The 144,179-nt window shown below is 42.1% G+C and overlaps 2 protein-coding genes across 2 annotated transcripts; both read left to right on the top strand.

Annotated features, from left to right (window-relative positions):
• The first annotated feature begins 74,077 nt into the window (after positions 1-74,077).
• On the top strand, positions 74,078-143,760 carry Slc1a1 (solute carrier family 1 member 1). The gene is made up of 12 exons (XM_040745906.1): positions 74,078-74,312; positions 109,584-109,724; positions 122,658-122,750; positions 123,482-123,596; positions 125,006-125,048; positions 126,384-126,479; positions 130,612-130,796; positions 131,961-132,068; positions 133,614-133,736; positions 134,300-134,494; positions 139,177-139,311; positions 141,176-143,760. Exons 1-12 carry the CDS (start codon positions 74,222-74,224, stop codon positions 141,420-141,422), a joined length of 1,572 nt encoding a protein of 523 aa, XP_040601840.1. The 5' UTR covers positions 74,078-74,221; the 3' UTR covers positions 141,423-143,760.
• Positions 116,382-117,243, top strand: LOC121140457 (intraflagellar transport protein 20 homolog). Its single transcript, XM_040745940.1, has one exon. The coding sequence runs from the start codon at positions 116,530-116,532 to the stop codon at positions 116,926-116,928; it is 399 nt and encodes a 132-aa protein (XP_040601874.1). The 5' UTR covers positions 116,382-116,529; the 3' UTR covers positions 116,929-117,243.
• Positions 143,761-144,179: the final 419 nt, after the last annotated feature.

The raw sequence follows: 144,179 nt of genomic DNA, 5'->3' as shown, positions 1-144,179 counted from the left end.
AAAAATCAACCACATACTTGGCAACATATCAAACCTCAGCAGCTTCAAAAAATTGGAATAACTCTATGCATCTTATTAGACCACCATGCTTTAAAATTAGGATTCAACAACAACACAAATTGCAGAAAACCTACAAACTCATGGAAATTGAATAATGTACAACTGCACCATTCCTGGGTCAAAGAAGAAATAAAAAAAGAAATTAAGCCAGGCGGTGGTGGCGCACGCCTTTAATCCCAGCACTTGGGAGGCAGAGGCAGGCGGATCTCTGTGAGTTCGAGGCTAGGCTGGACCGACAGCCTCCAAAACAATACAGAGAAACCCTGTCTCGTAAAAAAAAAAAAAAGAAATTAAAGACTTCCTAGAATTCAATGACAATGAAGATACAACATACCCAAACCTATGGGACACTTTGAAAGCAGTGCTACAGGGGAAGTTAATAGCACTAAGTGCCCACATGAAGAAACTGGAGAATAGTTATACTAGAGAATTAACAGCACAGCTGAAAGCTCTAGAACACAAAGAAGCAAACTCCCCCAGGAGGAGTGGATGCCAGAAAATAATCAAATTGAGGGCTGAAATCAATAAAGTAGAAAGTAGGAAAACAATACAAAGAATCAATGCAATGAAGAGTTGGTTCTTTGAGAAAATCAACAAGATAGACAAACCTTTGTCCAAACTTACCAAACAGCAGAGTGTAAACATGCAAATTAACAAAATCAGAAATGAAAACGGGGACATAACAACAGACTCTGGAGAAATTCAGAGAATCATCAGGTCATACTTTGAAAACCTTTACTCCACAAAATTCGAAAATGTAAAGGAAATGGATGACTTCCTGGATAGCTATCACTTGCCAAAATTAAATCAAGAACAGATAAGCAATTTAAATAGACCTATAACCCCTATGGAAATAGAAGCAGTCATCAAAAGTCTCCCGACCAAAAAAAGCCCAGGTCCAGATGGCCTCAGTGCAGAATTCTACCAGAAATTCAAAAAACAGCTTATACTAATTCTTCTCAAAGTACTCCACGCAATAGAAGCAGAAGGGTCTTTGCCAAACTCTTTCTACGAGGCTTCAATAACCTTGATCCCCAAGCCACACAAAGGCACAACTAAGAAAGAGAACTTCAGACCAATATCCCTCATGAACATTGATGCAAAAATACTCAATAAAATACTGGCAAATCGGATCAAAGAACACATCAAACAATCATTCACCACGATCAAGTAGGTTTCATCCCAGGGATGCAGGGATGGTTCAACATACGAAAATCCATCAATGCAATCCACCATATAAACAAGTTGAAAAACAAAAATCACATGATTATCTCACTAGATGCTTAAAAAGTCTTTGACAAAATTCAACACCCCTTCATGATAAAGGTCTTGGAGAGATCTGTGATAACAGGAACATACATAAACATAATAAAAGCTATATACAGCAAACCAACAGCCAACATCAAACTAAATGGACAGAAACTCAACGCAATTCCTCTAAAATCAGGAACAAGACAAGGCTGTCCACTCTCTCCATACCTTTTCAACATTGTACTTGAAGTTCTAGCCATTGCCATCCAACAACAAAAGGGGATCAAGGGGATACAAATTGGGAAGGAAGAGGTCAAACTTTCACTATTTGCAGATGATATGATAGTTTACATAAATGATCCAAAGAACTCTACCAGGGAACTCTTGCAGCTGGTTAACACCTTCAGCAAAGTGGCAGGATACAAGATCAAGAAAATCAGTAGCCCTACTATATACAGATGATAAAAGGACTGAAAGAGAAATCAGAGAAACATCACCCTTTACAATTGCCACAAACAACATAAAATGCCTTGGGAAAACGCTAACCAAACAAGTGAAAGACCTGTATTGCAAGAACTTTGAATCTTTAAAGAAAGAAATTAAAGAATCCCTCAGAAAATGGACAGATCTCCCATGCTCTTGGATAGGTAGGATCAATGTAGTAAAAGTGGCAATCTTGCCAAAAGCAATCTACAGATTCAATGCAATCCCAATTAAAATCCCAGCACAATTCTTCACATACCTTGAAAGAACAATAATCAATTTTGTATGGAAAAACAAAAGACCCAGGATAGCCAAAACAACCCTGTTCAACAAGGTAACGTCCAGAGACATCACCATCCCTGACTTCAAGCTCTATTATAGAGCTATAGTCCTGAAAACAGCTTGGTATTGGCACAAAAATAGACAGGTATACCAATGGAATGGAATCGAAAACCCTGATATCAACCCACACATGTATGAACATCTGATCTTTGACAAAGAAGCTAAAAATATACAATGGAAAAAAGAAAGCATCTTCAACAAATGGTGCTGGCATAACTGGAGGCTGGCATGTAGAAGAATGTGGATTGATCCATGTTTATCACCATGCACAAAACTTAAGTCCAAATGGATCAAAGATCTCAACATAAATCCAGCCACACTGAACTTCTTAGAAGAGAAAGTGGGTGGTACCCTTGAACGAATTGGTACAGGAGACAGCTTCCTGAACATAACACCACTAGCTCAGACAGTGAGATCAACAATTAACAAATGGGACCTCCTGAAACTGAGAAGCTTCTGTGAGGCAAAGGACACAGTCAGCAAGACAAAAAGGCAGCCCACAGAATGGGAAAAATATTCATTAACCCCACATCTGACAGAGGGCTGATCTCCAAAATTTACAAAAAACTCAAGAAGCAAGTCTCCAAAACACCAAAGGATCCAATTAAAAAGTGGGCTGCAGAACTAAATACAGAATTTTCAATAAAGGAGTCTAGAATGGCTGAGAGGCACTTGAGAAAGTGCTCAACATCCTTAGCCATCCGGGAAATGCAAATCAAAAGAACTCTGAGATATCATCTCACTCCTGTCAGAATGGCTAAAATCAAAAACACCAATGACAATTTATGCTGGAGAGGATGTGGTAAAAGGGGAATACTCCTCCATTGCTGGTGGGAGTGCCAACTTGTTCAGCTTTGGAAATCAGTATGGAGATTCCTCAGAAAAATGGGAATAAACCTACCACAAGACCCAGCAACTCCACTCTTAGGCATATATCCAAAAGATGCCCATTCATACAACAAGGATGTCTGTTCCACTATGTTCATAGCAGCATTATTTGTAATAGCCAGAACTTGGAAGCAACCTAGATGCCCCTCAACTGAAGAGTGGATAGAGAAAATGTGGTACATTTATACAATGAAGTACTATTCAGCAGAAAAAAACAATGGAATCCTGAGATTTGCAGGCAAATGGATGGCACTAGAAGAAACCATCCTGAGCGAGGTAACCCAGTCACAAAAAGAGAAACATGGCATGTACTCTCTCATATATGGATTTTAGACATAGATCTGGGGAGTGCCAGCCTACAATCCCATGGCCAGAGAGTCTGGGAAACAGAACCTTCATTCAGTGGCTGATGGAAGAAGAGGCAGACTCCCACGGCTAAGCACTGAGCTGAACTCAAGAAAGCCAGTAACAGAGAGGGAGGACTGATGACCAAAGGGATTAAGACTGGGCTGGTTTAACCCCCAGAAACAGCTGACCTGACAAGGGTTAACTCTTGAATCCCAGACTGATGCCTGGGAATCCAGCATGGGACTGATCAAGACCCCCTGAATGTGGGTGTCAGTGAGGAGGCCTAGGTAATCTATTGAGCCTTGGGCAGTAGATCAGTATTTATCCAGGGTATACAAATGGACTTTGGACTCCCATCCAACAATGTGAGATGCACTCTCACCCTGAACTCTTGGGGGAGGGTCTAGGCCCTGCCCTGGATGAAATGAAAGACTATGGACACCCCCATGGAGGGGAAATGAGGGGATATTGGGAGGGTTGCAGGGAGGGCATGGGAGGAGGGGAGGGAAACAGAGAGGGTCCTGGAACTGACTTGTGAAGCAACCTTGTTTATAATTTAAATTTAAAAATAAATAATAAAAAATTTTAAAAAGAGCCAATACTTGGGTAACATGCACACAGACACTATATCTATGTCTCTGTATATATATATATATACATACCCACTATATTTATATCTGTATCTGTATATATATTTATGGATATATATGGAACATACATATATATGTAACCAAAATTATTTATATCTATATATTATATATATACATATATATGCATGTAGGAGAGATACAGATATAGAAATTACACTTTGACCAATTTTTGGCCAGTTCCTAAAAGAGCATCTCACGTGATCCCACATAGACCCACTTGATGCCCTGAAAACAGTGGCTTCTATCTGTGCAAAGCTCACACGTGGCAGCTGTATCCCTCACGTACCTTCCATGGGACACGTTCCTCCTCACCACTCATCACTCTGAGGAAATTATCAATCAAGCCGTCACTTCTTCCCCCTGTGAGCTGAGGAAGGAGAGCGGAGTTGGCTGCAGAGTCATCTCATCTCATGCACGAAAGATGACATTCCCAAAACAAAGTGCAGATGCCACTCCAAAAATACAAATTAGCCACACTTAGGTGGAGCTGCTGTAACTCACTTATTGTGTGGCCCTCCCATTGACACACATGCATGCAGCTGAATACACTGCTTTGCTATGTTTTTTTTTTCCACTTAACAATATGTCTTGTGCATTGTCCCACTTGACAAAACATTCTTTCCTATTCTGTTAGTTGGAGTCTACAGCAGCATGTCTCTGGCATGGCCGTTTCGCCCTATTCCCTGCATCCACTCTTTCTGCTAGATCTTAAGTCCAAATTCTGTCTTGTGGCATAACATACCGCTCCTAGTCATTCTTCATGTTGCAAACATCACCTTCAGATCCTTTTTGGAGGGCTGATTCCTGCATCTCCTAGTGTCAGCCCCCTTCTGAAAGGGGAGGACTTCTCACAGGGTGAGGGGATTTCAGTCAAGCCTCCCTGACCCCAGCATTCCAGTGACAAGTTTCTCCTTCAGTATAAATGAAGGCGGTTCTAAAATTCCAGGAAGAAAAAAAGAATCCCGATGCTGTGGAGGCGAGAGACACAAAACAGGTCAAGTTGCAAGATGTGTGCATTTCCATTATGCTTTTGGTGGGGAATGAGGGATACCTGTAGATTATAAAGACAAGGCTTCTCTGTGGGATGTTTAACAGGAGATGCGTCCACTAGAGGGTCTCTGCTGACTGATGCTCTCTCTAGGCTGCGCAATGGTACCATCTTGTGGCTGACACAAAAGATAACCAGAGGACATCCAGCTTTCTATCCTGTGAGGCCATGAGAAGTAATCGTATGTCATGCAAGGTCCTCTGAGAGGAGATACTTATTTCAACACTAACACAGTGTCCGTGTGTGGCTTTTTCACCTTTTCAAACTGTGCCCAGCAGGGGGTGAATGCTTTAAGCATTTCCTGTCCTCACCCAGTAACAGACAGGCAGGTGTGAAAAAGTTCCAGAATATTCTAGAACACTAATGTTTGACACTATTGGACACTATTTCATTCACAAGAAATTTTGGAGATGTTGAAAAAACACCATAGGAACTACTTTTTAGAAAAAAAATAGGTGTTTGCTACAGTTTCAGTAACAGTGATATTAGCGTCTTAGTTTGAAGTATGCAGGAGAGAGAGTGTCTGTGCTGTGGGTCAGGGTTGTCTGTGAGAAGCAGGATTAAATTTGCTAAAGCAGGCATCAAACATAAGCCCTTGTTATTGTTGTTCTGAAATTTTGGATTAACAACTGGCTTTCAAAGAAAAGCATTGTGTGAGGCTGGAAAGATGACTCACTGGGAGAGGGCACCTTCTCTGAGTTCCAGAGCCTGAGTTCAAAGCCCTGGAGCCCATAGAATAAGCTGGGTGTGCCTACACATGCACCTGTAACCCTTGCTGTGAGGGACAGTGACCAGAGGGACACTGAGGCTGGCTGGCTGTCAGTCTGCATCCAAGTTCAGTGACAGACTGTCTCAGGAGGAGAGCAGCAAAGCAGGACACTATTATGTTCTCTTTGGTCTTTGTGTGAGCACATGGACACACACACGCATCCCCCTGTATGTGTGCATGCATACAGACACACACACACACACACACACACACACACCGCCCAAGTGTTGTGTGACTTCTTTAGTATTCTCAGATAGTGAAGCTGAGATTGTCCCTGTAGATGAGGTAAAAGGTTCCTCACAAAGGAATGCGTTGATACATTATTTATGATGTATTAAAGTTTTCCTGAGGATTCAGAAAGCAAAACAGTGAGCCACTAGCTTTTAACTCTGCCTGAGACTGAAAGGTGATCCTGGCTCCACCAAACCTCAGACTGCAATCCCCAACAGCCATGATCTCTTCAACATGGCTGGAGATTCCTGAGATTGACTACTGAAGACTCTGCTCCTATATTTTATATCTCTCTGGTGCTGGGATTAAAGGCAAGCGCTCTGTTATTCTTTCAGACTGATTCAATCTCGTGTAGCCCTGGGTGGCCTTGAACTCAGAAAGATTCATCTGCCTTTGTCTCCTGAGTCCTGGGATTAAAGGTGTGTACCACCACTGTCTATAGCTTGAGACTGACTTTTCTTTCTGAATCGTCAGGCGCACTTTAATAAATCATAAAAACACATTACCACAGGGGATTGGTGTTAGGAAGGAAACGGGTTGGGCAGAGCACATAGATCAGAAGTAGAACAGTAATACAATGTGTTCAAGGTCCTGGGTTCCATCCCCAGCACCAGAGACAAACACGGAAGGGTTAGGTTGACAGAGGAAAATGGAATAGCTCAGAAAGAAAAAAAATTCATCTATCTCTTCTGGTGTCAAACATTTCAAGCCTGAAGGAACCAAGGAGAGCCATCCGAAGGCTTCTTCTCGGGGTAGAATCTTTGGAAAGCCACAGCAGACAGTACTGAGTTTAGAACAGGACCTGTGCTTCTTGTTCTAAATATAAGAGGAATGGAGGAAGCCACAGAGGAGCATTCAGACACATTTCTCTGTGTTTGTATCTAAGCAGCATATGCTAGAGCAGTGACCCTCAATCTGTGGGTCACAACCCTGTTGGGGATCAAACTGACCCTTTCACAGGCTGACATATCAGATACCCTGCTAAACAGATATTTACATTGCAGTTCATAACAGTAGCAAAATTACAATTGTTAAGTTAGCAACAAAAATAATTTTATAGCTGGGGGGGTGGTCACCACAGCATGAGGTACTCTATTAAAGGATTGCAGCATTAGGAAGGTTGAGAACCACTGTGCTAGAGATTCAAACACTAATCCAAAGAGCAAGCAGATGACTTTTGAAATCCTTTTTCCACAAATGAAAATAAAAATGTAGTTATTCATATGGCAACAAAACCACATATGTAAATATTCACCATATTAAAGAAGAAATATTATTTTTTAACCATATGAAAAAAAAGCACAAGCCATAATAGGCAAATAAAGGAAACTTTAAAAGAACTATTAGATACTTTTTACTGTCAGTAAGAGGGACAAAAAGTTCCAGTGAGCCTCCCATGCCAAAGTGGCTGCTGGGGTGTTCCTAGTCATACAGGCAGCACACTGGCCATGTGCATCAAGACACTTCTATTGCCCTTGTTCTTAAAGCTGGTGTTTCACTGCTGGTGGCTAAAGAGGACAATAACTAAGAATGAATACTCTGATCCAGGTCCTGGAAATAAGTCTCCCAGCTCACTGCACACTAACCCGATAGTCAGACAGGAAAGTGACTGATCCCCACACATCCCATAGACAACACTACCCATTTAACAAAATAGCATATAGTTGTAAATATGAACCGTCTAGAATAAGCCCAGTTCACCATGATGCTATCAACATTGTTATTACCTTTATTATTCGAAAAATACAGCAATTTCTGAAAGTTTAATTTTCTCATAAAATATCTATTGAGCAGTCCTTTTGGTCAGACAACAGGTAACAGCCAAGGTCTCTGGCGAGAGGGGCTCAAAATGCAATTGTAAAACAAATATGGTCACCAGGTGTTGGTGGTGCACACCTTTAATCCCAGAACTCAGGAAGCAGAGGCAGGTGGATCTCTGTGATTTCGAGACAAGCCTGGTCTACACAGCGAGTTCCAGGACAGTCTCTAAAGCAATACAGAGAAACCCTGTCTTGAAAACAAATCAAAAATATGCTCAGGCAAGCATGTGGTACAAACTTGTAATCCCAGCACATGGAAGGCTGAGGCAGGAGGAATATTGCAAATTACAGATTTATCTGGCCTACATAATGAGTATTAGACCAACCAACCAGGTTCAGTACAGTTATGAATATAAGAAGGCTTTGGAAACAGTCAAATCATACACAAAATATGTTTATTACTATTGTTAGGGTCTATAGGAATGTATTACAAAGATAATTTTAGTGAACATTTACTGCCTTCAGAAACTGTGCATATCTTATTTAATCTTCACTCTGCGGTACCAGGTTTAGAAAATAAAATTACATTTTGTCAGTTAAATTTTATTTCAAATAAAGAATGAATAATTTACCTAGGCAGGATGGTGCACACATTTAATCTCAGCATGCAAGAGGCAGAGGAAGGTGGATCTCTGTGAGTTTGAGCCCAGCCTGGTCTACAAAGCAAGTTCTAGAACAGCTAAGGCTACACAGAGAAACCCTGTCTCAAAAAAAAGCAAACAAATAAAAGAATGAGAAATTTTGATGGGCCTTTAATCCCTGCACTTGGGAGGCAGAGGCAGGCAGATCTCTGTGAGTTCTATGCCAGCTCTGGTCTATAAAGTGAGTTCCAGAATAGGCTCCAAAGCAATATAGATAAATCCTGTCTTGAAAAACCAAAAGAAAAAAAAAGAATGAACAATTTTAATGTGCAATGGTGCAATGATCAGGGTTTATCTGATATGTTTAAGGCTAATTATTTAATGCTAAAGCTAAATGTAGTGTTTATCTAATGTTAAAATTTCCCTGAGTGTTCTGTGTTTAAGTGGCAGTCATATATCAGTACATACCACAACTGTCTCCCAATTTGTAATCAGCAGTGCTGGTGAGTAAGATGTAATCATTCACTGGCAATGCTGAACTACTTCCAAAAAGCTTTTCACTCCTGGATAAAGGATGCCATGTTCCTTCTGCAAACAATGGGTGCCTATATTAAATTATGTCATGTTATAATATATTGCAAAGAGTAGGAACAATGTAACAATGTAGTGTGTGTGTGTGTGTGTATACGTGCATATGTGTGTGATAACAAAAATACAACCTCTTCATTGGAGGTGGAGCCAGTAAAGGGGCCCCAGAAAACCTGGATTCCATTGTCAGTTCCTCAATTAACTCCTGATGTGACATCTCACAAGCACCTCTGTTCTTCCAAAGCCTTATTTTTACCATCTATAAAACATCCATATCTGCTCTACTCCTTGGGCCTATGTGGAGACAGAGCATCAAGTCTGGAAGGTGTTTTGCTATGTGCTACCAGGAGAAGAAAGCTTATACAACTGGTTTATTATTAACCCTCCCTAAGAATTTCTAATGGAATATTTTTTGCCTTCTTTGATACATGCTAATTAGACAATTATTTAGTGCTGTGTCTTTTTAAAATGGCTTTCTACTCTCTATTATATATAATAAAAGCCTCTGTCACATACAAGAAAAAGATAATTGATTCAAAGAAAATGATTTCAGAAACAAGGGGGCAAACTTCACATCATTACTGCCCATCTAAGATGTCTGATGACAAGAGAATCTGCTGTAAAAGATAAAAATATTTTCCAAAGCACCAAAGGAAGAAAGAATAACAGTGTCAGAGCTGAAAACAAAGGCAGTTTTCAGTAGTGTCACATTTTCATACCATCAGAGCCACCTAGTGTGCTTGCTAAACGTGGGATTTTTCTGGGCCCCTTATACAAGAGTCTAAATCAGTAGAATGAATGAAACTGGGAGAAAAAAATCTTCCCACTTAAAAACTGAGATTCAAATGGTCTAATGAAGACACATGGAAGAATATTAGTTATAATCAATCACATATGAGCTTATAGCCAAGTTTTTTTTTGTTTTTTTTTCAAGACAGGGTTTCTCTGTATTGTTTTGGAGGCTGTCCTGGAACTCGCTCGGTAGACCAGGCTGGTCTTGAACTCACAGAGATCCGCCTGCCTCTGCCTCCCGAGTGCTGGGATTAAAGGCGTGCGCCATCACCGCCCAGCTATAGCCAAGTTTTTAAATACATTGTGGTGAAAAGAATATGAACAGGTGGTGGTGGTGCATGTCTTTAATCCTATCTCTAGGGGATGTAGTGACAGGCAGATCTTTGTGAGTTTTGGGCCAGTCTGGTCTACAGTGTGAGACCCAAGACAACCAGGGCTACACAACAGTGAAACCCTTTTGAAGAAAAAGAAGAATTTAATTTACTGTGAGGTTCTGGAAGAAATGGGACCGGACTTTTCCACAGTGAGGTAAATAGAGAAGGGTTTCCCCAGCAATGTCTGCTCTCATGAAATGTCTCTCAGGCTGGATCAGAAGACTGGTAAAGATGATACAGGAAAATAGACAAACCTAAGGGCTGAAAAAATCCCTGGTTACAGCAGAAGGACAGAGAGAAATGGCCACAGGACAATTAATTTCCAGGATGGTGGGATCATGAAGGCCTGAAAAACAGGGAAGAACCAGGAAGTCGTTGATCAAAGGGGGGAAAATCTGTTCACCAAAAAACAATATGAACAAAGCAAAAGAGAAAACAACAAAAGTTTTGTAGAAATTGTATACAATGTCCATGGAAAGTTTGATGACAGGAAAATGAATAAAAGTATGTTCAATGTGAAATTTTTTTATATTCTACAAGGGAGCTCTGGTACATTCCTTGCCTTCTCCTTTGCTTCCCAGCCATGAGTCTTGGAGTCTGGCTCAGTCACCTGTTCCCATGGTCATTTACTGATGGGGATATCCTTCTGTACATATGCTTCTCTTATTAGTTGATGAATAAAACACTGATTGGCCAATAACCAGGTAGGAAGTACAGGCGGGGATACCAGAGGAGGAGAATTCTAGGGAGAGGATACAGAGAGGAACTGAGGAGGAGATGCCATGTAACTTCGGGGAAGATAGAACATACTAGGCATTCTCTGGTAATATAAGGCCATATAGAAATACATAGATTAATAGTTATTGGTTAACAATTAAGAGAGAGCTAGCTAGTAAGAAGCCTGAGTCATCGGCCAAAAGTTTCTAATTAATGTAAGTCTCTGTGTGTTTATTTGGGGCTGAAGGGCAGCATAACCAGGTGCAACAGAAACTTCATCTACATCTACAGCCCCTTCACATCCCTAAAAGCAGCATGGTCACCCAACCATAGGTCAAATCCTCTAAGACTGTGAGACAAAATAAATTTTCTTTTCAGTAGTTGATTGCTTCAGACTTTTGTTATAGTGAAAGCTAATCAACACATCTGATTGTTATTTACAATATTTTCTGTGGCTATAAAGTTATTCAACTCCTCTTGGCTTTAAAATTACTTAAGAAAGACTGGTACTATCTTTGAACCCCCAGAAAATAACACAGTGCTTGGCATATAATAGGTACTGACCAAATGGATAAATGGATGGATAGATTGATGAATGTTGAATTAATGGATGGGACAGATATATGAATGGATTGAATGGATAGAATAGATGGTTGGTTAGATGGCTTATATGTCTGTATGTATATATGGATGCATGAGTCATGAATGGACTAGATTGGAAAGATGAAATAATGTATGAGTGGGGTAATGGGTGCATGCATGCATACTTTGACTATACAAATTGAACTGATGGATTGGACTGAATGAAAATGAATAGATAAATGGGACCGAATGGATGATATTTGGATTGGGCTGGATGTTTGGACGAATTAGATGGGTGGATGGATGGATGGATGGATGGATGGATGGATGGATGGGTGGATGGATGGATGGAGTTAACATAAACAAAGAAACAAGAAGAGTTTTGTAGTCACCTGGTATGCACAAAACTTTATAGCCACCATTCTCTACCCATCATGTCTGAGCTAGTAAGTGGTTGACGTAGGACTAGATAATATTACATGATCCTGGTGATCATGCATAAGCCTCAAATGTGGCATGTTTATTTGCCTTCCAGGAGCTTGGTTTACTTTGCTTGACGAACCAGTTACCTACCTGCTTCCCTCAGTTCCACCTTCTATTTTGTATTCTTGGGGTTGGTCATTCATACCTACATCCCCCAAATGCCTATACTATGTGGCTTTTGGCTAAATGCTAGAAGAAGGAAGAGCTATTGTTTAGTCCTCATACTCTTTTTTGTCTGCTGGTGTTTGTGGAAGCAGGTATTGCCTTTCAGTAATCCAGCCTTCTGCTCTAACTGCTGTTTCTCACTGGTGCCAACACTGGCTGGGGTGACTGTGCTCGGCATTCCTAACATTGGCTGGCCTAGGAACCTAATCCTGTATTTTAATGACAGCTCTTCTTCCCTTTTGTCTCTCAGTCCCCAAGGTTGGCCACTACATCATACAGATACTGACATCTGGGTTTCACATAGTCATTGCCCCCCCACTCCCACTTTACTTATCAAGCCCTCTTGCTTTTACTATTAGGTTTTCCTTCCAGGACTCATAAATCCAAAATCTACAGGTCCACAATTCTGAAGATGGTAGAGTGGTTTCTATTTTTCTGGTAATACCCTAGCTGATAAACTTGGCAAAAGCAAGAGAAATACGATTATAACGAGGTATCAAAAGCACAGGTTTGAGAGGATTTCATTTGTTCTAGAGGTATCTAGAGTAGAACTTAAATAGGATAATTGTATCACTATTACATAAAATATTACTACAGTTTGGATCATAACTGTCCTCCGAAAGCCTATGTGCTCAAACCTCACTTGTCACCCCATGGCACTACTAGGAAGTGGTAGATAGAACCTTTAGTATATGAGGCCCGGTGCAAGGAGGTTAGTTCACTGTGATGCATGCTCTTAAAGTGGATATGGTAAGCTGGGTGTTGATGGCACATGCCTTCAGTCCCAGTACTCAGGAGGCAGAAGCAGGTGGATCTCTGGGAGTTTGAGGCCAGCCTGGTCTACAGCGCCATGACAGGCTCCAAAGCAATACAGAGACATGCTGTCTTGAAAAAACTAAAAACTAAAAAAGGGGATATGGTGATGCTATTTTTCCACTCTGCTTCTTGGACACCATGCGATGAACAAGTCTTTTGCACTGTGTTTCTGCCATGAAATGATGTACTGCCTCCAGCCCAGAGCAACGGGCCTGAGAAAGCATGGACTAAGCCCTCTGAAACTGTAAGTAAAATGTATGCTTTCTTCTTGTAAACTGATTACCTCAGGCATTTCCCCCAGTAGTAGAAAACTGATTGCTGCACACATGCAACCATTAGAAGGTCCTGCACAGGCTGGACTAGCCCCTTTTTTCCATTGTCCTAGTACTGTTTTTCTTTTCTTTTTTCTTCTTAATCTTTTCTCTGTTTCGAGACAGGGTGTTGGGGGTATTTTGATTACACTCTGGCACTCTCAAGACTGGCAATAAAGCTAAGCCTTTCTTCATTGCTTTGTGGATTCATCAGGTTTCTATACCAATATCTGATACCCACGTTTTTGTTGATTAAAGAATAACTTAGATAAATGCTTTAATGGGCTCGTTCTAAGTAGTCAAGACCTGCTCCAAACTCACTATATAGTCAAACTTCCCCTCAAACTTGAAATCCTCCTGCTTCAGCCTCCCGAGTGCTGCTATTACAGGGATGCATGACCACACTCTCTGCCTGGCTTCTTGTTTAGTATTGCGATGAATTAGCCAGAGAGTCTATGGAAGAAAAGGCTTGCCAGAAAAGTGAAATTTTAACCATATCATATTGTTGTCTTTTCCTTTTTTGTTGTTATTCTGCTTTCCCACCAAGACCTACAGGATCTCTTCCTTATAGGAGGTTTTTCTATGAGTTCCAAATGATCTTTGGTTTCCTGGGTTTCTTTTTTTCCCCTCAATATATGTTTTTATTTAAATTAGAAACACGAATGCTTCACATGTTAATCCCAGCTCCCTCTCCCATCCCTCCTCCCTTGTCCCTCCACCAACCCCCCTAACCCCCCACCCAGTCCCCACATCATTCCCCAGGGAGGGTGAGGCCCTCCTTGGGGGGGGATCTCCAGAGTCCGTCATTTCATCAAGGGCAGGACCTAGGCCCTTCCCCATGTGTCCAGGCTGAGAGAGCATCCCTCTATTTGGAATGGACTCCCAAAGATCATTCATACACCATGGTAAATACTGATGTACTACCAAAGGCCCCAGTAATTTCTGTGACCTCCTCACTGGCACTACATTCATGGAGTCTGGATCAGTCCCCTGTTGGCCTCTCAGCCATCAGTCTGGGATTCAAGAACTCCCCCTTATCTGGTCAGCTGTCTTTGTGGGTTTCACCATCATGGTCTTGACCCCTTTGCTCATCACTCTTCCATCTCTGTCACTAGGTTCCAGGAGTTCAGTTCAGTGTTTAGCTGAGGGTATCTGTCCTGGGTTTATGGAGTATTTTATTACGTATACCAAATCTGAGTGTTCATCGGAATTCCCAGAAAAGCCTAGGTATCAGGACCCCACACCCCTAATCTCCAGAATCAAAGTTAGTTGTATTTTTTCTGTTATGTAGAGGAGTGAGCCTGTCAAGGTCAGGGAGGGCCCTTGTATTTCTTACGTAACTTTCATTGCATCTAACATAGCATAAGTAGAAAACAAAAGTCCCTTGGTTTTTCTCAGTGTTCCATGTGAGGGAAGATTCCCAAGACGACCAGGTGGTGTCACTACCACCTAATTAATATTTCCAGCTCCTTAGAAATCATCTCCCACAGCTGACTTGGACCTTCCCTGGACAGTTTCTGTTTGCTTCCCTTTCTCAACTGTACAAACTTTGTGGAGAAAACAGCATCATCTATGCATCTTGGCTTCTCAGAAAGCAAGAATGGCATGAGCTCCGTGACCTCACTGGAGAAGCAAGGACCAGTAGTAGAAAGATGATTGCTACACATGTAGCAATTAGAATGCACCACCCAGGCTGGAATAACCCCTTGTTTTCATCGTCCTTGACGCCCAGAGGAGAATCCACTTAGAGGACATTTGAGAGAAGCTGGATTTTTTTACCATATTGTCTCTTTAACTCTTTACAATCTTGCTCATTTTCAGTAACATTTGAGTTGAAGAAAGCTTAATTGTCTTCTTTATGTCTATCACTGCTATAGCATCCTTGAATAAGCAAACATCTAGGTTTACCACAAAGTGTTAATTTTATTTATCTTAAATTATTTTTCATATATTATTTTTCTGTGGACCTGGCATTTTGAAAACACGATACTTTTTTTTTCTATTATAATGATTCTCCTTGTCGGGGCTAGAGAGATGGCTCATCAGTTAAGGGCACTAGCTGCTTTCCCTGAGGACCCGGGTTCAATTCCCAGCACCCACATGGTAACTCACAAATGTCTGTGACTCCAGTTCCAGGGCTTCTGACACTCTCACACAGACATACATGCAGACAAAACACCAATGAACATAAAATAAAAATAAGTTTTTAAAATTTCCCCTTGTCCTTGAGTGACCTGATGGATCAAGCTTTTGAGACACTCTATAATGACACCCACAGTGACACCCACTGACCACTTTGCCATGCACTTTGTATCTGCACATCCCAGGTAGCGGGTATTGTGGAACACGAAGACACTAAGTGTTGGAAGGTGGCCCGAGTTCTATCAGGAAGAGGGTGAAAACTTAGGGGTTATGGTTCAGATCTAGATCTGTTCCTATCAACACTCCTCTCTCCATACACAGGAAGATTCCTGACTCCTCTATGCTAAATAACCAGTATTTTAGGCCAAATGGACCAAATGACACTGCACTGGGAGAAGCCATCAATATCTGTAAGTAAGCTCAGCATTCATCTGATACTTGGCTTACTCAGTTCCTCCCACAGGACTAGTTAGCCTTTGCTTGGTTGCTGTCACCGACAGCAAACATTTCACCTTTGGATGACTCTGACCGATAGAAAACCCATTTAATGTCTAGCTTAAAAACTACCTCTTCACCGGGCGGTGGTGGCACATGCCTTTAATCCCAGCACTCGGGAGGCAGAGGCAGGCGGATCTCTGTGAGGTCGAGGCCGGGCTGGACCGACAGCCTCCAAAACAATACAGAGAAACCCTGTCTCGTAAAAAACCAAAAACAAAAAAACAAAAAACAACAACAAAAAAACCTACCTCTTCTAATCTTCGATCAGTAAGTAGTCTTATACCAAAAGTCACAAAGACATCTGTGGCGGTATTCTGTTTTGTGAAGATTTGTGGAAGAAAAAGGGTCACTCTAGGATGGATTTAGTCTTAGAAAAAGCAGCAGGGTGATTTAAAAATTGCTGATGAACTGACTGCCCATTGCTTCTCCGAGAAAAGCTTGTTTTGTTTTCGAGGCAGGGTTTCTCTTTAGCTTTGGAGCGAGCCTGTCCTGGAACATGCTCAGTATACCAGGCTGGCCTCAGAAATCACAAAGATCCACCTGTCTCTACCTCACGAGTGCTGGGATTAAAGGCGTGCACCACCACCACCTGGCAACTTTTTTTTATTGCTACACAATTTACGTCTTTAGCAAGCAATTTCCATATATCACAACAAACCTCTTACCTGGAATTGTTTGACAGAACCCTCTGCCTAAGCTATCCTCAGTCATGGGACCTCCTGGTTGCCAAGTCCTCTCACTACAAAGTTTTGCAAAGGCTCTGGAATCCTCCAGGAAGAACTCAGATAATAATCAAACACTTCAAACAAAACTTGAAGCTAGTGCTTCCCTGTATGGGAAGAGACACTGATTGGCAGCCCAGATGGAGGACATAGCCCAGCTGTCAGGAGCCTGGCTTTTGGGAACATTAATGGCATTGAGTTTCAGCTTCATCCCTTACAGATGCTCTGCTTCAGATAAATGACTGAACCTCTTTGAATCTAAGTCACACACACCCACACCCACACCCACACCCACCCACCCACACACACACACAAAACTAAAAGATAAATACAAAATCAATATTAAAAATTAAAGCATTTACAGAAATAACAGCCCCAAGTGTCTCAAATATCAGTAGATAGTTTTTTAATTCTGAGCTGACCCTAAGCTGGAAGAACTTCCACAGACTGTAGAAAAATCTAAGCTCCTGGAGTCCTCTTAAGGAGGTAGGAGTTGGATTAAAGGGGTAAGGTAAGGGAACCATCATTTACACAAGAAAGGAGTTGTGCGTATGAAATTAAAGTAAGAGCTCTTAGGTTGAGTGAGGCGTGCAAGCCTTAGTCAACCTGAACTTTCGCAACTATTGAGTGTCTACTCTGGCAGACTGTTTTATATGCTTTAACTCATCGCATATATATATATATACACACTTATATATATGTTCATATATATGTGGGTTCATGCATATATGGCTTCTCATACACATATGTGTATATATATTTATATATATATATCACAAAAGGTATTCTTTATTATCCTCCATTTCCAAAAAGGTTCAGTCATTTGTCTGAAGCAGAGCATCTGTAAGGGATGAAGCTGAAACCCATGCCATGAGTGTTCCCAAAAGCCAGGCTCCTGACAGCTGGGCTATGTTCTCCATCCGGGCTGCTATTCAGTGTTTCTTCCCATACAGGCAAATACTAGGTTCTAGCTTTCCCTCAAGCAGGGAAGGGTTGGGTGTGAGGAAGGCTTGCGTTACTTTGAGATTGCACAGGGCCAGGAGCCAACTGGGATCTCCAAAGGCTGCTGAAACGTAAAAGCCTTTTGTTGTTGCTGTTAAATACAGTGTGCCAAGAGTTTACATTTCTAAAGGCTCTTTAGAACTTGAAACAAACTAAAACTTTATGGTTCAAGAGAAGGGTATAGACAAAGAATAAAGGCAAGCATCATGGAGTAGGCCTAAAATCCCCAAACTCAGGAAGCAGGAGTGGAAGGATAAGCTGAAAGCCAGCCTGAGTTACAGAATTTCCTGTCTCAAATAAAATAAAATTATAAGGAAATAATAACCAGGGGAACATGCTCTTTCATCCAGCATAGGTAATAATAGTATACAAGATCATCACATCACATAAAACTAGAAAGACATACGGGCCGGATGCCTACAATGGAGCATGAACATCTAAACTGCACAAATGGAGTAGATAATCACATATATCTGAGGGTAGACAATGGCTCACATTGATTCAAGTAGACTTTGTTGAGTGATTACTACATTTCAGATGCTGTGCTTATCCTAGTAGGCAAATCAAGAATCTTTCTGCAGAAGGGAGGCAACCAAAAAGGCAAAACAGGATCGTATACAAGAAATGGTTGACACTTTTAAGCATGATGACCAGTGTTGTCATCTTGACCGAATCTGGAAGGACCTGGGAGATGAGCCGTTCAGCATGCATCTTGGGGATTACCTTGATCATGATACTGGAGTGAGAAGATCCATCCGCTGCGAGTGACTGGGATCCCGACATGTGCACTGGAGCTGAGCAGCCTACATGCATTGTCTTCTTCCTCCTGACTTCAGAGGCATGAGCTGCTGCCTAAAGTACCTCTTGCCTTCTACCAGGACACTGTGCCTCGAAGTGTTGGTCAAAGAAAGGAAACTTTTCTCCTTTAAGTTTATTTTACCATGTATTTATCACAGCAACAAAGAAAGTACATTGGAAGGCTCCAAGATAGACAGAAAGGAGAAACTAACTGGAGGGAGGGATAAAGGGGCCCCTCATTCATTCACAGTCATTCATTCCATTAACACATTCTCAGCAAATACTATATGTTACAGTGGGTCAAAGCATAGACAAATTAAAGTTTTTCATTAGAAAAGAAGAGACATTCTAGGGAGAGAAACAACATGTACACATTGTTGCAGGAATCCTTCTGGAATAACTCTAATACTGAAGTCAGAATAGCTCCCAAAAGGCTTCAATCTGGGTCCATTTGCTTTCTCATTTTAAATGCTCAAACCACAAGGCCGAGCAGACAAACAAGTGATATTTGGGTACTTGGCAGTCAGAAGGTTGTTAAGGGCAATGACCCGTGGTTTCCGCTGTTTGTCCAGGTCATTCTGCTCCAGGTAGCAAATGAAGCCATGTTTGGCAAATAGGCAATCACTAATAAATCAGTAATAAGTGGTTTTTCTGCCTCATTCTATTTCAATATGAAAGATTATGGTGTGTCTAATGAACTCTAAGATATTCTAAATTGTAGAGAATGCCATTTAAAGGAGGAAAAGTAGCAGATATAGCAGTAGCATTCAACAATTTTATGATGCATGGAGCAAAGCAATTCACACTATGTAGGGTCCCATAATTCATCTACCTGCAAGAAACAGCTTAAGTATATTTTTTTAAAGTTCAAACCACAAATTCTGTGTGTATATAATTAGTTCTTCAAAAACAGCCCCAAATGGGCATGTCCAGAACAACACTTACCGCAGAGTCTCGTCTCAGAAAATTGGCATTGTACTCTTAGTAACAAATATTTTAAAAGGGGGTTTGGGGATGGGAGGAATGGAGGGAGATGAAAGCATCACACAACAGTGGCAGAAGGAAGAAGGACACCAGGGAAACCCCTCTCTTCTTGTCACATCACAGTGGCATTTTTGTTGGTATATTTTAATACATACACAGGCTGTATAATGGCCATCTCATTAGCTGCCTCACACACATGTCATTTATTTTATTAAGAACATTCAAGTTCCAGACTGGGGGTGTACTTCAGCTGATACAGTGACTGCCTAATTAATAGGCACAGAACCCTGGGTGTGATCCCTAGTCTAAAAATCCAACATTGGGAAGGAAGAGGTAGGATGATTAGAAGTCTGGTTATCTTCCCATACACCGTGAATGTGAAGCCAACCTGAGATATATGAAAACTTCTAAGAGAAACAGTCTACCTGGAACACTCATATTCCATTAGCTATATTGAAGCATACAATTATGTACTGTCAGCCACAGTTACAGATTCCTGTTTTTAAAAGGTTTCTTCTGGGATGGTGAATCAGCATTACCAGGCCGTCCAGGGACTTCCACTCTCTGGAAATTCAGAGAAAGTGTTATGGGACCTTCCATCAAAACCCAGCCAGTCAAACACTCCTAGATTGTGAGGGAGAAACTGAATCAGAGCTGTCCAATATTTGGCAAGACGGAAGCCTGGTTGGGGTCAGAGTCTGCAGGGCTACATGGACACAGGTCCCAAGAAGCCCTTCCAGAATGAGAGGGAAGACCCAGGCCCAGGTCCAGAATTTGCAGCTGGACTCCTGAAGAACCATTCAAAGGGTTTTGTTGTTGTTTCAAAGCAGGGCTTTTCTGTATGTACCTCTGGGTGTCCTGGAACTCGCTCTGTAGACCAGGCTGGCTTGGAACTCAGAGATCCATCTTGAAGGCATGTGCCACTGTCCCGTGCTACCGTCTCGCCAGCAAGAACACGCGGCACACTTAGGATCCTTCTGCAGAACAGCTTTAATGCGTCCTGAGAGGGAGAGCATAAGCTTACAGAGCGGAGACCCCGGGGAGCGAAAAGCCCAACCCTTATATAGCCCAGCAGTCCCTGCCTCGGACGTGTTGCCTCCTGACTGGCTCCTGGCTCCTGCTCTCAGCCCATATGAGGCCACGGGAGAGGCAGAGAGTAAGGGATGGAAAAGTACCAGGCACATGCGCACTCTACTTGTTTGTAGGGCATAACGGCCGGGTGTCGGCGCCATCTTGTAACGGAGAATGTGGGGGCGGCTCCCCACATGCCACCACTGCCCCATCCCGTTCAAACTTTAATAAGCATTGTGACCTCACAAAGGACCAGCAAGAGATAACGACAGTTTTAAAAATCTGACCCCTGTGGACAACCCGGAGATGTGAAAAGAATTTATGACCCAACCTGTGAAGGGTAGTCCACTGACAGAAGCAGCCTTCATGACTTAGCCTTGCAAAAGGCTTCCAGAGGTGTGGCAGGAATCTAAAAGTCTGGGAAGAACTGGAGATCAGATTCGAGTCAGCAAGCAGCCCAAACTGCATCCATGTTCTCTACCCCCATGCAACTGCTTCCCCTTCATATTTATTCCTCCTTCATTTAAAACACATTGTCAATTTCTCAGGCCAGCTCCCCCCACACCGCTCCTTTTGTCTCTATATAATTTCCATTTTCATTTTCCTTTTGCAAAGCTTTCCCAAAGAATATAGGCTGGCCTAGTTTAGAGGTCTCCATGTCTCATCTCCCTGAGATGTAGGACTGCTTTAGGTTATCTGGTTACATTTCTTTTTTGTTTGTTTGTTTGTTTGTTTGTTTTCGAGACAGGGTTTCTCTGTATTGTTTTGAAGGCTGTCCTGGAACTCGCTCGGTAGACCAGGCTTGGTCTGGAACTCACAGAGATCTGCCTGCCTCTGCCTCCTGAGTGCTGGGATTAAAGGCGTGCGCCACCAACGCCCAGCCTGGTTATATTTCTTTATCTCTTTTCATTCTACATTTAGCAAAACCTGTCTCATCTCTTGCTGCCTCATCCCTACTATTCCTCCCCTCCCTCCTCCTCTGCTTTTCCCTCTATCTATATAAGACTAATCACTAGTCTTGCTGTACTTTTTCCACCAAATTCTGCCTACAGTAATTCATTAATATACATTATTAATATTAGTGTAAATAGTATATCAAGATTCATTTACTTCCTAAAATGATTAGCATTTAGGGGTGATTGTTTTTTATTTGACTGTTACTTTTTTTTTTTTTTTTTTTTTGGTTTTACAAGACAGGGTTTCTCTGTATTGTTTTGGAGGCTGTCGGTCCAGCCTGACCTCGAACTTACAGAGATCCGCCTGCCTCTGTCTCCCGAGTGCTGGGATTAAAGGCGTGAGCCACCACCGCCTGGCTTATTTGACTGTTACGTTTTCTTAACATTGGCCTATCATTTGGTTGTGGAAGGAGCATACCTCAATATAATAAGTAGTTATACATATATATAAATTATATATACATACATAAGGATTGTGTATATGTATGTATATGTACACATATAAGCATTTATAATCGTTTATTAGATTGAGGTATGCTCCTTCTACCCTATAAATATATATATATTTGATATATATGTGCTTATATGTATATCCATATTCATATTCAATAATCCTTTCCTAAATGAAGAAAAACTCAAAGAAATCCTTTTAAAATCAGAATCAAGATAAGGCCGTCTAGCCAGGCGTTGGTGGCACATGCCTTTAATCCCAGCACTTGGGAGGCAAAAAGATATAAGGCCATATATTTTTTCTACTTCAATTCCATATAGTTCTGAAATTCTTAGTTAGAACCACATGACAATAAAACAAAAGGGATACAAGTAGAAAAATAAGGTAAAATATCTTTGTTTTAAGATGATATGCTATACATAAGAGATTCTGAAGATGAAAGTAGAGGTCTGGAGAAACGGATAAGTGGTTAGGAGCACATGTTTCTCTTGCCCAAGATCAGAGTTCAGTTCCTAACACCCATGTCAAGTGGCTCCAACTACCTGCAACTCCAGCTCCACAAGGATCTGATGCTGCTGGCTCCCACAGGCACCTGTACTCACTTGCCTGCATGCACACACACACACACACACACACACACACACACGCACACACACACTTTTAAAGGATAAAGAAATAGTGTAACAATTTCAGCCAGGTGTGGTGGTACATGGCTTTTATCCCAGTACTCAGGAGACATAAAAAGATGAATCCCTGTGAATTCAAAGCCTGACTGGTCTACATTTTGAGTTCTAGGCCAGCCAAGGTCTCCAAAATAAGCAAATAAAACCTAAAAACAAAAAGATAAAATAAAACAAAAATCTCCTAGAGTCAATTGAAATTTTCAGCAAAGTGACGAAATACAAAATTAACACACAAAAATCAGTAGCCATGACAAACACATGGAGAAAGAAATTGGGGAAATAATACCATTCACAATAGCCTCAATAAAATAAAATATCCTAGAATAATCTAACCGAGGTGATAAAAAATTTTAAAGTCTGAAGACATTGAGGAAGACACTAAAAGGTAGAAAGACCTCCCATACTCATGGATTATTAAAATTAATATTGTGAAAATAATCATCCTACCAAAAGTGATTTACAGACTTGGTGCAATCCCAATCAAAATCCCCATGCAAGTTTTCAGAATAGAAAAAATATTCAAATTCATATGGAAATAGAAAAGACCTAGTATAGCCAAGGCAACCCTAAGCATAAAAGAATAATGCTGGGAAGTCTCCAAAACACCAAAGCATCCAATTAAAAAGTGGGGGACTGAACTAAATAGAGAATTCTCAATAGAGGAGTATAAAATGGCTGAGAGACACTTAAGAAAGTGCTCAATATCCCTAGGAATCAGGGAAATACAAATCAAAACAACTCTGAGATATCATCTTACTCCTGTCAGAATGGCTAAAAGCAAAAACACCAATGACAGTTTTTGCTGGAGAGGATGTGGAGAAAGGGGAACACTCCTCCACTGCTGGTGGGAGTGCCAACTAGTACAGCCACTATGGAAATCAGTATGGAGATTCCTCAGGAAAGTGGGAATCAGTCTACCACACGACCCAGCAATTCCTCTCATAGGCATATACCCAAAAGTCACCCATTCACACAACAAGGATGTCTGTTCCACTATGTTCATAGCAGAATTATTTGTAATAGCTAGATCCTGGAAACAACCTAGATGCCCCACAACTGAAGAGTGGACAGAGAAAATGTGGTACATTTACACAATGGAGTACTACTCAGCGGAAAAAAACAATGGAATCTTGAAATTTGCAGGCAAATGGATGGCACTAGAGGAAACCATCCTGAGTGAGGTAACCCAGATACAAAAAGACAAACATGGTATGTATTCACTCATATATGGATTTTAGATATGAATCAGGGGAGTGTCAGCCTACAATCCCAGTGCCAGTGAGTCTGGGAAACAGGGAGGTTCTCAAGAGAGATGTATGATATCCCAGAGAAGTGGAATGAGGCAAGATCTCCTGAGCAGATTGGGAACATCAGGGGAGGGGAAAGGGAGCCAGGAAAAAGAGAGGAGGATAGGAGGAGGGGAGAAGAAGGTATGGGGGAGCAAGAAGGTTGAGTCGAGGTAAGAATAGAGGAGAGCAGGATGACAGATACCATAATAGATTGAGTCATTATAGGCTTGAGGAGAGAGATGACACTAGTGAGATCTCCAGAGATCTACAAGGATAATACCAACTGGCAAACTAAGCAATAATGGAAAGACTACTTTAATAGCCCCTCCTTGATGGTAAGGTTGATGACTACTCTATATGCCATCCTAGAACCTTCATACAGTGACTGATGGAAGCAGAGGCAGATACCCACAGCTAAACACTGAACTGAACTCTTGGAACCTAGTGACAGAGATGGAGGAGTGATGAACAAAGGGGTCAAGACCATGATGGTGAAACCCACAAAGACAGATGACCAGATAAGAGGGAGCTCTTGAATCCCAGACTGATGGCTGAGAGGCCAACAGGGGATCCAGACTCTATGAATGTAGTGCCAGAGAGGAGGCCACAGAAATCACTGGGGCCTTGGGTAGTAGATCAGTGTTTACCATAGTGTATGAATGAGCTTTGGGAGCCCATTCTAAATAGAGGGATGCTCTCTCAGCCTGGACACATGGGGAAGGGCCTAGGTCCTGCCCTGGATGAAATGACAGACTTTGGAGATTCCCCCCAAGGAGGGCCTCACCCTCCCTGGGGAATGATGTGGGGATTGGGTGGGGGGCTGAGAGGCTGGTGGAGGGACAAGGTAGGAGGAGTGGGAGAGGGAGCTGGGACTGACTCCAAATACATCAAAGCCTCAATATAAACCCAAAACTACTAGAAGAACAGTGGGAGATTGCTACAGCATAGACATGGTAAAGACTTACTAAGTAGGATTCTAGTCACCCAGCCCAGTAATTGATAAATGATACCTCATAAAACCAAAAAGCTGCCAGGCATAGTGGCAAACACCTTTAATCCTAGTACTCGGCACTCGGGAGGCAGAGGCAGTGAATCTCTGAGTTTGAGCCCACCTTGGTCTATCAAGTACCTTCCAGGACAGCCAGGGATACACAGAAAAGCCCTATCTTGAAAAGACAAAACAATCAAAACTTTGGTGAAAGTGAAAATGTGGGGAAAGAGGAATCCTTATTCACTGTTGGTGGGAGTGCAAAGTGGCACAGCAACTATGGGAATCAGTGTGGTGGATCCTCAAAAACCTAGAAAAACAACTACCGCACTGTCCGACACTTCTACTCCTGGGAATATACCCAAAGAACTCTCAATCCTACTATAGCAGTGAGTGCTCATCCATGTTCACCACAACTCTATTGACAACAGCTAGGAAGTCTATTAGCTGGTGTGTGAATAACGAGATGCGGTACATGTACACAATGGAATTGTACTCAGCCATAAAGGAATTTTGAAATTTGCAAGTAAATGAATGGGATTGGAAAATATTATATGGAGAAAAGTAAGCCAGGCACAGAAAAACAAATACTCTTGTTCTCCCTCATATGTGGATCCTAGCTTCAAATTTCTAATTTCGTGTATTTAAGAGGCCAGGAATCTAGGAGAGGAATACTTTAGTATTTAGTATTAGTATTTAGGGAAGGTGGAGAATAGAGTATAGGTAATGTAAAAGTACTGTGGGGTAGAAAGGTTTACAAAAGGAGGGAGAGGATGGGGAGACAAGGGTCAGTAGGGATGCTTAACCAAACTAAAGCAGGTATGAAGGTGTCATACAGAAACCTACTATCCTGTAACCATATTTTAAAAATAGAATTTATAAAAAATTGCATCTCATACTATGTCTGGATAATACTTAACTGTATATTTCAATATAGCTAATACAATTTGAATGTTATTAGCTGTTGGTTTTTTTAGAAAAAAATCTCATGTCAAACTCACTATATAACTGAGCATGACCTTGAACTTCTAATCCTCTGCTCCCACCTCACAAGTGTTGGGATTATAGGCATGCTCACCATGCCCATTTTATGGATTACTGGAGACTAAACCTACGTTTTTTGTGCACACTAGACAGGCACTCTACTTGCCCAGTCCAGAATTTGAATGTTCTCAACACACATACACACAAAAAGATGGCTGTTTGAGATAGAAAATTTGCCAGCTAGTCATATGATTACTGCATATAATGGATCAGAATAACAGCTGATTGTTCATTATAAATTCTTAAAGACAAAAGGACTTGGAAAGATGATTGTCAAGTTTTGAAAGACAACTGCTATTCAGACTATTACAACCAGCAAAACTATCTATCATAATTTAAGGAGAAATAAAGTTTCCCATAGTAAAAACAGGATAACAGAATTCATGACTGCAAACTATCTTTAGAGTAGATACTTGCATCCTTTAGATGCAAGAGAAAGACAAACATGTCCACGAGGCTAAGGAAGGAACACACCATGCTAGAACAGCAGTTTAGTAAAAGAGGAACAGAACACCAAACTACAAAATCAACAATGGCAGGAGTTAATATAGAATAATATTGTTCAATAATAACTCATAATTAAATTTAATTCTTAGTTAAAATACACAAATTGACAAATTGTATTAAAAACAGAAGATCCATCTATTTGTTGCCTCCATGAAACATATCTCATCAAAAACAGATACAACAGTGAAAAAATAGAAAAAGTTATTCCACACAGACTAAACTAGAAAACAAGCAGGTGTTGCTATCTTTTATCTCACACAATAGATATTAAATCAAAATTAGAAAGAACTTAAAGAGAGCCAAATATGAGAGGATAAATTTCTCCCAAAGTAGGCTTGTCTCATCTGTGTAAAGGTATATCCCCTGATTAACATGTCTTTGACTCTGTTCCTTTTGAGTTAATAATTCTAGATCTCTAGTCTAACCTTGTTTTTGTTGAATCTTTCCATATTAGCTGAAAAAAGAAACACTTTTCATGGTCGCTTTACAGAATATACAAGCAACTTTCTGATTGCCAGAATTCTCTCAGGGTAAATAGGTATATGCCCATGTACAAGCACTTGAATGCTCACGCTTGCTTGTACATATGCATGTGTGCATGTGTGTGCATGTGTCCTGGGATAGACTGCAATTCAGTTACTCTACCAGATTTGTTTTTATCTAAAATTTGAAAACAACAGAACACAAGTTTCTCCTATGACACAGAAGGTAGGAAATCCTTTTGCCTTTTCAAGGCAGTTTTCATAAAATACATGATTCCATGAAACATACCTCTGGTACTTGGTGGTTATCATCATTCTTACAATGTATACCTTCTGAGGGGGCTTCTGATTCCTGATGTAGGCAGACTATCTCCTTATCTCCTCTTCCTTCATTTTAACATCTTCTATAGCCTCTTATAGGAAAGGAAAACCAAGCTTACATTTACCAGGGAAACAGGAGGTGGAATCCTAAGCATCAACAGCCTGAGACTGCTGTAGTATTTCTGTATTGATGACTCTAGGCTTGCTGGCTAGCCATCTTCTCTGGGTTCTCCAGTCCCCATGATATATATATATATATATATATGTATATATATATGTATATGTATATATATGTGTGTGTAAGTATATACATATATATGTATGTATATGTGTAGTGGAATGTTATTTTAAGATGGGTTACGTTTGTTTATGCTGTAGAACATTTGTTTAATGATGCAAAGATGTGTTGCATTCTTTTACGTTGCATTTGTTTAACTCTGTGAGGCTATGTTGCTTTGCCTATCTAAAACACCTGATTGGTCTAATAAAGAGCTGAATGGCCAATAGGAGAAAAGATAGGTGGGACTAGCAGGCAGAGAGAATAAATAAGAGGAGAGATCTGGGAAGAGAAGATTGATTGGTGAGAGAAGAAGGGGAGGAGGACATCAGGGGCCAGCCCACCAGTCACCCAGCAAGCCATGGAGTAAGAAGGAAAGAAAGGCATATAGACTAGAGAAAGATAAAAGTCCAGAGGCAAAAGATAGAAGGAATAATTTAAGAAAAGCTGGCTAGAAACAAGTCAAGCTAAGATCGGGCATTTATAAAAAAGAATAAGCCTCCATTTGATTGACTTGGGAGCTGTGTTTGCAGGGGTCTCCACCTTCCCACCCCCCCAAAAAAAAAACAAAGAGTAAAGAGCAAAGAGTTTTTAAAAACCCTACAAATAAGGGTTTTGGAAAATTCTGGTCATCAAGCTTGTGTAGCTAGTGTTTTTACTCATTGAGTCATTCCCCTAGCTCAAAATTTATTTTTTAGAAGTCACTTGCAACACTCTAATATGATAATTATTAAGAGAGATAAATGTAATATCTTCTCCATTCTTATAATAAGTGTTACCAGGGATCGGGGTACACCTAAAAGTGCTTATGAGGGAGAGGTCCCAATGACCTTCAAGCCTACTAATTTCTAACTAGCTACCTAGCACTCCTGCTAAAAATTTTTGAGAATTATTTCAGTGATCTCAAATGGACTTATTACCAGGAATTTAAGTGCATCTTGCGTATGTAACAAGCAATATAATGTGTTCTTAAATATATTTTATTCCAAATGATATTTCACTGAGCTCTGATTCTGTTAAAACCCTGACAAAGTTAACAGGGTACATAAAATATTAAATTACTATGTTTTACAGCTAACCCTTTTGCAGATATTATGAAAAGTAGATCACATGTTCTAGGAAAATTTAATATCTTTGACTATAAATTAACAGATAATTATAAAAATATGTTGGCTATAAGCAACATACAAATCTTTTAAGATTTATTTTTATAAACATCTTATAACTGTATATATTTTACATGTTTTAGTATAATCCTCAGATTGCTACAAGATGTTATCCCAGTAATATATATTCTGATATATATATCATGTATATATATATACATATATATATTCCATTAAATCATCTATTTTTTAAATTTGTCTTTGGGATAAGTAAAAGATAAAAATTAGACTGTTTGATTTTAATAATGTATGTGTACATATTCAAGTGTATGGAGAGGTGTGTGTGTGTATGTATGTGTATGTATGTAGGCACATATAAGTTTCTGTATGTGTGTGTGTGGAGGCCAGAGTTTGACATCAGTGATCTTCCTCAACTGCTGTCCACCTTCTGTTTTTAGGACAGGGTCTCTCACTGAGCCTGGAGCCCACTGATTGACTAGCTAGTGAGCCTTAGAGATCCTTCTGTCTCCGCTTCTTCTGTGCTGTGATTACAGATGTATGCCATCACACCCAACTTCTTATATTGTGCTGGGTATATGAGTTTAGGTCTTCCTGCATGTCTGGCAAGCACTTTACAGACTGAGCCATCTTCCTTGCTCCCAGAATTTTAACTATAGCTCAAATATCATTTCATCATGAAATTTCAGAAGCTTTGTTCACCTCTAAATTGAATGTGTAGCCCCATATAGTACTTTAGACAAGATATAGTTGTAGAGATGTATATTTATTAAAAATGTAGTATTTATAGGGTGTGGGAAATCTAAGATTTTTGTCTCTTGGTTTTTTACTCTAATGTCCTTTGACAACATAGATTTAAATGTTTCAATTACATGCATTGGTTTGTGTGTGTGTTGGGGGAGGGTAGTAGTGCATGTACTACAGTGTACATGTAGAGGTCAGAGGACAACTTGAAGGAGTTGTTCTCACCTTCCACCATGTAAGTCCCAGAGGATAAACTCTGGCTATCAGAATGAGCGACCCACTGACCTATCTTCCCAGCACAACATGGATATTTTTGTTGTACAAAGAATTAGGTGTGTTGATAGTCATACAAACACAAGAACCATAAAAAATAAACTTAAAAAATAAAGCCCTGGGGTAGACAACCTTCCTCTGAGTTGTTGTTTGGAGAGGTACCTGAAGCCCCCAAAGCAATGCAGATTAGTTCTACTGCTATTGACTACCCACCAGAACTAGATGGTAAGACCCAATTGCTGTAGACACACACACACACCACTTTAGTTTCAGTACATTGAGAAATCAAGCTGGAACTGGCCTTAAAGGTTTCTTCCTGTCTAGACTCCTTAGTGCCAGAAAGTATTATACAGTGTCCAGAAAACTGTTGTCAACTGTCTTGCTCAGCTGTGACCCTGAATAATATATTTTGGACCTTCCAGACAAGATGTGTCCAATTGTGCAATAATGACAAGTCTGTTAGGGGGTAATCCAAAGCTTTCTTACTGGATCTGGGGCCTGCTCTACAGGAGGGAACTCATGCTTGATACTATAAACTGGTTAAAAGCTCATGGCCCAGGGAGTCATACGCATGAATGTGGAAGCTACTGCTGTTGTTTAGCTAAGTGGATGTGATGTGCCTGTCAAATTGCCTTCTAAACATTCATGTGAATGCCCATAAATTAACCCTGCTGTCTGCTTGGTCATGGAAGCTTCTTTTTAGAGGGGACAGCAGTTACTACAGAGGGAGTCATAATTGGTCAAAGTGCTAAGACTATGTTATTTAGAAGGCTAGGCCCTAGTAGGACAGCAAAATCACCTTCTTCCAAGTAATGTGGAATAGAAAGTGGAAAAAAAAGAACTGGAAGAAGGAAGGGAGCGCTAATGTCTTCCAGACAAGACACGAGATGCTCAATGTATTCTTGAATTCACAGCAACAACAATTATAGGCATAAGACTTGCACAAAATTTGTTGGTCAATATCTCCTCATGGAGAGTGGAGAGAGTCATGAAGTGCCTGTAGGCAGTTAACAGCTGCTGAAAGAGGGGCAGACATTTTCCTCAATGGTGTGGACATCGGTAGGTGCCCTTGTCCTTGCAATGGCCCCTCACTCATTCTTCTGTAGGCAACTGAAATTAAATTTATTGGATAGCAAAACCCAAAGGACATAAAAGTAGACAAGGGAGAAATTGGGAAGAAGGAAATCACCAGGAGTAAGAAGAGGACAAGAAGGAGTAATGGAGAATGAATATGATCCAAATGCATTATATCCAGGCATGAAAATGTTGTGATGAAATCTGTTATAATGTATGCTAATAATGAACTTAAAAATAAAGATAAAATGAACAAAAAATTTTAGTAACTTATGTTTCAATTGCCAAAAGCATATTTAATAGTATTATAGTATATCCATACAAATGAACATGCAGTATGATGTAATGATCCAATGAACATAGAAACTCTAATTGTAACTTTGCCTTTTTGAGAGCAATACTGGTTTGATCTTTAAAATTTTATGATATATATGCATATATATCAAGTTAAATATTAAAATATCTAATATCACAGAATTCTTTATGACAAAATGTATTATCTATCAGCAGTGGATTAATGAAGAAAAGCAATTTTATGGCCCCAATAGCTAATTTAGCCCATTTTAGTATAAATACATTATACACATTATATACATATATAACATACAATAATATATTTTATGCAAATATGTGTTATATATAAATATAATATGCAATGTCATACAAAATACAATATATAATATATAAATGTAATATAAATATATATTTTATATGGAATATATATTATATGGAACAAACCTCAGAGGCCATGCAAAAATTTGCCCACATATAGTACCAGTCTTTTTACTTTTAGTATCTTTTTTTTTTTTTTTTTTTGGTTTTTACGAGACAGGGTTTCTCTGTATTGTTTTGGAGGCTGTCGGTCCAGCCCGGCCTTGAACTCACAGAAATCCGCCTGCCTCTGCTCCTGAGTGCTGGGATTAAAGGCGTGCGCCACCACCACCCAGCTCGTCTTTTTATTTTTAATATCTTAAATTATATTCTATTTTCACACAAAAAATGTAGAAATTTTCTGATCATTTAAACAAAGATATTTTAATAATTTAATCTCCCTTTAAATCTAGGCTATCAGTTTTCCCTCTTGGTGGTAGGGTCTGACAGAATAGTTCCTTTGTGTACTGCATACAGAACAACATAAACATCTCACCTAGATCTGTCAGTTAGTGCTTATAGGAGTTGGTATCTCCTGTAATCCCATCATAAGAAGGAAATTTAACACAAAGCTCTTTGAAAAACATATACACATCCATGAATTTTTGTGTATCAGTCTCCATAAAAATCTCATATAGTATTTCTAGAAAATAAATACGCAGCACTAATCTGAAAACATTTAGAGATATTTTGATTTTTTCTATAATTATATATTATGATAATTATATATATCACAAAACTTATGCTTGATAACCTCCATACATCAGGAAAATCTCCCAAAGCAATCATATTTGAATTTTTATGCATTCATTTTAAAATGCTTTTAAATGTTCCATTTTGATTAACATCAAATGTATCCTCTCATTTTATTATCCTTGACTACTTAGGAAAAATTGAATAAAATTTAATCTATTTCTAGTATCTGCTTTAGAGGAAAATCCTTATTAAAATCTATGTAACAAATACAAAATTGTGTAGCTTAACAAGACTTTCATGCTATGACTCAATACTTTTTATATAAACAAGCAAAAGAACACTTGTGAAGTAGTTAAATGCTTGGTGACCCTTATAACACTTGCTTTAGAAAAACAGGTATTTCTCGATGTTTCCTTTAAAGTATTTTCATGTTTTAGTAAGCATAATAGATGTAAATATTTCATTTTATAGACTTTCAAGAAATTAAGTGCTCTAAGCATATAAGGAAAGTAGGATAGATTTATCAACTCTTTGACCAGATAGTTAAGCTCCGTAAATTCCAAGTATTGATGATAAAGTAAAACAAATTAGCATCTGCAGCGCTCTTTGTTTCTTGACTCTCTGTGTGTTTGTTTTTCTTTTTCTATTTAAACCAGACTCTGGACGAGGCCACCTATCACTGAAACAAAAAAGTCAATCTGGCTGATGCTATGGTAAACTGAAATAGACTCTTTCCACTTCAGTTGCTTTTGGTCTTGGTATTTAATCACAGCAATACAAAATAGAGACAAGACCCTATCTCCAGGACTAAAGGAGCCATTTGTGACTGTTCTCAGTCTTTATCAAGGAAGATGTAGGTTTTGAGGTTTATGCTTTTAAAATAGAAGAATTGTGTATAGTTGTAGTTCTTGAGGAACAAGCAAAGGAAAACTATGTTTCAGGTTTTAATTTGTTGGGTACCAAGGGCCTTTGAGAGGGTGGAGTATGGATTTACCTTTCATTCAGTTGACTGCAGGTGAGAACCAATCCACAGCCTTCCACAGGGCCAGCTTTGTGTCCTACCCTAAAGTTTCTCAGAAAAGTCTGCCCATGCGTTGACTCACTTTTCCTAAGGAAAATCTGATTCATCACAGCTGATACTATGTTCATTTTTTACTGAGCATGGACTTATGCAAGCATGCTTCTCATTCCTCTCAGTGCAAACAAGAATGACTACAACCTCGTTGAGCTGCCCCTGTATCACAGTAATAGCTGCACACTACCAAATATAGCCACCACTAACTATTGTGAGCATCTCCACACTTGGAGACCACAATAGCCAGTGCTATAATTAGCTACTTAATCAGTCTGGCCTGGGAGAGCACTCTAAATATGATTCCTGCATTAAATATCCTGCAGATGACTAATTGCTGATTTTAAAAAATCAGAACTATAGTTCCTGAATGTCTGTAACTGTATACAATACTTCCTAATTGCTCATTAAGAGCAGAGTGGGCAGCTCTTACCTATATGCAAAATGCTAAAGGTTAATGTTGAGGGCTTTATATAGGCCATATTCATGAATTTATAAATTATTCCCATGAAGGTAAATACTTAGTAATTCCATTTTTAAAATCCTAATCACATCCTTTCCTTTGAAAGACACCACTTTGCAATTATAATGTAAATTTGTTAACTTGTCATTATTTATGTAACCCCTAAAACACATGAGCTGCATGCCTAGCCTGATTACTTTGTTGAGACACTGACATGATTTTTTATTTCCCATTATCACTCCCTGCAGGGTTTTGGTGTGGACATGTGAGCCTTCAAGACCTTTCAATGTAGTTAGCTTTCGATATCTCCAACAAGCAGTATGGATATATGGTGGCATCTATCACCCAAGCTCAACCAAAGGAAAGGGTGTTCCAACTACACTAGCACTTGCGTCTTGAAAAGTGACATTTTTCTTTTCAAAAAGTCCTGGACACACTCTAACTGGCTCTGGAAAAGGCCTATATGAAGGGTACATTATGAGAATGGTTGCAGACACTTGACACAACTCTGGCTAAGTGGCAGCCCAGGCTGATGTAGAAGAAACTCAAGGAATAGAATTGATGTTATAAAGTCTACTAATAGTAAATTAGTAGACTTGCTTATAAGAAATTCAATCTTGCAAAGTAGAATTTACCCAAAGAGGTGCTGCCTCCAAACATACCACAAATGTAAGTAGTATGCTACCCAGACCTTTAGAGTTAAGCAGAATCTGTGATGCTAGGACGTATTGACCAGTCATTAGGCCCAGCCCCAAAGAACACACCTTTGGGGTAGGTCAAGGGGATAAGATAATACAGGGCCCCAGTTACCATTAAGTCCTGGTCTGCTACTAAGTCCTCTGTACTCTTACCAGGAATAGCATAATTCTTCCAGGTGGGCAACTACCTGGGTAACAACTACTCAGAAAGAAGACACTGGTGTACTTATGAAATAATTCTGGCAATATCTTTGCTCCACAGACTTGCTTGCAGACTAATGTAATGGAGGCATTTTCTCAGTTGAGGTTCCTTCTTCTCGGATGACTCTACCTTGTTGGCACAAACCTAACCAGGACAGGGAGAAAAGGATTTATTTCACCTTACAACTCCCTGGTAACAGTCCATCATTGAGAGTTCAGATCAGGAACTCATGTGGGATCCTGGAGCTGGGAGCCAAATCGGGAACTAAGGAGGACTGCAGCTTCCTGGATTGCTTTCCACAGCTGGCTGAGCTGCTTTTCTTATCTAGCTGTGGACCACCTGCCCACAGATGGCTGGGCCCTCCTACATCAATTAGCAATCAAAAAATTGCCACATAGACATATCCAGAGGTCAATCTGATGGTGGCAATTCCTGGTTGAGGTTGCCTCTTCCCCACAAACTCTAGTTTGTTCCAAGGTAACAAAAACAAGGCAGTACACTATCTCTTAAAGCCCTTTCATGGATCCCAGGTTAAAACTGTTGCAAAGCTGGTGCTGGTTCCTTGTGCTACAGTTAGGAACCACTGCAAGCCTGGATGTGGCTGATACAGTTTGATCTCCTAACTCCCTTTGTTCTAGGGTGTCTAGGGTGGGTGCTCCATCCACTCGTAACCTTCTCCAAGCATCTTCTTTTCTCATCTCCTTTGACATTGTCTTTCCCTGTGGTATTGCCAACCCATTATTGCTCTTTGCTTTAATTGCTGATTTGGGTAGCAGAAGAGTCCTATTGCTCAACAATAGAAAATGGAGTCCCACCCAGGCCTCCTGCCTACCCACCACTCAGCAGCTGCTGAAGAGAAGCTAGCAGAGGCCTTCAAGGCACTGTGATACTGCTGTGATCACTCTTAGTCTGCCTCTTCAATCCCACACCCCCTGCAGAGAACAAAGAAAGAAATTATATGTACCAAAGCATTGGTGAGCAAGCTCAAGGACTCCTGGGAAGGGATAAAAGGATATTACCAAGCAAGGGACTTTAAATATCACATGACCATTTCTCCAGTATGACTTCTTAGTACCCCTCTCCCCCAGCTCCATTCTCCTATGCAGAGTGTTCTCCTTCTCCTCCTCCTCCTCCCCTCCCTCTTCTTTTACAAACCCTTCTTCATCCTGATAAACATACAAAAAGCCCTGAAGTCAAAGGTTCCCCCACTGGAAAAAGAATTTAAGATCATTTGTCATGATTTCAAGATAAAGGTTCTGGCGTGCTTCAACCCAAACCCAGGTGGTTTATCACAGTGTTTCTTCAATGCACACAATACTGTTAGGAAGCTAACATTTATCAGATCATTAACAGTGAGGGTAAATGGATCTTTTCTACATTTTTGCTATTCAACGTGTGTTACATGGAATATTACCTGGGATCTTGTTGGAAATGCAGCTTGCAAGCAAGCCCTCCCCAGGAATTTGAATCAGGATTGTGTTTCAAACAGTATCCTCAGTTGATTACCTGCTCTTTAAGTGTCCTCTGCCACCACCCCAGAGCCTTTCACACACATCATCCTCGTAGCCTTTCTACCCACCCACAAGTGTCTTGGAGTTCAGGCACTTCAGTGGTTAGCCATGTCCTGGAGAACACACACACAGACCCATGCACTCCAGTCTGCAGGGTGGGTCAATTCTGGGGACTAGGTCCCTCAATTCCTCCTTAGCCAAAAGTGGTTCTTAGCCTCACATCCAGCACCACCCTCTGAGACTTAGTATGACTGTTCAAGTCCTCTCATGCCCACCTTCCATACATCTTTGGTTTTAGAAGGGAAGGGAAACTCCTGGGAGTTGTCTCATGTGTGTGCCGAGCACTGTGCTAAGAGCTTTATTATATTCTGTTTTCCTTCAACCTCATTTAAAATGGTGAAAGTGGCAGTCTTAGGCCCAATTACAGTTGAAAAACAAAACCAGCAACTAAGACCCAAGACTAAATACCTTATATAAGATTGAATGATAGGTCAGAAGGCAGAAGCAAGGCCAAGCCCTCATTGCTGCTCCCCCTGTGCCATGCTACCTTTGTTTCAGAGCTACTGTTGCTGGGTGAGTTTCTGAAACTTGTTGGATGCTCAGGTCAAGGTATTCATCTATATTTTATCCATATCTTTAGAGGCTTTCTTTCACCCAATACGCTGTCCTTTTCACCATGCAGCCCACATCAGAGGTTGGTACTGACAAGTAGATTACAACACAGGGAGATGTGCGTCGGGGCTGCTTTAGCAATGCTGGGAGAAGCATCTACCCCAGCCTGGGGAGTGGGGCTTATTTTAGTTGATCCTATAGCCGAGTTGTGGGGGAAAGGATGAGTAGAAGAAACAGGAGGTGTAAACTTCAGAGGTGAGGAGCCCTGTAACTGGGTCAGGGGATGAAGAGAAAGCCCTGGCAGCAGGAGTAGCATCAGGGATGGACTGTGGGACGTGAGTGTTCAAATTATCAAGAGCTTTAGAAACCACAGAAGCAGTTGCCCTTCACCCTAGAGACAAGGAATGTCATTGAGGCTTTCAGGATAGGAGCCATATGACCACAGTGGGTTTTTTTTGGAAAAAAAAAGACTTTTCTGTGTGATTATGGATTAAAGACAGAGCCTGAAAGAGCTGGAGAGTTAGAGGGCAGGTTAAACAATCTGGATGGGAGATGACAATGACCCAAACTAGAATAGCAGGAAGGTTAGAGAAGACACAGACAGGAAGACCATTTGTGCAGTAAACCTTAACGGACCTCATGGGTGAGATGTGACTCAAGACAGCAAGAGGGCGGTCTCTGACTTGGGGATAGATGTTAGCAGTACACACAGGACTAGAAGAAACCGTCCTACTATTGACTTCCAGGTGAGTTAACAAACTTTTTTTTCTGCTAACAGATACTGCCACCATTGCGTTTATCATGATTACAGCAAGCCTCCTGAGTGGATAACTACCAGGTCAAATGCTCACTGTAACTGCATTGTTGCACGGACACGGTGACAATCACCATCACAGCATGGTATCCTAACAAAAACCATTGAGCAGGAAAAGCATTCATGACTCTAGTAATTCTGACCCAGTCATATTTCTACTTGGGGTTGTTTGATTGGAGAATGACTAGAAGCAGGTTGGAAGCAAGGAACAAATGTTCAGCCACGAACTATCAATGTGATGGGAAGCAAGAAGACATAAAGAAACTCAGTCCCCAGGAAAAACAAACAAGAGCTGTGACCCCTGGGTAGTTCTAGTTGAAGAATTTCCCTGGTCCCTGAATACCTGTGAGTGATTTTTTGATATCTTTTTGAAAATACTTACAAATAGAGGAATGATTTCTCAAATAATGTATGGATGATGAATCTGAGGCTGGAGTTCTGTATCAGGGCTCAATAATTAACAAAAAATTATATGACACAGAGAACTGGCTGCTGACTTTTTTTCCAAAGTGTCCCCCTTGGTATAGAAATATATATATATGGTAAGCTGTGTTTCATACTTCTTTACATGTACTGGTCAAAAAGAAAATAAAATTATGTAAGTTATGTGTTAGGATTTTAAATACATATATTAAAACTATGATTGAAAATAAAATCATAAAGATTTCACACATGCCAGCTATAATTGTATTCTACTTATTAAAAACAGAAAGGTCAAGAGGTTGTAGATTTTCATTTGTCTACCAGCAGGACAAATTGTCCTCTGTCATCACGTACCAAAGATGTTATAGAAGCAGCAAGCTCAGCTCACTGTTTTAGCAACTGTGAGTTGCTGTCAAGGATACTGAAGTTCGAACTCATCAGCAGCATCTCCTTGACAGACATCCACAGAAAGATCTTGGTCCTATTTAACTGCCACCAAGTGTATCAACTTTAATCACTTTGAAAATCAATAAAGTATTAAATGTTTACAGAGAATTAGCATCTGCTGAATATTTAGACATTTGTTTACAGTTTGGGAGCTACTGATTTAGGGGCTAAAGGCAGACAGCTTTCCCTTGGCCTTGTTCTATTTTTATTTTCCACTTGACCTTATTTTTAGAAAATTCATATTTTTGATTTGTGGTATATGCTCTATGGAAAAACTGTCTTCAGCCCTTTTCTGAGGCCCCAAACCACAGAAACTCACAGTTATTGCTCCCAAAAAACTAACCTGTGGGCAGACTTAAATCACCATCCACTGTGGTCTTATAGGATATGCTTACTTTTTTTTTTAATCTGGAACCTCTTCTCTTTAGAGGTTTTTGATGTGTGGTCTCAAAGTTATAGAGAAAATGAAATTATTCTTGAAATGTACTTAGATAAAAAATGTCATTTAAGCTAGACGGTGGTGGTGTACACCTTTAATCGAAGCACATGGGAGGCAGAGGCAGGTGGATCTCTGTGAGTGAGGTCAGCCTGGTCTACAGAGTGAGTTCCAGGGCAGCCAGCCCTACACAGAGAAACCCTGTCTCAAAAAACAAAACAAACAAACAAAAATAAAAATGCCATTTAATATCTTGGCTTATTTATGTTGCTGAGTAGTTTATGTGAAATAAGCTAGCCCAATACCAGATGAGTTGGAAATATTTCTAAGCTGTAATACACAAAAACGCACAGAGTAACCTTGTAAGCCATCTGGGGATGGAAGCGTTTCTGTCGGTTTGGACCTTTGAGTGGCTCTGTGGAGTGTGCCCTCCTTTTCCAGCCCTTCTTATACAGATCAGTATGAGTGAGAAGCCAGCTTGTGGTATGTCGAGCAGCTGAGATCTGCACTAGCACACTAGCTCAGGAGTGGAATCTGTCACATAGGAATTGCTCTGTCAGCAGAATTTCAGGACTGCACCACCAGGCCTGCCTGATAATGGGTTTCTTTAACACAAAATTTTACTGAGGCAAAAGCTACCTTAGACCCTGCCCCTTCCTGAGGACAAGTTTGGTTCTTGGCACCCACATTTGCAGAGCAGGACAGAAATTTTGTGGAGATCAAGGAGAAGGGACATAATTTTCTTCCATTATTGACTCTATATTCTATTACCTTGCCTAACTTAAGAGAAAGTGTCTGCCCACAGAGCTTAAGAGGGACAATTAGAGGGTGATGGCAGAACCAGAAAAGCATCTCTAGACCTTACGCATTACTTACAAGGCATCGGGACCCAGGAAGTATATAATTAGTCATTTTTGGTTTGGCATTAAGAATGACAGTGGGGATTATAGGTAAGGTAGATTGGCCAGAACATGTTGATTATTTGATTGGCATAATGTTGATAGCTTGATTATACCTTACAATCACAGTAAAGCACCTATGTTTCACAGCCCCCTTAAGTTTATATTGTTTTCCTGTGTTATTCACCACTCCCCTAGTAAATTCACCTCTATTGCACTTACAAAAATATCTATTGTTAACCGAAAGTGTCTGCAACCAAAAAAATGCATGTTTCTGCACAGCTAATATACTGGGATTTTTTTCTAAGCACTGAATTGTGAACTCATATCCTTTCACCAGCTGAATTTTCTTTAAAGTCAGTAGTGCTGGCTTGTAAAAAGGCACCATTAGAACAATTTTCCATACAGGGATGACCTCTCAGTTGATTGATTGGTATTCTTGAGAGCCTAGAATAATCTGCTGGGGGTTAGTCGCCACTGCTTCGACCAGCAAGGAAGACACAACTCCAGAACTCTTCTCCAAGAGGTTTATTCAAGAACCTTGAAACAGTCTTCTTCTTCCCGGGGAAAGCCTGCCCACAGCTTATACGGCCTAGGCATAGCCAACCCTACCACGCCACTTGGCAATAGCAGATAGGTCCACGCACAGAAGCAAGCAGTGGACCCGAGCCTTGACCAAATATGGAGTTCTTTCCTCCAAGAGTGCTCACCATCGGAAGGGTGGTAGGCGGAAGCCGGCGCCATCTTTAAGGCGCCGCAAGCTGCAGCTCTCCACAGGTTAGGACCTTATTTGTAGTAAGCCTGCTCACTCACGGAGGCTTCTATTTCCACACAACAGGAGAGAGAAGCAAGGCTGCACAATGACCCTCACTCCCTGGCTTGAGGAAGCATCACATCTCTGCTTCCCCAGACCTGATTAATTAGAGGTGGTGTTTCTGGCTTTCCCAGAAGAGACATTTCATCTCTGAAATAAGTACTCTAGGTTGTTGTGTGTGAGGCACTCCCCGGGTTTCAGTGGAATGCAAAGACCTCACCTGAAATAGCATCTTTATTGGAACTGGCTGGGGAAGGGCGCTCTGCTGGGACTGACTTGCTGGCTGCCTTATCCTCAGCGCTCATTCACTCATTCTATGAGCTTGTGCTGAGAACAAGCAGGAGCATGAGGACAGTCCTTCCTCCAGCAAGTATGCAAGCTTAGGAGTTAATGTTGAGTCAGACCCAAGTGACACATCCTAGTACAGGAATTCTCAACGTTACCCCAGTGGCACCTCTGAAATCTGTGGCCAGGCTTCAGAGAGTCATTAAAAGTGGATGGGAAAAAGTTTTTTTTTCTTTTTTTTTCCCTCCATATTATTTTTAATTAGTGCACCAAGTATTGGATTTTCATAAACCTTCTTCATATGCTCGTAGTTTTGGTTAACCCACTCCCTACCGCCTCTCCCATCAAACCGCTCTCGTCTCCACTTGTACCTTAGCCCCCAGAATTCCCCACCTCTGCCTTTATGTTGCTTGTGTTCTACTAGCTTCTCCTCTCCAAAGGGTTCTCCCCACTCCCACTCCCCTCAAGGGCACTTTCTAGTTTCCTGACCTCTAAAGACACTGTAAATTAAACACACAAATCTAAAAACTCAAAGCTAGGATCCAAATGTTAGTGAGAATGTGGAGCACTTGTTTTTCTGGGCCCAGATGACTTCAGTTACTAGAATATCTTCCAGTCCCATCACTCTCCTATGAGTTTCATAATTTCACTTTTTTTACAGCTGAATAATATTCCCTTGTACAGATGTACCATGTTTTCTATCCATTCATCACTTGATGCATAATTAGGGAGAAACAATTTCCTAGCTATTGTGAATAGAGCATCAATGAACATGGGTGGAAAGTTTAAACAGAGGTACCCTGCCCCAGAAGGCATGGGCTATTGGATGAGAAACTAGATGCCAGATGTAGGAGACCATCCTATGAGTTATTGGTCAGGGAGGCCCCAAAGGCCTCCAAAACAACAGAGGCTATTGCTATCACTATTGCTCTTGATCACCTTCCACAGCTAGATGGTAAGACTGGACGGCTGGACACTTCACTCTTCAGTTGTAGGACACAGAAAAATGACAGTGGAACTCACCTGGATACTGCTCCCCTGATGTCTCGCTTTTTCATAGTACCAGAGAGTGATATGCAGGCTGCTGACTGGAAAGGTCATCAATGACTTTACCCAGGAGTGGACTCTTCGTGCTATATTACCCAGCTGCCATGCAAGATGCTCCCACTGGGGTGATATTGGGATCGCTTTTATGGGGAATCAACCACTTTCTGATTGGATTTGATTCTACACAGGAGGGAATTTATGTCTGATACTGTAAGGTTTGTCAAAAGCCCATGGCTGGGGATGTTATAGGCTAGAGTATGGGTATTGGGGGTGTCTTAGTAGTTCTCATGCCGTGATAAGACTATAACTAAAAGCAACTTGGAGAGGGATGTTTTTACTTGAGCCCATCATGAAGTCTATCATGAAGGGGAGTCCCACCAGAAAGTCAGGATAGAAACCTGCAGGCAGGAACTGAAGGTGAGCAATGCTTCTCATTGTCTTGCTAGACCAAGTTAGGTTGTTTTTCTTTCTTATACATTCGGGGACCACCTGCTCAGGGATGGCACCTCCCACAGTGGGTGGAGCTCCTCCCCATCAATCATCACCCAAAAAAATGCTCCCTAGGTTTTCCCATATGCCAATCTCAGTTGAGGTTCCTTTCTCTCAGATGACTCTAGCTTGTGTGAAGTTGATAAAACACAAGTCCCTTTGCTAACATCACACACACACACACACACACACACACACACTACACTCACACACACACACACACACACACAACTATTAAAGCATGAGTTTTCCCTTTCTTGTTTGCACCCAGAATGTCAAGTTAATATCACAAAATAAAACATAACTTTAAAGGTACCACAGTGTTTAAAACAAATTCACACTTTAAAAGTCGATGTTTTCTTTAAAAGCCCAATGTCTCCTTAAAAGACAGAAGTGTCTCAACAGTGCGCCACAGTAAAATAAAAAAATAAGTTACAAATATTATGACTCAAAGAAAGAAGAACCAAGGCATAGTCATCATCAAATGAACAGAAAACCAGACTTCAACAGTGTAAAACGTTCACTGCTTGACTTCTGAGACCCCATTCGTGGTCCTCAGGGTTCCAGAGCACCTTGGCAGGCCAGCTTCTTCTGTTCTCCCACAATACACATTCCTAGGCTCAGGCTGGCTGCTGCTGTCCTTAGAGGTCAGCTCATGGTCCCAGCATCCAATATACTAGGGTTTCTAGGCTGTGCCTTCATCAATGGCCTCCTGGTCCCTCCCTCACCATGTAAAGCCACAGCCTAATCCATGATCCCTTCAACCCTGTGGTTTCCATGACAACTGAGGCTGCACCATCACCAATGGTCCCTCCAGGTCTCTCACAGTGCCAAGCCTCAGCTGCTCACCATGACCCATTCATGCCTTCAAAACCCAGCACTCCGGGAGGCAGAGGCAGGCGGATCTCTGTGAGTTCAATGCCAGCCTGGTCTACAGAGTGAGTTCCAGGACAGCCTCCCAAACAATACATCGAAACCCTGTCTCAAAAAAACCAAAACAACAACAACAAAAAAACACTACCACATGGGAGACTTACCAGGTTTGACTGCCAGTGTGAGATGCATCTTGACCCCCTCGTCTAAACCACACCTTCTGTGTGCCGACCTTGAGGAAATACTCCTGGAAGATGTCAGAGGCGCTGTTTCCTGTTAATCGCAGCTGATTTCTTGGTCCCAGTTGACCAACATTAACCATCCCAGTGAAGTAAATGTTTCACTTCAAGAGTGCTATCTAGTCTCTTGTTAATCCCAGCTCATTCTTCAGCCCCAGTTGACCAGAACCACAGATGCTTAATATATATCTTATATGTACTATCTATTTATGCATATAAAACCCTTATATATTTATATGTATATAAGACCCTGATAGGGCCTTTAATTTCCTCTGAAACTTCACATACCATGTCTCCATCCTTTATATTGCTCTCAGCAGTCTTGTCTTCCAAGGTCCCTTAAGGGCTTTTCCAGCTCAAAGTTCTGAACTTTTTTCCACAACCTTTCCTTAGACAGCAGCGTGGTCATGTCTGTCACAGCAATTCCCCATGAACAACCAGGGAAGGAGCTGCAGCAGAACTCATAGAGAAGCACTGTTTACTGGCTTGCTCCCCCTGGCCTGCTCAGTTTGCTTTTGTTTTTTTAATACATCTCAGGGCTGCCGCTCCAGAATGACACCGCCCACAGTTGGCTGGGCCCTTTCATACCAATCATCAACTCTAGTTTGAATGTTTTTGTTTGTTTTGAGACAAGGTCTCCCTAGGTAGCCCTGACTTTCCAGAAGGACTCAAACTTACAGAAATTGGCCTGCTTCTGCCTCCCAATACTGGGATTAAAGGCATGCACCACCACACCTGGCATTCACGAGTTTGAATTTTTGCCATACCACTTTAGAATTTTCTATATTGTGAAACATACCAACATATTTAGTATTTTATCTTGTGTTTTAGTTTTATATTCAAATATGAATGGTTTATGCAGTGTTCTTACAAAAGCAGAGTATTTGTTTGTGCAACCCCCCCCCTTACCAGTGAGTATAATACTTTCCCAGGTTTTCTTCTTATTCACTAATATGTCTTTCAGTTTGAAGACCTCCCTTAGCATTTCTTATAGAATGGATCCCATGCAAACATATTCTCTATGCTTTTGTTAGTCTGGGAATTACCATCACCCCTTCATCCCTAGAGGATAGCTTTGCTGGGTATGACGTTCTCATTCAGGCTGCTTGGCTTGTTCCTTCAGTACTTTGGAAATCTTATGCCATTCTCTCCTGGCCTGTGAGGTTGTAGCTGGGAAGTCGAAACAGTTGTAAACTCTCTGAGAGTTCTCCCATACTGGCTATTATTTGGTCATTTTCAGACACCCTTTTAGGGAAGGTCATGGGTCTATGAAAGTTCTTGGTGCTTGTGACTCGTGACATGGCTTGGCTGTTGAGGGATTGGTATTTGTTCTTCTCTTCCTAACCTTTTTTTTTCCTCCTGTCTTTCCAGAAACTCTAAGCAGACTCTTCATTCTCCTTGATCCTATAATCACTTACACTGTCTCAGCATTGGATGGTGCCCAGGTCCACAGTTGCTGGAACCTGCTCCTGACATAGGGTTACTATTTCAATGCTGGAAGAGAAGCCAAGACCAGGCCTTTCCCAAAATGCACTATTCAAGTTTTACCCAAACCAAACAAGAAAGAACATAGAAGCCGTCTAATGCCCAAGGCCTTTCCCTGGGTCCAGGTAGGTCTGTATATTTCTAGCTTCAAACACTAAGGAATTCTGCTCAAGCCTGAGCCAGTCCCAGGCCTGTAAAGTCATACTGGGGGGTCGCTAATGTTACCAAGATATGCCGTACCCTAAGCCAAAAGCCTGCCAAGACCAACAGGTAAAAATGTGGGTCGGTCTTTGCCTGATGCTGAGAAAGATCCGGAACTGTGCCTCTGTAGACTGGGCTAGTGATAGCTGTGCTATTTGAAGTTGGTAGATGGTTGATGAAGGTAGTCTTTACCAAGGCTAAGCTGTATTTGAGTCTCACAGCCACAAAGGCCTACATTGTCTCAAGAGTGAGATGGGTTTGCCTTTGGTCCAATAGAAGCTAGACAGGATTGTTGCAGAATATTTGAATAACCAAAGATGTGTTGCATTTGTTCTTGCTGTATTTGTTAACTATGTAAAGATGTGTTGCATTTGTGCTAATTAAATAGAATTAACCTGGGCTCAGAGAGGTGGGTTAGTAATGGGCTGGCAGGAAGTAGCAGGGAGGAGCTTAGCATGGGATTTTTTTTTATTGTTGTTTTTTTCGAGACAGGGTTTCTCTGTATTGTTTTGGAGGCTGTCGGTCCAGCCTGGCCTCGAACTCACAGAGATCTGCCTGCCTCTGCCTCCCGAGTGCTGGGATTAAATGCGTGCGCCACCACCACCCAGCGTGCATGGGATTTTTTTAGTTGAGGGGTGTGGAAGGGAGTGACTTCCAGGACACTAGCAAAGAGAGGAAGTTAGCCAGTTGCTACTCTAACTCTCTGAGCTTACAGGATTTCACCCTAGCCTTTAAATCTCCAGTTTTATTAGGACAATAGAGATTTAGTTAAAACTACCTTTAGTGGAAGCAACAGAGCCATTCTCTGCAGAAACAGAATTGCCCCCAGGCCATGGTCCTAGCTGTAGGCATCTCCTGGTAGTCTGAAGCACAGCCACTGTAAGGAAAATAAAACAACACAGGATGCAGGCTAAAACTTGGCATTTGTCTTACCAGCACGTAGATCTCTGGATATACCAGGGCTGTCCAAGAGGTTTCATCTGTGGGTTCTGGCACACATACTGAACCACCAGGTTATACTGAGTGATGAGCTTCAAGAATGGTCTGGCACTGGGTTCCAAGACAGAAGCCTATGTTGGTGGATTCCTGAGACCTGCTCTGCTGCCCAGGTTAGGAGAAGCTATCTGCCATCTGGTCTAACACAGCTACAGTTGCTCAGCACAGATGCTGGCCTGGCAGGACGATGGGGCTTTTCTTAGTTAGCAGTGGGTTTCACTGCAGTGCAGCTGGTCCAGCACTTCAAAGTGCTGAACTCAGTTCTCTTCCTCCTCTTTCAAGCAGAACAAAGTGGTGCTACTTGTGGTTGGAGGAGGGTGGAGGCGACTTTGCCTTCTCACACACCCTTTTCCATTTGCTTTACTAAAAGTAGCCTCTGTGACCATTCGCATGGTTTCCTTAGCCCTGTGAAGCCAATTTGCTGGTTTAGCACTTGCATCACTGTCATGTTTGTTTGGATATACCTGTAACAAGGCATGGCTTGGGGGTGGGGGAATCATGGCTGCCATCTTGCTCTATCTTGCTAGATTACAGCTACCACACAGATGACACAACTAAGCACCAGAAAGATTCAGAGATGTGCATACAAGAGGAGCAATTGCTATTACAGAGCTCAAAACACTTATGCTAATTACTTGGCCTCTTATAATTTTTACTTCATAAATTGGCTTACATGAACTATTTCCATTTGACGAAGAGATACAATAATAAGACTAAAATGGAGGCTGTTACCCTTCATGCCATCCCAATAAATCTTTAGACATACAATATTTTGGGGAAAATAGCTATAAGTAACACATTTGCCTGGTAATTTACAGAAAACTAGTTAACGACATGCAGTGGAAGGCCAGGCAGCAAACAGACTGCATTTGTGTGTGTTTCAGAGAAACCTGCCCGTCCTCAGAAGTATTTTCCTAAGGAGGAAAACATGAAGCTGAGGGATGGCGAGATGGTGGCAGAGTGATGTTTTCCACCCCAAGCTCCCTCCATCCTGCTTCTTAAGATCCTGCTTAAGAAGATTTCTTAAATCTGACATTTATTATTCGTTTGCATGTTTTACATAATCCTACTACATATGTAGATTGTCTTTAAATGTAACATAGCTTTTAAGATGGATACATGCTGTTAGAATGTGTCTCAGGCCAGCATGGTCTTCTTCTGTGACTCATGTTCCTCAGGGTGCCTGTGACCATAGCCCTTTGTCACTCGGGGCTATATTCTGAATAAATTTTTCTCTGCTACCTTCCAGTTCACTAATCACTCCTGCAAGGATTAACTTTACTTTTTAAAACTTTTTTCCTGTTTCTAAGCTTTCTTACCCATTCCTTTTCATTTTAGGTTTTGTTATTTTGGCTTTATAGTTCTTTATTTGTGATAAATGTATGCCTTTCTTTTTCTCCTTGAATACCTTAAATAGAAACAGCTTAAAGTTCCTGTTAGACTAAAATATTAATTAAGAACAGGGGTCAAAGCAAATTTTTTTTAGAAATCCCACTGCCATCATCTTACAAGCCCTTTGGCTCATGGAATTCACCTTATTAAAATGATTATGGGGCGGTGATCTAAAAGTAGATCACTTGTTACCTGGTTACTTATTGCTTATAATTAATATCTTTATACTAACGTGTTGTCTGTGTCCTTAAATATTTCATGTCTAAAAAACCCTGAAAAATCTTAAGATTTATAACGGTAATGTGATGGGTATCCTCACATTAACTATAAATTGATCTCATTTCTAATGTATTTACGTCTTTCTTGACATTGGATTTGCTCATGTGTTTGTAGTCCTAACTTGGAGGCTTGTTTATAATTGGATGGATTTCGTTTTAATTTTCTTTGTCTTTTTTTGTGTTCCTTCATTTGGGGAGTTTGGAAGTTGCTTCCATATCTTTTCCTATCCTAGTCCAGAACACAACCCACTGTACTTCAAAAGGACCTAGGGTGGTATTTTAGCACAAAGTTGCATTCCAGTGCCTGGCTTTAGTAAAATTTATATCTAGTCCTTTGATTTCTCTAGAAGATCCCAGAATCCCTGCATTTGGTGTGAGCTACAGCATGCTCTCTGACCTAGAACCACATAGGGCTGTAATTCGAGCTCTCTCATGTCCAAAGATAAATACCTATTTCTTTCAGTTCAGTTGTGTTTTAAGATGAAAGTTACAAAATTACTAAAATGCTACTATTTTAACCTATGAAACTGCAATTGCAAGAGTTTCAAGTTTCTTCTCCATGGTTTATGCCTCGAACTAAATCTTAAAGCAGGAGAAGTGTGTCAAAATATAAAATTGCTTTTTACAATTTGACTACAAGTTGTTTCTCTCTCTTAAAAGAAAATCCATATTCATTATGAGTTGGTAATTAACTCACAGAAAGAAAACAACAAAATCAAAAAGGCTGAGTTTCTAAGACCAAAGGGCAGGATTATGGGGAATAAGTGCCATCCAATTAAGTTGATTAAATAAGGGAGCGATGATAGAGAAGAGAACAACCAGGATTGAAATAGGAACAAGGCAGGATTATGGGAATAAAGACCACACTGTCGGAGAATCGGTGAAGAGTGTCTCCAGCTGGTTCAGAAGGGGTTGCAGGGCCAGAAAAGGAAATAATACGCTTATATGTCAAGTGATTGTTAAGAAAGCTGCTTTGACCTAAACTCGATTCAGAATTTTGAGCAGAGAAAATCCAAGAGAAAAATGTTGAGCTTGCCTCTGATCCAAGAGCTTGCTTAGCTCAGAGAAATTAAAATTGTTACTCTGTTTCCCATTTGCTAAGTTCAGGCTGGGGGGGTCCCTACACTCTGTTGTATTAGAAGTGGTTCTCTCCCCAAGCCTCTCTAAGGTACAGTCAGAGAGATTTGATTTCTGGAGACTGTGGGTATGTAAGTGAGCCACCCCAGGGACCAGTCCTGGAAAAAAGGAAGGAGTGAAGCCAGTCAAGGAAGGAACATGTTTTTATTTATTTATTTTTCATTTTACATACCAACTCCAGTTCCCCCTCCCTCCCTCCTCCTGCCCTCTCCTTCCTTCCCACACCCTCCCCCCATTCACTCCTCAGAGGGGGTAAGACCTTCCTTGGGAAGTCAACAAAGTCTGACATACCAAGTTGAGGCAGGACAAAGCCTATCCCCCTCTATATCAAGCCTGAGTATGATATCCCACCATAGGCAATGGGATCTAAAAAGCCAGTTCATACACCTGGGATAGGTCCTGGTGCCACTGCCAGGGACCCCCCTCAACAGATCAAGCCACATAACTGTCACCCATATTCAGAGGGTGGATTGTGTCCCATGCAAGTTCCCTACCACAAGCATATTTGCTCAACTATGTTCATAGCAGCATTATTTGTAATAGCTAGAACCTGGAAATAACCTAGATGCCCACCAACTAAATAATGAATAAAGAAAATGTGGTACATTTACACAATGGAGTATTACTCAAAGGTTAAAAAACAAAACAAAACAAAATAGCATCTTGAAATTTGCAGGCAGATGGACAGAACTAGAAAAATCCATCCTGAGTGAAGTAACCCCGACCCATATATATACTCACTCATAATTGGATATTAGATGAAAAGCAAAGGATAACCAGACTACAATCCACAATCTCAGAGAAGCTAGGTTAACAAGGAGGACCATAAGAGGGACACACATGGAGGACACCAGGAAGGGAAAATAGTTAAGACTCCTGGGTAAACTGGGAGAGGGGGTAGAAGGGAGGGGATAGGGTGGAAACATGAGGGATCAAGAAAACCAAGTTGGGAGAAGGATGGAGGGGGAGAGCGATGAAAGAGATATCTTGATAGAAGGAGCCATTATGGTGTTAGGGAGAAGCCTTGAGTTAGAGAAATTTTCAGGAATCCATAAAGATGACCCCAGCTAAGACTCCTATCAGTAGTGGAGAGAGTGTCTGAAGGGGCCTTCCCTTTCAAGCAGATTAGTGACTACCCTAACTGTCATCATAGACGGACGCTTCATCCAGTAACTGATGGAAGCAGATGTAGCAACCCACAGCAAGCACTAGACTGAGCTCCTGGAGTCCAGTTGAAGAGAGGGAGGAGGGATCATATGAACTATGAACGGGGGTGGGGTTGCAAAAGCATGATGGTGAAACCACAGTGACAGCTGACTCGAGCTAGTGGGAACTCAAGGGACATGTCGTCTGATGGTCGTCTCTATAGTGATGACAGGAGTGAAGGGATTTAACGTCTGAAATATAATCTCAGATTTTCATTCATATTTCTGATGCCCTTCCACCAACCTGCATCAGGCAAAGGTTCTGCAAAATGGTATGTGCCACTTACTTAGTTCACAAAAACATTGTAATTACTGTGCTTGTCAGATGGAGTAACACAGACACCCAAGTAATACCATGTACTACCGTGGTAGGAGATGTGTAATCACATGCTAGGCTTAGTTTCCCCCTTTCCTTTCCATTTGGATTCCTTAGCATTGTTCTCCCAGTTACAATTCAGTTCATGCTTTCCTTGAACAAACAGGAAAAACAAGCTGTATCCTCTGGCTGCCAGTCTCGAGCAATTGGTTAGCACCAAACTCCTGCATTTCCTGTGTATAACCATTTCTTTTCCCCATTCACTTCAAAGTCGCTGGCCTACAGAGTCAAGCTCTTGGGAAAGTGATAACATCATAAAGACTGTAGAGTATGAAGGAAATTAATATCTTCATAAAAATGGCCAAAGGAACTTCTCTGCCTTTCTTCAACCATGTGAAGACAAAGCAGAGTGCAGACACCAAATCTGCAAGCACAGCTTAGCCCTGGAATTTCTAGCCTCCAGAATGAGGAAATATTAATTTTTGTTGTTTATGAATTACTCTTAAGTTTCTTAGAGAACCCAAATAGACTAAGACAACAAAGGAACATCCAAATTCTGTATTTTGGTGTCAAACATGCTCCATGATTCTGATATGTTTTCCTTCTCAATCACCTCTTAGCTCTTGTGGCCTGTTGCTTAGGGTTCAACTGCGCTGAACAAACAGCCAATGACCCACACATGCTGATTTCACTCTGATACACTTGCTTCTTGTTCACGACGTGCTCTTCACCTGATACAAAGCTCTAAGCTTTAACTTTCATATTTCTTTGTAAAATTGTATTTTTGTATGTGTATAGGAGGCAGGAGGCACACATATGAGCCACAGATGGTGTGTGTTGGTCAGAGGACAGATTTCAGGTAGTGAGTTCTCTCCTTCTACCCTGTGAGTCCCAGGGATCAGCCACAGGTCATCAGGCATGGTAGCAAGTGCCCTTACTCACTGAGCCTGCTTGCCATCCCTTATGTTTCTTTTAAGATGGTTTGGATCTTGTTCCTGCCAGGAAGTAGTCCCTGGCAATCTCTACCACAGCACCACCACCCAGATGTTCCTCCGTTGTATACTCATGCTGTTTTACAAATCCTATTCTGTTTACCTTGTAGGAGGACTGAGAGTCCTTGTGTGATGTCTGTTCCAATGAGAACCTCTGCTTAATGCTCTTCATGATCTTTCTTGGTCAGAATGGATCACCTATCTCCCTTCTTGAACCTCACTCTTACAGATTTGTCTTTGACTCTAAGTATTGCTGATATAGGGAAGAGATGGAGTTTTTTGTGCAACAGATGGCTGGATGGAAGGCACTCCCCTGCAGGAGACCAGAGCTCTTTACATTTTCTATTGAATGGGCATCTTAGAAAGAAGCAACCCTGTTGGAACCCATCCCTCTGTTGAGTGCCAAGCCCAGATTGTTTCATCTGAGGGTTCTTTCCTAGGTCCTTCTTGCATTCTTTTCCACTGTTCATTTCTTCACTGGCTTTCCCTGTCACATACTCCATCTTCAGTTTTAAAATCTTTTTTCTTGATGAGCAAAAGTTCAGACTCAGGAAAGGGTTTACACAAGTCCTTCATAAGGTATGTATTCTGTAGTCATTAGTGCCTGCAAGGCAAAGCAGGGTTGGAAAGCAGTAGAGTTAGAAGCACCCCTGTGCTCAGAATTCACAAGCTAGGCTCAGGACTTTGTGGTCTAAATTCCAAACCCAGGTGATAATCAAGATTTTTGAAAAGTCAAAGTATAAAGAAAAAATAAAGACTTAATATATCAAACATCTAAATAAAAACAGAACTATAATGAATCCTCTGGAAGAAGTAATATCTTCTTAAATTTACTGACCACTAGATTTTTTATTCGATTTTTTGGTTGAATTTAAATTTAGAATTACCAATCTGATGTTAGGAAAAAAATTTTCAAAACTAAACTTATTTCCTCAAATAGGGTACACAATTTAAATGCATACTGTTAATTTTTATTCTAGATTTTCAAATTCTATTAACCTACTTTTCTGCGTATAGTGAACTCTATTGTTGGTGTGGGACTAAACGGGGCTTCCAAAGACCCTCTCCTCAGTTTCTGCACTAGAAACCATGAGGGGGAGTAGCTTGTGGGGGAATCCCCAGAAGCTATGGACCTCTCTTCCTCTCCTATTCCTGCTATGATGAGTAATCCAGGACTTCCTATTCCTTGGGGGCCAAGTGAACCACAAGGCATTGACAACCCAGCATTCAAGGTGGAGGAATGAGAGTCGTTACCATTAAAGTTTCTCAAGACAGACAAGCTGGTGTGGCTGGGGATGTCATTGAGGGGATCCCCCCCAATACCTACTTCATCATCTTCTTGATATCATTGTATTTCTCAGCTTTCTGCCTAAAGCATGTTGGATCCACTACATGTTAGGGGTAGGAACATGAACAATCATGCCAGCAGCTTCCTGTTCAGCTCTGGGAAGGACCAGTGGATTCAGGAATGATGTTCTAGGCAGCCCCATAGCCACTGAACCACAGTTTCCCAGAAGTGTTGAGTATCTGCAGTCTTCTGGATGGTGGTAATGGCAGAGACTATACGCATGAGTCTCCCCATGATGCCAAGGTTGCTATGAATGACCTTGGCTAGGGGCCTAAGCAGTTGGTGGTGCAGGAGGCATTGCTGACACTATTTCATGAGTTGTCACACTTCCCATGCTTCACACCCATTATGAACGTGGAGGCATCAGTAGAAGGAGCAGAGATGCTAATTAAGACACAGTGAACTCCATAACATAATCAGTACTAACCACACACCATTTGATATTGGCGTGATCTCACCCCTGAAAGATGGAGATAGCCTTCCTGTTGATGACAAGTTTCCTGTTCTCAGCCTTGAGTGTATGGTGGAACTTTCTATGAACTGAGTTGCACAAGAACTTGTATCGTGTGTGCTTGATGTCAATGAAGAAATCCTTGATGGAACAGTATCTACTTGGCCTGAGTTGAAGGCATCCCTAGTGACTAAGCACCCAATAGTACCAAATCCATTCACTCCAAACCTCACCTTCATGTCACGAGGATGAGGCCGGCACTGCATGGGAAGATACAACTGTCTCTGAAATGGGGAGAAGCAGACAGTCCACTTCTCATTTCTTATTAGTGTGTGTGGGTGTGTGTGGGGTGTGTGTGTGGGTATGTGTGCGGGCGTCTGTGTGTCTCTGTGTGTATTGTGTGCCCACATACATACAGGCATATTTATGCTGCAGTATGTGTGTGGAAGTCAGGAAACACAGATTTAAGGAGTCAGGTCTTGTCTTCTACCTTGTTTAGGCAAAATCTTTATTTCTGATGTTCCTGATTCTCCAGGCTATCTGCCCTGTGAACTTCCAGACAATACTGTCTCCATTTCCCATCACTCTGAAGGAATGTTGTAATTACAGATGTGTGCCACTGCCTTCAGCTTTTCTATGTGGGTTCCGGTGATTGAATGTAGGTCATCAAGCTGGCACGGCAGGTGCTTCTGAGTCATCTCACCAGTTCTAGAATATTTAAATATTATATCTTGGAGTTCAGAAATCCTGCAAAAATAAAATTCTGATTTTGCCAAGAGGTGACTCTTCAAGTAATTCACTGAAGGGACACTAGCCCACTTGACCACGTGGCTCTGGCATGTATTGCCATTCTCCCCAGTTCCCTTTGCCTTGCTAAAAACCATTCGATTACATTAGATTTTCCTGAGTTCCATTCCTAATTTGAGCACTTCCTCCTCCTGAGGCTGGCTACTAAGGACCAGCTATCAAAGTATTGAAATTCAGTAATCAGCACTCCCCACCCTTTGGCTCACCTAATTATCATGCCCAATTAAAATTAAACACCTCATCCTAACACAGGGTTTCCCATTTTACCTTCATAAACCATCATTTTCCTAAGTGCCACGCATGTCTAGGACAAATATCCCTTTCCCTTCTTCCTGGTCCCGTTCCCTTCTATTTCTCCCTCTATCTTCTGTCCTTGTCCCTTATCCCTGCCCTCTGTCCCTCTGGGGCAAATAAATCTCCTTTGTGCTAGGAACTGGTCCTGAGAACTTGGCCTTGGGGGGTCCTGACTGGATGATTTTCGTTTCACTGACACCGTGTTTAATGTTCCTGATCTCTGAGTTTGTAGGGGAGAGGAATGTGACATTCTTACATCCTATGCCTAATGCTCTGGAACTTAAATATAATTAGCCCTAACCTGTGGAGAAAAATGAGACTCACCATTGTTAAGGAGGAGTACAGGGGAGAACTGGGTGTGAGACATTCTCTCTGTTTTATACCTCACCTGCCTCCATGCACTGGTCAGAACCCATACCGGGTACCAGAAGGAGTTAATGAAGTTTTGTAGCCATAAGATTAGACAGAAGCTACACTCAACAGGAAGGTCTTTAATGCTATTAACTTCAGATAAGGTTCTGGCTGAGGAGTCCAAAGACTAACACAACTTTGTTTTTTTTTTTTTTCTCTCAAGAAGCTTTCACCAAAAGGACAACCAAATAAACAAAGGCTAAAATTAAAAGAAACGCATGCAAACAGGTTTAAAGAGAATTACAGGGCACTTAAAAGGCTACCGAAGAACTCGGCTAGCATTTGAGATGGGTCAGATATTACTGAAATGAGGAAGTAATTCTCCTGATAGACGGAGTAGGATGTAAGATCCTCAGAACACGAAGTATAGACTGTTCTGGACAAATAGAGAACACTGGCTCCTAGAGCAAAGGTGATAAAGCAGATAAAGGCAACAGGATGAGGAAAGACTCAAGCTCGTGTCTGTGAATAATGGAGAAGTAAATGATCCGTTGTGAGTTGGCTGAAGGTTAGGTTGTAGGGGGCAGAGTATACAAATAACAGGGAAGGCAGCTGAAGGACTCTTAGTTTGGTCCCTAAAGTCATTAATATAGCCCCACTCAGCCACAGGATGCTGGGGAGAACCAGGGTACATAGTGCCTTCTAGAGATATAACTGCCTCTTCTGTTGCCAGGGGCCCAAAGGGAGAACTGGACCACCCAGTCACATGCTGTAGTGAGATATAGCAATAAATTGTTCTAAAATACCATAATGTAAAATGTATGCCTTGTGTAAGAATTTATATAAATAGAGGAAGATCATGGGGGCTTACTCATTATAGAAGGCTCAAATACAGGTAGAGCATGACAATAAAAGTAATTACAAATAGGAATATAATCTAGTCTGATTATAGCTCAACTTACATACAATTTTATAAGTTAATTTAAAATATAAATATATCTGAGAAGTGTCAAAGAAAGGAGAGGAGTGGCATATCTGTGCTCTGAGACTCACTCACTAGACATTCTCTTATAGGACCATGAGACAGGGTCTCCAACTCCAGGCATGTGGTCCTACTGGTTCCTAAGTATTCTCAATTCTGTGTAGGTTGGAACAAAATTCCCTCAAGCTTTTCCTCAAATGGGAGTCATTTGCATCAAAGAATTAACAAGCCTCCTTAAGTATGCAACATACAGTCTGTGAATAACTGGACTCGTGAGGCTGTGAATCTTTGCGATCCCTTTTGATTAAAAACACTTTAGATGAAAATGCATTATTAGAATAAGAAAGAGGGAATAAGGACAAATCACCACAACATGGAGGTCTTGGAAGAAGAGAATCATGGGAGGCTTTCATTTTCCTCTTTCCTCTCCCTCATTGGTGATGCTATCTATCTTATTCTGCTGATGAGCCTCATATGGCTCCTGCTTTTTACCTCCCCCTGGGACATAGTTTTCTGCTATGTTTTGAAAGATATTAAGAGCATGTTTTCTATCTCTTCTGAAATATAAACTGGGCGTGGTGTGTGGCAGTGTGGGGCTGTGGAGGTGCGTGGGGGGTCACATCGTTCTTGCACTAGCCATGACGTTCAACTCTGCTTGTTTTCATTCTCATGTCTGCAGCTTCTTCATGGACCATAAGGCACAGGGCACAGAACATGAAGCCTAAGAAGGGCCATGCAGTGTGGACTGCCATCTTGGAAATATGCTAGAAGCCTTGTGCTTTTTGTAGTAACGCATTGCTTTATAGACCACGCTGGCCTCAAACTCACTGAGATTCTCCTGCCTCTGCCTCTCAAGTGCTAGAATTAAAGCCATGCACCACCACTGCCTGACACAAGTTTTAAAACAAACAATGACTGTTTTTAATGGAACTGAGAATTCAGTGGTTCAAGCCTGTCTTGTGTTGTGCCCCATCATTCCACTCACTGGCTTCTGCTGAGGCCATCTGTGGCCTGATGGTCATCCCTAGTGCTAATCTTCAGACTTAATATCTCTATAATGCAGCAGTATTCACAGTGTCTGGCCACTTTCTGTTCTACTTTCTCCCTTCTTGTGGTTCTCTTGCTTACTGGCTATTCCTTCCAGTGCTCATTTGCAGATTTGTTCCCAGATTCCCAGCTTCAGGTGCAGAAAGCTTGAGAGCACAGGCTTCCGACATCTGTGTCCTCAGTCTACCTTGGTTTATCTTTGATTCTTTTTTCCTCTCATACCTCCTTATACAGTGTCTCAGCATTTAATACTGACTGCCTTCCAAATAGGCAATATCTGATCATTTTTCACCAACTTTACGACCTAGTCCAGGCCTCATCGTCTCTTGTGATGCGCATTGAAATAATCCTTCAAGTATTTCCTCCGCCTTTTCTCATTTCCTCTTCGATACTTAATAATGATGGCTGTGCTAGTTTTTTTTTGTCAACTTGACACAAGATGGGGTCATCTGGAAAGACAGAACCTTAGCTGAGAAAATTCCTCCACTAGTCTGGCCTATAGGCAAGTGTGTGGGGGCATTTTCTTGATTAATGATTGATGTGGGATGGCCCAACCAACTTATGGATGGTGCCATCCCTGGACAGGTGATCCTAGGTTTTATGAAAAAGTATCTGAGAAGTCATGGGAAACAAGCCAGTAAGCAATGTTCCCCAATTTATCTGCTTGAGTTCCTGCCTCCTGCCTTGAGTTTCTGTTTTGGCTTCTCTAGATAATGAACTATAACCTGTAAGCCAGATAAACCCTTTCCTTTCCAAGTTGCTTTTTGCAATGCAAGTTTTCTTTTTGTTTGTTTGTTTGATTTTTGGGTTTGTTTGTTTGAGGCTTTTTTTTTTTGGTGGCTAAAGAGACAGCTGAGGGTGCTGGGATGGGGAATGTTCTTCTCTCTATATATATTTGTCTTATTGGTTGATGAATAAAACACTGTTTGGCCAGGCAGGATGATAGGTAGGACTAGGAGACAAGGATGATTCTGGAACATGTAGGCAGAGAGGAGTCATCATGTGATCCCAGGAAGTGATGTAGCTGGGCAGAATCAGAATATAAGCAGGGATAAATAGGAAATCGCTCTCTTCTCTGTGGAGACGCTGAATAGTCAAGATGTAAGATGCCAGAGGATTAAAAGTTTCCTTTCTCCGGTAAGGTAAGACCACATGGAAATACTTAGATTTATAGAAATGGGTTAATAATTAAGATAGAGATAGCCTATAAAAAGCCATAGTCATCTACCAACAGTTTCATAATTAATATAGTGTCTGTGTGCTTCTTTGGTGCAGAGAAGGGCAGCAGGACTTAGCCAGGTCAAGAAAACTCACATTACAGCTTTTGATCATTTTTGTAAATTACAACACTAGAAAGCAAACTAGAAAAATTGCTAAAGAAGTAAGTTCTCTGCTGTATGCATGGGAGCTAGCTCCTCAAACAAGAGACAGAGATGTGTTTGCCACGGTCAGAAGATGCATGAGGTTGAAAGGGAGAATGGCAACATTTCTTCTGTCCCCTGCAATTGTCCCTTTGTCGTCTTTCACATGCCATCCCAATGTGCTAGGACACAGAGAGGGCAAACACACTCGGGCGTGGACTCAGATCTAAACACTTGGGTTTGTGTTTCAGCTCTCCCTAATCTTGGGGAAAATTGCATGTAATCTTTGGGGGAAGATTTGTTTCACTTGTCTATAAAATTAGTATTTTTCACATATTATTGTAAACTTTTCTTCCTGTTTCTCATATGCTAAAAACTCCCACAAACTGGGGTGCTGTCCATGGTTCTTCCAATGACAGTGAAATTCTGATCAGTATACTTCAAAGATGTCACCATCTGCTTTAGTAGGAACAGGGTTGTTACAGCAGAACTCCTTGAACTTCTATTCAGACACCTGGAAACTTCTACAATGAAGTAAGCTGTTCTGCAGCTCCTCATCTCCTTGGGTCAGCACAGATTCCCAAAAACTCTCTTTCAGTGGATGCCAATGTCTTTTTTGTTGGCTGGCCTTCGGAGGGATTCCATTGAAAAGTGAATTTTGGAGGGGTGTGGTTGCATGGTATTAAAGAATATGGTGCCAACTGAGGCAGGATTTGAACACTAGGACGACTCTAGTTTGTCCTAAATGAGGTGAGATTAGGGGTTGTGATTTGTGAGGTGTCTGTAACGCACTGCACTCACTGCCTTGCTCAAGCACTTGATAATTTAGATTAGTATGGATTTGTGTCTGGCCATAATCCTGTGTCTCTTTTGTAGTTCAGCATCTTTACTTTGAGGAAGGGTTTGTTTCCCTGTTTGTACAGTCTTAGAACACTGTTGTATTAGTCGTAGTTCCCTAAAGGAACAGAACTGACAGAAATGTGTGTGTGTGTATACATATATATATATGACTAAGATATACGTACATATTTACATATTTACATATATATGTGTGTGTGTGAATTATGTATGTATTAGATTAGCATGCCAGATAGTCCAACAATGACTGTCTCAAGATGGAAATATTGAGAATCTCGTAATTGTTCACTCCATCATTAAGCTGGATGTCTCTGCAGTCCAGTTTATTAATTGAGTTCTAGAAGATTCCTGAGCAGCTGCTGATCTTCAGTCTAAATTGAAACCCCAGAGGAGTATGTTCTAATATGGAGAACAGATGCCTCGGTAGCAGAATAGATGAACTGCCCAGTGAGAGTAAGGGCAAGCAGGTGAAAAGTAAAGCTTCCTTCTTCCCTCTCCTTTGATCTGAGCTGGTGTCAGAAGGCATGGCCCAGAATTAGGGTGGGTCTTCCTGATTTGAATAATCTGATTATGAAAATTCCTCCTAATGGGAGGGCCCAGAGCTTGGGTTTTTATTGTTTGCTGATATAGTCAGGTTGACAACCAAGATTAGTCATCACAGTTGCCAATCAAGATGATTCACTATTTTAGTCTGAGTTGTATTCCTTTACCATCATCTAGGTGATTTACAAAGAAAACATTATTTCTTACAGTTTTGGAGACAGAGGAGTCTAATATCAAAGTGTCTGGCAAAAGACTCCTTGCTGTGATCATATGGCAGAAAGTGAGACAAGAAGGGAGGAGAGAGCAGGAGTCTTTATTGTAATAGGAACCCACTCCTGAAATACCATGGTAATCCACTCATAGAAGTCGCCTCTTGTAACCTAAACACATTTTAGAGGTTCCCAGCCTTTAATCCCAGAACTCCAGAGGTAGGGGCAGGTGGGTCTCTGTGAGTTAGAGGCTAATCGGTCTACATGGTGAGCTCCAAGGCAGCCAGAGCTACATAGTGAGACCCTGCCTCAAAAAAATCAAGCAAAAGCAACAACAATAACAACAACAAAACAAAGAAAGAAAGAATTAAGTTTCTAACGCATGAACTTCAGGGGACATATTCAAACCATGAAACCCCTCTCTTCCTCTAGCTCTTCCTGGGTCTAGAGTAAATTAAGGCTGCAAAAATGTCATAACAGAGTCCTCTTTATTTATAGTGTAGAGCAGACTTTTAGGTCATGTTATTTATAAAATTGTAAGACTTTCAGAAAAGTGTACGTTTAGAACCAAGCATATTGGCTCATACCTACAAGCTCAGTATGGGTGAGGCTGAGGCAGGATAATCACTGCGTGTTTAAGTCCAGCCTAGGCTACAGTATAAAAGGAGGGAGAGGAGGAGCAAGGGAGGAGAGGGGGAAGGAGAAGAACAGATTTAAGAACTGTACAAAAATCTGCATGTATTCTTCTCCCAAATGGAAATGTGAATTCTTCACAACTTCTCTTTCAATCATTTCTCTATTTGCTTGTCCTGGTCTACCCACCTGTTATTGCTCTCAGCCATTTGGTGGTAAGACACTGACAAAAGACTCCTTTAACTCTAAGTATACTAGCATGTGCTTCCTAAAATCAAGGACATTTTTATGTAATCACAGATAACATAGTCAACACTCCTCCAAATTCCCTTATGTAATCTACAGACCGGATCCACACTGTTTCGGTGGCATCCTTTCACACCTTCCCTGCTCCCTCTGTCTGGTCTTCCTCTCAGTGCTGGCGTGGCCTTGATTTCAGGCATGTTAGGAGAACATGCCTACTTTAACACAAGAAAATTTCACAGGAAAAGTGCCAGAAAGTGAAGAGAGCATGCTTGGAAATGCTGTCATGCAGGAAGACTGCATGTTTCGTCTGAGTCGAGGTTACCAACCACTTCCTGTTTTTCCACTTTCCCTATTACTGTTTCCACATAAAATTCCCAGGTTCTTTTTATTTCTCACAGCGACAGCATTAGAGAGGGGGTGGCCATCAGTAGATAAAGAGGAGTCACTCATAGCTCAAGAACGCTGTGTGAGTGAGAACTGAAGGAGAAGGCATTAACTTTTGGGAGGAGGAAAAATAGAACATTGTAGATGTTGCAAGGTGAAAGAGGCCTGGGACGTGACCCTGGGAGAGGCCCAAGAGATTCCTTTGTGTGATAGGGGACACGAAACAAGGAGGTGAATAGATTGCCCAAGTTTCCATTTCTTTGGGAGTTTTGTTACATTAAGGATAAATCAGCTTGTTTAAGTTTTTAATGAATTTCTAACTACTTTTCATTGCCATAAAGAGCAGACCTCCATTTCCGAATCCTCAGTAGTCTCTGTGTAGCACTTAATAAAGCTGTTACATTATCATTGTTTTTATTTTTATTATGATCTTAAAGAGTGTTGTTGGTTTCTAATTTTTGATGATAACGTTGTTTCTCTTGGGATGCAACCTTTTAAGTAAAAGAAAACTTGTCAAAAGACAATCTTAGGCAAAGCCCATAACTGTAGCACCTAAGTGTGGCAACAACTTAAGAGGGTTCTATGCCAAATATCAAGGTCAGGAAACACTGATGGAATCTGCATGAAGCTCACTCTTGAACTTAAACCAGATGTGGGAGATGGGCATGTGTGGACAAGGGAAGGCCAGTGCGGTTTAAAGATGAGGTCCAGACCTGTCTCCAGTGGACTTAATTCCTCTGAACAGACAGATTTGTATTAGGTCAAAAGGGTGTGGCCACCTGATTAGAGCCTGCAAACGTCACTGACACATCTCTTAGGAAACTGCTTACAGGTTCTGCACACTGCCCATTTGATTGCCAAAGTCTGGGCATTTCCCCCTCAGCTTCCAGGATGAGACAGGACTTGGGAATTCCCCCACCCCTTACAGATTGTTAGATATATTTTTATAGTTATTCAAGAAAAGCTAATCCTGTAAAGATACAAGGAAATTCACATTCAATACTAAGTGCATTTTAGTATAAATAATGGTAATAAAAACAACAATATTATCTTGGTTAATCCGGAGGTCATCAATGAAAGTCAGTGTATGAGAATTGTTTCTGCTGATGTATAAAACTTTGAGTTCAGCAAAATATTTATTAAATCAAAATATGTCCTGGGAACTGTGTTAGCTTTACAGAAATATAGAAAGAGATATTTTCTTCCTGCAAGGCATCCGTAGAACCTAAACATGAACTCTATAAAACTTGTCATAGTTTGTGAAGCAATTCACTTTGAATTCCTTGGTTCCTACTGAAACACTGTGATATAAGATATGGTTTTCCTCACTTTTCAGACAAGGAAACTAACACTTAGTTGAGTTGTAGGTTCTGCCCCAGGTTATAACAGCAGCATTAACACCAGAGAAAAGTGTCAAACTCAGGAATTCCTTAGCATTGGCATCCGAGATGAGCCCTCCTGGACTGCTTCCAGCACTAATGAAATAACACGTAGCAGGGTAGTGTTCCTGCTGCTCTCAAAGCCAGAAAACATGATACCAACATCTACACCACATTGGGAGTGAAAAATAAGACTTCATTGTGGACTTGGAAAACATTAACACATGAAGGTATTTACGAACAACTTTATACCAGCAAGTTTGACAGCTTAGATGAAATGAATAAATCCACTAATATATTGTCTTACCTAGGAATGTTTATTGCTGTGAAGAGACACCATGACCATGGCAACTCTTACAAAGGAAATATTTAATTGAGGTGGTGGCTTAGTTTCAGAGGTTCAGTCTGTCACCATCATGGCAGGGAGCATGGCGTGCAGACAGATGTCGTGCTGGGGCTGAGTGGGCTACATCTTGCAGACAACAGGAAGTCAATTGAGGGAAGTGTGAGCAAAGGAGACCACGAAGCCCACCCCAACAGTGACACACTTTCTTCACCGAGGCCACACCTCCTAATAGTGCCACTCTCTTTGGAGGCCATTTTCTTTCAAACCACCATATATATGAATTACAAAAACTGATTCAAGAAAGCTTGAATGATCAATATCAATTAAAGAAATTAAATCCAATGCCAGGCTTGGTGGTGCATACCTATAATCCCAGTGGTTGGAAGACTGAGGTAGGAGTACTGAGTTTGAGGCAAGTTTGTGCTGTAGAGTAAATTCAAGTTCACCTATGCTACACTGAGCAAGACCTGATATCAAACAAACAAATACATATATGTGTAGAAAACAACCTCCCACAAAGAACCTCCACATCTAGAGGAGACCATAATTTCTTTGATTCTAAAACCAGGCAAGGTCACAATGAAAAATAAAATTATATAACATTATAACATAGATTTAAAAACTTGCAGCATGTCCTAAGTAGGATGTTTCTTTATCTCTATGATAAAACACCATGGCCAAAGCAGCTTGGAGAGGAAAGGGTTTATTTTATCTTACAGTTGGAGCACTAATTGTTCTTGTAGAGTAACTGGGTTCAATTCCTAACACCCATAATTCCATTTCCAGGGTATCCGATGCCCTCTACAGGAACCAAGTGTGTACATAGTTCACATACATACATGTAGGCAAAACGTCCATACACATATAATAAATAAGTCTTAAACATCTAAAAATTATACCATTTGCATTGAAATGCATCCAAGTATCAAGGCACATCCAAGAGAAAAAATCTAGGAAGAGATTCACAAAACTTCTACACAGAAACTACAAAATATTATTTTCACAACTAAGGACAATCTGAATAAAGAAAGATATCAGGATAGTGAATTAGAAAACAAAACCCAGGAGCTGGAATGCTGTAAATGTGTCATCTCCCCCAGATTGAACTACATATCCAAATCATTCTCAAACAAAACCATAGAAAAACTTCCTACGTTCATTTGAAAGTTGTTTGGAGCAAATGTGGGAGTTCAGGGCCTAGTCACTAAGCAGGGCAATTGGGGAAAACAGATTTCTAAGATCAAAGCTCACTAGCTCTAATAACTAACTTATAAAAACAGTTTTGAATAGTAATTGGGAGAGACACAGAAATATATCAATGAAACAAAACCCTGCTCAGGAACAGGCTCCCACACCTAGCTCTGAGAACAATACTAATTTTTCTTTCATAAATTACTGTTAGATTCATTGTATTTTCACACAGAGAAAAAAATGGATTAGATGGATTTTAAACCAAAAATTAGAGAAAGAAAATAAAACTTCTAGAACAAGGCACATAATGTATTCATGTCTTTGTTGTAGACAAGTGTTTCTTAAGCAAAAATCCTTGGTTCTCCAAACTTAAATTGGAAAATATTCACAACTTTTAATTCAGAAAATCATGGAAATCAGAAGAGTAAAAGTCAAGCTAGGGGAAGAAGAGGGATAAATAAAGAACTTGCGTCATAGGAAGAAAAGAATAGGCTTGACTGAAAGAAAGGTGAGGGTATGCTGGGACAGTTAAGGTGTCCAATTGTCCATTCCGTGTGTGGAGCACCTCAGCCTCATGAGTTCTTGGGAAATGGACATTAAAATCACCATGACATACCATCATTTCCCACCACAACGGGCCAGCTATTTTTTTCATACATGTATGCATGGATGAATGTGCATGAGGATGTGTGTGCACATCTGTGTGTCCTCATGTGCACACACATGTGGAGGCCAGAGGACAGCCCCAGGTGTCATTCTCAGGAATATCGTCCACCTCCTTTGAGCTCACCAATTAGACTAGATTGCTGACCAAGAGGTCCCAGAGATTCTTGTGTCTCTGTCTCCCCAGCGTTGGGATTACAGAGCTGACCCTGTCCTTTGTGAACCCCAAGAGAGCCAATCCCTGATCCCTCCCCCCAAGCACAGGAGAATGGGCCCTGCCCCTAATAGGAAGGCTGCTCTCTGATACCCCTAGCCCACCCCCACACTTGGGAAAGCTGCGTGGTCCCAGTGACCCAACTGACCAGCTCAGCTACCACTCAAGCACACATCCAGGGCTTTGGGTTGACACTTCTAACATCTATCCATCTACCCCAACTCATGTTCACCTGCAAAAGGGGACTGGTCCTGCAGAACCAGTGACGGGATCTCCATGACTGGGCAATAGCAGGATATCTGAGATGAGTTTCAGTGAGGATCCAGTATTGTTGGTGTATAGGAAGTCACAGGCCTTGAACCTGGCCAGCAACATATTACACAATCAATATTTGCAAGTAAAGCTGTATGGAAAAAGGATCTACTGCATGATACACGGCAACTCTCAATGCCACTAAGAAGAATGAAGATGGAGAGTAGAGAAAGATGGAGGAGCAAAGTAGTTTTATTACTGTCTGTTTGTTTTTAATTAATATTCTTATTTTTACTTGAGTTTTATCATTCCTTTTTTAGTTTTCCTTTGGGGGCACTACAAGGGTGAAGGGAGGATTCGGAGGGACTGGAAAATGAGTCAGATTGGGGTTCATGATGTGAAATTCCTAAAGAATCAATAAAAAATGATGTTAAAACAACAGCAACACAAAAACAAGCATATGCTACTATGTCTAGTATCTCACATGGTGCTAGGAAGGAACTCTAGCCTCACATGTGTCTTTTGTTGTTGTTTTTTTTTTTTTTGAGACAGGGTTTCTCTGTGTAACTTTGAAGCCTCTCCTGGCACTCACTCTGTAGACCAGGCTGGCCTCTAACTCACAGAGTTCCACATGCCTCTGCCTTCCAAGTGCTTGGATTAAAGGTGTGCACCACCACTGCCCAGCAGCCTCACACAGTTATAAAAGTAGTTTACTGATCCGCCTCCCAACCTCTCAGCCTCCAGTTAATCTTCTAAAATCTGAGAACACAGAACTAGGTCAAGAACTAGAGGGAACAGACTGATGCCTTCAAGTTTGCACTTGGGAACGTTTGTTTGTTTTCCAAAATTCTCTTGAGAAGGCATGTGGAGGTGTGGGGATGTCATGGGGCAAAAGGAATAATTATGCTACCAAAGCCTCAATCTGCCTGCTGAACAGCACTGAAAATGGAGCATCGGACACTGCCATTACCCATCATGATTTCTTACATGTCAGGGCCACCACAGTCAACACCATTCTCCCTGCCACCACAGATGAGTCAGCACAGGGCCTGCCTGAGGCACGTAGGACCATTCTCTCTGTGTGTCACATATCCAAGAAACCATATCCAAGGATAGAAAAAATTAATATATGTTAAAATAAATAGGAAAATGGGAGTTATACCTAAAGGGATATTTGACCATGTACCTAGAACAGGAAGTCCAACCCCCCTCAAGATACTTGTTGGCAACTCCACCGCAGAAGCCATCCAGTAATGTGTAGGTAGCATTGACTGGGCAAAGTGAGAGATTCCCACCCCACCATCCTCAGCCTCCTCTTTACATTTGATTGGAGGAAGGAAAAAAGATAAGAGGAATGGGGGGATAGAAGAGGAGAGAGATGGGGCCATGGAACGCTTCATAGTTCCAGTCCTTCGTGTGCCTTGTTTCTTCTCGTTTCCCAGCAACATTGTGCTGTGTTACTGACCTCTTTGCTTTTTCATAATATTTCACTTTTAAATTATCAGCGAAGCAAGAATGGCGTGTGAAATACAAGTCTTGTGCTCTGTTTCCTAAATGCATATAAATAAAAGAGAATGAGAGTGTGGAAGCCTGGCACATACATGAAATGGCATAAGGAGCTTTTGTGTGATATTGTGTGCAAGACCATCCCCAAAGCATCAATGCTGTGAGAACTGTATGTGACCAGATACGGCTCTTTTTGGGGGAGGGGACTTGAAACATGTAGGCAGAAAGATGCTGTCTACTTGTTTCCCACCTAATGCTTGTTTTCCATGTCTTTAGTAATGGACAGATAAAAGCCCTGATTTTATTTGAGGAGATGTATATAGTTGACTCTATTATCCATTCATATTTACAGCTAAGCCTGACCACATCACTGTGGTGTGTCCAGCCAATATAAGCAGAATGCTGTACGGGATCCCAGGAAATATCTTGAAACATCAAACTTGCCTGGAAATTGTAGCAAGTTCCTACCTCTCCCGTTCCTATTTTCTGGATTATGGACATGACATCTGGTATCCTGCCATCCACTTTCAACCACAAGGCTGCTCGCTTCCATTGTAGAGCAGAAAAAAAGACAGGGATGCTGACAGAAAGCTTCCACAGAGACCCCAGGCTGCCTGCCTTTAGATTTCTTTTCCTCAGAGAAAAACGGAACCTGTGTACTCATGGTTATTCAAATGATGATAGTGCTAGCTAACCTAGGCCAAAAGAAGAACTTCCTGTCCTACTATTAAAACAGGTACAGATAAAACGATATGTTGGCTTAAGCCAAGTCATGGGAGGCAAATAAGCTGGGTATGATGGCACACATTAGTGGGCCCATTACTGAGGAAGGAGAGGCAGGAGAACCTGGGGGGCTTGCTAGTCATCCCACCAAGCCAAATAGGTGAGCTCCAGAGTGTGTGAGAGACCCTGTCTCAAAAACATGAGGATAACTGAGGATGACAGCTGGTACTGACCTCTGACCTCCATGATGTAGACACATATGCATGAGTATACACACACACACACACACACACACACACACACACACACACACACCCCTAAATAAAATAAAACTATAAGCCGGGTGGTGGTAGCCCACACCTTTAATCCCAGTATTTGGGAGACAGAGGTAAGCATATCTCTGCGGTCCAGTTCAAGGTCAGCCTGGTCTACAGAACAAGGTCTAGGACAGCCAGGACTACACACAGAGAAACCCTGTCTCAAAAAAACAAAAACTGAAACTGAAAAATGAACTCACTGGTTGATTGGGGTCTACAGTAGTTACCAGGCAGTGGCAGCCTTAATCACAGAACTTGGGAGGCAAATTCAGGCAGATCTCTGAGTTCCAGGCCAGCCTGGTGTATAAAGCAAGCTCCAGGACAGCCAAGGTTACACAGAGAAACCCTGTCTTGAAAATCCTCTGTGTGTGAATGTGTGTGTGTGTGTGTAAACTAAATAAGTTGCATTTAAACAATATTAATAAAGACGTAAAACTAACTATCACTATTTATCTTGTTAGCTTCTATGGGTTGCATGCTCTTGAGATGATTTCCATCTGCCCTGCCTTCCCAGGAACGGCTAGATAAAAGCCTGAGATTAGGCATCTCTTCCTGATGCCACATTGCTGACTGGAGACCAATGGAGGGAGCAATTAGTGGGCGTATTTACCAGAGGCTAAATATCAGGGCCATTTTTGTTCTACTCTCTGTCTCTGTCTCTGTCTCTCTCTGTCTCTCTGTCTTTGTCTGTCTCTCTGTCTCTCCCTCCCTCCTCCCTCCCCCCTCTCTCTTTTTCTCTCTCCCTCCCCACCCCTCTTTCTCTCCCCAGAGAGTTTGCTGGTAGACGTGTGCACCACAGTAACACCGAGTGAACTGAATGCTACTCATTGTCATAAGCAGGAAATGTTGGAAAGAAGCCAAATGTCCATCATCAGGGAGAGTGCTAAATACCCCTCGAGGACAGCTACACACTGTTGGATTCTGCAAGCACGGGAAGGAATGAGGAAGAGACCTCCAGAACAAGGTCTGCACAGAGCAGGGCTAGGCAGAAAAGGGAATGGGGAAGAAATCTTCTCTGTGAGCGAGCACTAAGCTGTATTGTTCAACAAGAAACACAAGCACAGGGCAGGGCCCATAAAGGGCCACCTGTGTGAGATCAGCAGAGGGTATGAATGGAAGTGTCTGTATTTTCTAAGACAGAGCAACAGGACCAACCAAAGGCTTATACAAACTGAACTAATCGCTGCCTGCCGTGGGGGGAAGGACTCAGAAAAAAGATGAAGGGAGGAGGAAACCCCTGGCTGTGTTCTTCCACGGTTTTGATTAAGCTACATGGAGGGCTTTTGTCACTGCTGTTTTTATTTTTTATTTTTTACATAATATAAAACTTTTTGAGGGCCCACAAGATGGTTTAGCAGCTAAATGCTTAGTCACTAGGCCTGACCACCTGAGCTCAATCCCAGGTCCCACACGGTGGAAGGAGAAGATTCCCACAGACTCTCTGACTCCCACATATACACTGTGGCATGTGCATGTCCCCTAAAATAAGTAGATAAGCAAATAGATGTCCTTTTAACTGTTTACTGAATTTTTTAGAAATGGATTTCTAAAACTTAAAACAAATAGGAAACTATAATCCTAAATGCATATCAAACTGAAGGCATAATTACATTAATAAATTATGAGAAATGGTTCCTAAACACACACTTCAACTCTGCATCCCCTAATGCCCTAGGTCTTGGAATCAGAGGAACCATCAGGAAATCAAGTTTAAGCCAGTGGGCTTGTTACTAGAACTATATGACTTAATAAAACAAAAAACCTTTGGGGACAGGGAGCTGGTTCAGTGGGTAAAGAGCTTATTGCTCAAGCATGAGGACCTGAGTTCAAGTCCCCAAGAGCCACATAAAAAACCCAAGCATATTTGGTTCCAGCACTGGGGATGGAGAGGCAGGAGGCCCCTTTCTCCTGGAAAAAGTCAAGAAACAAGGACAGCATGGTCACAATGAACCCTGTTACCAAGAGTGTAATTATAGGTAAATGCTTATCTACAACTCAGAAAATAAAATGAGAGAGCTCTTATTGGTTAAATATTGGACATTTTGAGCATGTGACTAGAACACATTCACCTACTATAACACAGTGGTACATTTAAAAATCTCCCAGCAGTCCCAATCCAAAGCTGCCAGTGCACCCGTTGGTCACTGAGAAAACCAACCTGTGCCACCATTTCTGTAGGAAATCTACTTCACGTTGACCAAATTGATTCCAGAAAATGTATTCAGAGTGAATCCAAGAATCCAAGTGAGGTAGCACATTACTGTAATTCCAGCATTCACCTGGGAGACTGAAGTTTGGAGATCTTTAACTGGAGCTCAGAGTACCAGTACCAGAAAAAAAAAAGGCACTCCTTGGCACCATGCACAAAGGAGGAATGATAAAATCAGGATGACTGCAATTGAATGGTCTCAATCATTGCCAAAGATGCTGAAACAATGAGAAAAGTCATGGGGAAATGTGTCACAGATGAACCCCTGACAGCAGAGTTTACCTGTTAAACTGCAGATTGCTGAATATCTGAACTCTAACTTAGCCACCTATATAAAACATGGAGGACAGAGAATCAAGTAGGTTGTCACCATGCAGAAGCAATATAGATTTTGGGGAATTGTGTAAACCAGGTAAGCTGATCCCTTAAACAAGTAGATGGGACCAAGATCAGTTGCAGCACCAAAGACACTTTGAAAAATTAACGAGACAGGTGTGGTGGCACACACATGTAATCCCAGCCCTTGGAGGCACAGGCAGAAGAATCAGGAGTTCAAGGTCATCTTTAGTGAGTTTGAGGCCAGTTTATGCTACATAAGTTAAGTAGGCCAAAAAATATTGAATAATGAAAGTAACGTGTTGATTTATCAAGAGTCTGAAACCCACTTGGTCATTCTCTGTGGCTCTGGCAGGCTTGCCCTGTAGTGTGGCTGAAACCTGTGGCTGTGAAGATGTATTTTGTACTGTCTCCTGGTTAGGACCCATGGCCTCACCCCAGCCAGTGCTGGGGACAAAGCTGAAAGTGTCCACATGGAGGCAGTGAACACAGGTTCCCCAGATTCTGAGTCATCTTGTCACCCATGGTGACCCCCAAGCCAGTATACAGGCATCAAGAATAGGATAACTGGGTGTGTTAGTTAGGGTTTCTATTGCTGTGAAGAGACACCATGACTATGGCAACTCTTGTAAAGGAAAATATTTCATTGGGGTGCCTCGCTTACAGTTCAGAGGTTCAGTCCATTACCCTCATGGTAGGACATGACAGGATGGTAGACATGGTGCTGGAGAAGGAGCTGGGAGCTCTACCTCTTGATCCACAGGAAGCAGAAGGAGACTGTGTGTCACATTGGGCATGGCTTGAGCATATGAGACCCCCAAAGCCTGCTTCCACAGTGTCACACTTCTTCCAACAAAGCCACAGCTACTCCAATAAAACCAAACCTCCTAATAGTGCTACTCCCTACAGGCCAAGCATTCAAACATTCGAGTCTAGGGGGGTCATTGATGGGAGATGTCCTGTTGTGTGCTGCGAATATGTGTTTTTCTTATTGGTTGATGAATAAAGCTGTTTCAGCCATGTGGGAAATCCAAACAGGGATAGAAAAAGGTAATAGGAGGATTCAAGAAGACACCGGGAAGCTGCTGAGGAAACAAGAGTTAAGACTGGGCTGGTTTAACCCACAGAAACAGTTGACCTGAACCAGGGGGAGCTCTTGGATCCCAGACTGATGGCTGGGAGGACAGCATGGGACTGACCCAGACCCCCTGAATGTGGGTGTCAGTGAGGAGGCCTAGGTAATCTATGGGGCCTTGGTTAGTATTTATCCCTGGTGTACAAATAGACTTTGAGTGCCCATGCCACAATATGGGAGGCTCTCTCAGCCGGGACTCTTGGGGGGAGGGCCTAGGCCCTGCCCTGGATGAAATGATAGTCACTGGAGATCCACCATGGAGGGCCTCCCCCCTCCCTGGAGATCGGAGTGGAGATTGGGTGGGGGACTGGGGGACCTGGTGGGGTGGGTGGGGGAGGAGGAGTGGGAGAGGGAACTGGGATTGACATGTGAAACAAGATTGACATGTGAAACAGTATTTGCCTTCTGATGATTGGCTTATTTCATTCAGAATGTCCCCGAGGTTCATCCATGTAAATCGGGTCACAGAGCATGTCCTTACAGTTGAATAGTAAATCAGAACAGATAGCATGATAGAGCGACAGATGCCTCTCTATCATTGGCTGACAGATGATAGGTACATGCAAGGATTATAGATAGATGATAGATGAATAGATTGTAAATGCATAGATACATATAGATAGACAAACAGAAAAAAGTTACATAAGATCTGATTATGTATTTTATGCTAAGACTTTTGTCCACTGGGTAAACAAGTAGGTGCTTAAATTTGCATTTCTTAGACTTCTAATAAAATTGAAACTTTTTTGTTTCAGATAGACAGATCAATAGATGATAGATTATGGCAGTTGGAAAGATGAATGAATAATGATGATAATATCTACCTAGCTGGATAGATAATAGTGGATAAATAGATGATAGATAAATATATGTTAGATAGATAGGTAAATAGATGATAAATAGGTAGGTAGATGATAGGTAGATGATTGATTGAAAGATGATAGATTATAAATAGATGATAGATAGATAGATAGATAGATAGATAGATAGATAGATAGTGTCATCATTAGGGTTACCATTGCTGTGAAGAGACAACACTGCTCTGGTTTCAGGGCCAAAGTGCATTTCTTTCTCTGGTCCTTTTTAGCCTTTTGGCTCCAATTTTAGGGCCAGGGTGCATTTCTTTCACTGACTCTGATTCCAGGGACGAAGTGTGTTCATTTGGCACTGGTTTCAGGGTCAGGGTACGTTTCTTTAGTTCTGGCTGCAGGGCCAAAGTGCGTTTCTTTGACTGGTCCCTTTTCCCTACACACAGTTCATAACTCACATGTGCCTAACTCTGCCCACCCACAAGATGGAGGTGAGGCAAACATCCTGCTTGATTCTCACAGCTTCCACAGAACCCCAGGTGTTAAGATCTGAACACCCATGTCACAGATGAAGTGAAATGTCAGCATTAAGCAACAGGTTCAAGGCCACCTCACTAGCAAGCAGTGCAGGAATTGGAAGTTCCTCCTCACAGAATGCAAAGGCTGTGAGGTTGACAAGGTCCATCTCTGTCCCTCCCCTGTTTCCCATCTCCAGGGTGTGTTAGTTTTATAAATGCAGTAGAACACGCTGGAGCACAGCTACGGAAACAGTTCCAACCCACAGGACACTGGAAAGGGGAAACACAAAACTGTTGCACACCACTGCGGAGTCCCAGTATATTTCACTGTGTCATTTTTAAGCCCACAGGTCTGTTTTATAGATATAATTTTACATACATATGATCAAATTACACATACAATTTTTAACTTTTTTCTTGCCCCATGGTACTAAGGGACTCCATTAATTTCCTTTCTGTAGACTGCCTGAAGGTCTATAACATACTTAATCCCACTCCCCTTTTTTCACATTGGGCATTTGAGTTTGTCTTTTATTTATTTAATTTTGTAGAATGATTCTTTTTCTTGATAGTTTGCCTTTTTGGGACATTTTTATTTCCATCTCTAGCCCGGACACCCAATGATCTTGAGTTCCCTCTCTCCTGACTTTTTTGAGAGTTTAACCCCTGGAAAGAAAATGGTCTTTCAAACTGTAATGTACATGATCAATAAAACCTAATCCACTGTATTTTGAAGGTTCTTTTTTAATTAATCGGTTTAAACCAAAGGAATGGGATTCTAATTATGAGGTTCTAGCGATCAATTAATTTGGACAAGGAGATTCCCCTGACACCCAACTACAGAGTAAACTCCATACTGCCAAAAAGGTACAGGGCTCACTTAGTTATGGTGGTGATAATGCTAACGGCAAGTGAAGAGTCTGCTTAAATTAGGGTGAAAACAAAGAGAAATTCAGTTAGTGCAGAGTGTGTGGCCACACTAAGCCAGATTCTCCAACAACATCCTGTAAGGTATTTGGCCTTGGGGATGGTATGGGCCCACCCACCTTTCACACCAGCCAGGCGTGGTTCTCACTCCTAATTATGGAGTAATGGCCACAGAGCAAGTCCTAGGGGTACAATTGTTAAATCGTGCAAGGCACCTAATTGTTAAATTGACCACCGCCTTGAGCAAGCCTGGGTCCTGGCGGATCCTGTCTGAGCTGCGCGTCAGAGAATTAAATAATCCCGCGGGGAATAGCAGAGACCGGTCAATAGCAGAGACCCGGTGGGAAAATTCCCCAAACCAGCTCTAAAGTCACAAGGTGTTCCTTCTTGGCCTGGCGCCCAAAGCAGAAAAGCATCCCCACTTCGAATCCCCTAGCAACCGGTCAGGGCTGTGTGTCCCTAAGGAGGATCTCAGTAGGTCAGAAGCTCCTCCGGTGGGAAGCCTCCACTCGGAACAGAGGGGGACCCGATCGCCCCACGAGCGCCTCCCCACCGGGACGCTCCGCCCTCGGCCTCGCTGGTTGGCTGTGGCGCTGCAGCGAGCGGCGGCAGGAGGAGCCCAGCGCGCCTGCCACGCAAAACCACTGTGCTCAGTCCCCAGCGGCGGTGGCAGCGCTGACAGCAGCCGGTGCGCTGTGTCCCCGCAGCGCCCAGTACCCAGCATCCCGCATCCTGCATCCGCCACGCTCCTCGAGTCCCCAGCTAGCGCCAGTACCCACCATGGGGAAGCCCACGAGCTCTAGATACGACTGGCGCCGCTTCCTGCGGAATAACTGGCTGCTGCTCTCCACGGTGGCCGCCGTGGTGCTAGGTGAGGCGCGCGGGGGGCGAGGCACGCGCCCGGGGACAGGCCGCGTGCGGGGTCGGGTGGGCTCGGTGTGGCTGTCCCTGCTTGCATTCCCCGGGCCTGAGCCCCCGAGCTCGGGGACAACCCGAACGCTTTGCTTTCACGTGGGGGAACAATGCTCATAGGGAACCCCCATTCGGATGCTCCTGGAGCTGCTGTCCTTGCTTTCTCCAAAATGATCAAAGGAGCTTGGAAGGTGGACAGGGGTCATTTGAAAACAAGCAGAGTTTAATTTAATCCTCATCCTTAACTGTTCCCACACACACACACACAGCCACCACCACCACCTTCGTGCCCGAAGAGACTGTATGATCTACAATTCTCTGTGGGATTTGAGGAGACATCTGGGCCTGCAGGATGGTGGAGACCCTGGAGATGTTGGAACCTCTGGCAGGGGGTAGGAGCGCCCTTACAGGATTTCTCCTCCAATCAGATTCAAGCCTGAATTCCCACCTAGCAGTTGTGGCTCAAGGGAGACCACAGGCAACCAGCCTAAAGAGAACCCAGCCCCTTTCCTCCTCCTGGGCTACCTGCTCACCACATATTTCCATTAAAAATAGTATAAGCCGCTTTTATTTGTTTTCACACTCGCATGTATTTAAGTGACCCACGCCTGACATATGGTTGAGCCAGGACTGGGTACATGTCTGAGCCATTTCTCAGAGGTTTGAGTTCCTCGTGTTTAGAATGTCATTTTCTGGCCAGGTTATCTTTCTAACTTGAGCTTGACAATGTACTTTAGGGTGGAAGCCCTGAGGGTCTTTATACCCCAGGCAGGACAGCCCAGCAGGTGATGGCAGGTGCACCTTGAGGGAAAGTGGGTTCCTAGGCAGCCTCCACCCTCTGTCTGGAAATCGAAGTTGCCTCAGCTGGAAAAGGGATGGGGCAGCTGGTTTTTCCTGGGTATTGCACTTTGCTCGAGTCTGGGACTGCTTGGTGCTGCCTGCTCTCCTCCAAGGTCTTCTCCACCAAAAAATAAAATGCCTTAAGACGTTAATGGAATCCTTGGGGTTATATGGGCTCCTCTGGAACCTTATGCAAAGGGAAGCCAGGCTTCTAGTAAATAAATAACATCCTGGAATCGCCTTAACAGAGGACATTTGTGGGAGGAAAGGGGGGAGTAGAGCCGCTAGTGTTCACTTTCCTCAGAGCCAAGTGGTTTGGGGCGTGGGGTGGGGGGCGTTATTTTGCGTCACCACATTAAAATAACAGGCCCTTCCGAGAGAGTGAATGATTTGAAGACATGTTTGTTTTCCCAATGATGAGTACAAAATTTATTTTTAAATCTGTTTTTGAAAACCTTGGAGGTGACTAAAGCTTGTGTCTCCTTCCCAGTTCTGTGTGTGTCTGCAGCCCTGGGCACCCAGAGAGTCTGCTTGGTCACCAAGTGTTTCCAACCCAGCAGCTGGCATGAGCATCGGTGCCCCGCAGCTCACACACCGACTGAGCAGAGGTCATTCTGGGAAGGGAGTTTGGTCTTTACTCACTGGCCTTTGAACCAGTAGCACAGGCAACATGCTCAGGCCGGAAAGGTTTCCCTCCTATTCTCGGGCATGGCCTGTGGTCTCCAGTCCACCCCTTTCCTCAGTTTGAGTGTGGGTGAGCTGCACAGGAACTTGTTCTGGTATTTTCTTTTAGCCACAAGTTTACCATTTAAAACTGCAAGTGCCCAGCAGAGGCCTTAGCAATCACTTGCTCTTTCTGAGACATGTAGGATAGACTTAAGTATGCTACTGTCTCGTCAGGAGAAACCATCAGGGTACCCAAGCAGGCACTTGCTGGAGTCCTCCTCTTTGCCACTCAGAGCCCCTTTGATCTGAGTGAAAACTTGAACTTGGCTTTGTCCAGTCTACACTGTCTTGCCTGTTTAATAAGCAATAAAATCCCAGCCACTTGTCCTGAGTATTTACTAACCCTTTTGAGGCTGTGCTAGTCAAGTTTTTCTACAGCTGCCTGGATTGATTCAACAAAATTACCAGAGCCCTCATGAAGCTTTCTTTAGGGAGTTTTTGGGCATATAGACCTTTAAAAAATAAGGAAAAAATGTTAAATGCTGTTAGTTCTTCTGTGGAACCTTCTGAACACAGCCATTGGAATATTTGGCCCCTGAAATAAGTTGGCAGCTCTGATTATGTAAAATACTTTGGTTAGTGAAACTAAGGGCAAAGTTTTCTTTTTTCCAGGCAAGGTGGCACAAGCCTGTCATCCCAGAATCAGGAGGTAGAAACAGGAAGATCAAGAGTTCAAGGTCAGCCTTGGCTACCTAGTGAGTTTGAGGCCACATTGGGCTACATGAGACTGTTTCAAAAAACTCTGAGTGTGTGTCTGTGTGTGCATGTGCACACGTGTGTGTGTGTATGTGTGTGTGTGTGTGTGCGCACCCGCGCACGCGCTCAAGCTCCTATTTAAAGCCTCTGATTGACTTTCTGAGATATAGCTTGTAAGGAAAAACACAATTAATTAAACATCACTTTCATTTGATGTGTGATGTTAACTTGGTTTTTAATGGCCAAGGAGATTCTGTGAGAAGAATTTGACAAGTCCTTATTTGGTACTAGGTAGGTGACTGTCTTTGACAATTTATGTGAAACCCTACAAGATCCTGAAAGTAATGTTTTTACCTGAGAGGATCATCTTAATTGGGTTCCCATTCCCATAGTACAGTAGAATAAGCATGGTGCCTCCAGTCAAGAACCCTGCACTTGACACCAGAGATGTGCCTGGAGTTGCTGTCTAGATTCATTGCTTATTCTCTGGGTTCCCTCATCTTAAAAAATGAGAACATGTGTGACCAGAGTTGATTAAGATACTGTGGAAATAGCCAGTTTGGGAATGGCACGCAATAGGCATTCAGTAAATACTACATGGAAGAAAATCTGAATTTAAATATGATGAAATTAAGACTTTCTTTTGAAATTGAGTCTCAATTCTGCCTAATGTCCAGTTTATAATTTGAAAACCATAGTAATGGTTTTAATGGCATTTAATGACATGCTCCATTGAAACCAATGCCAATCTCTATAGCATTAGTCGCTTTAAAAAGGGAATAGAAAAAGTTAGTGACTTCGTTTTGTTATCCTATGGATTAATTCTCAACTTGCTCAACAGGCAGGAAGTCAGTGGGAAGAAATTTCACAGTCTTCGTGGGAATTATGTCTAAGCAGAATTCCTGTGTGTGAGAATTCAGCTTGTAGTAGGGCTGCTTGTAGTACTGGGGAGATACTTGTGGACTCCCCATTACACTCACTACGGGCAGTATCATCTCCCCTCCAGGTTTTGCGTGGAGAAATCTGCAATGTCCAGCTTTGGGACTTTCAGAAAAGGCCACAGATACTGCTTGCACTAGGGAGCTGTCAAACCTGTTCACTGTTGAGCCGTTCCTATGAGCTCTAAGGAAGCTATCATCTATATTGTACAGACTCTGAGATAATTACCCCAAGTTCTCAGTAACACACTTATTCAGCCTTGTGTCTTCTGCCCCAGAGTGGCTCTGGGCATGCCTGACAGTGTTCATTTGAACCTAGTCTTTGCTTTCTGCTGTTTCATTTTGGAGCCGGCCATGAATCACATGACTCCAGACTGAGATCTTCATCTCCCTAGCATTGGTACAGCAGGATTTAATAGTGTGCCTGAGCCAGGCGGTGGTGGCGCATGCCTTTAATCCCAGCACTCGGGAGGCAGAGACAGGCGTATCTCTGTGAGTTCGAGGCCGGGCTGGTCCGACAGCCTCCAAAACAATACAGAGAAACCCTGTCTCGTAAAACCAAAAAAGAAAAAAAAGAAAAAGAGTGTGCCTGACTGGTGTGGGGGTGCATGCCTTTAATTCCAGCCCTTGAGGCAGGTAGATCTCTATGAGTTTGAGGCCAGCTAGGGAACAAGTTGCACAGATAATCTGGGACATCCTGACTCCTTGAATACATAGCAGGGAAAGGTTGGGGATGGGGGTGGCTAGAAGGTTGAGAAAGGGACCAAACAACAGGGTGGACCAGGTTCATATCCCAGCAAGGGGAGAAAGGGCATCATCCAGGAGTGGAAGTAGAAGTAAATGAAGGCCATCAAGTTAACTCACTAGGACTTGGTGGAATTTGGTCAGAGTGAGAATGACCGTCTAGCAGGATCAGGAATTCCAGAAAAGGGTTTGGTGTGGACATATTGAGGGGTCTTTGGGTGAGGCAGCAAGCAGAGAGTCTGGAGACAGGCTGCAAGTGGAGTGGAGTGGAGTGGAGGAGTGGAGTGGAGAGTTAGGTAGAACACATCAGGGTTAGGAAGAGGTTAAATCTCTGGGGACAAATGAACTTGCACAGGGAGGTGAATAGACCCAGAGCTGAAGAGTGCAGAGAGGGCTGCTGAGCAGAAACCAGCAGTTAAAACCTGGACATCGCTAGGAGAGGATGCTCACCAGCTGAGCAGGAACCAGCAGTTAAAACCTCAACAGCGCTAAGAGAGGATGCTCACCAGCTGACCAGAAACCAGTAGTTAAAACCTCAACAGCGCTAAGAGAGGATGCTCACCAGCTGAGCAGAAACCAGCAGTTAAAACCTCCACCGTGCTAGGAGAGGATGCTCACCAGCGTGCTGTGAGAGGAGGAGGGCAGATAACCCCATGAGACTTTCTTTGAAGGCACTGGGGCATGGAAGGGTTGGGAGAAATTGGCGATTCAGTGTTACAGGCAGATAACCTTTTCCTGTTTTGTTTTGGGCTTTGAGTCTGCTTTCATTCCAAAGGAAGCCATCTTAAAGGTGGGGATGAGATGGGGAGAGAAGAGGGAGAAAGAGAGAAACAGAGGGTGGGGACAGAGCGTGCATATGAATTATGCGGGGTAGAACAAGGCCCAGAAGAATTGGATGCTTGCCCACAAGGTAGAGGGACCTGGTGAGGGCTTGACCTGAGCAGGGCACAGGTTGTATGTTTGACTTTCTCTGGATCTGCCTTTTCTGGTGGCAGAGCCTGGCTGGCTCCCACTCCGCCCCAGATCCTTAGCTAACTTGCACCACACTGTAGAGGCTGCTGTTCACAGGTTCCAGAGACTAAGACATGGCCAGTCCATTTGGAGGCACCATGGAAGCCTCTGCTATGCTAATAGTTGAGACTGCTGTCCAAGGGACCTTGCGTAGAAGCAGATCAGATGATCTCATTAGGGGGTCTTAAAATAGCCTATGGCTGCTGCTACCCTGGGATGGAGAGGCCATCTCTCTAACATGGCATCCCAAACCTCCCAGTGTCTACTTCTAACCCACAGCCTCATTCTTCAACATACAACTCCGCACACCTTCTTGAGTTTAGGTACCTTCTGAGAGAGTCAAAGCACCCTCCCTTCCTGTTTTGTCTTTGATAAGATCTAGGGTTTGGTGTCACTGTCAGTGGTGTGTGTGTGTGTGTGTTTCAACCTATCTTATCTTTCCAGCAAGCATATTTCCAGGAAACTGAGGCACTGACAGAAACTCTCCCGATGTCACTGATCAGGGGCAGAGCTGTGATTCAAACCCTGGTGGTTTGGCTCCACAGACTCTGCTACTGTCCATTATACTTCCTCTCAATATACAAAGCCCATACCTGCCTGGCCTTTGTTACTCTGCCTTCTGATTTCTCTGCCTCCCCACTAACCGCAGGCCTCTTATGGAGGACTCAGTGCCCACAGAACTGTCTCACTGGTTTATAAGCTCTGTACATTTGTTGAGTTGTTGAGCAATTTATGACGCAGAGTATTGGGACCCACAGACATGGTCCTGGTTTGTTTGCGCCAGGTTCCGTTTCTCCATAAATTCTTTTCAGCTTGCTTCAGTCCCTTCTGATCAACATAAGTAACTTAGTTTAACACTTAATTAGTCTGCATATACATCAGGCATACTCATTTTTCTTTCCTAAAACTAGATTACAGATCCCTTTGGGGTGCTCCCATTGTGGGACCATAAAATAATGCAGCTGACTCTTAAAAGTTCACATGAAGAAAAAGTATATATACTTTGGGGGCCTTTGTTTCATGTCAAAAAGAAAAGAGTTTATATTATCTAAAAGAGCAAAGAAGATTCCACTCACACATTAACTCATTTATAGGTAGTAAATTGTCTTATCTGGTGCAGTGTTTGTTGAGAAAGAATTGGAAGCAAAAATTCTGAAATTGATTGTTGATGTCTCCCAAGGACTCAGAGCTGGACATAGTAGTAGGTGTGCTACATACTTGTTCCTAGTTTAGGAAACCTCTGAGGATCCTTCTAGGTTTAAGAACTTATGGTTCCATTGTCATATAGTTACTCCTTAGCTCACTGCTGGAGCCAGAGGAGCTCCTGTGTAGGGCACTAAGGGAGTACTGAAGAGTATTACATGAAGATGAAATGTCCTTGGTGTACCATCAACTGTTCTGTGACTTAGAGAAAATAAAAGTAGCCAAACGTGAGACTACTGACCAGAATAATGTTCTACGTCAGTGTCAGATGATTCCCAACAGATTTCAGAGGTCTAGTAAACAGATGCATTTGGCCTTGACATATCTCTTAAAGTGTTTCCGAAACACAGAATATTCCAACTTACAAAATAAAAATATTATCTGATCTTTTTTTTTGAAACAAGGTTTTTCTGTGTAGCCTTGTAGACCAGGCTAGCCTTGAACTTACAGAGATCTGTCTGTCTCTGTGTCTGGAATCCTGGGATTAAAGATATGCTCCACCACCACCCAGCTTACCTGATCTTTCTTTAAAGTGATAGAATAGCTTGGTTCTGATCCTCAAATCACTCATTTCTGTGGCATACAATAAATAATTTGATGTAGGGAAAACAAAAGGCACAATTTATCATATTAATAAAGGACTTATACTGTTTTTCCCCCCATTTGAGCTTTGGATGAAAAATAGAACCCCCTCTGTTTATGTATTTTTAGAAACTGGAGAAAACAGAGTTGCTGGTTTAGGAGTACATTTTATTTACAATAGTATATTTAATCCGCATATGATATTAGCAAAATAATGGTGATTACAATGGGTTTTTGTGACATTTTCTGGAAGTTTTGAAGTTAATAGTTTGTTGGTTACATTTGTCTCATTGACTTTATAGATGGCTTCTACATATACACATGCTCTTATGTGTTAATGAGGTACTGCTATGTTGTCCCTTCCTGAGTGCCTGCCTGTCCATCTAGCATCTATCCTCATCTACCCTCAATATCTGCTTAAGCAGTACCCAAGAATCCTGGCCTAAGTTTCACATACTGAAGAGCTGAAGCGAGAAAACTGGACTTTAGGCCGCAAACTGCTGCCAAAAAATAGAAAGGGAAAGTTGCTCTCATACCCTGTCTACTAAGCCAGCTCCCTTATACCACAGAAGAAAACTATAAACCAGTTTCCTTGATAAACATAAATATAAATGGGGGTGGGGTGGGGAGTCTTGGAAACCAAATTCAAAACCATAATAAGATCCTGCACCGTGACCAAGTTGGTTTCATTTCCAGGGATTAGAGGCTGTCTAACATGGACAAAAGAAATGCATGTAATGCAGTGCATAAAGACTTAAGGACAGAAATTACATGATCATTTCAACAGATGCCAGAAAAAGCCTTTGAAAAATACTAGCATCCCTTCATGATAAAAGCCCTGAAAAAACTAAAAGGAACGTCCACCAATATAATAAGGTTAGTACAGCAAACTGGTACTCAACATTCTAGTAAATGAGGGAAAAGTGAGAGCATTTGCTTTAAAATCTGCAATGAGACAAGGATGCCACTCTCTCCACTCATTTGATTTAGCATTCAAAGTCTTATCCAGAGCAATCAGATAAGAAGTAGGAATAAAGGGGTACAAATGGGAAATGAAGTCGTCAAATTGCTGTACCTACAGATGATGAGATCCTACACTTAAAATATCCTAAGGACTTCCAGAAAATTAGAACTAATAAGCACTTTGACCAAAGCACTATGACACAGAATCAATTTAAATGAATAACAACAAAAACTGAGCAGCTTCTCTATACTTCTCTCTTACTTGGGGTTTCTATTGCTGTGGAGAGGCACCGCGACAGCAGCAACTCTTACAAGGGAAAACATTTGACTGAATCTGGCTTACAATTCAGAGGGTTAGTGCATTATCATCACGGCGGGAGGCACGACATGCAGGCTGGCATGGTGCTGGAAAAGGAGCTGAGCTTCTACATCTTGATTCACGAAGGCAGCAGGAAGTAACCTTAACCTCAAAGCTTACTACTTAGTGACACACTTCCTCCAACAGAGGCACACCAACCCCAACAAAACCACACCTCCTAATAGTGTCACTCTTTATGGACTAAGTCTTCAAACACACCAGTCTTTCTTTGCCACCTGCCAGTTCCCAAATAACCGACAGGGAGATTTAATATTCATTATAAATGCTATGCCAATAGCTCAGGCTTGTTACTAACTAGTTCTTACATCTTAAATTAACCCACATTTCTTATCGACCCTCTGACACATGATGGTACCTTCTTTCAGCACGGCATGTGGCATGTTTATCTCCTGCTTCCTCTGCATCTCTCTCGAGACTCCTTTGACTCTGCCATTCTTAAGACTCTTCCCAAAGTTCTTAGTCTGCTTTTCCCACCTAACCTTATCCGGTTCAACTATTGGCCAGTCTGCTTCTTTATTAAACCAACCACATCATATTTTACACAGTGTACAGAAGGATTATTCCTCAGCATGGGGGGGGCATTCCTATTTAAACCTCCATAGAACAAATAGTGAACTTACCAAGAAAGAACTCGTGGAAACCCTGTTCACAACAGCTTTAAAAAAAACCTAGGAATAAACCTAGATCTCTACAGTGAAGATGGGAAAACCTCCCAGGCATGTAAATAGGAATAATTGATATTGTGAAGACGACTATGTTACTAGAATCCCCTCAAAATCCCAGTGTCATTCTTTGTAGAATTAGAATAACAACCATAAAATTCATGTGAAAGTACCAATGTCCCCAGAGAACCAAGGTAATCAACCTTTAACAGAAGGTACAATGGTGGATGTATCACAATATCCTATCTCAAATTACATAACAGAGCCACAATAGTAAAAATGGCATGGTGCTTGTACAAACACAGATACGTAGATAAGCATATATTCTAGAGTACCACAAAACCCACTCAATTACAGCCAACTAGCATTTGACAAAGTTTGTCAAAAACATACATAGGAGAAAAGACAAACACTTTAATAAATGGTACTGAGAAAACTGGATTTCCACGTGTAAAAGAATAAAACTGTCTCTGTACAAAAGTCAATTCAAAGTGAATCAAAGACCTTAGTGCATGATCTGAAACTTGGAACTCCTAGAGTAAAACATACATAGAACACTTCAAGATACAGGCATAAACAAAGACTTTATTCTGATCAGGAATCCATTAGCAAAGGGAGAAAGTCTGAGAATTTAGAAATGGAAACAAAGAAAATGATCATCATCATAAAGAGACAGCCTATAATATCAGGGATATTTTTATCGATATTACATCAAAGAGTAGTTTAGTATTTAGGTCATATAAAAAACTTCAGTGGTCAGAGAGATGTTCCAGTAGGAGTGCTTGCTGCTCTTGCAGAAGGCCCATACTAGTTTCCAGCCCCATGTCAAATAACTCACCATCTTCCGTAACTCCATCTCCAAGGAATCAGATGCCCTCTTCTGGCCCATGTGGGCACCCCTCACATGTGCACACACTCATGCACATACACATAATTAAAAATAAAATATAAATCTTTTTTAAATAACTGCAAAATTTAGACATTAGAGATTGACCAATCATCCAATCAATAAATGGACTAATGGACTGAATGAATAGACAGTTCTAGAGGGAAAGAGTTCAAAAGGTCAATAAACACTGTGAAAGTGTTCAGTATTGTTAGCCATCAGGGAAGTGAAAATGAATGTTTTTAATTCTGTCACCGAGTCAGAATGGCTATAATCAACAAAATGAATGACAACAAATGCAGGCAAGAATGTAGAGAAAGGCACCTTTGTTCACCACTGATGGGAATGTGAACTTATAAGTATGGAGATTCCTCAAAAGGCTAAAAATAGAGCTACCATATGACCCCGATATACAGCTCATATATATGTATGTATATATGTATGTATGTATATACGGCCCATATGTATATGAAGGGCTCTAAGTCAGCATGCTACAGAGATACCTACACACCCATGTTTACTGCTGCACTGCTGACAATACATAAGAAAGAGAATCAGCCTAGGTATTCATTAACAGATGAATGGAGGATAAAGAAAATGTAATACATACATGCAATGGAATTTTATTCAGGCATGAAAAAAATGGAGTTAGGGCGTTTGCAAGTAAATGAATGAAACTAGAAATTTATGTTAAGCAAAATAAGCTGGACTCAGAAAGGCAAACATTTTTTCTCTTGCATGTGGAACCTAGATAAGACTATGTATGTGTATGTGTGTGAAGGCACAAAGCTAGAAGCTAGATCATGAACATGTAATACATCTTCAGAGATGCGGCAATAGAGAGGACAACAGAAGACTTGTGTTAAGAAAGCTGAAAGGATAAATGCTGATCTAGTGCCCGAGGACCCAGAGGATGCTGAGGTCTCCTCACTGATACCCACGTTCAGGTGGTCTGGATCAATCCCATGCTGGCCTCCCAGCCATCAGTCTGGCATCCAAGAGCTCCCCCTTGTTCAGGTCAGCTGTTTCTGTGAGTTTCACCAGCCGTCATGACCCCTTTGCTCATTACTCCTCCATCTCTGCGACTGGGTTCCAGGAGTTCAGTTCAGTGTTTAGCTGTGGGTGTCTGCCTCTGCTTCCATGAGCCACTGGATGAAGGCTCTAGGATGGCATACAAGGTAGCTATCAATCTCATTATTGAGGAAGGGCATTTAAGGTAGCCTCTCCACTATTGCTTAGATTGCCAAGTGGTGTCATCCTTGTAGATCTCTGGAAATATGGCAGAGGGCCTAGGCCCTGCCTCGGATGATATGACAGACTTTGGAGACCCCATGAAGGGCCTCACCCTCCCTGGAGAGTTGAGTGGTGATTGGGTAGGGTTTTGGGGGAGTTGATGGGGGCTGGGGTCAAAGGGGAGAGAGAGGGAGCTGGGATTGACATGTGAAGCAAGCTTGTTTCTAATTTAAATAAATAAAAAAGAGAGCAGAAGGGAACAAACTGTAGCGAACATTTAAGTGGGGGAGAGAGTGGGAGGTGGGGTGGGGTGGGGTTGGGGCAGTGATGAGTGAGAACAAATGATGACATGTACATATAAAGATGCAATAATGAAGCGTGTTGGTTTGCACGATAACTTTAAAAAGAAAGGGAAAAAATGGACTTTGGATGCCTGTGCCTGCTTTCAGTTTGAAATGAAGGCAGGTCATATGAGATTGGAAAAATCTTGGAAAAGATTCTAATTCTAAAATGTTCTTCTTACCTCAAATCTACTAGATCAAACCCCAAAACAAATTAAGCAAAAATTAGAGAATGATTCCTGCAAATGATTTCACATACCAGGTTCTGCACACATATGTATCCTTTTCATCTAAATGGCTGACTTTTAGAATGCTGTGAATGGAAATTGCTAATGGTTGACATATATTAAATATCTTGTTAAATGCTATTTCATCTAAAAGGCAGTGGTTTGTCATTGGTTTGTTTTTTTAACTTAGCAAAACTATAGAATCAAAGTTACTTTTCAAAAATTTGAGCACCTGGCATAATAAATAAAAGATGCTCCAAATGGAGACATGCCTTAAAGAAAATTCTGTGTATTGATTCAGTATGTGCTGGCAGTCAAAGAATATAGCTAAGGGGAGTGAAAATTCTAGTAAGGTATAGGAAGTAGGATTAAGAACCAACTATGAAATAAAAAAAAGAATCACCTATGGAGATCTTTGTGTGTGTGTGTGTGTGTGTGTGTGTGTGTGTGTGTACATGTATGCACATGTACGCACACGCACTCCTGTTCATACAGATAAAGTGTTCCATATTAATTACTTGTGAGAAACTGTGATTACCTTTAACAGAGCTGAGCCTGAAAATAACTGTCCTAGAGAGAGCAGCAACATACTGGCCAGGTGCCAGAGAAGTAGTTCTTGCCTAAGGAGCTGCAAATCTTCCCAGTGTCACTGTAGACCAAAGGCCACTTTGTGGGGACTCAAGCACTTGAAGGACTTATAGACAACATCAAGTAACCATCTCACCCTCTGCAGTGTGGTGTCTGTTAAAGTGGCGAGTGCTTTAAATGCCTTTTGTATTTTGCATGTTGAACGTGCTTCTAATAGAAGACAGCATTGGAGACAGTTACTATGAATTCACAATTTTCCCCAGAGTCCTGAGTTTAGCAAGGTGTGTAACCACAGAAGGAGTCTGTCAACTTGCTGAGTGAACAGCCTTAAGTGCGACAGAGTGCTCTGTTATCACTAGCACACTCAACAGTGACACCTCTGTAGTTAGAAAGGAGGTTTTCTGTGACTCACTCCTTCCCAGAAATGCCTCCCCATTGGTTCAGTTCTTGCTGACTGCCTTTCTGTTACGTCAGGTAGGATCCAGCCTTCCAGCAAACACTCCCACATACTCCAGAAGGAGTGGATCTTTGTCACAGCTTGCAGATGCTTCACACAGCCTGTCCTGAAGTGTTCCTCCCAGTTCCAGTCCCAGCTGTGGGAACTCCAGGGAGCCATTGCCACTCAGCCCAGTTGGAAACAGGGTGCTTAGGTTCACCTGAACCAGCGCTGAGGAGTAAGGCCCGCTAGAAGCACTCTGCTTAGCATGAAGCCATGGCTCCTGGGCCCCTTTTTACACCCACAACCCCCAGGTCTAGAAACATGACAAGGTTCATCACAGAGCTCTATGTGTCAAAGAAGGGTCTGGTACCATCTTGTGATCTTGGCCTCCGTGTTGGGCTAAAATGGTGACTGTGGGGAGTGGAGCTAGAAAACCACACCAGAGATGATCCACGGTATGTTTGTTCTTATAACTGCCGAGAGAGCCATCTGGGTTCAGTGTTTGGCTACTTAAAACTATAGCATGAATTCAGCCAAGGGGAAAATCGTTAGGGGAGAGAGCCTGTGTGAGTCGAATTATTTTTCTACTATGGCGCTACTGCCTGGAAGTTATTTGGTTACTTATAATTCAGCAAAGCTCTAAGCCAAGAATGATGACCAAAGGTACACACCCTCACCAGAAATGCCCAGCTGAAGGAAGCCCAACCTCCTTCCTCTCCACACTCCTAGAAAATGAACCCAGTTTCTAGGCATGTCTCGTGTGATTATGTTCTGAGCCACTTAGGCACCCTGTGGGTTTCATATAGGATTCCTGGGGTTGTGAGGCTTTCAGAGACATCTCCTCTGAGTTTTGTCTGTGACTGAGCAAAGTGATGCTAATATTTACAGGGAAGTTCCTGTGAATTTCATTTGCCACTAGTGTGGTTAGTAAGTTGAGGGAGCATCCTATTTGTGATGAAGAAACAAAAACTTGGGTCTTGGGTCATGGGGATAAGAGCAAAGGTGCAAACCTGATACTGTTTGATTCTAAAGTTTAGCCATTAAGCAAGGTTTCTTCCCTTTGAGGAAACCCTGATGTGCCTAATTAGAAATTAAGGACACTGTAACACACTTCTTTCTTACAAAGGCTCTAAAGGACCTTGAACTTCCTCTTGGCTTCTCCCTGCTCTGTCTCTGGGCTCTTCTTCACCTTATCCTCTAATTTAGAGTATTCCACACTGCTTAGTCCTTTCTCTGTAGATGGATTTTGCTGTTCTACTTGCCAGCTTCCAGATAACCACACAGAGACTTATTAATTATGAACACTCAGTAGCTTAGGCATCTTTCTAACTAGCACTTATAACTTAAATTTCTATTAATTTACTTTCTACCTCGTGGCTTTATTACCATTATTCTATACTGCCCATGCTACTTTCCTGATCATCTTTAGTGTCTACTCCTGACTCCACCATTCTTCTTTCCAGCATTCTCTCTGATGGAAAATCCTGTCTAGCTGTTAGCCACTTAGCTTTTCATTAAACCAATATGAGTGACACTTCTTCACAGTATACAAAAGGATTATTCCACAACATTTCTCCTACATAAACTGTCTACGCTATATCTTAAGTGAACTTAGCTAGTGCTTTCTCAGGGTGGGTTGCACTTTGTGGCATTGATGCTCAGATGTTTCTTCTACCGTTTTCCTGTCTGTTGACAATGGCTCTAATTCCTATTTTTACCATATAGACTCATCTGATTGCTCAGTCAGAGGCCATCTCCCTCTTCATACCCTTACAGCCCCAAATTTATATTCACAAATACTCAGCATTCACACCATCACACCTTAGCCTACCCTGTGGCAGACATCACTAATTGATGACAACCCCTTTTACTTGGGTACTTTAAACTATGTTCCAGGCAGCCACTGTTAATCAAGCAGAATCGGCATATGAGATGAAAAGTGTGGTCTGTGGCAAGCTAGGAAAATCAACTCATTTAACAGCCAGCGAGGAAAGCAATTTAAACTGAGCAAGAATGGACATTACTGGAGACAGACGCAGAGTCAGGTGTCTGTGACAGATTGCCTCGGTCTGTTAGTAGCAATTCGTGTGCGAGCATCACTCCCATGAGCCTCTGTAAGATGGTTGTGGAAGGATGCCCCCACATTCCTTGACTTCAAAGGAGAACTGGAAGTGGGGGAGGGGTTCTTAGCAGAGCCACAGCTGCAGCAGCTGTGAGCAGAGGGGGGCAGGTGTGCTGGAATATTAGCAATAGCAAGGTCAGGTAAAAGTTTCAAGTCCGAGTCAGAGGCCTTTATTTTTCACATCTAATTTTCAAATTGTGTGGAACTACATTTGTTTTACTCTGTTTATGTTGCTGTAAAATTCAAACCTGGGTTTTAAAAGAAAGTTTATTTGAGTGTAAAGCCCTGGAACCTGAGAAGTCCAAGTGCACCGGCCTGTGAGGTGCATGCCAGCTCATGACAGAAAAACAGGACAAACAGGCGTGTCTGGAAGAGATGAAAGAGAGCAGTGGTTCTCAACCTGTGGGTCACTACCCCTTTGGGGTGAAACAGCCCTTTCTTGGGGGTCACCTAAAACCATCCTGCATATCAGATATTTATATTCAGCAGCATTAAGAAGGTCGAGAAACACTGAAATAGAGGAAATCGCCTCAACTCATAATATGCTGCTCCTGCATTAGGCTAAGAGGGTGAGAACCCACACAGGGAGAAAGGGATTAATCTTCTGTTAGTGATGTACTCACTCCTCATAGGCCCCTCCTCCCAACATCGCCACCATAGCAATGAGCTTCAGAGGGGATAGACCGTATCCAGCCCATAGCAGTACAAGCACATTTCTCACCTCCGTCTGCGGAGGGGCTAGGAATGTTGTCATTAATGAGCATGTCATTCAGATGAAGCGTAGCCTTGCGTCTGCTTCTTAAGAGACACACAAAAAATGTTTTTGATGCATTACAAAACCTTTATCAAAGAGTGAAACATGTAAGCCCTTGATGTGTCTTGTCTATCCCATTGGTCCTTTATTACCCACACACTTGAGTGACATTTTGGAGAGTGGTGGGACAGATGCACGCATGCACACATGTACACACACACAGAACTGCTACCAGAGCCCAGCACATGCACGCATGCACACAGGTACACACACACAGAACTGCTACCAGAGCCCAGCAAGGAGAAAATAATATCCATTCTTGGCTCCACCATCAAGATCTACAGCTAGTATTGTTCCTTGACTACATCCAGTCCAAACCAGAGGGCAATGAACTATGGGTTAGTTGACCGACACACAGAGCAGGTCAGGGAGAGGCAGAGAGTGAACCTGCAAGGCAATTGGAGACTAAGCCACACAGAAGCAAGTGGCACCAGGTGCCATACTGAAGCATTTTCAGGATACCATTATTTAAAAGAAATAAGCATTGGAAAGACATGGAAGGTCTATGAGAGGCCAGGAAGTTATTTCCATAATACTGGTGATAATTAGTGGCTGTCCCTAATGGCCACTGTAGGAGGTGAGGTAATAGTGGCTTTTACCATTCTGTAGCTCAATACCAACATGGCCACTTCCATTCTCTTGGCTTGCCCCACAAACTTCTTGGCACCATATCTGGAAGCCCTTGCACACACATCACTAGAAGCTAGGGCATATGTGTTTGGCGGAGGAGTCACCCAGAGAACCATAGACACCTTCTCAACTGCTTCCCACCTGTAATTTAGGAATCTTAATTGGAAGTGTCAGGAAATCCAGTCCAAACAGGTTTAAGTCAGAAAACAAGGAGAGTGTGAGATTTTATGGCTCTCATAACTTTGACAGCCAAAAATATAGCACCTAGCTTCAGGTACAGCCGTATCCTGGGACTGAAACGACATCACCTTAACCCCTCCCTTCCTTGCATGTCACCTGTGCATCTCTGCATCTGTTTTCACTGAGCACAAGACTCCCCTGGTTAGCAAGCTAGCTCCCAATATTCAGTGTTTTCCTTTCCCTGTTCTGCACAAGGGAGAGAGAGGTTCTGATTCCTGTAGGCTCAGACGACACATCCCAGGCCTTCTCAACCCTAATTAGGTCATAGACTCATTCCTCAACTAGATCCTGAGACAAAAAGAATTGGCCAATGGAGTCACTCCTTCATCTTATACTGTTCCCCCAAACTCCTTCAGTAGCTGCGGAACTGGCTGCACCTGGAACTGATTGAGAGTTAGGAGGTGTACCAGATTTTGTTGTTGTTGTTTTACATTTCCTGTTTTGCAACATATATTAATTATATAAGATAATGGATTTCATCTTGACAGTTTAATGCATGCATATAACATGTTTTGACCACTTTCATCCCTATTACCCCCTTACCTCTTCCCTAGACTTCACTTTCACTCACATGTCTTTGGTCTTGGTTTTGGTTTTTTTTTTCTAGTTTCTACATATGAAAAAAAAATATGTGTTTGAGTCTGACTTACTTTGCTTAGCATGATGATCTCCAGTTCTGTTTTCCTGCTAATGGCATAAGCATTCTTCATTATACACTCCACTGAGTGTATATATGCAGCATTGTCCATTCATCCACTGACGGGCACGTAGGTCGATTCCATAATGTGACCATTGGGAATGATATCACGATTAGCAGGGCTGAGTTAAGTTTGACTCCTTCAGGCATATACCAAGAGGTTGTGCGACTGAATCATGAAGTTGCTCTATTTTCAGCTTTTTGAAAGACCTCATACTGGTTTCCAGAGCGACTACACCAATTTACATTCCTACCAACAGTATATGACAGTTTGTTTTCTGTCTTGGGTTTCTTTGTGGCATGTTAATATATAGGTGTCATTATACTTTATGTTTTTCTGTTGACAGCCATTCTGAGTAGGGTAAAATAGACTCTCAATGTAGTTGTGATAGGCATTTTCCCTATAGTTAAAGATTAAGACTTTTTCATATATTTATTATTATTATTACACTATATTTTTCATATATATCTTTTGAGAACTATCTAACCAACTCATTTGCCCATTTATTGATTCTATTGTTAGGATCTTTTGATATCTAATTATTTTGAGTTATAGATATCAATCCCCTGTCAGGTTAAATTTTTCTCCTACTGTTTAATTATTGTTTCTTTTGCTGCACAGAAGCCTTTTAGTTTGATATAATCTGATTGTCAACTCTTGCTATGCTTCCTTTGCTACTAGAGTCCTTTCCAGAAACTCCTTCCATGTACCAAGTCTTCAACAGTTTCACCTATAATTTTCCTCTAGCAATTTTGAAGTTTCAGGTCTTGCATTAAGGTCTTTGATCCATTTTGAATTGATTTTTTCACAGGGTGATAGGTAGGTGTCTAGTTTTAATGGAGCTCCAGGTTCTCCAGCACTAATATCAAAGAAGTTCTCTTTTCTCCAACACGGTTTTGAAACCTTCATCAGGAGCCACACAGCTGTAACAGTGTAGGTTTATTTCTGAGCCCCATTCAGTAATATAGACATTTTTAAAATAGTAAATGTGTCAATTCATAAGCATGGGAGTTCTTTCAATTTTCTAGTGTCTTCGTTGACTTCTTTCTTCAGTGTTTTAGTTTTTACCATAGAGGTCCTTCACCTTCTTGGTTAAGTTTATTTGTAGATTTGTTTGTTTTGAGACAAGGTCTCTCTATGTAGCTTTGTCTGTCCTGGAGCTTACTCTGTAGACTTGGCCTGGAACTCAGAAATCCTCATGCCTCTGCCTCCCTGTGCTAGAATTAAAGGAGTGTGCCACTATGCCTAGATTATTTTTAGTTTTTGAAAATGAATTTTCTTTCTCAATTCATTTTTCAGGCAGTTTGCTATTGGTGCATAAGAGAAGTGGGAGATATAATATTAATAGCCAAAACCATAGATACTGAGTAGTAATGTCCACAAACACATTGACTTTCATCTGCTGTATACCTAGAGTATTTCCTGGTTTGATTAGTAGACACTTGTAAGTTAAATCCTACTGAATTCATAATGTCAGAAAAGTCATTGAAGTTAATGTTTAACCATTTTAACTTATTTTCTCCCAGAGACTAGGTGATTAATAAACAAAGCTTCATTCTGCTTATTGTTCTGAAGGCTGAAAATTCCAAGCTTTAGGAGCTGCCTCTGCAAGATTGTTCTTGTTCGCTGGAAATTTCTACAGAATCCCAAGTTGGCACTGGCATCATATGGCAAGAAAGATGGTCATAAGAGACAGACCCAAACAAGTGTTTTTAATAGGTCCATTTTCACAATAAACCATTGACTTGGTGGTTCCCAACCTGTGGGTCATGACCCCTCCAGTCGTTGAATGACCCTTTCACAGAGCTGGCCAAAAACCACTGAAAAAAATATTTACATTATGATTCATAGCAGTAGCAAATTATAGTTATGAAGTAGCGAAAAAAATAATTTTATGGTTAGAGAGTCAACACAATATGAGGAACTAGCCCTTAATCCATGAATGAATTAGTTCTTGAGGGCTGGGTTCCAATGGCCCAATTGCTTCTTAGGACTTATCTCTTTTGCTCCTCATAATAAGAAGTAATTAAACATGCAAGAGTTTGGCTGGGATTATTGAAGCTATGGTAGCATATAGTTTGAACTTGACTATATTTGGACAGAAACTGCAGTAAGGTATGAGAGAACATGCCTTAAAACATTCAGGCTGCAATAGCAAATATGTTATAATTGAGTAACAAACAAATTTGCCCCTCATAGTTCTAGCAGTAGACTTGGTGTCTGGTGATGGACTCGTTTTCTGGTTCATGGATAGCACCTCCTACTTGCGTTCTTGTATGGTAGAAGGGGAAAGACAGCTCTCCAGGGCCTTCCTCATAAGCACATGAATCCCACTCATGAGTATCTTCTCTAAACCCTGACCACCTTCCAAAGGCCTCACCACCCCCCCATGGACACATTGGTGATTAGCTTTTCAGCACACCAAATTTGCAGGAACATGAACAGTCAGACCATAACAGAGGAGAAGGAAAAGTAAGCAATGACTATAATGGAAGTTTAATGCTAAAAATTCCTCACATTAAAAAAAAATACTATAGCTAAAAATTCCTCACATTAAAAAGTAACTATAACTAAAAAATTCCACACATTAAAAAATGCTCTAGCACTAATATGTCTTTGGGGAAACTCTGAATGTTTTTTCCCTAGAAGTAAGAATAAGATAAAGATGTTCGTTCTTGCATCTACTCAGTTTCTCAGTGGAAGCCTTATACAGTACTGTAGGGCAGGAAAAAGAAAATGCAAGGCAAAGACAGACAAACAGACACAGAGGCAGGCAGGCAGGTAATCCTTAATAACAGATGACACAATTTTCTATGTTAAGAAGTTATGAAATAACCCTTATTAGCAAGTTTGCTGGCTATGAGGCCACCATACCAAAAAATTAATTTGTTATTTCTATATTATAATAATGTACAACTGAAATTGGAAAATTCTAGATATATAGATCAGCTCCCCAAAGCAAAAGACTGACTCTGACTCTAGAAAATCCATGTGCTAAACTACCTGCAGTTAATGTCATATCTTTTGTGGAATCGGGACTATTAGGTTGAACAATAGAACTGTGATGGAAGAAATCAAAATCTGTGGTTAAGCGGAGCGTTGGTGGCACACACCTTTAATCCCAGCACTCGGGAGGCAGAGGCAGTCGGATCTCTGTGAGTTCGAGGCCAGCCTGGTCTACAGAGCGAGTTCCAGGACAGCCTCCAAAACAATACAAGGAAACACTGTCTTGAAAAACCAAAATAATAATAATAAATCTGTGGTTAAAAGAAGACCCACACTCATTCATGGACTGGATGAGTCAAAACAACAGAGGTGGCAGTTCTCCAACTATTTTGATCAAAACATCACCAGGACTTTATTCAGATAGGTCAAATAAACTGGTTCTAAAATGTATGCTTAAAGTCAAAGGAATGAGACCTAAAATAATTTTGGAAAATAAGAATAAAATTGGGGAAGCACACTATTATTCCAACATGGTTATTAGTTGAACCATTATAACAATAATAAAAGGCCAGACACAGATGAGTGAAGCAAAAAAGTGATTCCAGAAATAACTTGTACTACTGTGCCCAGCTGATACTTGACAAAGGCACATTCAAAGGAGAGAGGGCGTTCTTTTCAGTAGGTGATACTGGAATAGCTGGACATTATAGGTCAAAAAATAAAGACCCTCAGTCCAAACATTACATTTTGTAATAATAAAAAACAATAATAGCCCACTAAGTCCAAATGGGTCATAGCCATAAAGGAAAAGAATAAAATATAAAACTTTAAGGAAAAAATGTAGACTACAAATGTATGTCACAGCCTGCAGTTTGGCAAAGAGACTTAAACACCAAAGTACAGTTCTTCAAAGAAAAAAAAATTATGTTCCACTTTATAAAAAAATAAATCTTTATGAAAGACAAAAAGGAATAAATAAGCTGTAGAGTAGGTGGCAATCCTTGCAGGTCACCTCTCCAATACATCTAAGTTATATCGAGAATATATAAAGAACTTTCAGAACTTGATAGAAGGCAGACAAACTACCCAACTTCTAGGTAGACAAATGGTTCACCAGAGACTATGTAACAAAGGAAAATAAAGGCATGAGAGGTTGTTTAGCATCAGATCCACTAGGGAGATGAAAATTGCAATCTTAAGGTCTTGCCAAATGCCTATTAGAATGTCTAAAATAAAACACAAAGCACCCAGTGTTGATGAGGAGGTAGAGCAAGCAGAATTCCTACACATTGCTAGGGCTGCTCCGAATGCACTTCAGTGGGTTTTTATAAACTTAAATATGCCTGCACTGTACCCCAAAATCCCACCCTTAGATACAGACCCTTGAGAAAGAAATATTTATAGTCACATAAAAACTGGTATATAAATATTGACTGGCAGCCCTATTCATAATTACTCAAAATAGAAAGCTTGATGAGTAAATGAATAAGCATATATGATACCATCTATGTGAAATTCTCAAAAATACAAAAGAATCATTGAGGACAACATCCCTGGAGTTCCCTAAGTCACGTACAGGCAGCTACAGTAAAGTCTTCCTTTCCCTAGCAACTGTCTATTGCTTATATAAACTTAGGGAGGAACATTCTGAGCTTTCTGGATCTCCATAAAGTTTGTGGTCTTCCCGGTCATAAATTTCTTTAGCTTCCTGAATTTTTTTCTATTTTTGTTACTTATTTATTTGTTGTTGTTTGAGTCAAGACTTCTCTGTGTAGCCCTGGCTGTCCTGGAACTCTCTTTGTAGACCTGGCTGACTTCAAACTCACAGAGATCTGCCTGCCTCTGCCTCCCAAGTGCTGGGATCAAATGTGTGCACCGCCACTACCTGGCTAGCATCTTGAATTTTATGAACATCCCTCCTCTTTCTATGAGAAAGTGTTTCAGTTGGGAGAGTATGGTTGTCATGGGGATGTTGAGATGGTTTCTCAAACATCCATCTATTGGGTTTTATAGTAGCTGACCTGACAGCCAGGAGAGCAGAAGGAGCAATGAGCAAAGGCCCGATGCCATGGGCAGGACTGAAATGGTGGAGAGTCTGGGGTAAGCAGGAGGTTTGCATCCTCTTCTCTGTTGGGAACTGGCAGGGCTGTGTGTAGAAAAGTGACTCAGCTAACTGTTGGGGTCTAGGACAGAGGACCAAGGGAGTGTGATTTCCTGGAGCAATGGGAGGGTCTGTTGTTGTGCGCTCACCATCTCTGTGGCAGCCATCTGCAGACCTCTTTGCTTAGACTCTGTTGTGGAGGTGACCTCAGCCCTCCCAACTCCAGCCATCTGCCAATGTCCTGTCTGGGGCTTCTTGCAGATAGAGGAGCCATCAGTAGCTGTACAGTAACTCTGCCTCCACGATTACTTCCAGCATGGGCTTCTACTTTCCTTGAAGAGAAGGACAAATGGACAGGGACGACAGAGAAGGGGAGTTCCTGACTTATCTCTTATCAATCTCTAGTACTCAACCTGTCTTGGGATCAGGTGCCCCTCCTTCCTGACCTGTGACATGATAAAGATACAAGGAGGCTGGCATTTACCTTCTCCCTGAAGCTAGGAAACAGGTTTAGTGGAGTTTGGGCCAAACTGTGTGCACTCATACATGTTTGCCTTTATACTTCATCCCATGTTTGCCCTTATACTTTGCCCCATGTTTGTCCGATCTCCTGCCTGCTTTGGGGTCTCGGCATCTCTCTGTTTGGTCCTTGTACATATGTGTGTTAGTCTGCAGAATGTTGTGAGCTGAGCTGAAATAAACAGAAGTTGGGTTTCTTCCTGCTCTCAATGGAAATTTTTGTTCTGCCATCCTAGGAAATGTCTTTAGGCCTCCAATTTTCACACCCAAAATATCTTTATAATTTGAGTGGTTTTCTGGGAAGTAAGAATGACTGTAAAAGATCTGTATGTTCTAAAATATGAAGAGTGGACAATATTGACTTAGAAAGCCAAGTGCTTCTCATGTGCGTTTTCTCCTTCCGTTTTCATCTTTCCTGATAACTTTGTTGTGCTTTTCAGATGAAAGCAACCAAAAGCAAAAAGGATTAATGACAAAGCTTGGTGATAGAAGTGGAATTAAAACCCAGATCCTTAATTCTCTTCCCATCATCTGACTCTGTTTATATTTGTACTGGGGGCAAATTTGGAAACTTGTATTTTGGAAATGCTGTTCTGTCTACTTTTACTGTTATTATTGTTGCCTCCTATCAGTATTCAGTCATAGCACACTCTGATTGAACTCTCCTCTGGCCCAGGGGAAGGGCTGAGTCTTGCCTTCATTGTGTCATTTAGCCATTTAGTGCTCACAATAGCCAGGTGACGCTATTTAACTGGCAAGGATGCTATGCTCACTGAGGTTAAGTAGCTTACAGTCACACTATTAGAACCTGAAAGGGAGGACTCAGCTCCAGGACTGAAAAAACTGGTAGAAATTCCTTGCAAAGAATTGGGTGGCTGCAGACATGACTCAGTGGCTAAGAGCGCTGGCTGCTCTTACAGGGGATCCAGGTCTGTTCTTAGTACCTACATGGCAGCTCATAACTCCAATTCTAAGGGATCTAGCGCCCTCTTCTGGCCTCTCTGGACACCAGGGACACATGTGGTGCAGTTCCACGCATGCAGGAAAACATAAAATAAAATAAACCAGGTCCACTGAGGCTGTAAGCCATGTAGGAACCAGGACCTTGTGGTCTCCACAGAGCTTTGTAAAATGGTTGCAAGTAACAGGCACGCAGGCCATTCGTCCACTAATGAGAGATGATTTTTATATATATGTATATCATTTGTTTTGATTGTTTTTTTTTTCATTCAGTGCTCTGCAGCTAACATTCTTCTTACAATAAATCCTTGATTTCTATTGGTCATTTTGATTCATTTTTATACTGTGTAAGCGAAAAATCTCTCAATCACTGCCTTGCAGGTTATGAGCCACAATCTGTAATCACATGTTTTCCTGAACCAACGAGTCTCCTTTTAAACTGTTAATAAACACGTCTGGCTTCAGTCAGTTATTTCCAGATGGTGAGACACTCAGATCTGATAAGCTCTCATCCAGCCTACCAAGTGGAACAAAATGCCACAGCTTTGGCAGTCATTGTGTCATTAATATGATGATGAGAAGAATAACAAGTTCCCTTGTGTTGCTGCTGCTCCCACCCCAGGAAAACCATCAAATTGTTAACCAATCAAAATGTAAATGGATCACACTCAGTGTTAATATCTGCTCCCCCCCCCACACTCACACACTGTTCTCAGACATGGTTTTTCTGTGAGGCCCTAGCTGTCCTGAAACTTACTCTGTAGACCAGGCTGGCCTCGAGCTCACAGACATCTAACTGCCTCTGCCTCCGAGTGCTGGGATTAAGAGCATGCAGCACCACCATCTGGCTTTTTTATTTCCATTGTAATCAATTTGTTCATTTATCTAGAAGTGTTAAAACCTAAGCTTTTTATGAAGTAATCATTTACATGTGTGTCTGTGTGTTGTAGCATTTTAATTGAATGTAATTCACATAAATTACCGCTTGCATATACAATTCAATGGTTTTGGCCGTATGTAGTTTGTTTAGGGCAGCCATTGTCTAATTTCCTGTCTCCAGTCATGTTATCAAAAGAAACCCTGTACCTGTTGTCAGGGCCAGCCCTCCCCGCACCCATGGCAATGCCCATCCTACCATCTGTCTCTGTGGTTTGTCTATTCTGGACATTTTTACGTTGATGAAGTCACATAGTCAGGGCTTATACATTCGCCTTCTCTCTTTTTATATAAGGCTTTCAGAGCTGAGCCAGGCTGAAGTGTGCGCCCATCGTTGCTTTAGAGCTTCTTATGGCTGGATAGCATTCCCCTGTGGAGATACGCCTTACTTTGTTTAGAAGTTGAGGGACACTCACATTGCTTTCCTGCTCAGCTATTATTACTGCTACTGTTGTGACATTCCCCGTGGGGTTCTGTGTGGATGTCTCTTGTTTTCTTGGGAATACATCTTACACACCTAGGAGTGGACCCGCTGGCTTATATGGTAACTGATGGACTTTTTAAAGAACCGGCAGTGTCCCCAGAGTCTGCACCACTCTGCACCCCCACCCGCGGTGTGGAAGGTCTCCAGTTTTCCATACCCTTACATGTTTTCTAACTTGAGTTTGTTACTGTTGTGGTTTTAATATGACCAACCCAATGAGAATAAAAAAGCATCTTGTGGTTTTGATTTATTTATAACTGATCATCTCTTTTCATATACCTGTTGGTCATTTTATGTCTTATATGGAGAAATGCCAATTCAAAATCTTTGCTTGATTTAAAGTGGGTTGTCTTCTTTTTAAAAAGCAAACAAATTTTATTATGTAGAAAGACATATGTGTGTGTGTGTGTGTGTGTGTGTTATTCTTTAAATCCCCAATGAACAGAGCTATTCTCTCATTTTCTCATCTTCGATGCCTCTGGTATAAAGGGCATTATTATACCTTAGTAAAACTCCACCCAGATGTCCAGACAGTGCTCCATCTATTTCTTCTTTGGTATTTGCAAGCTGTACTTTCATGTAGCCATATACATATTGTTTTCCCCATTTAAGTTTTATCACCGGTTTTCCTGTCCACCGAGGAAAAAGTTGAGGACTGAGGGGCTAAACTCATTATGAATAGCCCCACAAGCTCTGTAGGCTAATAACTGCTTACCCATTCCTTGTGACTGGAGCAGCTGTGCCAGGCCCCAGAGAAGTGTGCTTGTCTTATTATTTTTGACTTTTAGAGATTTTTTTTACATTGCTAAATCTTTATCAGGTACATGATTCGCATATCTGCCTTTTTAAAGTCAGTTACAAATATAAAACTTTTCAGAATGTTTCTATTTTGCCACCATGTGAAGCCAAAGTCCTACTGTGTCTTTAACTTGTCAACTTTTGGAAGGCCAACAGAATTCACGCTTGAAAATGGGAACTGTGGGGAGAAGGAAGACCTGCATTTGCAGAGGGCTTCACTGGGGAGGTCTTGCACCAATCCTTCCTACCACTGCCTTGAGGAAGCTGCAGTCCCCTCTTCTGTGGTGGAAGGTGGTGTCAATGATGAACAGACATACTGTGGCAGTTCATGGGTTCCTAGTCTGACAACACCTGGCCCTAATGTATGATCCAGCCACAGGTACGCTGAAAGCAATTAAGGCTAGAAGACTAGGATTGCAGAATGCGGTTTTCTGGAGACTCAATGACAGAAACATAGCTTTGGGCACTGTGGGAAGAGGGGATCCCTTCTAATTGAGTTGTAAAGTGACTTCATCCAAACTGAATGTTACTGAATTGTCTCAAGCTACTATCAGTGAAGCCAGACACATTCTTGGCACCGTAACTCCAGAGTCTGGTGTAAACTTCACATTCCACACTAATGACTTTGTTATTTGCAGAGTGGTGGGAAACTAACCAGATGACTCAGGGACATCATGGTGGTTATAACTCAAGATGGCTGGTATGGGCCAGACTGGATCTACATGTTATCACACTTTTAGTCTGGGTAGGAGGGAGACACTGTTTCTGCTTCAGAGATCGGGGAAAGAATGTTTATAGGACAGTTCTTGTCGATACAAACTTGCCCGTTGGAGGTGCTGTGACTAGAAGCATTGAGGCAGCTAGCTGTAGTCACCCTTTCCTTCATCCGGTTTCCGGCATCATCTCAACACTGCGGCTTGCAGAGAAGCCCGGAGCCCCACATGGAGGGAGGCGGAATAGGGAAGAACAGACTGCAGCTGATGATGATGGAAGCTAAGAGCGGAAAAAGAATGGGCAAGGATACTACTTTGTTCAAGATCTTCCTAGAGAGACAGTCAGCTTGTTCTCATGTTGACTAATCCGTATTCACTGTCCTCTTGCCTGATCCTTCTGTTCTGCTGGTGCGGGTTTATGTCAGTACTGGCAAGGATGTCCCTTATGGATGTCCTAGCTAGGCTCACGTACATCTCTGCTACTCCAGCCTTGGTCCTTCCTTTTAACAAGATCCCCAGGTGTTTTATACACACATCTAAGTCTGAGCAGTAGATTTTTTGTGAGGGGTGTGTGTGTGTGTGTGTGTGTGTGTGTGTGTGTGTGTGTGTGTGTGTGTGTTGGTACCTGGACAGAAGCTGAGGAGGACATCGGGTGTCTTGATGTATTACTTGTCATCATATTCCTTTGAGAAAAGGTCTCTCACTGAATCTGGAACTAGGCTGGCAGGTGGACTACTACTTAGGCATTATAGGCTCATTTGGCCACACCCAGCCTTTAATGTGGAATCTAGGATTTGAATCTATGTTTGTGCATAGATTTATGCCTCCTTCTGTATGCTTCACATGGCTCAGTCAACACCATCTGAGTCAGTCCTCATCATTTTCTATAGCTTCCATGGATTTGGTCTAGTATATTTTTGGTGCGATCTTAATTCTGACTCTAGGTTCTTTTCATTGCTGGGCAAGTAAAAATCATCTCCATCAACTGGCATGGAGTTTTCTCAGGGTTGTCCATAGTTCCATAAGAACCCCGCTCTGCTAGTTTACAACTGTGATTGGTCCTCACTGACTGGAGCTCCTTGAAGGAAGCAGTGTGTATCAACCATGCTTTACATGTCTTTATAACCATGCTTTACATGTCTTTATACCCATGCTTTACATATCTTTATACCCATGCTTTACATGTCTTTATACCCATGCCTGGGCCTGAAACAGATCCTATACACAGTAAGTAGTGACAGAATTTAGTTAGGTCTTTGAACTACAAAGAAAAATATTTCAGAAGACACCAAAAACATATCAGGTGACTTTTCTTCTGTTCCCAAATAGATCTGAGAATTTTATTTAAGGGACAGCCAGTGGTACAGGAATTGATGTCACATTCAGTGACTTCATAGAGCTTTTATGTATCCTAATTTCAACTCTGAAATAATTGGGATAGGTTAAAGAAATGACCTTGTGACTTAGAGCACACTGAAAATATCTTACATTAACTTCTCTCAACCCTAGATATGTTGCTTTTGAGGTCTTTGGACATGACACCTGTCAGAGCCATGACTATGTTTGAAGATCTTGTGAGAAACTCCCTGAAGAATGCATAAATTGATATTAGCCAATATTTGTTACCTCTGTTTACTCTGTGAGCTAGGTACTTTTCTGTCAGTTACATTACTTTTCACTCATTACATATGGTCTTGTTGTCATGCTACTAAGGACTTTCTAAAGTTGACAGTCTAATAAGCCCATTGTTACAGGTGAGGTGCAGGCAGCAGAATAAGGTAATTTTGGCCAATATAATATAGCTCATAACGTGGTGAGGCCAGGATTTGGACACAGCCAAGAGGAAGCTGTGCCAAGTTAACAACTTAAATTTATATAAACACTTATTTATAACCAAATTTGGCACTGATTACATGATGTAAAACAATAAAATCATAATCACATGTGCATAACCATAAATAAGATAGAGTTTATAAACCAATGAGTATTATTATTTATTTTTTTATTTTTTATTTTGTTTTGGTTTTTCGAGGTAGGGTTTCTCTGTATTGTTTTGGAGCCTGTCCTGGAACTGGCTCGGTAGACCAGGCTGGTCTCGAACTCACAGAGATCCTCCTGTCTCTGCCTCCCGAGTGCTGGGATTAAAGGCGTGCACCACCAACGCCTTGTTAAGTGTTATTATTTATTGGGATTGTATTTTCTGTAGTCCTCTCCATGAAAAGGAGACTTAACACAAGGATCTTTAGTAGACATATCTCCATTAAGTTGCATATAGTTCAGCTTTAGTAAATAAACCTTATAATTAAATTGTATATTAACAATATTTTGAAAAAGAAATCAGGATTTTTATGCTACCCATTTTATGAGATACAAATTGTAATATATATACATATTTAAATCTTTATTAAAATCTATGTATATAATATTAAGTTTTATAGCTTAATAAAATCTTATGACTATTGTATATTGTTTTATATAAACAATTAGCATTTTAAGCTTTTTAAAAAGATTTGTTTATTATGTATGCAGTGTTTTGTCTGCATGTATGTCTGCAGGTTAGAACAGGGCACCAGATCTCATTATGGATGGTAATGAGTCAACATGTGGTTGCTGGGAATTGACCTCAGGACCTCTGGAAGAGCAGTCAGTGCTCTTAACTGCTGAGCCATCTCTCCAGCCCACATTTTAAATTTTTATGAAACATTTCATATATCCAAAGATATCATTTTAGTAGGTCTTAAGATGCTTAGAGTACTCACATTAATAAGATAGTGTTATGAATTAGGTCTTTTAATATGTCAATACTTAGACTTGTTAGTCTGCATGTATATTTTAATTGGGCATTCCAAAAAATTATTTTAGCATGTAACAAAAATAAATCTTTTTAAAAAGAACTGAAGTGGTCCCAGCTTGTTTGAAAATAATTAATTTGACACAAACAACATATGAAAACAATTACCATAGACACACAGAAGAGAATTACACAAAATCTAAGTGCACATGTTTTAGGGAAAAAAATGGTAGCAAGTTTATATATCTGTGTGAACCATTATTTAAAATGTAGTGAACTGTTTCAACTATTACAGGTATGGGCAGGTGTGTGTTTAGAATCTTTTTACTAACCCCCCAAAGGGAATGAATGCTGTTGGATTCCTAGGTCTAAGCCCAACGCAATTCAGCTTCTAGCCCAGGTTCGTTTTGAAACTATGGAAAGTCTAAGTGCCTGAGATTGGAAGAGGGGGAACAATAGGCTGAGCTGATGCTAGCTGCACCCCCCCCATTTTTTGCTTCATCATGTGTCTAGCAAATGGAACATAAGATGGTAGCATTCCCTGAATCTTCTTTTTCAGTGTGCGCACACACGTGTGTGTGTGTGTGTGTGTGTGTGTGTGTGTGAGTGTGTGTGTGTGAGTGTGTTAGCATAAGAGCTGGAGAAGAGATGGGCAAGTTTCAGCCGACAATCTGTGATCCTATTTTATGGTGAGAGAACCAAGACTAGAGTGAAATCCAGCCTCCTGGGTAGTAGAAGAGCTCTTTGGAGTCAGTTAATATAAGGTTTTGTCCCCAGCCTAAGGGAACAGTCAAGTTAAAGAAATTGAAGTTCACAATTGGTAAAACTAGACTTTGCGCTCCTTCAACTACTACCAGTATTCTTCCTACCCCTGAACCTGCTTAGGGATCATTTTGAGATGGGTGGGAAGGAAACCCCACAATGATGAATGTGTCCATTTCTAGGGCAGCTGGTATGTAGTTAATGACTGTGTCTTTAAGGATTTCTGTTGGCCTGGCCAAAGTTCTCTCTTGTTAGAGAGGTCATTCATCTTCCCCCTCCCTAGCTGGGGAACTGTCCTTCCCCGGTGAATGTGGCTATTCACCTCCAGGTTAGAAATTCTTCACAGCACCCTCTGGCTTTGGAGACTGTGCACCTTCACCCAGCCCAAGGTTCCTGATAGCAGATGTGGACACTTGTTTGTAGACAAAGTTTTCCCGTGCTGTGGCCACTTCCCAAATAACCAACACGGAGACTCAATATTAACTACAAATGCTTGGTCATAGCTCAGGCTTGTTACTAGCTAACTGTTACACTTATCCCATATTTTTATCAGTGCTTTGCCTCGTGACTTGGTACCTTTTCTCAGTACAGTGTACCCATCTTGCCCTCTCTGCATCTGCTGGTGACTCTCTTACTCCACTCGTCTTCATCCCAGTATCCTGCCTTGCTATAGGCCAATCAGCTTCTTTATTAACCAATGAGCGTAATACATACTCACAGGGTACAGAGGATTATTCCACAGCACTTGTTGGCATGGGCACAGTAAATAAGAAAGAAATCAAACATCACTAACAAGAGAGACAACACTTCATTGAAAGTACTACTCCTGAGCAACTGGGAGCCAGTACTGACCAGAGAGTGGACCAGGTTGCTCGGTAAACAAAGGAAGAGACAAGCATTACATTCAGCTGTGTGAGCCTAGAACTTTCCATTAGTCGTGGACATGAGTTCAGAAAATGCCTTTTTTCTTATATACTAATGCCCTAGCTTTATACTTCATAGATTGACAGAATCAAGTTGACCCAGGGATTGCTGAGTTTTCCTTACAGCTGACATCATTGCCTTGAACAGACATCTGTAGTTAGTGAGGACCTTGTGAAACACTGGAGTTGTTGCCGTTGTCTTGAATCTGATGTTTCCAAATTTTCTTGAAATAAGTAAAGCACATCCACTTCTAAGCTGTACCCCTTGGTCAAGGTTACTCACCAGACCCTTTTAGATCAGGACGCCAGGGTGCCCGTTGTGAACCTCTGACTAGACTACTTCCTTAAAGATTGGTTGACATTTCTAGTCTTTGCAATGAAAGAAAAGCTATTAGGGTACTATGGCATTCAACTTCAAACGAGCTTGATAAAAATCGTAATTACTGAATGTAATGCCCCATTTATTCGTCATGCACTGCTTTCAACTGTTCCACATAGCAGCTCTTTTGTTTCCCTCATAAAAACCCATATCTGGCTAAAGGCTAAAAAAATACACAGTGTTTCCTCGCCAGCCTGCACCCATATGGGTTGGAGATAATTACAGGCACAGTTCTCGTTCATTGTTAATGCAAGTGTGAAGGTTGAGCATGTAGGGTCTGCTGCTCAATGAAATAATTCTGTGGCTGCTGTTGTCATTGGCTTTGAGTACAGACACCTTTATTTTTATAGACCAAGATTCCTTTTACATAAAAACCCAAAATTTACCTGAAGCAACCGGTTGACATTCCATGAAACAGTTGAAGACAGGCAATTCACAAAGCAAGAAATGAAAATGTCATGCTTTTTAAATTTATTTAAAATATTTTGAATACTTAGTATCTTAACTATTCATGAGTCTCCAACACTGTTGTAACATAGAAACTACATTGGATTGATAATAGAGTTCTTCTGTTTTATAGACACATTTTGGGAAATATCTAACTATCAATATGTGTCAAGGCAAAATAAACAAAGGAGGAGAATTTAGGTAAAGGCTAGCTTCTCCAAAATGTATCTTGTGTGGTTCATCCACTAGAATGGATACCTGTGTTTAAGTGAAGATTATATTGTTCATTATAATTCAGTTCCCTTTTCATTGCCCTGTGGTGACTGTGCCCAAATGAGTCTGAGTTTTCCTAACCCATTTGAGTTTCTGAATTTGCATATTCAATGACATCCTCTTTGAATCTTCCTATGATTTAGTCATTTTTCCCCTCCAGCTAACATGCCACTCATCAGGCTAGCATGTCACACACAGGAAGGAAGATATGACAGTCATCCAACTCATTTATTTCTTATTTTAAAAAAAAGGTGTGTGTTTTGGGGGAAAAGCAAGACAGAGCAGTTAGATGTTATTTGAAGTAGTTGGAATAAGATAATAAGAAAATGTTAATATTTTATAAGTTTTAGTGATCAAAGTCATTGTTAAATTGGGTCCCCATACAGCGGGTGATTTTCACATAGACATCTTAAGACAAAATTTCAGAGAATCTGTAACATTTCTTGTTTCTTTTTCTTCTCTTAAAAATTATTTATAAATAACCTATTATTTATTTCTGGAGTTTTCCATGCAATATTTTATGACTGAGATTCAAGTAGGTTACTGAAATTACAACACATAAGGTAAGGGTCCGGGGCTGTTGGACATGTAAAATCCTTGGATTACTGAGATTAATGAGGGGCCCTCCTATCTTGAGAATGTGTTTGGTTGCCAGAGGAACAAACCAACCTTGTGGTTCAAGGCATTCCTCAGGGAGGAGGAAGGAGTTGATAAACCAATAGTCAATGATAGAATAATCAATATGTCTGTATAGTGAAGCTTTCATAAAAGGCTTAAGTTTTAGTACTTCTAGATAAATGAACAAATGGAGGTTTGGGGAAGTTGTGTACCACAGGGCAGGGAAGCTCTGTACACCTTCTCCCATTCATGGACCTGTGTGTCAGCTCCCCTGGCCATTCATCATATGCTTTGTAATATCCTTAATGCTAGCTTTAGTTTTGCAATCTGTAATAGCAAACTAATTGAACCCAATGGGAAGGCCATAGGAACCCTGATGTAGAGAAGTTCAGCCAGAAACTCAAGCCACTACCTACGGCTTATGATTGGTGTCTAAAGCAGAGCAGTTTCATGAGACTGCACTTAACCTGGGGGACCTGAACATTTTTAATAATGACAACATCCTTGTGTTTACATAATTACAAAGCTCAAATACAAGGAGATCAGGATCAAAAGCTTCATAAAAGGACACTTGAGGCTGAGGAAATGACCCAGAAGTTAAGGGCATTTAGTGCTTTTCCAGAGGATCTGAGCTCAATTCCCAGCACCCATTTGGGGGAAGCTCACAACAGCCTGTAACTCCAGCTCCTGGGGATCTAATGCCCTCTTCTGGCCTCTACAGATACTGCACTCATGTGTGCAACTCCCCACACACAGACACACACATAATTTAAAATAAAATATAATCTATTGAGAATTCTCTATTTAGTTCTGTATTCTGCCTTTTAATTTTATTATTTGGTGTTTTGGTGACTAGCTTCTTAAGTTCTTTTTATATTTTGAAAAACAGCCCTCTGTCAGATGTGGGATTGTTGAAGATCTTTTCTCATTCTGCGGGTTGCCGTTTTGTCTTGTTAACTATATCCTTTGCCTTACAAAAGCATCTCAGTTTCAGGAGGTCCCATTTATAATTGTTGATCTCAGTGTCTGTGCTACTGGTGTTATGTTCAGGAAGCGGTCTCCTATACCAATTCATTCAAGGGTACCTCCCACTTTCTCTTCTAAGAGTGGTTGGATTAGGCCTTACCCTCCCTGGGGAGCAGAAATGGGTTGGAGTAGGGAGTGGGTGAGGATGGGGAGGGTGAGCTTGTTTCTAATTTAAATTAAAAAAGAAAGTATAATCTTTTTTAAAAAGACTTTTGATTTGATAGAGTTAAGAATGTCATTATTTAAAATAACTAGAATAATGAATGAAAATCATTAGACAATATTGGTGCTCCAAAATGTGGTATCTGTCAAAGTAATAGTAAATTAGTTATATGTGGTACTACACACCTGCAATCTCAGCACTCAGGCAGGAGGTATCTGAAGCCACCTGGGGTATATAGAAAGACTTGTCTAAAAACCAAACAGAAATTATTTTCCTCTTAAAATTATAAAAGCTGCATAAACAGATGAATTTATTATAAAAATTTATCTTTTAAAAGATTTATTTACTGTGTGTGTATGTGGGGTGTGTGTATGTGGTGTGTGTGTATGTTTGTGTGTATGTGGTGTGTGTATTTGTGTGTATGTGTGCATATGTGGTGTGTGTATATATATGTATGTGGTATGTGTGTTTCTGTGTGTGTATGTGGTGTGTGTGTGTATATATGTGTATGTGGTATGTGTGCTTCTGTGTGTATATGTGGTGTGTGTGTGTATGTGTGTGTATGTGGTGTGTGTATATGTGGTGTGTGTGTGTATGTGTGTGTATGTGGTGTGTGTATATGTGGTGTGTGTGTATGTGTGTGTATGTGGTGTGTGTGTGTATGTATGGGTGTGGTGTGTGTTTTTCTGTGTGTGTGTGTATTGTGTGTGTGTGTTTCTGTGTGTGTGTTGCACCACATGCATGCAGGTGTCTAAGGAGGTGAGATGAAGTCAGATTTCTGAAAATTGTAGTTACATGTGATTGTGAGACACTCCATGTGGGTACGGAGAGCAATACCTGCATCCTCTGTAAGAGCAGCAAGTGTTCTTAACCAGTGAATCTCCAGTCCCCCAAATGTATTTTGTAAAAAGAACTTATGAGAAAAATACAACTATAAGTTAACTACAGAATATAAGGAAGGTCTCTGCTATGAATAAAATATAAGTTGACCTGTGAAAAGAGTCATAGTGGGTTACAAAAGATGGTGATTTGGGGAATTGGATATAGTTTAGTGTTAGATGACTTGCTGTTCAGTACTACAGAGGGGAAAAGAGAGAGAGAAGAAAAGAGACAAGGAGGACAAGAAATGTATGATGATGAATCTTTTTTCTTTCCTAGTCTTTGGTGGCGTGCCATTCCAATATACAGAATCAATGAGGAGGAAATGGAAACAAAACTTTTCATATGGAGAATATTATTTTTTGCAATTTTAAGTACATGCTTCCTATTCACTACCTTCTGGATTTTCCAAGTCTAAACTTTATAGATTTGCAAGAGATGGTCTAAACAGCTCTTCTTGCCATTGAAATTCGCATTCTCTAGTACATTCCCATCAAATTATATGCAAGAGAACTAAAAGTGTTTCCTCTCTCTTCCCTGTTTTTCTTAGGCATTGTCATAGGAGTCTTGGTTCGTGGACACAGTGAGCTCTCAAATCTGGATAAGTTCTACTTTGCTTTTCCTGGAGAAATTCTAATGAGGATGCTGAAGCTTGTCATCTTGCCATTGATTATATCCAGCATGATCACAGGTACCTTGTGTTCTGTTATTTAAGGAGCCCACGAGAACCTGGGCTGTTCTTTACTAACTATGGAAAAATCAAAAGGCATTAGGTGCATGATACAGGCATGCACACAGGCACACACACACACACACATACACACACACACACACACACACACATTTGCAAAGCACATTCCCTTGACTAGAAATGTAACGGTACTCTCTAAGTGGCATTGCATCATGTCGTTGTCCCTCAGTTACTGTGGACCACAGCTTAAACCTTTGTTTGTCCAACATGTGATGTCTTGTGCGCAAGATGCCATTTTTAAACATATTATGAATAAAACTCTATCTAGGGCACAGAATAGGGAAATGCATATTTGGCCATGGAAATGCCAGCTTATGTCCTTGGAAAAAATACAATAGTCAATTTGGATCGTGTTTTCCATAGCTGGTTTCTTTGGTTCCCAGCTCCGAATCTCCTGCCCGCTAACTTCTGGCCAGCTGTCCTGAGGGTGCCCCTCCTCTTGGCTCCTTACCCACTTCCCCTCCTCCACAGAGCTCAGCACTAGCTATGTACCTGCCCTGGAGGTACATGGGGTCAGCAGCCCAGAGCAATAGAAAGGTTTAATTAGCATTTGCATCCTAGTCTGGAATACTAGTGTTTTTTGTTTTGTTTTGTTTTGTTTTGTTTTGTTTGTTTTTGGTTTTTTTTTGAGACAGGGTTTCTCTGTGGCTTTGGAGGCTGTCCTGGAACTAGCTCTTGTAGACCAGGCTGGTCTCGAACTCACAGAGAACTGCCTGCCTCTGCCTCCCAAGTGCTGGGATTAAAAGCGTGTACCACCACCTCCTGGCGAATACTAGTGTTTTTAAATCTGCACTTACAACACAGTTCGATTTGGAAATGCTTTTTCTCTTTTAGATCATTATATCATAGAGTTCCTTCAAACAGCAACAAACATGCTTATGTAGAGAGTAACTTGATTTATTTTTTAATGCCATTTTTCTGGAATTGGTATGCTGCTGTGTGATTCTGTGCTACTTTAATTCTGGCACTTGGTAAATGTGCCATGATGTCTCTCACTAGTGCTATGGACTTGAAAATGCAAGGTTTTATGTAACTATGCAATTAGGAGTCTTGACATGTCCTCCTTCCAGAACTCTTTTCTCAGTATTATGGTAAAGGCTCAGTATGTTGAGTCTGACATTAGAGGTGGTGATACTGTCAGCATTTGCTGTCACCAACTGCATTCTCTGAAAAGCTGTCACAATTGCCTGTTCCCAGGTGCCAAACTCCAGTTAGACCAGAGCCCCATGGGACCATTTTTCTTAAGTGACCTTGGTGTTCTTGGCTTATTAGAAACCTGAAGAGAACATTTAATTACTTTTATGTATGGGTTTAATTATGGTTAAAAATTACCAGTTTCTTTCAAGCCTAGTGGCCTGTGGGGTGGGGTGGGGACAGATGATCTGTTATTTGTCTCATATAATGTTTGCTTATTTAAATTATTGAAAGCACTTAAGGTTTGGGAGATTTCTTATAAATACCCAGATTTCTAGCATTAAAAAATCAAATCTGCAGACACTGGACCCATATTTCTCCACATTAATAGTGTCCTGGAGCAAGAGAAAGCTGTTCAATTTAGCTGTCACAAATGCATTTGAGGACACCAAAGTCACCAGTCACCATTCCCTGTTCTGTGCTCTCTCATTGCCTGCTTGTTCCCTGTAAGCATTGCAGTTATAACTTAGAATTTTCTCCCTATTAAAGATTCTTAAATCAATTCTTGTACTCTTTTAGACAATAAGAAGTCTTGGGCTTCTCTCTCAAGAAAAATACTCACATTTGTACATATACAGGCTATTTTTCATGCATCTATGCAAAGCTTATGTATGACTTAGTTTGATTCTTCTGGTTTATGGGGAAAATAAAAACAAAAACCAAAAACCAAAAAAAGCTAATCCAGAGTAGAAAGCAAACTCAGAATTTTACATAGTAAGCCAAAGTTTAGAAGAAAGGGTAAAAATATGTGTATGGATATACTACTTCTATAATAGTATATGCTTGGACAGTGTTACTCTTGACAGTAAAAAAAAAAAAACTCTTCCAGATTTGCAGTCTGGAAGTTTTGTTGTATAGTATGACCTTGAAAATTATGTATGGGAAGAATTTACAACTCTCAGATTCCTTGAGTAGCCCAGCTCTGTTCCAATAGTAGCTCATAGCGTTCCACTTTCCCTTTACCAATCACCAGGAGCCAGAGTAAAACAATGCCTCATTCTTTTGGTATGAAACAGTGAAAGGTCAAAGGCTTACCCGACACCAGCAAAGGCACAGCTGGGGGGGGGGGCAATACCACATTCATGTGTCTAATCTTTAGCTTGGTGGGGGAGAGCGTTGGCAGGAATGTAGGGGAGAAAACTCAGTTATACCTTTTCTGTTACCATATCAACTTAGACGCACTCTGGAAGGCAGCAGGGAGCATGTTCTGGCATTTCCAGCAAGTAAGTCTTGACAGGTTTTATCATAAAGGGGTATATTCATAGAGACCCATTCCAACACCCAGGTATAGGACCCTCCAGATGGTGCTTTCATAATGACAGTGTGAATGGATGTTACACACGTAAGTTAGCATGTTGCCACTGCTCCACTGCTAAAGGCCTGCTTGGATACATACCAAATGGCCCATGAGAATGTTCCCAGTATAGCTCTGAACAGAAGAAACAAATCATACAATACAAGAGACACTTAAAAGTTGACCCAAAACTGAAAGATTAACAGCCTTTCAATGAGAACAGAAATAAAATATGGCCTGTTGTGCTTTCTTCACGTTTTTTTAGGCGAACACGTGTTATTTTGTTACAATGTTTCTTTGTATTGTTTTGTATTTCCTTTTGGTTTAAGAAAGAAATCAGAGAGTGGATTTCTTCACGGTGGGCTTCAGACTCTGCCTCTGCTAGTCCCCTGCCTCCTTCCCTTCCCCAGCTCTTTTCCCTGCCAAAGCCGCTTTTACCCTGGCATGCCAGTCCTGCCTTCTTTGCCTGAGCACCCAGAGATAAGGTGATCCTATTGCAAAAGCCTTTCCCTAGTGCAATGGCTTAATCCATTCCTGGTGGGGGCTTGTGGGTAGGAGGTACAACAGGAGCAAATGTCAGGAAAGCTGTGGGTTGTGGGTGGGGTCTAATCGGTTCCCTGGAAATAGGTAGATGCAGAAGAACTGCTAAGACTCAGATCCAAGACGAATAGAGTGAGCTCCTGCAGGAAAAACAACAACAAAAACTAATTTGTCATCAAAGTCTTTGGGGAATAAAAATGCATATTTTATAGCTGTATTTTATTTTTAACATTGAGCATCCTTCTTGGTGATGTGTGGTTAGGAAATCATGTTTATCAGGGAAATTTGAATTTAGACTTGCTATTAAATAGTATGGAGTGACTGTTAATTATTTAGTCAAGAAGTGATAATGATATGCAGGTTTATGAACAAAATGCCCTTATTTTCTAAACGCACACGGAGCTACGTAGAGGTGACCTGACACAAGATCTCACATTGACTTTAGAATGGAGGGGGTTGGGCATTTCCAGAGACCGGGTGTCATAGGAAGCCAGAATTCTCACCATAATTTACATCCTGAAGAAAGGGTACCTTCCTGCCATGGTGAAGATGTACACACATGCCCTTTGAAAGTTTCGGTTTTTAAGCTAAGTGCTATCAAACAAGTTGAGGAATCATGGCGGAAGTGATGGAGCTGCCTGAGAACTGTGGCTCTGCGAAAACCCGGGACTCTGTCTCCACGGCTCACGAGTTTCTATCTGGTCACAATTCTTCGGTACAGTAAGTCTGATGGCTGGAGCTTCCCACCACCAGCACACGAAAAGATCGGCCTTTCCCATCTCACTCCAGGATTCCAAGGCGCATCTTCCTGGATGCTCTTAGCGGCCGCCAGGCGCACTGTGCTCTGTTAGGCACAGCCATGCCCCCTGCTGTCTGCTGTGGCTGATCCAGATAAGGTTCCCCTTCTCTTCTCCACTAACCGAGGAGCTTAACAATTCTCCACAGAATGGATGAGGACCAAGCATTGCCAAGGACTTAGGCGTAATCAGAAGCAGCCGAGACACTGGTATTCAGTTACTCCCAGAAAGGGCTGTTCGGGGTCTGTGCTCCTCAACAGGGCTCCCATCTGCTCAGCTACCCTGCTTCCAAGACAATGGAGAAGCTTCTGCCTCTGCAGGAGACGAGAGCATTCCAACACGACGCACCTCGGGCCCAACACCTGATTCCATTGAAGAAAAGCTTCATTGCCACCCAAACTTCCTGTTCTGGGAAGCGTGTCCTCTTCCCATATATGTGCCATCAGAGACCATCCACCTTGGAGAAAGCCTCTTTGTTGCCTCAGAGGGTTGGTCTTTGCTTGTGAGTCCCTCGAAGTACTTAGCCCTAGTACCTCCTATGCTGCTGCATATGGATATCCACCCAGCCAGTAGGGGTTGGAGAATGTCCAGGTCTGGGTGAATCAGATAAATGTTGACTTCATTGTATATTCTTCCCCAGATCAGGGGGAAGCTCATTCCTAACTGTTTCCTGCAAATGCCAGCAGCACACAAGGGAGTGCATAGCAAGTCAGGAAATGTCCCTCGAGAATGGCTCTGGGCATTCCAAGTTTATGCCAAGCTGAGAACATGCCCTTCTTTCCCTCCACGTCTCTCCCAGGCCATGAGTGTGAATCCTGCTCAGGAAATATCACCAAACCCTAGACAAACTGTCTGCCCTCCATTTATCAAAAACAGCAGTACCAGGATAGAGGTGCTTGAATGATTGGGTGTGTATCAGCAGTAAGATTCTCTAAGATATTTTGACTTTGTGCTCAGAAGATTTCAAAAACATTGCCACAGATTATAAAGTGATTGTTACTCTAACTTCTACATTAGGATTGTAAAATGTTTCAGGTTTGGCTTATACCATAAAAGGAAACCTCTCTCTATCCATTACTTTTTAACCAAGAAAAGCTGAGGCCTTAAATGACCTTATGGCTTCAAGGCAGGTGTAGTGACTCAAGCCTGTAATCCGAGGCAAGGGGACATGGAGACAGGAGGGTCAGAAATTCAAGGCCAGCCTTGGCTACATAGTGACATAGTGAGTTTGCATCTAATTTTGGTTACATAAGACCCTGTATGGAAAAAAAGGATTATTAATTAATTCTTGAGAAGGTGCTGTAGAATGAAACAGTGGAGGAGAACAAGGTGAGTTAGTTGAAGAATTTGAAGTCTCACTTTTTTCATTGAGTCTCGTAAAGCATGACCCACTGGGTTGTTTTGACTGTTGAAGGTGTTATTTTCAATGCTACTTCATAGCTGCAATTTTGCTATGGTTATGAATGACAATGTAAATACCTGTGTTTTCTGGTGGTCTTACTCATCCCCTGTGAAGCAGTCATTTGCCCCGCAAGGGGGTCGTGACCCACAGGTTGAGAATCGATGCTCTACCCTGTGTTGAATGCATCCATTGGATAATAAGCCTTGTGAAGAGCTCATTGGATCTCCTGAACAATTGACCCCAAACACCAATGCCTCCAATAGTCTGTGGTACGGGAAAAAGTGCAAACAGCAGAATAACCGTCGTGTGTGTGTGTGTGTGTGTGTGTGTGTGTGTGTGTGTGTGTGTTAACTATGTTAGCTAGCTGGCGGGCTGGCTGGCAAGCTCCCAGGGCCCACCTGCCTCCCCTGCATCATGCTGGGTTGCAAACTTATACCACCACGCCCAGATTTTCTTGTGAGTTCTGAGAATCTAAACTCCACTCTTCGTGTTTGCATAGCAAGTCCTTTAGCCATTGGTCCATCTCCCCAGCCCACTCACTGTTTCTTGACAGGCTTTGTGGCATCAAACATAGACCAGGTGACAGCAGCTACAGCATAGCTTTTCTTTAATCTGAGTACAAGATTGTTTTGTTAACTTCCCAGAGAAGTGCAGAGTTGTGAGGCAGCCCTTTTTAAAGGGAGTTCTTTGTATGAGTGTCATTAAGAAAAACAGGTGCCACAGATGAAGCATGAACACAAGTAAATACATTTCTACATGCTCCCTCGGCCTTCTTAAAAAGATTTGTTTATTTTATGTATATGAGTGCTCTATTTGCATATATGCCTTTATGCCAGAAGGGGGCATCAGATCTCATTACAGATGGTTGTGAGTCACCATGTGGTTGCTGGGAATTGAACTCAGAACCTCTAAAGAACAGCCAGGCTCTTACTTGCTGGGCCATCTTTCCAGCCCCTCCCTCTGCCTTTTCCAACCCAGAAGTATTCTTTTTTTTTTTTTTTTTTTTTTTTTTTGGTTTTTACGAGACAGGGTTTCTCTGTATTTTTTTTTTCTGAGGCTGTCGGTCCAGCCTGGCCTCGAACTCACAAGAGATCCGCTTGCCTCTGCCTCCCGAGTGCTGGGATTAAAGGCATGCGCCACCACTGCCCGGCCAGAAGTATTCATCTTGACAGCTGAGTTTTCCAGTGTCCTAGATTAACAAATCCAGCCGTGTTTCCTCTAGATAATGAAAAGAAAACATTTTATAGTTTTAAAAATGGCAACATGTTTGTTTACTCCTTGTTGCAACACTAAGAAGTAGTCAAGTGGGTGGGGTCTTGTCTCCATCTGCAGAGATAAGGAAACCGGGATTTCCCAGCAGGCATTGCGAGGTGGGCGGATGCTGGTGGTTCTGGTGTCGGCGTGACGTGGGACCCATAGGTCCTGTATCCGTGGCAGCGGCCGGTCGCGGTTACCGGAGAGAACTTTCCACCGACAGCCATCTGGGCCGCAGCGCGCCTCCAAGACGGGTCGGCAGCTATGGCCAAGGACATCTTGGGGGAAGCAGGGCTGCACTTTGATGAGCTGAACAAGCTTCGGGTGTTGGACCCAGAGGTTACACAGCAGACCATAGAGCTCAAGGAAGAGTGTAAGGATTTTGTGGACAAAATTGGCCAGTTTCAGAAAATAGTTGGTGGTCTAATTGAGCCTGTTGATCAGCTTACGAAAGAAGCAGAGAATGAGAAGATGAAGGCCATCGGTGCTCGGAACTTGCTCAAATCCATAGCAAAGCAGAGAGAAGCCCAACAGCAACAACTGCAAGCACTAATAGCAGAAAAGAAAATGCAGTTGGAAAGGTATCGAGTTGAATATGAAGCTTTGTGTAAAGTAGAAGCAGAACAAAATGAATTTATTGACCAATTTATTTTTCAGAAGTGAACTGAAATTTTCTTATTTATAGTGGGAAGGTAAAAAAAAAAAAACACCACAAACAAACAAAACCTCTGTACCATTCCAGTGACTTGACTGATGACCAAGTATGTAATGGCAGTGTGTAAGGAGGCAGTATTCCCATCTGGGGTACCTCTGGGGCAGCTGTAAACAGTACCCAGCCACTAGTGGCAGGGCAGCACAGGGCCTCACCTCTTGCATTCTCAGCACAAACTAAGCAGCCTGTAAAAACTTTGACCCACTTTTTTTTTTTTTGTAAATTCAAAAAGCTCTCGATGAAAAGCAATAAATACCATTTGCAAATGGTGTGGTCAAAAAAAAAAGGAAACTGGACTTTGGAACAAAATTAGGATTAGGGTTAGGGTTAGGGTTAGTTAGGAGATCACATAAATCACAGGGCAGCACCTGGAACAGGCAATTCCATTCTAGAACAATCTGCTTCCCAGAAGGCTGAGGTAGACCACCACACATGGATATGTTAAATAGTCACTCGCATACATTGTGTGTGTGTGTGTGTGTGTGTGTGTGTGTAGAGAGAGAGTGAGAGAGAGACTTCGCATACATTACATGTGTGTGGGGGTGTGGGTGTGGGGGGGTGAGTGGGTGGGTGGGTGTGGGTGTGGAGAGAGAGTGAGAGACTTTATGAGGCTTATAGTCTAGTTGATTTTTATTTTTAATTGAAACACAATAGACACAGAATGCCAATCACAGACCCTCGGTGCTCAGAGAAGTGACCCAAGGAAAAGACTTAAAAGCCAGATGAGGAGTGGAGAATAACAGCTGGAGAGAAGGGGCTGAGTGAAGGCTCTGAGGAGGAGCCTGGTCTACAGCGAAGGGGGCTGGGGGTGTGATATGTCCAGCAGGTACACATGCAGGCTGGAGATGTGTCGGTGGGGTCTCATCCCCCAGGGTGAGGCTTTACTATTTTATCCTCAGTGCCACTGGGTAATTATACTGGAATGTGAAAACATTTGATGTTCTAAAAGATACATTGACTGATAATTCAGTGAAGGATGGAGGGAAGGGGAATGGATAGTGAGAATGCTTATCGGGTGTGTTTTGCTGCTCATCACCGATGACTGATGCCACAGCTGCAGACCGTGGCAGCTCTAACACTCACAGGCTGTGCAGCCCAGCTGGCTCAGCTGGCTTCTCGATATCAGCTTGAAGAAGTGACTAAAGACCACCGTGTACATGAGTGAACCGAGTTTGGGAACAAAGCCCAGGCTTATTCCTCTTCCTGTAACTGGCTTCCCCGCTGGTGACAGAGCTAGAGTCACTCACATGGTTGTCTAACTCCTGTGTCACACTGAGCTTGGATGCTCTGTCCACTCAGACCTCTGGAGCGCTAGCAAATGCCTGACTCTAGTGACAGATCATCTTGACACCCTGACTAGGAGGTACAGAGATTGTCACGAAGACTTCGTTCAGGTGGGTGGCAGCTTCGTCAGTGAACACTCTGAGAAGTCTCTTGCCCTCGGATATTTATTTTTAATGCCTGCTATTGTTAAGGACACCCTGCTTCCTTTGTAGTGTCATTATAAAAAGTTCAGATGATTAACCCTGCTGGCCAAGCAACAACATCCCCGATCGCTCCTTAGAGCCTCCTCCTGAGATAAATAAAGAAAATGCCTTTTCCCTATAATAAAGAGCCCGTGGGTGCCCCTAACTTCTAAAGACAAGCTTGAATTCTAGCTTGAAACAGTAGGGGACAGCATGCAAGAGAATGGAGCTTATTGTGTAATCCTCTCTACTGCCCCTATGACTGCAAGGTGGAGAGGGTTCAAGGAGTTTCCTTAATGGAATTAAGTCTAAGTTTGTTCCCTTGGCATGGCTGAGTGCCCATTTAATCCTGAACAGTCCGGTGAGGTGTGGAGATCGTGCTATGTTGTCCATATGATTGGTAGTCATGAGTCACATGTGGCTATTTGAATAGAGATGCATTTCAATTAAGTAAAATTACAATTCAGTGCTTCAGTCAATTAGACACCTGGCAAGTGTTCACTAGCCATATGTAGCCTAAGGTTACTTCAGTGGATAGCGTAAACACAATTTCTACAGCACAAGAAGATCCACTGGGCAGTGCTGCTTTGGAATTTCATAGCACACGGAAGAAGCTGATGTGTTGTGGTGCATAAATGTGACAGCCAAAGATTTATACTCTCTGAAAATGGGCTACTGATGCCTACCTCAGTTAAGTTAAAATGACAATTAAAAGATACCTGTGATCAATGAGCAGTCATTGCTCAAGACAGTGTTACCATTATCTTCTTCTGCTGCAGATATGAGGGATTTATATTACCCAGACAGATACTTCATAATCATTAAATTCTGTCCTTGTTTCGGTAATAGTTTTGAAGATATAGCTGTTTTCCCTATATTTCTTCTCTCTATAGTAGTCACCAACCCCCTCACCTGTGGTGCATTGTAAGTCTCCCAAAAGCCTGAGTTTGGGGGCTGTGGTACCCTCCATTTTTTGTGACTATAATGGTAGAGAGAGTAGGCAATATTAGAGAAGTGTGATTGTTGATTTTAGTAAAATTTTGTCTGATTGGGAAACATTAATGATCAAGACATGAGAAAAATGGGAATAAAGCTCTTCCTAAGGGTGAGTCCATGAGAGTTGCTGAAGTCACTTGGGATGTATCTATTTAAGATATTTCCACCAAGGATCCCATTTTTAGAACCTTTTGTTGTCAACTTAGTCCTGAACTCGAGGTGAAGGCACTGAACTCATGATGGTGAGAGGTACTTCATCTCCTGGGAAGAAGAAAAAGAGAGAAAAGGGGAGGAACCAGGCATGAGATTGCCTCATGTAGGGGTCTCTGCAAACACTGTGGCCAGCAGAGTGTTGGTTCAAGATATGTTGGTCCAGGAGGGAAAGAAGGAAATTTGGTTCAGTGGGACTCAGTAGCTGACATTGGTCCCAACTTGGAGGGTCTGACCCAGGGTTATTTATTTCAGGAATATTTAAGCACACTACAATTTGGGGAAAATGTTTCCTGGTGATAATTAACTCAATCCCTTGGGCACAACAAAGCTTAAGGCATGATTACATTGAAATTCTTGTAAAGAACATGTGACATCTTCCATAAGGACATGTTCATTCATTTTTGAATTGTGGCCTTCAGCTCTCTTGGGTATTTGGGTTGTTTTTACTATTGAAGCTGCTACTTTTTATTGCCTTACTGTCAGAAAAATAAGTTCCCATCAGCACACCAAACTCTATTTTTCCACCCCTCCCACAAAAGACTGGACTTTCAGTCTTTCCCTGGAAGCTGATAAATGGGCACTTTATAAAATCTAGGGTGGGGACTGAAGGCCAGAGACCTTCTCTCCAAATGCTACCTGCCAGATGGGTAGTCCACAGGTGTTTAGAATAAGAAATGACTTTTTTCTGTCATCCTAACATCTGTAGGCAGAAGTTTCTGTCCACCCAACAGCTCCCAAATAAACACACCGATGCGTATATTAATTATAAATTCTTATATTTATTATAATTATAAATAGCTCAGGCTTGTTATTAGCTAACTCTTACATTTAAATTAACCCATTTTTAATCTATGCTCTGCCATGTGGCTTGGTACCTTTTCTCAATATGGCATGCCCATCTTGCTTCTCCCTGCGTCTGCTGGCAACTCCTCTGACCTGGCCCTTCTTCTTCACAGCATTCTTAGTTTGGCTTTCCTGCCTAACTTTATGCTGTTCAGTTATTGGCCAGTCAGCTTCTTTATTGATCCAGTAACAGTGACAAATCTTCGAAGTGTACAACAGTATAATTCCACAGCAGACATCCTTGTAGAGTTTTCCCGTACTTCAGATGTGTACTGAGAAATAAGAGGAGCACAATCCTCCAGTCACTTAAGAAGATGGATGGGTCTTTCATACCTCTGAAAGTCACCTGTGCACCCTGGCAGCCCTTCATCTTCAATGGCTTCCCTTTGAAGTTGCCTTTTGACTGCCTCTTCCCTTTTCCTACTGCCCTGAACTCCAGGCTCTGCACACAGTTGTGGGACAACTCATGTTAAGATGCAAAATCATTTTCTGTGGTGATACTTTGGCTTAAAATAGGATTTTCAGTTTGGAAATCAGGTAGTGTAGAATTTGAATCCTCCAAATGACAGGCTGATGGGAAGTTTATCAATCTGTCCCATCTCTCTCCCATATACTCAGTTAGAGAACACTGTGGTGATATATTCTTTATGATATATTAAAGCTTGCCTGAGGATTCAGAAAGCAAAGTCAGCTTCGGGATAGTGAGATCAGGCAGTGGTGGTACACACCTTTAATCCTAGGACTCAGGATAAAGAGGTAGACTGATCTCTAAGTTCAAGGCCACCCAGGAATACATGAGATTGAATCAATCTAAAGAAGTAACAGATCACATACCTTTAATCCCAGCACTAGAGGGTATAAAAGTTAGGAGCAGGGTCTTCAGTAGTCAGTGTCAGCATTCATTCTCCAGTCACATTGAGGATAAGAAGACAGTGAAGTCTCAGGGTTCTCCAGCCAGGCTGAAGAGAGGTTACAGTCCAAGGTTTGGTGGAGACAGGATTGCCTTTCAGTCTGAGGTAGAGTAAGAGCTAATGACTAGCTGCTTTGCTTTTCTGGTCTTCAGCTTGAAGTTTGAACCCCAATATCTGTCTCTGAGTCTTCTGACTCCACTTGTCTAAGCATCCATGAGAGAGGGAACTGCTTCTAGCAGAGACAGATGCCTTCTGCCTGTAATATAACCATCCCTTCAAACAAAAGACTAGTGAACATTGGGTTTATTTTACTGGTAGCTAAGACTATTTAAAAATAGACCAAACTATGTGGCCATTAAGTCTCTTGACTTTCCAGTGCCATGGAAATTATCTGTATCCTTCCAGTCTTAGAATTTTGAGGTATTTCACAGTAACAAACATGTGTCATACACTTGTTCACCTAGGAATAATTTGGAAATCATAAAAAGAGCTGGGAAATATGCTACAGTCAATAATGACATTATCATGGTTGATTATTGAACTAGGTTCAGAGACAATCTAAAGATCCAACAACAAGGCACCAAAAATCACATTGCAATCCAGCCACATGTCAAATGATTATGCAGCAATTAAAATTACCCTTAGCGTAAGTTTGTGACAGTGAAGACTAGTAGTCTTATATTAACTATAAGCGTATCTATGTTTATAAAACTTTGAGAAGAAAATTTAGTAGAATGCTAACTATAGTTGGTGAGATGAAGTGTGTTTGTGGGCAGGGGTGATCAATACCTATTACCTTAACAATTGTAGGCAGATGCTATCTTCTCAGCTTGAGCCACCTGATAGAAAAGACTGGGGTGACCACAACTTGATTTGCATGAGTGTCACTGTGCAATAAGATTTAACTTGGTTCAAGATAAGTGGTTCCTCAATGCTGAATTTCAAAGAGGTTTATCTCTGCTATTGAGTGATATTATGTACAGCTCCTAACAATGTCCATACATTACCTGCACAAGGGGGACTCTTTCCATTGTATGACCAGCCCCAAGAAAACCAGAGGCCATGGCCATGGAAACGAGCTATGGAAGAAATGTGTGCCCCACTGGGCTTCCATTTCTGAATTCTGCGTTTACCATTTTAAAGTCTTTGTTACATCTTATGAACTGTGTGAGATGGACCTCACAGCTCTTGTTAGTGTCCCTAGAGCTGGAAATCTAACTGTGTCTTGACCTTTCTCCCTTCCCTCTCCAGGTGTCGCTGCACTGGATTCCAATGTATCTGGAAAAATTGGTCTGCGTGCTGTAGTGTATTATTTCTGCACCACCATCATTGCTGTGATCCTCGGTGATGCTTTTTTCTGATTCCTTCTTCCTCTATGTATTTGTCACTTTGTCTTCAAAAAGTAACAGGGCTTCTTAAAATGCATATTTTTAGTCAGAAAGTAATATTGTCAAATTATCCGAGGCTTTTGCCACCTTCGAGTCTGCATAAAACCTTTTATATGAACAAAATGCAATACGGACAAAATTTTGACAGTAGTACTGGATATCAAAGTCTCTGATAAGAAACAGAGAGAAAGTGACATTTCTGTGCCCTGCCAGCATTACTGGGGAGAAAGAAGTAAGGCCAAGAATTTATATAATCTTAACCTAGATAATTAATCTAGAGCAGTAGAATATTTTTAGATGAGAGTTCCAGAAAGGGTGCCATGTATCTACAGGTAGAAATAATGGAAAGGAATCAACCAAATGAAATGCCTTTATCTCAAGTCCTTCTGTGGCTGATTTCATAGACTGAAGAGCAGGAGAAAGATGGACCTGGTGTGTCCAAAAGCAATTCTAGAAGTCACTCACTCATTAAAAAGAAAAGCAAGAAGATTTCTTTGTTAATGCACTTACTTCAGTGGGTTGGGGGTAAGGTAGTAATTAGGGTTTAGCACTTTCTTGAGAACTTGGGGTCCTCCATGTTACAGTATTGCTTTGACCACAATGTCATCTGGTCCTCTAAAGACCGCCCCAGGATCCTGGCTGCCCTGGAAGGTTTTAATTCTCTATGAATACTGTCCTTGGCCACAGGTATTGTGCTGGTTGTGAGCATTAAGCCTGGTGTCTCTCAGAAAGTGAGTGAAATCAACAGGTCAGGCAAAAGCCCTGAAGTCAGCACAGTGGATGCCATGTTGGACCTAATCAGGTGAGACTTGCAGGTGGTGACTTCTGGGATGGGTCATCTACACTGTTGCACAAGGCCCCATGAGTGATCTAATGCTCCCATGCCTAATCATTTGTAGGTGTGTGTTAAATGAGTGTGTGTATGGTGCACATATGTGGAGGACAGAAGACAACATCATGGTTGACCTCTCCTTCCTTATTTGAGTGAGGGTCTTTTGTGACTTTTGTGCCTTGTATGCTAGGACAGCTGACCCTTGAACTTCTGCAGACTCCCCTGTAACTGCCTCCATTTTTACCATACAATCACTGTATGTACGATTGTGCCCAGCTTTACATGAGTTCTAAGGATTTGAACTTTATACTGAACCATCTCCCAAGTCCAATATCTTAACATTTTCAATAAATTTAAGTTAATATACATCTTCATTTTTGTCACAAGTCCTACAAGTTACATAGCTTGTACTTTCTACTTTCCAAGCATGGTTCAGAAAGCAATGATTAGAACAGGCCCCTGCCTGATGACTTATCCTGGACAGATAGGAGGAAAAACTCTTGACATAAGGATGCTGGACAGAACTGGGTGACCACTTCTGAAGGTTACTTAGAGAAATTCATGCTTCTATTATACAGAGAACCCCTCTTTCCTCAAGGTGGTCAGTACCGCAAACAAATTAATGAATTGAAAAGTGTCAATTCAAGCAGAACAAATGTAGAAGTTACAGGATATGTACATATTGAGAAGTTTGACAACGTAGGACCACCACTGTCTCTTCTTGTGACCAATTTCATATAATTTCCATGATTGCCTCTACTTGTGACCATCCACTGTAATTTCATATAATTTCTGCTGAATTTGCTGACTTATAAATGCATTGTGAGAATCACTAGGCTCCGTTTCCATAGAATGGAGCAACAGAATATGAGAAATTGCCAACTAGGCCAAATACTTAAATCCTTAGTTTTCTCTTTATATTTCAACTGTCCTACCATACCTAACTCAACCATAGAAAATATAGTCATTTGGGTTTCTTGCGTCTTCAAGGTATGTAACTTAGCTATTTATAGGATCCATACAGTTTCTTTGATACCCATATTTCATTGGTTCACGTTTAATTTGGTAATTATGATAGAATTTGCAACAGGCTGTTATAAAAATGGAAAGATACAGAAAATCAAACAACTGTCTCAACCCTGAGTATCCATCTGCCAGTGCAGCATTTCCGAAATAACAGTAAGGGTGTCACTTAAGGAATCTGTTAAGTGTCAGTTGACAGGGGTGGGGGGACTCAGCAAAGGGTACTATGCAAAGCAGAAGCCAGAAGAGACACCGTAATATTCATTCTATGCTATTCTCAATTCTATTGATATATAGTTTAACAGCCGAAAACATCTGTTTCCCTGATATAATCAAGCTCTCTGTGTCTCCAACAGGAACATGTTCCCTGAGAACCTGGTCCAAGCCTGTTTTCAGCAGGTAACATCAGTGGTTTTCTCTTGAGTTACCCTCTGTCCCTATGATCCACTGAGACTTCATTTTCTCCAAAGACACAAGAAATGAAATTATCCCATCAACACTTGACAGCAGAAAGTACACCTGTGACTGATGGAGTTTCAGATGACTCCTGTCTTTAGGGCTGTAGTGATATCATGCCATGGTTGATAGAGTTCTCTTCCCCTCACACAGAGAAAAGCAAGAATCTGCCAGCATGTGCTGTTTTGTTTGTCTGTCTTTGGAGAGCCATGTTGTATTTGTAAAGAACTTGGACTTCCTGCAGATACAGTGCAGTGGATAGAAGGACTGTACATCTCTTCCTTCCCATCCCTTTCACGGTGACCATCGGTGTCTAACCACACCATGTTGGCCAGCCCACCCAGAACTGGGTCTTTTACTTAACATTAGGTGTCCGTTGCTGGATCTCCACAGCAAAGCCATGGCCGTTTTAGATTTCTCAACTAACTGAAAATCCCTTTTCTGTTTATACGGGCTCCTTGAGACAGCTGAGTCTATCACAAACTGCTGTATTCATTTACATAAATTACTTGGACAGAAACCTCTGTGTATACCAACAAAAATGGCAATTACACTGCTACAGAGCCACCTCTATTTACGGGGTGCCTTTGCAGCTCAGTTACAGTGGCTGTTTGTAGGGTTCGAAGTTGTCAGAGATTCTGTGTGGAGGACATTTCTTTCTAGCACCCTAATATAGTAGCTTTTTCTCAATCCACCGTGATTGAAGCCTCACAGAACCAAAAAGTGCTGGCTGAAGGGAGGAATTCAAAAGGAATCTCATAGCATAGCCCTGGAGGTGTTGCTGATCTGGATACAACCACCCCGTTACACCTTTCTCAGAACTTATTAGTCACCGTGGCTATTTTTATCATAGTGATAAGGTTATTTTTCCAGATTAAAAATGATCAGTTTATAAAAACAAAAATGGTTGGCAGGAATCTCCCTGTCTATGGAAGTGCCTACAGATAAAACCTTCTTCCTGTTGCATTATTTCTCTACTCATTTTCCCCTGTCATAAAAGGGGGAAAATTCTTGTATTATTGAATGGCAATTGTGGAAGTCTGATGTTTGGATTTTTAGATCCCATTTTTCGGTCCTAGTGCCTCCTGGGAAGGATCATCAAAAATTAGAAGCAACAGATGCACCATCATTACAACCCTTAGGTGACAGTTATTTGGCCAAAAATAACATCCTTGTGGTATAGCCCCAATTGGATGCAAAACAAAAACAAAAAACGACAACAATAACAAAAAACCCACTTTTTTGCTTTGTGAGCAATTGTTTTTCTCCAATGTGCAGTACAAAACCAAGCGTGAAGAAGTGAAGCCTGTCAGTGATCCTGGGGGGAATGCAACAGAGGTGTCTGTCACCACCGCCATGACAACAATGCCTAAGGTACCATCTGCCACCCCACCCTCCCCGGCATGCATGTGTCAGTCTTGAGTGGCAGGAGACAAAAAGACATTCGGTTTTATTATGCATAGCATCCACTTTGTGAGTACCTCTTCTCAAAAATGTATCTGTAGCTCTGAAACCTTTTGAAGTCCCTCAAAATTGGCACAAAACTGAGTCACCCATAGTACCTGAATCCAAACTGAGTTTGAACAAGGCTACAATATATATTTATTTTCGTTTTCGTTCAATAAACAAACATACATACATGTTGGTATATGTTTTATCTCACCTTTATTTTTCTTTCATGCATTTTCTTGGTGATTTTGCAGTCTGTTTATTTAATTTTGTTCTGTATTGCATTGAGGATTTCTTTCACTGACTCTTTGTGTGTGTGTGTGTGTGTGTGAGAGAGAGAGAGAGAGAGAGAGAGAGAGAGAGAGAGAGAGAGAGAGAGAGAGAGAGAGAAATATCAGGGATGCTGGGAATCCAGACAACCATTCTATCCTTGAGAAATTTCCCCAGTTTATGTTCTCTCTCTCTCTCTCTCTCTCTCTCTCTCTCTCTCTCTCTCTCTCTCTCTCTCTCTCTCTCTCTCTCTCTCTCTCTCTCTCTCTCTCTGGCTTGCTCTGTGTCTGTCTCTCTCTGTACCTCCCTGTCTCTATCTCTCTCATGAGTACATAATAATAGCTGTAATTTGGGGGAGTATCACATACTTCTCATACACTTTGCTCATCATCACCCCCATTATCTTCTCTGTTCTGTTCTCCCTAAGAACCCCGTCTACTCCCATAAGATATGTATATTTATGTGTGTGTTTGTGTGTGTGTGTGTGAGAGAGAGAGAGAGAGAGAGAGAGAGAGAGAGAGAGAGAGAGAGAGAGAGAGAGAGAGAGAGAGAGAGAGAGAGACTCCACCACTAAGCTGCACCCCAGCTCTATAGACTTTTCAGTCTGGAGTCCATATAGAAGAGAAAATGTGCAATATCTGAGTCTGGCATATTTTGTGTCAGTTCCATTTACATTTCTTTTTTCTTGCAAATGGCGTAATTTCACTAATCTTTACGGATGAATGAAACGCCACTGTGAATATACACCACATGTCCCTTATCCATTCATCTGCCAGTGAGTGTCCAGCCTGTACCTTGGCTGTTGTGGATAGTGCTACAATAAACATCAAGGTATTTCTGTGCTGTGGGGACTTTGAGTGAGTACCCATGAGTGGTACTGCTAGATTATATCTGCAATGCTCTGCGTCCTTGCCAGCACTTATTTTCCTAACAACAGCCATTATGACTGGGGTAGGATGGAAGCTCAGTGTACTTTTAGTTTCTATCTCCCTGGTGGTAAAAGATGTTTCTCATTTGGCATATATTTACTATTTATTGATTTTACTACATAAAATGGATGGAAGCATAGTAATAAAATGCTCTGTAATGTTTCTAAGTACAAGAACAGAAAAAAATGTGTTGGAGAAGCTTCATTCAGGCATAAGCCTAGTCCTGTTAGCTGTGAATTCCACATTAACGAATCAATGTATAGAAAAGCAGTCATCTCTAAATAGAAACGCACATTAAGCAATGTCATGCACTGATTGCTTAATATAAACGATGTGACAAGGCTTGTTGTTTCTCCATGGAGTGCTAACATGGTGTCCATGAGGACTTTATGGAACATGACTGCCAGGAGTAAAGAGCATCAGCTATTCATAGGGAGAAAATGACAAGCCTTGTCTCTGTACCTCAGCCTCCATACCTCGGGCACTGTTTTAGATTTGTGAGGCTATAAACACAGAATACAGAATTCCTTGCCTGAATCTCTCACTGGCATGTGAGTCTGAGTCTGGATCATCTTGGACTTCACAGGGCCTCATGGCCTGTGTGTCAAGTGCCCTACATGAAACCCAGCATCACTCCAGAATCGAGAGCCACCAATGTTTCTGCAGCAAACTCATGTATGTTCTACCACGTAAGAAACACAGTGGCCTCATCTCCATTCAGAATAGATTTTGTCACCAAAGTAGACCATAAAGTTATCAAGAAAATCAATAGGCTTTGAGAGCTATTGAGGTTTGGGGATTGGAGAATCAAATGTGTGGGTCTAAAATGGTACTTTGTAGGCCCACAGTAGACTTCAGAATGCTCCCAACAGAAATACTTGTTCTGGCTTTGAAGTGGGAGAGAGAAGTAGGGAGGGAAGGAGGGAGATTTAGGGTGAAGAATATTCAGCCAACTTATCAATTAAATTAAAGTTGGCTATCATGGTGCATGCTTGTAAGCCTAGCACTTAAGAGGTAAGCATAGGATCATGAGTTTGAAGCCACCCTGGGCTACCAAGTGAACCCCTGTCTAAATAAGTAGGGGACTGGAGAGATGGCTCAGTGATTAAAAGCACTTGCTGATCTTCCAGAGGACCCAGGTTCGGTTCCCAGCACCAACACTGGGGGATCTGACACCCTCTTCTGGCCTCTATGAGTATCCCCACATAGCATAAACACACACACACACACACACACATGTGTTAATAAATATAATTTAAATTCAGTAGGCCATTGTTGGTTCCCTGATTCCTACTGCAAAAAGCCTTCATTTCTCCCAACTAATGGGCCCTCTGTGGCCAGGCTTCTTGCCTCTCAGGGTGTGGGTGGGACTCTCCTCTATGCAAATCCACCCTTTACTTGTGCCTTATTCCTCACTTTTGATAAGATTTCAGTTTTCTGAGCGCCCTCCATATTGGAGTTGCTGCTGCACATTAAGAGGATAGTAGAAGGACAGATATGACATCATGTGACATATGACAGATTGGTAATATTCTCAGGCAAGGAATGGTGAGTGTCATTATCAGGAGAAACCAAGGTGCTTTGGGAACATGGGGGCCATAAAGGATGAGTAAGAATCATTGGAGCAGGTTACAGAGGTCAGGTGCATCACACCTGCCTATGCCAAGTATCTTTCTTGAACATGCTTTGTCTCTTGGGTGGTTTGAAAGAAAATGGCCCCCAAAAGGGAGTGGCACTATTAGGAGGTGTGGCTTTGTTTCAGTGGGTGTAGCCTTGTTGGAGGAAGTATGTCACTGTGGAGGCGGGCTTTGAAGGCTCATATATGCTCAAGTCACACTCAGTGCTCAGTTCACTTCCTGTTGCTTGCCAATCAAGATGTAGGACTCTCAGCTCTAGTACCATGTCTGCCTGCACACCTCCATGTCCCACCATGATGATAATAGGCCAAGCCTCTGAAACTGTAAGCTGCCACCTCAATTAGATGTTTTCCTTTATAAGAGTTGCCACAGTCATGATGTCTCTTCACAGTAATAGAAATGCTAACTAATATACCTACCCTTCACGTAGCTTTCCCTAACCTCACTGACATCATTCATATTCTAGTTTCTGTGTGACACTTGTAACTCATATTGTGACTATGCAGTTAGCTACCATCTTAGTACTAGCTTGGGTTTCTCACAGCTCGTCCTATGTCTTCAGCTACATTTTACAACCTTGAGCCACAGCCTGTGCAGTTAGAATGTTCTAGCTGCACCATAAACATTTGTTCTGCCACAAATAAGAAGTGACTGGTACCCCAGTGGCTCATCAGCACAATTCTTTATAGACCTGGCCTGCCCCACACAGATTATGCTATCTCTTAGTAAACCCTGTGTTATTTTTTGCTCAGAATGAAGTAATGATTCATAGTACAGATGTCTGGCTAGTTTTCATATCTTTAAAATCCTGTTGGTCACATCAGACTGAAGGCAGTGATGAATTTCCCTCGGATTCATTATCAGGAAGGAACAGATGGTATAATGTCCTCTAAATGTTCATGCTGGTAAACACCATGTAGTTCTTGTATTATTAATTTCTATCCTTTTAAAAATAAGTCTCCAAATGTACCTAGTGGTTAACCCTGAAAATGCCCCAATTCTAAAATTCATAAAAATTCACAACATTGCAGCATTGGAATTTTTCAAAAGACATGTTCACAGATGGACTTGTTAAAAAGAAAATAGAAAACAGCCCCTTAAACCTCAGTGGCCAAGGGCAAAGTGTTTCACATGTAGACGTCCCTCTTATCATTACACTTCTGACTTAGATCACTAAATTCCCAGCTTGCTTCAGTGTGTTTTCTTGGTTTTGATCCATAGAACAGGACAAAGGAATATAAAATCGTGGGCCTGTATTCAGATGGCATCAATGTCTTGGGCTTAATTATCTTTTGCCTTGTCTTCGGACTTGTCATTGGGAAAATGGGAGAAAAGGGGCAGATTCTGGTGGATTTCTTCAACGCGTTGAGTGATGCAACCATGAAAATCGTCCAGATCATCATGTGGTAAGCAGCGCTGACAAGCGCTATTTTCCTTCCCCTGATAACACCTTCTCAGAACATGAAAGAAGAGGCATACATTCCTCAGCAGGTCCTCCCTAGAGAAGGCAGACATTTAAAATCAAGATTGGAGTATTAACTAATTTCACACCATCATCAGGAGTTAGTGTAGTCTTGAAAGTCTGTCAGCCATTGTCTCTTGCCTCAGAGGCCTGGAGAGCAGCCTATACCTACCCAGTATTGTCAGAAGGGATCTGAGAAAGTTCCTGTGGTATATGAACACCGGGTGCTTTTCTTAGGCCCTATGCAGAAATGAAATTCAAAATGTCACAACTGTTCTAGTCTTGGCATGACCGCATCTGAACGAGAAAACTGTCTTCTGGCATCAAGGGATACCGCCTGTCTGTCCTGCCTCTGAGATGCCCAAAAGTGCAGCTTTCCTGGAAGACCTCTCCCTCCCCTAGCTCATGTGGAATTGGCTCAACATTTCATAATCCAAATGGTAGAAGCTGACAGTAAATATCCGGTGGTAACAGCCAAGGATGTCACTTAATCCCACTAAAACCTCAGCTTCACCGTCTGTAAGAAAAAGTAGTAAAATCTACCTCCTGGGCTAGAGGAAAAACATTAGGGGAAATGATGTGTGTACAATACTTTCCCAGGATAAGACATAGCTAAATAGAGCTCCACCACTGTTGCTATTGCCTCTACAAATTACACCTGAGAAGCAAGATGATCATAGCTGGAAAGGTTTTGCTCATATGAGATGGGCAGATATGACAGTCACTGGGGGTGTGCATATGACATGAGCAGATAAGATATGTGTGCATATGACAGGAGCAGATATGACAGTCACTAAGATATGTGTGCATATGACATGAGCAGATATGACAGTCGCTGGGGCGGGGGTGTGCACTGTATGGGTGCTTCTGTAGCACGCATTCTTACCAGCTGCCCTTAATTTGGGGTGAGTAGAATGAAGATAGCATGCAGATACTAAGGACAGTTGTGCATGCTGAACTTGAAACTGAACCCCTGGCTTCCTGTGGTCCTCCTAGTGGCATGAGCATGCACATTGAGCATGCCCACACTATCTTGTTCCCTTCCCAGCATCCTGTCTGAGAAATGCTCTGATGACTGAATTGTGACTTTCCTGTGTTTGCTTTCTAGCTACATGCCGATTGGTATTTTGTTCCTAATTGCTGGGAAGATCATAGAAGTGGAAGACTGGGAAATATTCCGCAAGTTGGGCCTTTACATGGCCACTGTCCTGAGTGGGTATGTCCGACTCAAGAGAAGAAACAGAATTCGCGGCTGATGCACTAGTGTGACTGTAGAGAGGCCAGGGTTAGCTGGTTAGACGTGGCTTTTCTTCCATGTGCAGGGAAAGATGGGGTTTGGAGGTAAGAGAGCATCAAGGCCACCCTTTAACAGCTGTGCCGTAGGTGGATCATGCTGTGCTAATTGTCAGCTCCTAGCAGAACAGCCTTTGCCATTGCCTCTATTGGGTTTAAAGCACGAGAAAAATTCATTTGTAGGCTCTTGGGGCTATCTCCTGCCCTCTGCTTCCTTTAGAATGTAAACTAGCCATGCAGGGAAGAATGCCTCCCACATATCCCAAGGCTGAAAGAAATTAAGAAGGACCTAAAAAATTCCATCTCAAGAACATAGGACTGGTTTTGCTTCTGATGTTCTTGCTGGGCTGGTGGCTACTGCTGTGTCCTGTGTCATCAGGGTGTCAGGGTGCTGGAGAGATCATCAGGCTGTTCAGTAAGTGTTTGATACCTTTCAGAGGTCATAAAACAAACAAGAAGGTGAGAGGCTAAGTCCCTTACAACACAGCTGTTGGCTCCTTCAGAAGAGATGCCACCAAACACCTGGCCAAGGACAGAATGGTCCCATCTACTAAGAAATGTGGAGCAAGAGAATGAGTAAATGACACTGATTTGCTTTCCATGGGCCAAACACCCAGCTTTAGCCATCAGCTTCCCTCTCAGAACCTGCTACATCGAGGAGTTCCCACAACACAGCATTGGTTGTTAACTCCAGTGTGCCCAAAACACAGCTTTCCAGCCATATAGAGGCAGCTTGTCTTACAGCGTGAGGGTCAGAGTTGAGACCACAGAGATCAGAGAGGCAGGGCTTCTACCTTCTACAGCCCTGCCCTGGAGCTGCTGGCAATACCAGGGCCTGGGGTGGGCAGTGATGGAGCTGAGATCTCAGATAATAAGCCATTTTATAATGGGGGTCTGTTGAGTTCTTGCCTCTTGCTCTATCTCTTATTCTATTTCTAACAGAAAGCTAAACATCATAGCTAAGGTCTCATGATTCTCTGGACTAAGAAGATGTTCTCCTCAGACCCTCAAGATTCCTATTTGTAGTGGTCACTGCTTGTTATTCAATCTTGTCTAACTGAACCATCAACTTGTCACATATGTGTACACACCATCTACTAGTGGGTCTCATTTAGTCAACCCCACTTAGAGTAACCAGTAGATTCCTATGTGAGGCACTTTGGGAAGACGGGAATAATAAAGAAATGCGGGCCAGACCTAAAGTATAAGTTTCTCTCTATTGCAACTCTGGCTTCCTTCTTAAATAGTAGACACCATCCCCGAGCCTAGTCCAGAGAACAGGATGGGGTGGGCTGTGATGAAAGCAATAATGAGGTAGCATGGTTGGGGACAGATGTGACCTTGAAGGGAGCATCCCTGTCCCACTGGGTTTTTATGCAAGTTTAAAGATGTCGTCGTTTTAAAAGGTGATTGAGCACAGGGCTCAAGTCTGGGGAAGTGGTCCTAAGGCTTCCCCCTCTCTCTGCAGGCTTGCCATCCACTCCACTGTGGTTCTGCCACTCATCTATTTCATAATTGTGCGCAAGAACCCTTTCCGGTTTGCCTTGGGCATGGCGCAGGCTCTCCTGACAGCTCTCATGATATCTTCCAGGTAAGTACAAGAGTGTCTCAGAGCAGCCTCCAGACGATGCTTCGTCACTTCTGTCACTTGGTGGAGATGGTTCCAGCTTCTGGTTGGACAGACCCTTTGAGAGATGGTGCCTGTGTTCTCTGCCCATCTCCTGGAATGTATTTCTCCACCCTTTTGAATGTTTCCTATACTCTGTCTGTGGCCTGATACCCAGAAAACATTCTGGTGAAACAGGGGGCAGTGGTAGGCACAGCACCTTCCAGTTCCTGGATTGGCCAAAAGTACCAGCATACAGGCTGGAGAGATCCGGGGTTCAAGTTCCAGCACCCACATAATGGCTCACAAACTACTGTAACTCCAATTCCAGGAGTACCAACACTCTTGTCTGACCCCTGTGGGCACTAGCCACACAGACATGCCATCAGGCAAAACACCCATGCACATAAAAATAATATAATAAATTATTTTAATTCCCAGCATGCTCTGGGGCCCTTTGTTCACTTTTTAGGCGACAGGGATTCTTTTTGGGTGGAGACCGAGGCCTGGCATTCTTAGACCTAAATTAGTTTCCGTTGATCCTGCAGTTCAGCAACCCTACCAGTTACTTTCCGCTGTGCAGAAGAAAAGAACCAGGTGGACAAGAGGATCACAAGATTCGTGCTGCCTGTTGGTGCCACCATCAACATGGATGGCACTGCGCTCTATGAGGCCGTGGCAGCCGTGTTTATTGCACAGCTCAATGACATGGACTTGAGCATTGGACAGATCATCACCATCAGGTGAGCCTGCTTATTTGCATCACTGCTCCTTGGACTGCCTCAAGTAAGCATGATCCATGCAGGCAGACCAAGAAGGACCTAGAGATGGGATGTCCTATTGGTTTACAAGTCTCTGACGGAGATGAAGACAGGGGGTGGACTCATGGTACACGTGACTCCTGCTTCAGGATCTTGGTACCTGAAGCATCTCTCTGCTCAGCTTAATGGGACCAATAGGTGCCAGACAATGCCAGGCACAGATTAGACACCTGAGACTCAAGGTTAAATAAGCATCAGCCCCTGCTCTAACAGGAGTCCCTGGTAAGTGGGGGGCTAGATGCCCAAATAAATACTGATCTGTGTTAGAACTCTCATGGAAAATTAATCGGGGTCACAGGATTGCCCCAATGAGGGAAGAGTTAACTCTACCTGGGAAGAGAAGGGAAGGATTCCTAGAGGGCTGGGAAGTATAGGTGAATCTTAGACGAGGAATAAGAATTTAGCAGGAAAAGGGCAAACTCTAAGAGCTCAGAACAGCAGAAGTATCTCATGGCCTAATCAGAGTCCAGATTCTTTGGCCATAAGAGCCCTGTGTAGAGGATCTAGTATAACAGTTTATAATATCATGGACAGATTTGAATTTTAAAGATATAACTAGCAGTATGATGGGAGGCTTGGATGGGAGCAGGGACCACAAACTAGAAGATCAGTAAGTCACCAAATGGCCTCTATCAAGACATATATATACTGGCTCACCTCTGAGTTAGTGAGTCATAGAGTCACCATCTGGATTCAGGCTAAGGGACAGGAAAAGGCTGAGATGGGTGGTTTGAGCTCATGTGAACAAGAGAAGCAAAAGCAAGAGGGGGATGGTATATTCTTCTTGACACGTTGAATTTGAATGCCTTTAAGAATTCTAGGGGCTGGAGTGATAACTCAGTAGTTGAGAGAAATGCCTTCCAGAGGACCCAAGAAGCTACCCATGCTTGGTAGCTCAAAACTGCCTAGAAATCCAGCTCCAGGGGAGCCAGTGTCTCTATCCTACATAGGTGCCTGTACTCACACACATATATCCTCAAACACACACACACACACACACACACACACACACACACACACTTATAAAAGTAAACTTAAGCCAGGCAGTAGTGGCACACATCTTTAATCCCAGCACTCAGGAGGCAGAGGCAGTCGGATCTCGAGTTCAGGACCAGCCTGGTCTATAGAGTGAGTTCCAGGAAAGCCTGAGCTACACGGAGAAACCCTGTCTTGAAAAACCAAAAGAAAAGGAAAATTTTAAACATCAGAAATTGTGAAAATGATGGAATATATAGATCTGAACTACAAACCCAAAGTCATGGTCAGCCACTTAACAGTGGTCATAGGACATGTGGGTGACAAGCCAGGAGTCTGAATCAGTAACACTATGACTAGTTATAACTGTAACCTTGGGCAAGCTGTCTGAGTTCTCTAAGCTCTGCTTTCTCATCTGTAAGTGGAGGAAATAATAGTGTCTATGATTTATTCAAATATGATAATTAAGGAAGAGTATGTTTATAAAGTCTTGGTGCCTACCCAGCGAGTCCCCAGTAAATGTTAGGAATGGATGACATTATGCAGGAAGAATTTGTAAAGAAGGAGAAACTGAGGGCAAAGCCTCAGAAAATCCTATTAGAGGTGGATAGGAGGGAGGAAGGACGGGAGGTGGGAGGAAGCCAGGGGTACTGTGGAAACCTAGAGCGGTTTGTTTTCAAGTGGTTTATTTTCAAGGATTAAAATGGCTCAGTGTCTGATGCCAAAAGAATTCAAGGCAACTGAAGACTGAGGTGGTGGTAGAAATGGCACTGGTTGTTTCCCAGGATGGCATTATGTGGCCACTAGTCCTGTGTGGCCAATGGCTGACCAAACTGGGTAGCACAGGTGTGGAATAGTCCCATCACTGCAGACTGCCCTGTTGGATTGCACTGTGTCTGAGGGACAGACGTGGGTTCCAGTTGATCTCAGGGTTGATGAAACTGGGCCAGCTTCATTTATGTTTACATAGGCATATATACTCATACACATATGAAGTATTTGTGGTGTGCTTAGGTTTTGACTATGATCTGTCATGTGAGATCATGTGTGGAATTTTCCATTCATATTGTCACATTCTTAGATTTTGGAGCATTTAGGATGTTGAATTTCCAGAAGAGATATTGACATCATCATGGTGAGGCTGACTGGGGCTACAGGAACAAAGTCCTATGCTGATTTAAAGAATAAAAAGACAGGCAAGGCAAGGTCTCAGCACTCAGCCAGATTTTATTGAAAACACACACACACACACACACACACACACACACACACACACACCATACCACACCACACAAAGAGACAAGCTCCCCCAGTAGTAGAGAGAATCCAGAAGCCAGAATCTGAATTTTCCTGGCAGAGCCAAAACTTTCATGTTTGAGGGCTGATGAGTTCCCTTTCTCCCTCAGGATTGGCTAGTCTGAGCTGGATTGTGTAATCTGGACAAAGAAAAGTTGATTGGTTCCCACAATCAGAGCCCCTCCCTCCATGTAAAAGTCAATACCACATAGTCCCTCTGGCAGGACAAACAGCAAGTCTTTGTCTTACAGTGGGAGGAGGAAGTAGCCATCCTCAATGTTTATGGGAAAGTACATTAATCTACCTAGAGCCTCTTTGCCGGGTCTGCCTCCCTACCACACAGCTGCTAGCCTCCTGGTCCCTCAGTATGCTCAGCCAGCAGCTGTACTCAGGGTGTCATGTGTATTGATCCTAGCAGAACAGCAAAAGTGGCCTATTTACAGTTTGCTGCACAGGCACTATCCTGATCTTTATACAACTTCGTCTACATAGAAGACATCCAATCCCTCAGATGCAGGCAAGGAGCTGAGATTCAGAGAAACACCTTGCTGAAGAAAATGCTCATAGCAAATTGGCAGAACCAGGAACGCAGTCAGATGTGTCTGACTCAGAAATCTATGACCACACTACTTCACAGCCCAGCCTCCAATCCTGCTGCCCCTGTGTGCTGGGAGAGAACCCTGTATCTCAGAAGCTGAAAACCCTTTTACTGAAGCAGGAAAGGTTGAAGCAGATGAGTAGGCTTTCATATTATTTCACCTTATCTGAAGATACAATGTTCTGAATGTCACCCCAAAGCCAGTCAAATGACAGAAGTTCTCTGAGCAAGGTCAAGGCTCAAGGGCAGACTGAATGGATTCTGAAGTCCAGCCTCAAGCTTGTAAGGACATGGCTAACCATGACATGTTAAGGCTTCGAGGGGGATCAGTGAGCCTGGGCACATGCCTAAAGAGACATTGTTTAAATTTTCAACCAGCATGGAAATAAAGTTGGATTTTTCCAAAGAGGTCTTAGGAAGGACAGCTCTGATGGATGATGTAAGCCTCAAACTTTAGAGATGTTGGTACAGCTCCAGAACTCTCTAAGTCACTGCAAACGGGTAGCCATGGCCACAAAAGGAACTGGGATGCTTTAGTACTAAGCAAAGAGCCTGGCTGGCTTTTGACCGGTGAGCAGCCTCTAGAACACAGCACTAGGCAGATGAGTGGGCAGCACAATCTGTTTTCTGAGAATGCGGAGACCTCTGGGACCCAGGGGGATGTGAATATGGCTAGATTTGGCTTCGTTGAGATGAACTCAGCAGTTTCTGCGCCTTTGCCTTTCAGCCCACCTGCATCTGGAAGTGGTACTTTAGCCTGAGGGTGAGGCGTAGTTCCGGAAAGCACTGTGGGTGCCCCGCCAGCTCATTCAATTCAAAGGACTTTCAGGGCACAGTGAGCCTTGATTCCTCCAGAATGACCCAATTAAAATAAACATACTGCTGGTGAGAAATTTGCAGCCAGGGGGAAAATCCCTGTCCTGTTGTGTGTGCTCAAGGGAGATTTTGTCCAATACATGGTAACTAAGTTCCTGTGGCTACCTACCCTGGGCTCCAGATCTCTCTTCCTTCAGCATAAAGTGCACCTGCTGGAATGAAGGACCAGTCAGGAATGCTTGTACCATGGATGGGGTCACAGTTGCTCAATTCAGTGCCCTGAACAGGTGTTCTTGGAGAGGGCAAGAGTCTTGTGATGTCGGGAAGTTACGTAAACCTGCTTAACCACTGCCTTCACCGCACACATCCTTGCCTGTCCACTCCACTGTCCCTCTAGTCGCCTTCCCAGGCAACAGAAATTCCTGGCACTGAGTGCTGAGTGCTCTGTAGATGATTGAGCAGCAGAGACCGAAAGAGGAAGGACACAAGCAGGGAGGGATCTGGCACTTAGGATGGGTAGATAAAGCCTTGGATAAAAACTCCTGGTGGTAAATTCCTCCCATCCTGAGTAATTCTGCCTCAGCATTGATGTCACGTGTTGCTGTTCTATACTTCCTTGTTTTAGGGTGACCTGTCAAATGCTCTCCTGCTGCCATGACATCCTGTTCCTCGTAAGCCCCAGCAGCTCCCATCGTGTGTGTGTGTGTGTGTGTGTGTGTGTGTGTGTGTGTGTGTGTGTGTGTGTAATGTATATATCAGATATCAGATGGGTGGATGAATGAATTACAGGCAGGTACACATGAGTTGGAACTGGTTATTTAACAAGTAAGTTCTAACTGTCCACTGTAGAAACATAACAGTACCAGGCACGGAACCTGTTTCGGTCTAACCCTTTCCTGCTACTGTGTTTTGGCTACAGTATCACAGCCACAGCTGCCAGCATTGGAGCTGCTGGCGTGCCACAGGCTGGCCTGGTGACCATGGTGATCGTGCTGAGTGCTGTAGGCCTGCCTGCTGAGGATGTCACCCTCATCATCGCTGTGGACTGGCTCCTGTGAGTTGGAATAAATGCCCCTGCTTCTGTTGGTTGTGCAGGCAGCTCCCTAGCCACACAGAGTCTTTGCTGTACTCTGCTTTTCTCCTCGCAATGCCTAATAAGCCATCGGCTGCTGCTTTTGCTTCATTTTGGCAAAGCCATCTGGTAACATGCTTAAATTTAACTCTTCATGACTTCAGCAGGGTTTCTCAAAGGTCAGTGAGCTCCATCAGCTCACTGGTGACACTTAAGGTTAGAAGACAAGATTCAATACGAGACCATATAGTGAAGGATCGGGGCAAAGCCCCATAGCCATCCCCACATTTCCCAGCCCCGTTAGCTTGATAAACACAGGGCCACCTGCTTCGAAATTACTGTATCTTTCCAGGTGTCTTTGGAATCCTCCGGGCTGGTTTTAGCATACACCTGTGTTCAAATCCTCATCTGGTCTTACTAGCCTTGGAACCTTGAGCATGTTCCTTAACCCCTCTGAGGCCCATTGCATTATTTCTGAGATGGGGACAGTTATGCCTACCTCAGTGGCTTGTCGTAGGGACCAAATGGGCTCATCTGAGCCAAGTGTCTACAAGTATGCCTGGCAGTTCAGCTCATGGTCAACAAAGGGAAAGCTCTGCTGTTGCGACGGCAACGAGTCAAACCACTTTGCTCCCGACATCTTTCTTCTGTCTTACACACACATCCCCCGTGCACAGAGCATCTGTGTGAGAATGTGCCCCCTTGATGTCCAAAATTGAAATTGGTCTCTGGTTTTATTTTTGAAATGCACGTCTACCTTCCAGTAGCAAGGTGTGGCTCTGCCCCTAGCCACCGGAGTCAAGTGTAGCTCCACACTTGTTTCAGATTAGAGACAGACCAGGGTTGTACAGTTTACACAGGAGCTAAGATTGGAGAATGGGAAAAAAGTCATGCTGTTGAGTTTCCAACATTGTACCTGACTTGGAAGCCATGACACTGCACAGAACGGGCATCTCCGGTAAAGGAAGAAACCAGGCAAATTTGAATCCTGGCTTTTCCTAGAAGCAGTGACTCTCTACCAAGATAAGTATAAGACCCAAACTATATGATGCAAGGATGCTAGGCCAGTAGAGTCTGTGGTACTGCTCCTGTTAGAAGGTCTTCCACGGTGGCAATGTACAGTCACTGTTGGCCTTTCCTGTCTCACAAATGTCAGCTCACAAGAGTATCCATTTCACAGTTTTCACCAAATCCTCAATATCAAAATGGGCACCCCTCTGTAGGCCTTTTCTATGGCCTCTTCTCTGGCCTGCCTGGGATTATGGCAAATGGGGGGTTGTATCAAAGAGGAGTCCATCTCTGGGCTGGCCTATATTTTTGAATGCCATGTTCTTCCATGTGTTGGCCGGTTTGTTAACAGAGTGACTTTGTTTGCTAAAGAAACGAGTACACTGAGGACACATCTGAAGCCTGCATACTTGGCACCATCCACCCCAGCCAAATGTTCATATTCCCTCATCGTAGCCAAAAGAGAGTACATAATACCAGTGTATTGTACCTAGGAAAGCTACAAAAGCGAACTCAGAGCTTAAAGACTTACTGAGTTCTGAGCCATCCTTGGTATCCTCCATGTATCTCTGTGGAGACCCCATTCTTATTTGGGAAGACATGAGGGAATTTCTGGAGCCTGAGAGGTCATTGCTACTTTCTGGGAGCATGGGCCATGTAGAGCCCATTTTCTCATTCTGTCCCTTTGGGAGTCACTGTCTGCCCCAGGCCAGTGAGGCACCTGTTGAGGCAGGGGAACAGCATTCTGCACTGAATTCATCAGAACCTTTTCTTTCTCCACACATCAGTGGAGGAAGATGAAATCTGGCCCATTCTGACTCTCCTGTCTCTTTGCCAGGGACCGGTTCAGGACGATGGTGAACGTTCTGGGTGATGCATTTGGGACCGGCATTGTGGAGAAGCTCTCCAAGAAGGAGTTGGAGCAGATGGATGTCTCATCTGAAGTCAACATCGTGAACCCCTTTGCTTTGGAACCCACAATCCTTGATAATGAAGACTCAGATACCAAGAAGTCCTATGTCAATGGTGGCTTTTCAGTGGACAAGTCTGATACCATTTCATTCACCCAGACCTCACAGTTCTAGAGGCCCAGCCTCAGATGACTGGGATGAGGCGGACATCTCCACGGGAGTCATCTCCTAGCAAACTCCAACATTACCGAATGAGAGAAACACTAAGAGTCAATTGTACATTTAGTTTGATAAACAGACCTCCAGATTATTTTCTATATTTGGCTTAATAGCCTTTGTTCTCTGGGTTTTGGAATTTGGGGTGGGGTAGAATGAAAGGAAATTAAGACAGCTGTGTTATCTGGATTTTCTAATTCTATAAAACAAGATCTAGAAGTATATGAAGTAGTTAACTGTTGGAACTAGGTAATATATACGGAAGAGAAATTGCTTTCTCGAGAGTAGACCCATGTTTGGGGTTTTTAAACAATATTATTATTGGCTACAAATTTTTACTCAGGCTTTCTATTAGCATAACTTCCCTTGCCTTCTAACTTTTTATAGATTATGATGCATCTCAACAGTCCCGCCCAGTTAAAGTGCCAAATTTTCCATTTTGACCTCATCTTCAGTCACTCCCAAACTACTCTAAAGAAAAAAAAAAAGAAGGTTCAGCATAGTTCAGCATAGTTCTGCAATAATAGTTTTAAGATAGTTGTGGGGTTAGGGAAAGGGAGAGAGTTTTTTATTCTATGTACTGTATTGGGATGCTGGTAGCTGTTTATCCAGTGTTCAGTATAGAACTGTATGTATATGTGTGTATATTTATTATTTTCATATGATTTGCAAGACAGAGGTCAATAATGAACTATCAATGTGAAATAAGACGTTCTCCTTGTACTTGAATCAAAACTGCAATTCCAAGACAGGCAGTGGTGGCACATGCCTTTAATCCCAGCACTTGAGATGCAGGGACAGACAGATCTCTGTGAGTTTGAGGCCAGCCTGGTCTACAAAGTAAGTCCCAGAACAGCCAGGGCTACACAAAGAAACACTGTCCCCAAAACACAACCAACAGACCAAACAAACAAACAAACAAACAAACCCTGCGATTCAAGCTCAAGTGTACTTTGGAGCCCACCAGAACACCATCAGGAGCTCTGGGATGAGAAATTAAGTTGCTGGCTTACTGTGTTCAGCCCTGAAGCAGAAATGTATTACAGTCAAACTCTGTGGTGGCACAGTCAATCATTTATAACTTCCAGGCTTAAGGTCCCTTCAGGGAGAGAGTCCCTGTTGGCAGTGAATAAATGGGTTTACAAAGGCCGCTCTCCCAAAGCCTGGATGTGCTCAGAGCCAAACAAGGCTTTAAGGCTTCGCTCTTCATGTACACTCAGGTCCACTCCGCAAGGTTGTCACTTCACTGCCCTTGGTCCTCTTTGCCCCTCGGGGCAGAGACAACAGTGGCAAGCCATCACCAGTTGTGTTTCAAAATGGGCTGCCTAAGTTGAAAAAGCCAAGTGCAAGGTGACCAAGCTATCCCTATACTGTATTCTTTTTATTTTATATGTTTTTTTTTTTTTACTTTTTTGTTTTGTTTGTTTTGAGACAGGGTCTCTCTACATAAGACTGGCTGTCATCGAACTCACTATGTAGACTAGGCTGGCGTCTAACTCACAGAGATCCTCCTGCCTCGGCCTCCCTAGTGCAAGGCTGAAAGGTGTGTGCCACCATGCCCAAAGGCATGTGCCATCATGCCCAGCTCTATACTGTACTCTTACAGAATAAAACCCAGGTTGTGAACTACCAGTACCAGTGGTTCAGGGGAAACACTTCTGTTCCCTTCTGTCTCCTCCTTCAGAAAGGATTGTTCGGAGAATCTTGGCCTTGCTGCTCAGATTCCTCTGCCTACCTTTCTCCTGCTCACTTCTAAAGACAGTTTATCAAAAGTCTACACTTCCGCCCTCCTCTTGTAAATAAAGCTCAACAAAAACTTGTACTTAACATGGAGATACCTTATTAACAGTTGTGTTTCTGTAGTATCATTAGCCACCTTAAACCCATGGTTTTATGTGTAAGAAGCCAGAAATTGTGCCAAAGATAGTAGAGGGGTAAAGGAACGCTCAGTGTTGGCCACCTGTACCTGAAAACTGCAAGAAAATGACGCTGACTTACTGACCAAGCATCACAGTGACCAAGGACTCTGAAAACTGGAGTACAAATATCGGTATTCTTTATGGGAAGTAAATCTAAACCTAAATGAAGTTGAATGAATACTTTATTTAGAAATGAATGGTTCTATCACTCTTATCAGGGACTCTCATTAGTGACACTATAGTTGGCAGAGCTGTTCACAAATTCACTGGGATCATCCTTGGAACCAGCCACTTAACACATTGTTCTGTTAACTCCTGAAACAGAACATGTTCCATTTCCTTCTCAATAAACATTTCTCATACTCTTTGTCCCCTTATCTTCCTGCCTCCTATCTATTCTTTTACTTACCTGGGTAGGTGTGGGAAGGTGAGATTCAGGCTTGTGCAAGAAGCTCTATCATTATTAGCTTTAAACCAGAGAAGATTGGTTTGAAAAAAATGTTATCACCTTGAGAATGAAAGGTCAGAACTTGAGGAAAACATACTGATCCTTCATGTTTACCAGTGAGGATTACAGGGCTGAAATACAGGCCCATTCTGGACAGTTCAGCTCATATTTTGTGGATGAAATGAGAATAGGATTTTGCTAGAAATTGCTATCATGGAAGACAGCCATATCTCAAACAATGTGACGACTTGGTTCACTGAAGGGCCAATTCTCCTCTCTGAGATAGGACCACCAATTATGAATGGCAGTATTCGAAGTGCCCTTGAATGGGATGGCATGCTTCTACCT

Source organism: Mesocricetus auratus, unplaced genomic scaffold (genome assembly GCF_017639785.1).
Source record: "Mesocricetus auratus isolate SY011 unplaced genomic scaffold, BCM_Maur_2.0 Super-Scaffold_4256, whole genome shotgun sequence".
NCBI classification, from domain to species: domain Eukaryota; kingdom Metazoa; phylum Chordata; class Mammalia; order Rodentia; family Cricetidae; genus Mesocricetus; species Mesocricetus auratus.
The sequence above is the reverse complement of the archived record's forward strand: the minus strand, read 5'-3'. Positions and strand labels throughout refer to the sequence as shown.

Bases quoted from the DNA above. Each gene is read 5' to 3' on its own strand.
- Slc1a1 (XM_040745906.1), top strand. From the start codon at position 74,222: ATGGGGAAGCCCACGAGCTCTAGATACGACTGGCGCCGCTTCCTGCGG. The intron at 109,725-122,657 runs GTACCTTGTGTT...TTCCCTCTCCAG, and splicing joins TATATCCAGCATGATCACAG to GTGTCGCTGCACTGGATTCC. The intron at 134,495-139,176 runs GTGAGCCTGCTT...TTTTGGCTACAG, and splicing joins GGACAGATCATCACCATCAG to TATCACAGCCACAGCTGCCA.
- LOC121140457 (XM_040745940.1), top strand. From the start codon at position 116,530: ATGGCCAAGGACATCTTGGGGGAAGCAGGGCTGCACTTTGATGAGCTG.